General features: G+C 41.1%; 1 protein-coding gene across 1 annotated transcript; it reads right to left on the reverse strand.

Annotated features, from left to right (window-relative positions):
• Window positions 1-41,602: 41,602 nt before the first annotated feature.
• On the reverse strand, window positions 41,603-112,328 carry vstm2a (V-set and transmembrane domain containing 2A). Its single transcript, XM_034572591.1, has 5 exons — window positions 111,714-112,328; window positions 110,442-110,608; window positions 57,870-57,920; window positions 55,482-55,812; window positions 41,603-42,832 (listed from the first exon to the last, which is right to left on the reverse strand). Exons 1-5 carry the CDS (start codon window positions 111,790-111,792, stop codon window positions 42,756-42,758), a joined length of 705 nt encoding a protein of 234 aa, XP_034428482.1. The 5' UTR covers window positions 111,793-112,328; the 3' UTR covers window positions 41,603-42,755.
• Between the last annotated feature and the right edge of the window lie 31,851 nt (window positions 112,329-144,179).

Genomic DNA, 144,179 nt, shown 5'->3' on the forward strand with positions numbered 1-144,179 from the left:
TTTAGTGGTCGGCTTTGACTGCAGCAAGAGAAAGAGAACTTCACCTACTTTAATTACCTTTTGGATTTTAAAGATAATATGGTCGATGGTTGGGATCTGAGCAATTGATATTTTTTAGCCTACCGCTAAGAGTTAAATGAATAGAACCTGCTTATTGCTTTGCTCTGCTGTTATAACACATGTTATTGCACAGCCTTGATAATAAGACACCACATTTGCTGACAAAATAACTCTTATTCTCATCAGGTCACATTTGACAGGGGCATCGTCAGTGTATTATTTTGCTTGGCCTGCATCCAAATAACAGTTGTCACATCATAACATTCAGATACAAACGCAACACATATTTAATGCTGTAAGCAGCATGTGTGTAGCGCCACACTGAGCAAACTAGCAAGGCCGTAAAAAACAGGAGCAGCATGTGATCTTGCATATTCTAGTGCTCCCTTAAGTATCTTGCTTTTGCTCAGTGTTCATCAAGTTGCCCAACGAAGACTTCTTCAAAGCAGCTGACTCGCGAAAATCCTGGAAAACTGAGGGAAATTCAACATTCCACTGCCCTGTAGCGGCTGTTTAGCAAGCTGCTTCATGGAGGAGAAACCCCCTGCTGCCTGTGAATGAATCACATATGTACAACATGCGCAGCAATTCAAGTTTATCCCATAACGCCGGCTCTGGGAAAGCACTCAGCTCAGAATATACAGTTTATTTCTGCAGCCTCTTTTATATTCATATTTCTGCTCTGTTTGCTCTTTTATGTGAGTGGATTAGAAGCTTTGGTTGAAATGTTCTGCAATCAATGGGCTTTCTGTTTTCTTTACTTCAGTCAGCTATTCCTTGCGTTACCGAGGGTCTGTTTCTGTGGGTCAACAGGTGGCCATATAGAAATATACAGCACATACGGTGGAGAAACCAACTCTAATACAAATTGTTTCCGGGAAAAAAAAGGGAAATTGGGGAGAAAACATCTCGTATTGTGCCGTGCCCAGTTGTTCAGATGACAAAAAAATCCATTTATGTCCATTGGCTGCATTCCAAACTGCTCTTTTGAAGCTTTATTGTGCAGACAAATTGGTATCTCGGCACAAAACTAGACTCTAGAATGAAGCTCTTTGATTCCGGGAGCTTTATCTACGTGAAAGCATGTAGCACATGCCAGGGCTTTCTGCTGGCAAAGTGGTATTTAACTACCAAAGACCACTCCCGAGATAGAAATATTCAACAGGCCTGGTGAAATTAAAGGTGAAGCACGGGGACAATGGGACAGATAAAGGTCAGAATGGCTGGAACTATGGACGGCGGAGCAAAGTGAGAGCAATGTCACACATTTGACGATTTATTCTGTGCCTCGGAGGTCCTTGACTCAGAGTTAGAGACAAAGAACAGTCAATACAAAGAAAAGGGCATCAGGAAAAAAAGGGGGGCACCAGAAGAGAGAGGGAGAGAAAAGGACACGCTGGTTTAGATGGTTTAATTAGCAGATTGCGGGGATGCCAATGCTGGGTTTGGTTTCCAAGTCTTTTTCTCTGTGATCCCTGCGTGGTGCGAGCTGTTATATTTAAGCGTCATAGAGACTGCTCGGGATTAGGGCTACGGTGCCATTCGGGTTAATGTTAAGGGGAACATATATTGATAAGGAAACAGACTTCTGGTGGGTGTGTCAATATTGACTGCTGCAATATATCAAATGAAAGACATGTTCTATACCAATGTCAACAGTAGGAGATTTATTATTTTTTCTCAGTTTGATAGTCGTGCAGGGTGATTCAATTTAACTGTTGCTATTAAACTGAGCCTATACCTCCATCAAGGTTTCTTTATCTCTGTTTGACTGTTTGTTTTTTTCAGTAGGATTACAAAAAAGAAACGCTGAACAAAACTTTGAAGGATAGGACATGTTCCAAGAAAGAACCCATACAATGTTAGGGTCGATCCAGACAAAGGGTTGGAGTCAGTGGCCTTTAGCACTTTCCCTTAACATTGCGGGTATTTTTTCACCAATTTCCCAAGAAATAACACATGGATCTTGAGGAAAAAAATGAGTCATATTTAGAATCTGACTTGATTGAATTCAGGGAGGCTGTTGGGCCTTGGTGGAGTAATGTGTTCTACAAGTGTTACACTATTTTCTGCAGGGATGACCAAAGAACACATGTCTCTGGTCTGTGTTTGAATGCATCCATCGGGCCTGTCAGGTTCCGTAGTGTGTGTTGAATATCCCACATACATGATGCTAATCCTGTCTTGGCCACTGCAAAAACTCAGCTCTCGAAAAGGAGTAAAAAAAATGCAACAAAATTGGGAGAATATTATTTCAAATGAGCAAAATGATCTGCTGTCAAGAGCCTTTGTTGCAAAATACAGATTTCCCCTCGTTCTACGCAGGTTATGTTAATGTGAACAGCACAAAGCACTGACCGTGAAAATGTGCCTGGTAAAGTAACTTACCCTTTATTTCAGGGTTGGCTCTCTCTGCTGTGTTCACAGTAGAGTTGGCCACAGTGCCAAAGGAAGTGAAGCCTTGCGTGGAATATTCCTCGTGATGGAACATGCCCTTCAGAATATCCAACACACTGTTTAAACTCGGGCCGTCGATGCTCTGCTCATGCTTATGCTGCGAAGCATGCCGCTGCACCGCTCACATAAATGCTCTGCGGCCACTTGCTGCTGCTCGCGTAGCGTTTTCCAAAGCTCGGCTCCACACCGCAGCATACACCCGCAGGCTCCGACTCAACGTCACCTGTGAGAGAATTTATTACACTCCCCGCCGTGCTCAGCTCAGCGAGGTCAGAGAATGAACACCAAATATCAATGTTGTACATATTCAGAATTGACGTAACAATCCATGCCATAGGAGTTGGCTGACTGGACTGCAAGTTTTAGAATGAACGATAATAAGTAAAGACAAGCGAACACAAAGGGTTTAGCAGCATGTACATGTTAGTGGTTGTAGAGATGGCTTGTTGACAGCCGATTGTTTAAGACGTTTAGGAATTCCACTGCTCATGTGGAAACTATATAACACATTTTTTCCCCCATCGAATCAGATTTGATGCCAAACCTGCCATTCGGCCAACTGTTGATGTTTTGAGCCGCTGAAGTGGAAATTTGAAATTCAATTTGGTCATTTTGTTTCCAAGTGACTGGAAAGTTTTGAGGTGCTGACTCACAGTGTTGTGATAAAGCCCCTCTACAGATTCCAGCTGCATTAGTTGTGGGGTGATGTTACAAGCTCATTTCATGAGTCAGTTAGACATTCTGGAGCATTGTTGTCTCTGGTTTGTTTATGCTCGGGGCAAAGGCCCATGTGGGATTTCTAGTTATTGATCGCCACAGTGATTTATGGTTGGGGTGGACAGCCTGACTCTTCTGGTGGTTTCTTTGTACTGAGTTTCACTGCGCACATTTGCTTTTGTTTTAAGTTGTTTCATATGTATATTGTCACCACTGTTTTAGGTTAGTGAAGGCTGCAGAGCTGAAAGAACATCTTTACTCTCTCTCTCTCTCTCTCTCTCTCTCTCTCTCTCTCTCTCTCTCTCTCTCTCTCTCTCTCAAAACTGGAACACTTCGATTGACTGGAAAGACTCTAAACATAAAACAGAACAAGAGGAAAGTAACTGGGATATGACTACATGTTCACACTGCACAAAGAAAACATTGTTTTCTGACAAACAAAAAACAAAAGCAAGCTCTAACCCAGGGACTTTAGTCAGTAATTGAGATTCTTTTAAAGGGGACATAGCATGCCCATTTTACCACAAGTTGATATGGTTCCTTGGGGTCTTAATGAAATGTCTGTAACATACTTTGGTCAAAATACCACAAGGATCATATAAAACAGCACCCTTTTTACCCTGTATAAAACAGCCCTCCACAGAGTGACCTGTTTTGAGTGCCTGTTCCTTTAAATGCTAATGAGCCAGCTCCCCCCTCCCCCCTCTCCCCCCATGATTTTAAACGATATAAATTACATATTTTATATGATATAAATTATCAAATATGCATCCCATACTTTGTATTCCCCTTCTGTTGTCCTGGAGTTTTAATTTTCCCAATCACATAATTAAATTTCCCCCTCTGCCCATCCACTACAAGCACACAAGCAGATAGACAGAGAGAGAAAGAGAGGGGTGGGGGGGGGGGGCTATGAAGACCATCATTTACCCCCGAACCCCGGCATTCAACGGGTACAACAACAAGCGGAGAAAGCAGAATCGCGGGCTGACCTTATATATACAGTCTATGGGGCTGACCAGCGGAGAAATGCTCGTCCCGTGTGAACAGCCAGGCGGCTGCGCGCTTGAGAACGGCGCTGGGCTGCGCGGCGCGGTGCTTCCGCGTCCGGTGTAAACCCGGCGTAACGAGTGTGGGGGGGCGGGGGGGATGAGGTGGGGGGTGGGCCAAGGCCATGTAGGGAGACTTCCAGTGTATTGTTACGACACAGTACACAGGAAGCTCATTCGAGTCACTCAAGCATGACGTTTCTGACTTAGAGGAACCATAACAAAACGCGTGAGTGTTTTTTTTTCCAGAGTTTTTGGGTTGGTAGACAGATGCCAGATACCCACATTAACCTGTAGAAGCACTAACAAAGTGAAATTTTCATGATATGTCCCCTTTAATACAAATTTCCAAGATCAAGGATGAGTTTTAACTACTTCTGTTTCGACTTGCCAATTGTGCAAATTCACTAAAGCTGAACAAAGGAAAGTCTGCTGGAGCCAGTGAGAACTGGAACGAGAAAACACATTTCTAAATAAGTTGGCTTCAGTCTAGGTAGAAGAAAAATTAGGTTCAAATGTACACGACAAGCAGGTCTCATAAAAACGTCTACTTTTCTGAAATAAGTGTCAAAGCTGTGAAATGTCTTGAAACTAAAATATAGGTCTTAACACGTGAATTAGTTACAAATGCATCAGAAGTGGGGTGGCATGGTGGTGCAGTGGTTGGCACTGTCGTCTCACAGCACGAGGTGCTGGCTTGTAACCTGTCTGCTGGCCAGTGTGATGGAAGCTTTCTGGAAGCTGGTGAAAGGAGAACTCAGGCAGCAGCTGATGGCTTAAGCAGAAGAGTTTAATGTAGACTTGATGCATCAAGGAGACCAGAAGGTGGAACAATATACAAACGCAAACAGAGTAACAATAGCAATTGTCACCCCCAAGTCTGAAGATGTCTCCCACAGCATCCCAGTATATCTCTCTCATCCTGTGTCACCCATTACAACAGCGCATCCACGAAAGGCTAGAACTGCTGTTTCTCTCTATGTTACATGTAAGTGTTCACATCCTATTGGATAGTTACACCTAAAGCATGCATTCCTAAATAAGGTTGTGTCCTGACTACTGGTGGAATTCAGTAAAGAGTTGAAGTGTTGGTGCCCTTCTGTCTGTGGCATCTGAATTAGATCTAAAAGTCCATGAGTGTAGAAACTACAATGCACTGCTATGTGGCCCTTTATCTATAACCTGACCTTGGGTTTTACTTGGAGAGAAAGGAGAATGTGTGGAATGAGACAAGCTCTATTCTCCTTATGGTGACCAGATATAATGTGTGAGGATCGTCAACAATTCCTTCACAGCCAGGGCCTCACTGTATGAATCTTGCATGTTCTCTGTTGCATTTTAGGGTAATTGGTGACTCTAAAGTGCTCGTAGGTGTGAATGTGTATTAATTTAGTTGGTATGTGCTCACGTTTGAAATGTTTATTGCAGCAGCAGAACCTAGCTAGAGTTTGGTGTCTAGACTCCGCCTACATCTCATCCCCAGATAAGATTACATTCATATAATGAACTCTGTTAGTTTCCGACGAGGTGCATTCAGGGACCATCGGAAATGGTACCGTCCGCTAGCTCAGCCACTTCTGTTGGACTTTTAAGCTTAAAACGCTTTACCTCGTTTCTATTCGAATATGAATGTCGGGGCTTCTGGACACTTGGATGACACCACACGAGCTGTATGGAGACATGGTGTGTTTTTTTCTGTTGTATTATTACATCTGAAGATAGGTCAATTCACCCACCCCCCCATCGGCATTAGGGTGAGTAGATAATGAGTGAATTTTCTTTCTCTGTGAACTATTCCTTTAAATAGAGATCCTAAGATCCCTAAAAAGAGTGTCAGAGGCCCATGTCTTTCAGGTTCAGAGCTACTTTCTCATTCTTCATTTTACACAAACCCACAATCTAATTGGTTTCCAAAGGAGAAAAAAAACTACACAAATATGAGCAAATGAAAAGGAAGCAATTCAATTCTTTCCTCTGTTGTGCAGCATCGTGTATATAGTAAAACACAGGGTATTAAAAGTGTCTGCGATAAAGGGTGACATTCTGTCAGGAGGCTTAAATATCAGGAGTTGACTTTGGAGATTATCTGACAGAGCCATTTGCATACAGACACTTCTGACGGAATCGATGAAGCACAGCGCTCTCACTCTCTGCCTCGCTCTACCAAATGTTGCTGAAATTTTCATGAAGGAGGAGACGCTCGTCTTCCACATGAGAGGGAAGCGCCACTTGCCGCAGAGTGATACCACGTATGTGCAATGATTGCAGGCGCTGCTTCGACATCAGTAGAGGTTGCATGATCAAACCAGCTCACCACTCTGACTGCTGTCGATCTTTAATGAATAAAACAGTATGCAGGCATTTCCTAATTAATGTAACATCCTTTTTTTGGGGGGGGATCAAACTTTGATCATTTAGTTTTCCTGATTTCAAACTGCTAATGGGATTCAGGCAGCTGTTCTTGGAAGTTTTTAAAGCACTGCTGATCAGAGATGCGTACCCTCAGAAAGAAGGTTATTATTTTCTGTGTTATAAAACAATTTCTTAATATATTATATATATATATATATACTGTATCTGTATACAGATGTCAGTTCTTCCCCATTTATCATTGAGAGTTTTCTTTTCCATTTCAATACATTTCTGCAACTATATTAATATGCCAATTAAAACTAATTCAAAGCTGGTGACAAAGTACTTCAGGATATTGAAAGGTTTTTATGTGTGTAACATGTTTATTCTGCACCACTAACAGACCAGAAAGAAATTTGCTCTGCTGTATCAGGAATAATTACTTTTATATAATTATCTCTCCTATAGATATGAAATATTGTATATAGGCCATTGTTGTACATAAAGCAGAGAGAAACAATTAGGGATGTGTCAGTCATGCATTGATACTTTCAAATGTCATCTGTGACTCAATATTACATTACATTTATCACGCTGTAAGCAATAAAGGAAGAATTAGGAGATTTAGATCAATACTTCTATCTTCCTTTCAAGAATTATTTTTACTTTTAATAATACAGTTGAATTTGAGACTTTTCATAGAAGCACAGGGTGGAGAATCTGGTTCAGCCGTTGAACGTGTTGTGATTCAATTATTTACGGGTGGATGTGTGAAATGGTTTGGAAGGATTTTTGAACCAGTAGAAGATAAAAACTGGAAAGCACATTAACATACGGATGTATATTTATAAGCCTGTACTCCTTTTAACATCTGCTGAAAAGATAGCACCTTGTCATAATTTCTCCGAGATAACTTTAACATTACAGAAACCCTACAGTAAAATTCACTTTCAGTTCAATGAACTCTCTCAAAGGGACTTGCAGGAGACACATGCAGAAAGTAATTGAAATTGAAGGGTTAGGGTGTGGTAACACTGTGGTCCCACTCATATAGGATACTACACGTTTTCAGACATGGCCTCCGGAGGATGTCCGGAACATTGAGTTTGCCTTTCACATATGAACAACACAGTGGGACATTCTGCGCTAAAAGGCGTTTTTGAATGGTGCATCATGCAGATACATTGCGTTGCAGGTATCACGTGTTTTTGTTTACGACACATCAATACCGTCGTCGGCCCTAATCATTAAAAACAGTCTTAACATCTTCAATGGTGTCTTTTATGTGTGTGGCACGTTTGTTTTTTGGTCTTTCATTTTTGCATCTGTCGCTTGTTAGAAACATCATCAAAACAATCCTCCAGAATTCCTGTGGCCCCTTTACTCGTGGGCTGGCTAGAGAGTCCAGAGGCTTCCAGTCGGACATTTGCCTTCACGCATACAGCCCCTCCTGAGAATGTCCAGAGGATCACCGGAGTTCAGTGCATGTCTAAGAGCAGCTATACAGTTCGATCATGTCTGTCCGTTAGACCCTCCCTCTCTGGTAAAGGCCCAGGTCTTTTAAACTACTCTGGCTTTGTCCTCTTCAATCGAGATTTTATTTCTTTGACTTGAAAAAGATCATCCCCAGAGCCACAGTCAATATTATCCACTTTGTTTTTCAACTGGCTCAATGTTATTCCTTATGGCAAGTAAACTGAGAGAGATTCAAACATTTCATTACTGTTTCAAGTTTGCGTGCACGTCATGTATCCGCTATGTGCATTGTTGCTCTTTCATTTTAATCTAAATGGGCCTGGACGTCACCCTGCATTTGAAAAAGCTAATGGAAGTTACTGTGTAGACTTGAATAGATTGCACTCTGTTTCAAACAAACACCAGCACACATAAAGGTCACTTCATCTCCTCATACATAATTTTCTCACCACATAACATTGCATAACTTGCATGTTTTCATTTAAATTACACTGTAGACATGCCTGTGGTGTTTACGTTTTTTTCATATTAATGTTAACCTATTGATCTCAGAAGAGGGACTGATAATAAACACTGATACTTTGACCCCTGTAATACTTTATATATAAAACCATTTTCATATATAAGCTCTCAGAATGTAAATATCAGACTGATTATGTGTCAGTTGTGTCCAGTTTGTGCTCTCATAGTTCTTTTCATCTTCTGTTTTACCTCACCGTGTTTTATGTCTGCCTGTTAATTACTTAAAACGGATTAATTTCAGAATCAGAATTCTTTTTATTGCCAAGTATATTTACACATACAGGAAATTGCCTTGGTGTGGTTGGTGCATTTGGACATAAAAACAACAATCGGACATAAAACAACAATATATACAGAAAGAACAATAAGTTATGGAATAAGTTATTTGTTTATTGTTTTACGCTTATTCTTTTTTTTTTATTCTCATGAGACAGTACCCTGGTCATAATTAAAACTAAGTTCTTAAGATTTGTGCCTGGGTAAATAATAATAGAACAAATAAACTTGTAAATCAAATTGTTTGATCAACACTTTCGATCATTACTTTGTATCTTATTTCGTTTTTTTCAGAAGCAGTATGGACTTTATGTACTAATTAGTTAGTTGTACCTTTTCAGTATGGATACTGTTGTTTTGCCTTTTTATAAAGTGTTTGGACATTTATTTTTCTACCATCTCACATTAAGGATTCCTGATATGCACATTACACCCTCTGTGATCTGTTGTGGCACTGATGCAACACTACTAGGATGTAAGTCCCCATGTTTTTCCCAATGACATTTCTTATTTAAATTTTGTAACAGCTTACATGTAGGAATCATGCTATTCTATATCCTGTCTCAGCTCTCTCTCTCTCTCTCTCTAGTAAGGGGAAAGTAAAATAACAGGGTTAAAGGAATTCAGGACCCAAATGCAAACACACAACTAAGGCAGGTTGGTGAAGCTAAAAGTATTTTGATATAAATAAAAAGGCGTACAGATGCTATGGCTGTCAGGAAGGCAAAATAATGGAGAAAATATATACAAAAAAATACAAATTCTACATACTCTGTTAAACACAAAGGGCCAGTGGACAGGGAGGTGAAGAAAAGAGCCAGGGATATCTGGGGAATGGCCTTCGAGCCAGGTGGGGGCTGAGGCGTAGGGGTGATAGCATGAAAACTGGACAAACTGGTGTGGGTGAAAGCATAGATAATGACAGGACGACTGCTGAGGGCGAACAGCAGGTATTCCTCGGCCAAAGGCGGGAGCTCTGTGGAAACCCAGCAGCAGCAGCAACATTTCTCTTCAGACAGAGCAGGCAGGTGACTGCAGATGTGGATCCACCCTGGAGGCTGAGCAGCGACAGTTGACTGGGCATATGGAGCAAATGTTGGACAGACCAACAGCATGAGATCAGGAGCAGGTGTTGGTTGGACACAGGAATAAATGTGACAGCTGGAGCCCCTGATGCTGGAGCAGACAGGATGGTGACAAAGGAACAGTAGGCCTGTCGGGGGGTTGGCCTAACAAGGGTCCAGCTCTGAATCTGGCTCGACATGGACTGTAGTGCTGGGTAGCAGTGACTCTGGATTACTGCACAGCAGACTCTGATGGAAGGGTAGCCAATAGCTGCTTAATTAGGAATTCAAAGTAGGACACTAGAATACAAGAAAATAGAAGATGAGCTCAGCAGCTACATAGTTTTAGCTTTGGTTTTATTAACGTTGGGGTTCATTTTAAATTTAGCTAGCTATGCTACCACTATGACTGCTGGATTGGCAGTGTCAGTAAATGATGAGGTGCATCACTTTCCTCTCGAGAAATTCTTAAATACAACATTTGAATGCCAATGGTACCCAAATAGTTTGAAGCATGTCAACCTTTAACTACAAAGCATTGATGGAAAGGAGAAGCAATGTGAAAACTACCATATGGTAACCTAAAAACTTCATAGCTTTTTTTTTTCCCTCTTACTGCAATTATGTAGCAGTGTCAGAATCAGCAGTGCCCCAGATATAAATGACTGTATGATGTATCACTGTTTCAGGAGAGTAACTCAGCATCTCGGAGGAAAGTAGGGTTTTTGATACGAATACTTTCATTTACAAATTACAGATGTGTCACATGTATACAAGGTACAAATCAGTTATCACAACTCACCAGCTGAAGGCGATATTTGTTCTGTGTGAATAAAGCCCATTTAAAACCACTATCTCTCCTGAAAAGCACCACACAGGCGTATCTGTAACATGTGCAGCAGTCCTTATGACAAAATTTGGCTTTTTGGAATACTGAGGCCTGATTCTCTTGTTGGAGATTGTCGGGACTTCACAGCTTATCCCGGCAACAAAAAAAAAAGAAGTCTTATCGTTTCAGTAAGATTCCAGTTCATGAAAGGCAAAACCTCGCTGCTGGATGTGCTTGGCTTTCATCAAGCTGACTCCTATTTGCTCGGGTTTATTTGCCAGCAGATATTCGCAATGTGACTGAAATACACTTTACATCCGTAATGACAAGCCGACCAAATCCTGCAACGGAGGGACATTCAGCAGCCCTTTGTAGATGCTGCGCAGACTGCAAAGTTGCACATTAGTCATAGTGGGAAAACACTGAGCCCCACTTTAGTATAAACTGAAAACAAACACCACGCTGTCAATGCTTACAGAAGGCACCAGGTACTTGGAGACGTGCTTTCCTCAGATGGCTGACCCATCAAGGTTTGAGTTGATCTTTTTTTATTCCCTTCTTTTGTTAAGTATTCACAACAAGAGGGTTCGTGGTTTGTCTTGCGTCGCAGAGATGACACCCAAATTGTAACTAATGCCCCTAAGCTCACTGCGGTATAAACTCATTCTGCCTGGCGAGCCGTACAAAATCAATGTCGGCACAATCAGGAAACCATGACAAAGCGGCACTGTGCAGTGTTCCGGAGCACGTTTAACTCGTACATGTAAATGACAGATATACCATCCAGTGTGAGTCACTCAGGCCCAACATCACGATAAGCCAATCAATTTAATTATCCACACAATATCAGTGAACATTCTGTATGCTTTGAAAAGGGACGCGGTTGCGTTGAAGATGTTTTGGGGGTTCCGTCCCCACCCCCAGTTATACAAACTAAAAGAACGAATGATAGAGGCAATCATTCAATCATGAATTTGGGTAGGGATGAGGGGAACAATGGGATGAAGGGATGTGGATAGTAAGGATGGTGGGGGTTGGGAAAGAGAATGACAGGATGTGGGTAGTGATGAGGGAAGGGGGTAAGAGAAGATGAATCGATGAGGGAAGAGAGGATGAAGGGATGTGGGGAGTGATGAGGGAAGGGGGGAAGAGAAGATGAATGATGAGGGAAGAGAGGATGAAGGGATGTGGGTAGGGATGAGGAAAGGTGGGAAACAAGGATAAAATAATGTGGGTAGGGATAAGGGAAGAGGACGAAGGGATTTGGGTAGGGATGATGGAAGGAGGTAAAAGAGGATGAAGGGTTATGGGTACGGATGAGGAAAGGAGGGCAACAAGGATGAAGGGATGTGGGTAGTGATTAGGGAAAAGGGGATGAGGGGAAGCGGGAAGGTTAAGGTAGGGATAAGGGAAGTGGATGAAAGGATGTGGGTAGTTAGGGGGGAAAGAATAAAGAGAAAATGAAGGGATGTTAGGAGAGAGGGTGAATGGATGTGTGTAGGGTTAAGGAAAGAGGTAGAAGGGAGGTATAGGAAGAGGATGAAGGGATGTGGGTAGTGATTAGAAAAGGAGGGAAAAGAGGATGAAGAAATGTGGGTAGAGATGAGGGGAGGAGGGAAAAGAGGATGAAGAGATGTGGGTAGTGATTAGAAAAGGAGGGAAAAGAGGATGAAGAGATGTGGGTAGTGATTAGAAAAGGAGGGAAAAGAGGATGAAGAAATGTGGGTAGAGATGAGGGGAGGAGGGAAAAGAGGATGAAGAGATGGGGGAGAGAGAATAAAATGATGGTGGGTATAGGGATGAGGTAAGGAAGATGAAGGGATGTAGGAAGATATTAGGGAGAAGATGAAGGGATGTAAGTAGGGATGAGGGAATAAGTGAAGAGAGGATGAAGGAATATGGGTAGAGATGAGGGAAGGGGGGGGGAGTAGAGGATGAAGAGATGGGGAAGAGCGAATGAAAATATTTGGGTATAGGAGGGTGAAGGGATGTGCAGAGGGAGGGATGAGGTAGAAAGAGGAATGAAAGGAGAGAAAGGGTGTGAGACAAACCGTGATTGGTCGAACCAACACTACTGCAGCTTCATGTGCATGGCCATAGCAAAGCAAGCCTATGTCTTTGTGAAAATCTAACATTCCAAAAAGCCACAAAGCCAAATAACCGTTTTATACAGGTTAGTGGACGTTTATCCCCATTCCCTGTATTTGTGTTTTTTGATTTAGTTTCCGGTCCGTCCTCTTTTACTCACACTGTACTTACCAGCTGTAGTATGCAGCCCTGGTCCTTTCTTCCAGTCTTTGCCAGATTGTTCAGTCACTCAGTGTGGAAATTCTTCAGCCATCACTGCCAGTGTTGCTAAACGTCTTGATGTTTTGCCTGCCGTCTTATCTGTTGTTGTAATTCAGTTTTCTCTGTTCTCCAGGTTAATATACCTGCTCCACCACGTCCAGCTCCAATCTTGACAGACATTCTGATCAGAAAGCCAGCCCTACTTCTACCCGTCTCACTTTCCTCCCACGGATTCCCTGTTGGAACTCTGGAAACGTGTTTAGCTGCAAGAACCCAGGACGTGTCTATGCAGTCGAGATCGGATCCACAGCAAGACCAGTGTGAACATTCAGTTTCCGATTGTTACAATAACATAATACAACATTTAAAGTGAAAACGACTTTTGTTGCTGATACACACCCTTATTAAGGCTGTCTTTTACTTAGAAACAAGGCTGTAATTAATATTATTCATAGATGGATTATATATAAAAGAATACTGGCAATGATTTTGCCAGTATTCCTGAAACTATTAAAAGGTATCGCCTGCATGCCGGCTCACCTGGTGGTGTGTGCTCCGAGCACATGGAGGCTGGTGCTGCTCCTGCAGCGGTGCACTTCACTGTGTCTCACCCACACTCTCACCCCATTTCACGCTTGAACTGGCCTGTCAATATGCGAAATGCCCCAAAAAATAGATTCAGCTGAAGAGAAAATTTGGAATACTCCTGGTTTTCTAAGTTGTATCACAAACAGCACTTCCAAACAGTATTGCATATGCTGCATTAATATCCGCTGACACTTTTCACATTAATCAAGTAAGTTATCCTGTGTGCTCTACGTCGATCATAAGGAAAATCAATAGTTATGGTTTTGGTTGATTACTCTGTCCCATATTATGGTTTGTATCATTTTTACTATACTAAAGTCTCCATATTCTGTCCCACAGTTAGTCCTAAACCAAGCTGTTAGAAACACTAACACAAAAAATCCCTGCAACAGGAGGATGAATCATTTCCTGCAATCTTTGTGCTCTGTGTCTTCAGACAGGGCAGTAATGGTATGTATTATCACCAGAGCCCCAGATACGACTGTATGATGTATCCAGGTTTGATACCCGGTCCCTGGTGGATAGATCATGCTCCAACATAGATAGACATCAACAGTAATAAGTGAACACCGTGTGTCGTTCGCCTTTCCTTCAACAGCTGGCTTCACGAGTAATAACTTGTACCCACAATGTCTGGTCCACAGAGAAATAACAGTTCTCCAGAACTCACACAAGAACCCATTCCAGGGTTTCAACAGAAACAAAGCTCATTCACTTTCGAATGGTGTGACATCATTTGTTGGCAAACGGCATTGTGGTTCCTTTGCAGTTCAGAAATGGTCAACTAATAACAGGGCATGAAATGGATGACCGGAACACTACTGGTGTACTGTGATCGTCCCAAAACGATCATCTTACCCCCACTGTGCGGACAGTTAGATATGATTTAGTCGCCCCTGTCCACTTTCACTCTGTTTTGGTCTCCAACAAGTCCTGAGGGAAATATCTGCTTCTTTAGCTGCTAAATGCTCCACTATGAAGTCCAGCTGCTAAGTTTTGTCTGCCCACTTTTCGGTGCTGAGCAGGTAGTTAACAGTTGATTGATCAGAGCTTTCGCACTGAAAAACATCTGTCTGCTGCTGCTGGAGAGAGACCTGAGCATAATAGTGATATTTTTTAATTGTATAAACAAAAAAAACAACACAAAACAGAGTTGATCCTCATAATCTGCAGGTTCATCACCAGGCCTGACACCTTTTATAGAGGGTGGATTTATCTATTCTATAAATGTCACATTTATTATTTTTCACAACAACCAGTCTGACAGAGCTGAAATATGAAGGTTACACAAGTGTCCCTGGTCCCCCCCCCCCCCCCTCTCTTTTCTCCTCACATTGAGTCTGGTTAGAGGTTTTTTCCAGTTAATGACTGAGTTTTTTCTCTCCACAGTTCCTACAGTGTTGCTTATTATGGGAACTGTCTGGACCTTACTGTGTTAAGTGCTTTGTGATGTTGTATGTTATGATAAAGATAAAACATTGATGACGTGCAGGATTGAAAATTCCCATTGCATTAAATGGGACCAGTATTAAAGTATTAATGAATTATAATTCTACTATAAATGTATAATATAAATACCCTTCCAAACATTAGATTTTTTTGAAGCTTCTATAGCTTAAAATATGGCATCTCATCAATTATCCCCCTGTATATCTCATTTGTTTCATGCATTTCTCATATGTTATAAAATGCCACCTATAAGGGAGAAAACTATAAAGCACAAAATTACATTACATTTTTGCTGTGTTCATCAGATCCCATTGTGCGCATGTACGTGCGAGTGCTCATGCAAATCCACACGCGCGCCCACACGGGCACGCACCATAAACAGTGTCTCTAGGCTCTCGAGGTGTTAAGAGAATATCAGAGCATCGGAACAGCGCGCTCTGCCTCTCCTCTTTCTGATCTTCTCTTCAGACCCCCTCGTCTCTTGATGGTTCACACGTTCTCTCATGCCTGTCTGATCTCCTCGTGACCTTTTTCAAAGTTATACATACAAAATGAGAATATTTCCCTCCAGGAATGTACCATTGGAGGGCGGCCCCATAACTCAGAGGACACTTACCAGCGTCGCCAGGATTTTCAAAATGCCCATTGAGACACACTGGGCATGATTTCTTTCGTCTTTTTTTTTTTTTTCCCCATCGCAATTCTTCTGCCTCAGTGTTTTTTTCATAGTCATTCCACACTTCAGCTCTCACTCTACATCTAATATTGGGCCAAGATTTCAATTTGTTGTGTGACCTTTTCTCGGCTACATTCTTTGGCGGAGTGCAAATAGCATTGTGCTCCCAGGGCTTTAATTCAGGGCGCCGAGCTTCTCCGAAGGAAAAGTCCATCTCGATTCTTCAAACTAATACATCCCATCAATAGTGTCATATTTTTGATCTCTTGGAAATACAGCTATTATTTGCACTCACCTTTACCACATTGGGTTCTTGTTTGTTATAACGCGTCCCTGCCACTGCCTCACTCAGACCTGTAATAGCATTCTGACTGTTTTACATGACCAATGGCATTTTCATTGTGCAAATGCGACGCGGATCATAAATAAGCTTGTTAATTTTTGCCCTGCTGTTTGTGATGACAAATCACCCGCTGTGTAAACATTGTCAACAGATGGCAAAATTACTCAGGCGAGGGTGTGCCTGATACTTCTGGGAGGTGTAATGGCGGGGCTGTGTCTGGCAATGGGATGCTAAGTGATGCAGGGCTCCATTCTTCTTAGCTCAGTCCTGGCAAACAGCTTCATACATCATATTGACGCTTGTCCTCAGACAGATGTGTGCAGGGGAAAGGACGGAACACATGCTACTATTACCTCAGACGGATCTCGCCAAAACAAAGCGCCCTATAGATATTCCACAGTCCCTGAGCTTGACAGGCCTTGGCAATAACTTGTCGCACTATGCGGAGTGTGTTTGTGTGTGTGTGTGTGTTAATGTGAGTCAGGCGCTGTGTATATGCTTCCTCTCTTTTACCTTATGTGCCCGGATGTATCAAAGTCTTTTATTTCCTGTGAATAACTTTTCATGAAGTCATCATTTGCAATCATTCACTTTTGTCATGAACCGACAGACACAATTTTTAACAGCGTCATGAATGTTTGCAACAATTTAGTTTTCTCCCCCCCCACACTCAGCCACCCCTTTCTTCTGCTTCCTGTTTGAAAGGGGAATTGCTCGATGGCCAGACTTTGTGAATATGGGTTTCAACATGACCTGCCTCATCGTATCTGCTGAGATGCAATTACACAGCATTTTGCTCTCGCTGATTCCTCACCTTGTTTGCCTGCCAGCTCAACTGCCATGTTGTGGTAGTTGGAGCTGGGAGGTGAGAGGGGGCAGACTGGGGTGGATCTGAGTCTCACTTACAGAATGAAAGGGGATGAACACAATTGTGTCCTCAAAAGCTGCGTGATGACGAAAGGCAGAGGTCCTCGCGTCCTGATGTTCATATGAACTAGACAACAACTCCCCCGTGAATCCAGCTCGGGTAATTAATTAATCTGTAATGTAGATTTTAAAGTCAGCAATTTTTGCAAAAATATCCTTATATTAGCCTTAGCCACTCAACATATTTCAAGCCAACTCTGGGCAACTCTGCATGCCAGCATTTTATAATTAATTTTAAATATGTTTAAAGCCCAGTAAACATTCCGACTTGGTTAATTGGAACTGATTGGAACGGCAACTCATCCGACCATGAGTTTAATAAAAATAAAAAAAATGCGTTAAACATATCTTCATAAAATGTTAGTATTGAAACAAAGGAAAATGACGGCTTATTTAATTTTGTTCTTTACAATCTGTAATTAAAGTACATGCTTTAGGTAACTAAAAGTGAGAAAGTTATAACTTTAAAAGTGTCACGTTTAGACACTCACGGCAGTTTAGGGAAACATCATTGACTTTATATCGAAGATACTGATTTAAAAGCCATGTTTACTTTACGAAATTTAACTGCCTCTTCACAAACCTCGTCCATGTCTCTGTTGCCCAACGGTACCTAAGCAAATGTGGGACTCAATTTCCAAAGCCTCGTCTGTGGTGTTTGAGTCCTGGTTTTATTTAGTGTTGTTCTTCTATGGGTCTATTTAACTCTCTGTCATGTGATTGTATGCTTTAGTATGTGCCATTCATGTTTCCAGAACAGACAGAACAAATTAGTACTAGACAGCCGTGCTGGCCAGGAGACAGGACGCCTCACAGCAACAGGGATATTAGCCGAGCCAAGATCCCAGCTCCTTCCTTTTGCATGTTAAATCTGAAGGAAACTCAATTGCCCCCAAATGAGTAAATTAGAGGCCTAATTAACATAAGCTGTTTTCAGACATGACCTCCGGGTAAAATCCAGAGAATCGGCGACAGAGTTTACCCAGAGTTCACCTTTTCCTCACATGCACAACACAGCGGGAGGTTCTCTGCACAGACGTGTTCCCAACAGCATGAAATCCCCCGTGTTATTCATGTGAGAGGTGGAGCAGGTAGAGACAGGAAGCAAACTCTGCTGCGTGGATCACGTGGTCATGTTTACAGCACCCTGACGGCGTCGTCAGCCCTTATCACCACAAACCCTCTTGACATCTTCATCTGGGTCTTCTACGTGTCTGTTGCCGCTTCCTCACCGGGAAATACTTGTTTTCTTTTATTCTTGCGTCTGACGTGTGTTGGAAGCATCATCAACCCCCCCCTCCATCTCCTCTCCATGTTTTTTTATTGGTACTATCATCAGGGTACATTAGATTTCAAAATTCTACATATTGTAGCTAAAATTGGCTGAAAAACACATTGTTATGAATTAGATACATTCTCACAGTGTGGTAGAAGGGTTGGGGTTCCATGGATAAGGGCTTGCTCACCACATACAGTACAGTAGCACCTCCTTAAATGCACTGTAAGTGTAAAATGAATTCAGACTGACGATCGCTGTCCAAAGCTTTATGTGCACATGTTTAAACCTGCAGGCGGTTTCGCTGCCTCTCCAGTTTCTACCCACATAATCCCTCCAGGTAATGAAGGCTCCTGAAGTCTGAAGCAGAAAACTTTCTTGCTTCTTAAGATCAAACAGCTGATATGCAGCGGACCAGATAAAGTTGGTTTCAGTGCACCTGCACGTGATTCTTGAGTCTCAGCATAAATGCTAAGCAAAGCTTTGATTTGAAACAAAGTGAAGGCGGGAGGTGGAGCTCTGACACACACAACCAGTGACTGAGTATTATATTAACATACTATGCTAATCCTTTCAGCAACGCAGCTGGAGTCCAACTTGTAAAGGGGAATACAGCTCAGCTCTCAGGTTCAGGTTATTTTGAGACATAAGAGATCTCATTTTCAAAGGAAGTATAAAATGAGAGGGAAAAGGTCGGGTCCTGAATAGAAGGATAATTAGGTATTCTCTGCAACACTAATTATCCCCGTTGTTTTTGACAGCAGTAGAAATGAGGGCTTGTCTGTGCTTTGCTTCCACCCAGTCGCAGATGTGTATCTCCTCTCATCTCATTCATGAGAACGTTTGATTTTTCGGGGCTTTTCACCGAGGAGCCGTGCCACGTTTCATTATTCCATCATTCTGTGGGAAGTGGTAAACAGCACTGCCTGAATGATTACCAAATAGTGGATGAGTAGAGGAGCGGCGGCGTGCTCTCAGTCACCTGTGCATAGCATCAGATTAGGATTTGTACGCTCAGAAGGAAAAACAGCTAAAAACTCAATGTGCAAATGAAACTCATACATTGAGGAGATCAGTGACAATCACAAGTTTTCCCTGTGATTCAGCTCATTTGTCTCTCTGCCTCGTCGTCGCAGGTAATGACAAAAGGTCGACATGAAGGATGTTTTTAATGGAAAGCAATTTCCAAAGCAACTCTCCGGGGGAACTTCAGAATTCTAGTCTGAGCCTGCCAGAGTCGCCTATCAAATCTGTGAGGGTAATTGTAAATTGAAGCCATCAGTTGAGTGTCTGGCAGTCCCAGTGTAAATATGTAGCAGTAAATATGGGTTGTGTTGACTGATGGACTGGATTATTTGCTGAGGAAAACTGTTAGACAACAAGGGAAAATAGAAAACCATGCACAGCATGCAGTAAGAGGTGGCAGGAGAAGGCAAGTGAAAGCATTGGAAATATTTATTTATTTATTTATATATAAATGCATCTTAATTTACAGCTGATTCTTCATCCAACTGAAGATGATCTATTTTAACTACAGCCACTTAAATCATTGTATCGCACATGTTACCAAGGAATTCACCGCTCAAACATCCATGGTGTAAGTTGGAAAAAGCATGTGAAGCCTGACAGTATAAATGACGGTGCTAAAAGTCACTTGGAGTCAGGGGTTAATAAAGCTAGGGTCTAAATTTAGTTCAATTCAATCGTATATATGTATAGCACCAAATCATAACATATATTAATTCAAGGCACTTTACATAGTGAGGTCAAGACCTTTAAAGTAAAAAACCCTCATTAACAAGAAGAAACCTGTAGGATTGGAAGGAGATGGGGAAGAGAGGAGAGGTGGGTGGAGAAGAGGTGGGAGAAGAGAGAGAGTGTATACTGTATACATGTATCAAAAGTCGATGCAGGCCAGAAGTATTTGGTTGCAAGTTGCAAGTTACAAGCTATTAAAATAAAGTGCACGTGGAACATTTGCTTGAAACCAACAAGTCCTTGAATTTTCCTCTGAACATGTGAAAGAGAATGTTTGAAGAATGCCAGGAAAAGACTGCGAGTGGCCTTCAAGCTGCAATGGTGAACATAAACTTGTTTCAAAAATGCCTGTTTGTTTTTAAATAATACATAAATGATCAAGATAAGCTGGTCAATTATCTTCACGCCTCTTTATTTTAGTCAAATAACCTTTTGATCGGGCTGTGTGTGTGTGTGTGTGTGTGTGTGTGTGTGTGTGTGTGTGTGTGTGCGTGTGTGTGCGTGTGTGCGAGTTCAGACATGGTGGGCTGGCAGGAGATTTTCATGTTGATTCTCTACAAGCCTCACTCCATCTGAACCGGTGAACAAACGCAATGATTGCAAATGAACAGCAAAGTGCTTCAGCAGCTTTTAGCCAACACTGGCTTTTTCTGCCCAGAGGATATGTTGAGGTTTTTTTTGCTGTTTGAATGCCTATTACATACTTAAAGTTAAAATGAAAAAAAAAAACCCTAGAAACAATCCACCGAGGCTCGGTGGACTCTGAGTGCTTTCCTCCTTTCTATTTCATAACCGGAGCAGAGTACAGGACACTTCCCCAGTGGCGTAGCTGCCACCGTCCCCCGGGAGCATTGCGCATATGGATGGAGGCCTTACCGAGGCTTTCTAATGGGGTCCTGAGTTTGTTCATGACCCGTTTTCTTTATTTCCCGCAGAGACCACAGCCTTCTTCTTTTATGTAACTAAATCAAGAGAAGATGAGTCAGCTGAACTGAGCCACGGACATACGCCCCAAAAAATGTTCAGCATAAAATGCAGCAGTTCTTATTTTGCCATTGGAAATCAGCACAAAACCCTTTCTGTCGGCTCACCACAGGAAGTGTGCTGAACGTGTACCACATTTTGCTCGTCGTTGCAAAGCGTCCCTGAAGTCACCGCTTTAGGCGTGTGGGGAAAGTGACACCGGCTTGTTTGCAGCGCTCCCCGTCACAGATTAAGAATGTAGGGCAGACTGAATAAGAGGTGCATGTGGAAGAGAAAATAGCATGTTGTCTCACACTGCCGTTGTCAACACATCTTTATTGCGAGGATTACATTCTGTTTCTATGTGCGGGGGGGAGGGTGGGGGGGTGATCCGTTGATTGTGCATGTCAGAGTGGGCGATGGGAGTCGGAGGAGTTTGTTTAGAAGACATATCATGGGCTCATTTCACCCCGGCCCTCGTATCTAAGTATCTGGAAGTGGCAGGAGCTGAGATGAGGGTGGAGAGAAACAAATGCACTCACCAAAGTGTGTTTTGGAAATAATTACCCCACCAGAAGGCTTCTGTGACTTTAGGAAGTACTTTTTTCTCAGCACAAAAAAAAGAACATGTGGCTTCAAACTGTGCACTGCTTTTTCATCCTATTTAACGCCTTCATACTGGAGACCACCGGGTGCGCAGGAAACTCATTTTATTTTCAAGTGCCACTGAAAGTTGTGTCTAATAAAATCGTTTTTAGTTTGAAGAATTAAACATAACTCAATTTTTAGCTTATTAATTCTTCCTTGTTTTAACTGATATTAAAATGTTTCAATTAAAGTTTTAACTCATTTCTAATTAGTGCTTGTTTAGATTTTTGCACTCACAAGGTCAGAATTGTTCTAATTAAAAAGAGTACATTCAAATTGGTATATCATAATAAGAAGAATTATTATTATTATTATTATTATTACTATTTATTATATTATTACAGACAGATCACACACACATCACAAACATCATAGATGCCGGAGTGTACCACAAACTGCCCCTCATAGAAAACAAGAACTGCCCTATAGATGTGTGTATGAATGTGTGTGTGAATGAGTAAACGACAAAAACAACTGTACTGTAAAGCACTGTGAGTGGTCATCAAGACTAAAGTGCTATATAAATACAGCACAGACACTATTTACTATCACAGTGTTGCAGCAATGAAACAGTACTGGGAAGTGTAAGTACTAAAAGTAACTGCATTAATCCAACACATCAGAAAGTAGCTTGAATACGGGAGAAATACAAAGTGTGTAGGGGCACTGATGATAACACAAACGTAAACTAGCCTTCACATCCCGGGATTACGATCTAAACAACACAATGGAACAACATGTAAACGTGTAAGGGATCGACAACGCCAACAGTTAAAAGCCTGTTTTCATTCTCAGCTCATCGTATAATGTCTCATATCCACGTAAATTGAACATACAGTGTGACGTTTACCAGTCAGACAGGCACAGACACTGCCAATGAAGTGTTGCCATGGGAAACTCCCACCTCGAATCTTATACTGTTTCATTAAATATATCAAAAAGCTGTTTAATTGTGTTTCAAATATGGAAAATGAACAGGTCATGAAATAATATCAGGGTTCATTAAAGACTGTCACCGATGTCAGAGCTTTCTGACAGAGCTTTGGAGGAGATAGTTGCAGTTATTGATCGGTGTTTACAGCAGCTACAGTAGCACTGACTGTGCCTCACACCTCAGCAGCAGGGTTGACAGTAACTAGCAGCGCACCGTGGAGAGTCCCAACGACAGCCTGCTCTCTGGTGTCGAGATCCTTTCGCCCCTAACGTCACTTATACACCCGTGGATTTAAGCAGTGAACTGGACAGCCAGTCCGGTCCCTGTGTGCTGGTCACTAACTGGCAGAATTTATTGGCTTGCAACATGAAACAAACACTGAAAGAGAAAATGTTTTACAGGAAAAGAAAATACAGAGTAAATATTTTGATATTGTTTGTTTTTTTTGCACATACGTTCGTCAAACCAAAATTTACAATTAACGCAGAAACACTGGACATGCATTTTCCATCACTCTGGGTGTCTGAATCAATTCAATTACTGCTGATACACAGAATGCTCCACTCCCTTGAATTGTATTCCAAGTCTCCGACTGTATTTTTCCTTGTTTGCTCCAATATCTTGCAGCGCTGCGGCTGCCAGAAAGCTTCTCTCACCTGGGCAATCTGAGCAAGTCTGACTGGCCCCCGCTTGAAACAAAGCCCAGATCAGGAATTATTCATCTCCCAGCCCCCCCCCCCCGCTCCCTCAGACCACCGCCGTGTGCTCTCCCACTGCTGCTCTTGCTGACGGGCCCATCGCCGGTGGGACTGGAGGGGGTCGCCTTTTCAACTCATATGTCCAGACTGACCTGAATAAATAGCGCCGGTGATTGGGGTGATAACAGCTCTAACCATGGCGGTGACATTTCTACCAGATTCTGTATCCACAGAAATGACATTTCCACTGGTAGTGATGATGTTTCCACACACTGCAGTGCTGTGTTTACCCACAGACGACGTTTCAGACCCCAGGACTGACCCCCAGCGAGAGCATTTCTACACACATTTCCATGGTAGCGTTCCTGTGTTTGGACAGTGGCAGCCTCGAGTTTCCATTCATTTAATGTGATAGCAGCTCCGTTAATTAGGACAGACTGCCCTCTGAACCTGGGCTCGTCTTTCCTCCTTTATCTTTAATTTCATAACATGTAATGTTCTGTTCCACTAATTTCTTCGGAAGATGTGTGTGCAAAAAATATTAGTCAGGGACTGGAATCTGCTCCTGTCTTCTGCCTGGAGCTGTCTCTTCATGTGGCATATGTTTTATTTATTCAGTTGTTTTTTAGGAATTCAAAAACAGTCCACATTTTATATCGTCGTTCTTTTCAAATTTAAAAAGAGCAAAATCCTGCACTTGTACCTCGTATCAGACTCACTGTGGGTCTTTTCAGGTGGTTATATAACAATTGAATTGTGTTTATCACCACAGCATTCTGTTGCCATCATCATCATCATCCACTATAATGAGAATAAGGTCAAATGCTGTTGGCTTCTGTCTTTTCAGCCTTTCTCGGGAAATATGCTTTTTGTTGCATGTTGTTTTTTTCCCTCTGCTGAATGTCAGCTTCTCTAACATTAACAATTTGTCCCTTAGATACTCAAAGATAGTACAGAAGGTTAAATACACACAATAACTATAAGACATACAACTTGTATTGATACTCAAGTAGTCATATAGACTCTGCCTCATCGTACATGCATGATTGCACGTCTTCCACATAGCACATTAAGCCTGTGATGTGCTTTTTACCACAACATGTGTATCGACATGTGCAGCTGGGATGTGAGCGGCGTTGTTCACACTTGACTGTGTTTTCTGTACCTGGAGAATTACACACACACTTTGTGGTGTAATAGAAACATTTGTACAAGCTGAGTGCGTCTCTCAGGGAGTGCGATCCCTTCCTAACTCTGTAATTTCAAACACTGCTCCGTCTTGACAAGGCTTTTCTTTCCTCTGTTGCTGTTTGATTTGAAGGTCCTATTTTCTTTTACGTTGTTCTCTACTGTAAAAATCAAAAATTCTGCCGAGCCAATGATTTTAATGCTGTTCATCAGATTTACAGTATTTTTCCCTGAGCTCTGTTTAAACTTGGTTTTACCCGAGAAGCTGAGTCACACCAGTTAGCAGTCGAGCAAATGGGTCCGCAGGAACTGGAAGGTGTTTGTTTCCTTTTCACCGCCATTGGTGTTTGTTTCAGGTTGCTAGTTAATGGACTGTAAAGTTCGAGAGGAAAGTGAATGAGAGATAGGAATAATGAAGTTGAAATGACCCTTTTGTTGACTGAATCTTCCCGGTAGCTGAGGCTAATGGCACATGAGCAGTGTTTAAGCTCTGCACAGTATCTGACGTACTTGCCGGGCTTGTGTTTTCAACAAGTCGTCCAGTCTGAATGACCACAACCTTTATGTCTGTCGCTCCGATCCGCTGTCTCCTCTGATAGGACCCATAGGAGCACCGCATGAGACAGCGTCCCCGCGGCGTCAGATGTCCCAGACCTTCACATCTTCACACAAACTGGCAGCAGCATACTAGACCTTTGTTGTCATGGTCCCAATAATAAATGCACAGCTAAGCTTATGTAACGATTGCAGCTCATTCAGTGTTGGGCACAATAGGAACTTAGCAGAAGATTGTGCTTTTGTTAAGACGAGTGCATTCTTAAGGTTAGAGGACCTTCGTTGTTATGGTTGCAATAATAATAAAAACAATGCTGTTATTGTTGTGGAAAAGAGAGAAGAAAAAAACGCAGAGGAATATTGTTGTTGTTTGGGAAATAGCCGTCCTCTTTTTGCTCTTGTCATATTTGCTATCAACACTTGTGGTCCTTTAGAAATAAAATATAATTGTAACAAGCTCCTTGCAATAACAGCCTGTGGGCTGAACCTGATCTCTGTAAACAGATTCTGTATGTGAATATGCTCAATTTGTAGGCGAGGGACAGGAATGGATGAAGGCTTCGACCAAACCCGTTTGAGCAGCGTTTGTTTGTTGGCAGGCAAAATGCATCAGTTAACCGCTTTTTAAATGATTTGCATTCATATGCAGATCTCAGCTGCTTTCAGAGATGTGTGAGTGCAAATGTCCAGAGAGTGAGAGCGTCCGGAGTTTCATGGAGCTCGTGTGTGAATGCAGCGGACGTGAATCCGCAACATTCGCAGGGAGTGAGTGGGGGGGTGACGCTTCTAACCTGCAACAGATAGAAGACACTGACGAAGATGTCAAGACAGTTTGTGGTGATAGGAGCAGTCGCCGGTGTTGATGTGCTGAAACAAAAATATGTGATCTCCGCAGCAGAATGAAAACGATGCATGCCTGCCTCAGTCGGCTGCACCAGCCCCCACCTGGACGCTCTGGAGGATTTGTTGCTGTTATGAACATGTCTGAGTGGAGATCCTCCCGTTGTGCTGTGGAGAGGAAAACTCTGGAGAAAGTCTGGACCCAAATCTCTTTCAGGAGATCCTCCGCAGATCATGTCTGAAAACAGCTGAAATGTCATCTGGACCTTAAACACCTTCAAACAGTATAGTTGTTTTGTGTGGGGAAACGTTTGACTCGTGAGATAAAAGAAACAAGTCAGACTGTAAACAGTGTACAGTGAATGTGAGACAGAGGTTTGGCCCAGACATCCAAACCAGAAGTCCCAGAGGCTAACAAACGATAGCCGGTTGGCTTCAAGCTTCAAACCTAACCAAATGTGATTGTGTTTATTTTCTTAAGCAAACATTACACCACCAGCAAAAGTTGGACTGTTTCAGGAGATGCCCCTATAGGTCGAATCAGAGGGTCGGGACAAACAACCTCTATGGTTGTTCAGTACAAATTAACTCCTAGTGGGAAAAAAGCAATATGTGGAATCAAATTGAAAAGTATTGAATGTGATTGGCCCATAATATTCCCAATCAAAATGAAAGAGCTGAACAAATGAAGTGATTGTAGTCTTCTGTATTCTGCAAATTTATTGAGCATGTTTCATTTTCCCTAACTGAGCTGAGAAAACCATCAAAAACCCATTTCATTAAGGCGGAATAACGTTAATTGTGTTTATGGGTGAACCGTGCGGCGGCAGGATTCAAGGATGAAGCAGCAGTGAATCTTACATATGCTCCATGATGCATTGCTTCAGTACAGCTCTGCTGTTAACATTAAGCTTAGTCGTGTCATCACAATCCTTCAGCTGCAACATATTTGTCAAGACTGTTTTTCCCCTGAGGACAGAAATAACAGTCATGACTTCCATGGAGTCTTTTCTGAGCCCTGTCACTCTCCTGGCCTGCTGTCAAATTAAATCAATCTGCATGTCACACTGTTACACAGCATGCTCTTCGATGTACATATTCTACATGACAGCACTCATGTTGTTCATGAGTTTGCAGTACTGGACTAAAATACACTTTTTCAATCATGTAAATCCAGATTATGGCTAAACCCAGAACTGCTCTATCTACTCAGAATGCAGTATTTCAATTTAAAGCAGTAACACACCAGGGGATTTAATCCACGCAAGTCTGTTCATTCTTCGGGAGGATGACTTTTTCACAGGTAGCACGTCGAAGGGCAAGAGTAGAGAGGCTAACAACGAATGTAATGAGTCTGTCCCAGACATGGCTCTGAGGTTGGCCTCGAGTTAACAATATTTTGTGTTAATTAAAATGTTAATTAGACTGTCCCTGTAGCCAGACCCAGAGTTGCAGTGCTCTTTTCTTTCAGGCCTCTCCATCTAACCTCCCTTGGACACGGGAAATGTCATGAAACAGCAGGGAAGAAGCTTTGAAGTCATCTCATATATGTGAATAGAGACGCAGCAGTTAAACAGACACACGGAAGAGTGTAGACCAACTCTAATGAATGCTTTACATAGGGAAATCATTTCATGGACTTTATTGGAATGTTCACCATGAATTAAATGTGAGGTTGGGCAAATTCTAATTTCATGGAAAGAACCATGTTGTAAATCACCCACAATCTACGTGATCATTTTTCTATTTCATTGTGAAACTCCTCCACAGTATGTGGACTACAGCTTGCACGTCAACACCTCTGGCTTGTAAGTCACATTTTTTTACACTCAATTTACAAACAAAGATTGTACATTTGCAATTTTGCAAACAATAGTCAGGGTCATTGCAAGAAATATAGCTTCACCCATAGCCCAGGGAAATATTTGGGTGAAGGTCAGGGTGCACAAAGTATAGAGCTGCAGCAGCACACGCTCAGTTTAACATTTATCAACCCATTGTAAACTTCCCCGAACCCGAAAAAACTTTACGTACTTCCTGAACTTCAAGAAAATAAATCATTTTGACTGAAAATAGCCAAAATCATGCTGAGGTCCCACCAACAGATATTTCAGGGAAAGTCAATCAAATGTTAGCAGTGGACATTTTGCAGGGATGTTTAATATTAATGTTTTGTTGATAGGTAGATAGATATGGATACAGATATAACTGGCACCCAATTCAATTATCTGATCATAATTGATGGATAGATTGATAATAGTTGTAATTTATGAAGGCTAAAATTACATTTTAATCCTAGCTTGTAATTTCATTACAAATAAATTGGATTCAATCTGAAATATGTATCTGTGGATCCACATATCCAGAGAGTAATGTAATGGACTGCATTTATATCATCTTCACAGCCACACTACAGGTCATATTTACCCATTCACACACACACACACACACACACACACACACCGATGGAACATCAGGGGTAATTTGGGGTTCAGTCTCCTGCCCCAGGATACTTCCACATGTGGAGCTGGGGATTGAACCATCGAACTTCCAATTAGTGGGTGACCTGCTCTACCTCCTGTGCCACAGGCGCCACAAGTAGGAAAAAAGACTGTAGGTTAAGACTCACACTGTGAACTGTATTTCAATTTTTTGCGAAAGAAAACAAAAATTCTGAAATTCAATATCATCCCATTTACAGGTGGTACTGACAAGACTTTCTAAGGAAAAACACAGAACACACTGCAATTGTAAAAGTTGTCTGTCTTGCAGCGTAATTGTTTAAGTTAATAAAGTTCCGCCTTTATTAAAGGCAGCAGAACCAGCATGAGGTGTCTGGGGTGGATGGCGGTCTCAGACGACAATTAATTAAGTCTATATCCAGGTTAATTAGGTTTTGGCGACAAATGCAATTTGGTAAAAGTGGGCATTTTGCATTCGGTGTCACAATTGGAACCTTTGGTCATTTAAGGTCCTGGTCATATTGCCTTGAGTTATGGGTTAAATCACAAAGTGTTAAATGACAGGTCGAAAAACAAAAGCAATGCTAAGTCATGATTAATTAGATCTACTTGCTTCTTTAATTCTTATATTTTCCTGCTACCTGTAGACTTTGCTTCATGCTCAGTCTGATGATGCATTAAGGCTCATATTGTCAACAAGCTCTAAATAATGCATTTTAAAGTAGCTTTTTACAGCTGAGAACTGAACGGGCACTGATATAAAAGCACTATTTAAAACAGCCTGTTTAACTGTGGCTCATCCTGGAGACTGCGAGTGGATGTAAAATCTAAAAACAAATTAACAGATATTTGACGCTGCAATTACCCTTAATTGTGTTCCTGTGGTATCAACCTTCTGTTTTGCTCTAATTTCCAACCTGCCTCATGTATCTGGCAATATCAACGCAGTCAATCATAGTTAAACACACACCGGCTCGCACTCGCACAGACAGAAATACAACACACTCATCCATTTATTGGATTATTTACAGCTGCCACAGATGAAGTCATGCAGTGTTTTGAAACTGGACTCAAACTTGGCGTTATCTGTGGGAAGTGTCGGGCTAAATGGCTTCAAGATGCACGCCACAGCCGGGAGAGGAAGGACAGAAACATATTACAGCGCTATTCAGCCGGGGCTATTCAGCCTGTCCTCCATCCCGCAGCATGACATCCATTACAATACTAGTCAATGAGAATCACCGAACGGCAATGAAAGGTTCTCTCAATGTCAGCTCTCCTATCTGCGAAATGAAGTCAATGATTAAAAGGAATAAAGACGGGGAGCAAAAGGCAATACCCGTGGTGACAGACAGGCAGCCAGAAAGTAAGAGGGACTTCTTCGAGAAGCCATTTGCGGCGCGGCCACAGAATGACGGCCTCAATTATATCGTAACGGCCTGTGTGTGCAGAGGCAGCTGAGCAAAGCAGGAGAAAAATGAACCCTGCTCACTCTCTTCTAATTAACTATTACAAACAAATTAGAAGATCTGGAGGAGCTCTCTACTTAAGGCTTCTATTAAAGCAGATTCTCATCTGCGTTCACATTACGATGGTGACACAGTCCTCGTGTCCACTTGATCGAGTCCTCTTTTTCCACAGAGGCATCACCGGAATACCCAAACATGCTGATGTGTATTCTAACAAATAATAATTACTTTAATTTGCTTCAAATTAAATGTAATTTATTTATTGAGGCAAAATCGTTTTTAAGTATTTTGAATGGTTTATGCCTCTGCGTAGGATCACTGCCATGCAAAAGACATACGATGAGGGTTTCTATTGCACTGTGTGTGTGTGTGTGTGTGTGTGTGTTTGTGTGTGTGTGTGTGTGTTTGTGTACGTGTACTTTAGACAATGGCAACTCAAACTAAGCAGATCATGTTTGACTTGGAGCTAAAAAAATGTTGAATACCATCTTTACTAATAACTGCGGCACAGAAAAGAGAATGGATTTGGGAGGAGATGATGTGGTTGGTCACTGAACTGACCGGAGAGCAAAGGGTCCATTTTTTGCAAACCCACAACTGCCCACACCAGCAAAGCTCCGTGCCGGACTCATTGCCCACAATTATCTCCAAGCCCCTGGACCTGTTAACATATGTCCTGCAACCCAACCCATCACCCGTGATTAAATACACATGCTTTATATGCAGCCACTTGCATCGAATGAGTTACACCCTCCTGTTCCTCCTGTTTTTTGTGGTTTACTTGTGTTTTGGGAAAAGCATCTGCTCCTGCAGTTGTGGATGTAGCTTGTGGCTATCAAAAGTTAATACTGTGGCACTTTTTACAAGCAGCAAAGCTATTTGAGAACATATTCTCCACTGGCTATTTTTGGCTTGGTAGTGTCTGTCTTAGGCTTTGACGATAAAACTAATCGACTGACTGTGATTCCGATTTAGATGTTAAAAATACTAGACAATCATTTTTTATTTCTGATTTATCCAGACACAAAACATACTTCAGAAATGTACATAAATGTGTTGTTTAAGGTCACTTAATGACTGGTCAAACTTTAGCTTGAAAGGTAACGTTCAGTTTTAGATGTTTGTGCCAGTGAACTTACCCAATTCCCATTTAACATTCCATGTTCATCGAAAAAGAGACTGAAGAAGCTCAGGGCAGCTCTCATATAGATAAAGTCCAGATCGGACTAATTATTGTTTACAAAAAACATACCTCAATGAGCAAATACTTCGTTGACAGGTTGGGAAAAAGAAAAACTCCCTTTTAACACGAAGACCTCGTGCAGAACCAGATGATTCACTCGTTGACTCACGATGAGAGGAGAGACTTACACCTTAGGAAAAAAAAAAACAAGGTCCTTATGTGTGAATCAACTTTGGGTACGGTTTCAGATGACGTTGGATGATCTGACAATCACAAAGTACACTGTGGCCTTTAGGTATCATCATCAATGCAAACAGCCATCGATGAGCAGAGCCGGCAGGAGACTGGAGTCAAAAGATAGAGCTCTGTGCACCAGCTACTGGTGATCATCCACCTCATCTTGCTTTGATAAAATGAATCTGGCATCCTTGAATTTGAATACACCATTGACATCATTAGCCTTATTATCAGTGTTTCAAGGTTTTTTCATTGTGCAAAAGAAAGCATAACTAAGTACGGAACAGGTTCCACATCTGCCAATATTTGAGGAGAAAACTAAATACTTTTGTTTGTGTTTATGAATGCCCGTGTTGCTCATTATATAAGAGAATAATGTGGCCACTGGCCCCATGTAATTAGAGTTTAAGAACTAAAAACTACTTGTGTATTTTCACTGTTGGGAAATACTTAACCTGTTCTCTTAAAAACACTTAATAGGGCATTCTTTAATTTGAATACACCATTGACATCATTAGACTTATCAACTCCTTTCAAGGTAATTTCATACTGCCAAAGAAAGGATTACTAAGTGTGGAGCATCTGTCAGATTCAGAACTCTAATTAACTGTATTCAATATATGAGGAAGATGAGAGGGAAATACACATTTTCTTTAAAATACATTTAATTAAATTCTTTTGGGAGAACCATTTATTTTATTTATGATTTTCCATGTTGCCCTAATTTATTAGATAATAATCTGGCCAGTGGTCACACGTTATTTGAGTTTGAGAACTATTTACGTATTTTCACTGATGGGAAATAGCTAACTCGTTCCCTTTCTGTTTTCTTCTCTAGGCTCTTTCACTCATATCTTTAAACCACTTTCTTCAGACTATTCTCACCTTTCATTACCATGAGCGAAGTACAACTGTCCATACTAAGTGTGGCTGACACAGACAGACGAGGTCAAAACATGTGCGGGTCATTTTGCCAAATTGAGGAAATTGTACAAAAAACACTAGTTTCAATGGAAAGTAACTGAAGCCTGCTGCAAATGTCGCTCAGTGTAGCAAGGAAACATGATTATCTAATTAACATAATCATGCATTGTATTGGCATGCATACAGTATTTTAATACAGTCAAACAGCCACGACAACTCTTCTCATTTACATGTCATTGCAGTGCTGTTGTCAGGCAACAAAACAAGTATGAAACAGTGACTGAAGCGCAGCCCATTTAGGCCACATGTTAACCAGCAGTCGCTGCGTGACACTTCCCACTCGTGTTGCAGCGAATCTGGGCACAGCTTCGACTTTGCTTTGGGTAAATAAGAGCATCCTAAGGGGGATTTTCTTTTATTGAACACTTCCACCCTGTCATTGGAAATCTGTTGATTGGATCCTGCAGCGGATCTGACACATCAGGCTGCATTGAAACTGCAGCACAACAACACTGTAGCTCACACCACCAGTTCACAAACATCAGCACCAGCCCAGATGTAATCATTCCAACCGTTTTGTTTTCTTCTTCCTCTAATTAAAATTATTGGATCTGTGCTAAATGCAGGTGCGAACTAAGGAACCATAAATCCCCTTTTCTACACTTTTCCAATGACGTCAAAGCTTCATTCACAGTCTTGTCTCTTTTCCTTTTAAAAGTGCACCGTGGCTCACAGTCAGTCAGGTGCAGGAGGAGAATCTGATGAATTCATTTCTGCCCTGGGCTGGGCTTTTGAGTTTAATTTTATTTTGGGCAATTTTTGTTTCAACTGTTTATCATAATACAATCTCACCTGTATAATAAACTAATTAGCCTGCGGACAATATTTAGAGCTTCTATTTGTTATCTGTGCTCATGGCTCAGTCCTGTCTGGTCTTTTGTAAGGAAATCATTCATGCTGATGTTGCTGTCAATATTATGCTCTCCTATAGCTCATTAAAAAATACGTATTTAGACTTATATTTCTATACGAGCAACAATCTTTTGTTACTTGATTATAATAATTATTATTATTATCTTAGCCTGCAGCAATAAGCTGCAGCGACACAGTCAATAACAATTGAATGTGCTTGAATTGGATGCACTCTATGTTGATGAATGTCTCCTCTATAGAAAATGGGCTGAATTGTGGTTTTATCGATATTAAAATGTTCTGAAACACACACACTGTTCAGAGAATGAATAATAAGACAGTTGCAGTAAGCTACTTTAGGCCCCCTTGGCAGGTAATCCAGCTGTGCACCCATTGTCAGCAAGGGACACACACACACACACACACACACACACACACACACACACACACATATATATTACATTACATAACATTAAATATAATTTAGATGATGCTTTTATCCAAAGCAACTTACAATAAGTGCATTCAACCATAAGGGTACAAACCCAGAACAGCAAGGATCATGCAAGTGCATTAGCATATTACACATTTCCAAGTCGTGTGTGGACATCCACTGAGAGATGTCAGTCAGACAAGCAGAGATTTGTGCTGCTACCTGTGTTTGAGGTAGTTGGTTTTACCTGAGTTGGTGTAAAGGAAAAAAAAAAAAGGAGGGGACCCAGGACGGTACCTTGAGGGACCCCAGTAGTGAGTGGACAAGGTTCAGACACATATACTCTCCAAGTTACCCGGTAGGTACGGTCTTTAAGGTAGGATGAGAGCAGGTAGAGTGCAGAGACCGAGACACCCAGACCCTGAAGGGAGGAAATAATGATCTGGTGGTTCAACGTGTCAAACGCAGCAGAAAGGTCCAGAAGAATGAGGACAGAGGAGAGAGAGGCGGCTCTAGCAGTGTGAAGTTGCTCAATGATAGCAAGGAGGGTAGTCTCAGTTAAGTGGCCTTCCCTGAAACAAGACTGGTGAGGATCAAGAATATATATATATCAGACCCTAATACTCCTCTATCTATCTATCTATCTATCTATCTATCTATCTATTTTTCATTCTATCGTCTTATATATAGTTAGAACTATAGTTAGAAAATTAATTTGATCAATTCTCTATTCCAGATAATATTCCAGAATTGCAGATAACAGCCGTGTTTTTTTTCCTCCCAAAATGACATGAGTATGCCTTTAATTGAGAAATATCTGGTGAACATTTGTCACATTGAATATATGCCATTGAAAGTTGCAGGCGTGTCAGTGTAATGGGTGATTTGGGGTCACTACAGGCAACCACACAGTGCAAAGGTAAGGAACCCGTCTCATGCTTTCACATTCATGTCATTGGTTTGTTTTCTGTATCTGGAATGCACCACAACAACCTTGAATTGATCTGACAGGAGGGTGCCACTCTCATATCCTCCTGTGGCTGGAGTTTGCTTCCTTCACTCAGGCCCCTGTGGCAACACGAGGACATGTAGGGGAAAGCAGGATTTAGCTCGAAGGGTCTTCCATATTGTGTGGCACTTTGATTTGCATGCTGCATAAAAAGATGCAATAATGTTCTGTCCAGGCCGACGTACACACACACACACACACACACACACACACACACACACACACATACACACACACACACACACACACACATTACATGCCTCTCCCTGGTTATATAGTTTAATGAGGCAGGCTTCACATTCTGTCAACACACATTCAACACTCAATACTCTTGGGCTTTCTTTTTTAATCAACACACCCACTCACTTATAGCAGTGCACCACATTCCCCTAACTGCCTTCTTACTGCCTCATCCGTCTCTCCTGTTGGGTTAAACTCACAGCTTTTATTCACACACTTTGAGGAGACATGGCCGCTGTCCTCGCATTCGTCATAAACACCCATCCTAATCTCGCCACAATATATCCTTGGCCGATAAGCCAATTTGATTTTCTTGCAAATGCTTCTGGGGTTCGTAAAACCCCAAAGTATTGAGGCATGCTTAGCATTGATGGGTCCACACAAACCCATTCCCATTCCTTTGGGCATTTTGTGGGACAAAACAATCAAGCAGGGTGAGAAAGTCACACGGTACATTACAGTGACAGATTCCTGAAAGCTCAATAAAGACCCCTACATCAATGCCAGTTTCAATTGATTACTTTTAATGACTGCAAATAAATAATGCAGGACCATTCATGGACACACTCTATTTCTCTCTCTGATACACACACACACACACACACAAACACACACACCCTCACTGGAAAGCAACAGAAACTTTAGTAAAGTTTAATGCCCTTCAATTCCTTTGCCTTTGTAAAAAACGTCTTTGAGCAGAATTACTTGTTAGCACTTTGCCAACGATCAGATACCAATAGCACCAATGAGATGATGTCAGAGGACCCTTCATCCTCTTAAGTCAGGGGTACCCGTCAGCATTTGTGAAAGCATGTGGAAGATTTGTGCTCACCTCTGGGTTTTATCCAAATTATTCCAAACGGTACATCTGTTTTAGCCTTGGCTGAGGGCAGGACATCTATTATGTTTAACCAACTTGTTTGGATGAAATTGGGTTTGTTCTTAGTCCTATATCTTAATGTGGAAAAATGGCACATAAACACAATCACGCCAGGTGGCTGACCCCATTTATCTGAAGCGCACTTGGCCAAGAGCAATTTATCTCATTTTATTTATAACAGTCATTTCAATATGTTCCCCTGACCAGCGCTAAGAACATTCTCGAAAAAATATAAGTCAAAAATTGTGGCTGAATATTTTCTGAAGTGAACACAGCGCACTTGTATTAGTTGATTGGCACCAGGTACTCATTATTCATTCATCAGCTGCTGGCTTCCAGCTGCGTAGCACAGTAGGTGTACTGCATGGTCTGGTATACCATGACACAATATGCTGCTGATGCTGCAGCTTCTTCCAACTCCCCAGAATCCTCCATATGTGCTAAACCTTTGGTGTTTTTTTCGCGTTTGTCATTTTGCTCCGATTCCGTGAGAGACAAATTAACGGAACCATTTTTTTTTCCTGAGAATTTGTCATAAATGTTAGTTAGCTAGTCACAGATATTTATGCTCCCCCAGGAGATGAACTTTAACTGATTTGTGAAAAATGACAGCTTCATTAGTTTGCTCAGATTTTTACAACAACAACGTGTGACAAGGACTTTTTGTGACCATGTGAATAATGACTGCTGCCTAGCACAGGGGGAGGCAGGAGCAGGGTGACATTGTTGTACTACCATAAAACCTTGTAGGAAGGAGATTCACATGACCGCACTGACCAAGCAGGCGCCTGATTTCCTTGGGGCCTTTAATGCCAGGTTAAATGTTTGTTAATTGGTTGGTCGTAATTTGGCCAATATTGGTAAAAGAAATGACACGATAATGGTTTAAAGATTGGTGCTGCTGCACTACCTGATCTTTAAAAAGGGCTGTGTCAAAATCTACTTGAAGATCTTCGTTATTCCTGTTGACGCTGTTAACATCAAACATCATTATCTATACTGCTTATCTGCTTACCCCCAGCTGACAGTGGGCAAAAAGCAGGTTACACCCTGGAAAGGTCGCCAGCATAACACGGGGCCGACGTACAGAGACAAACAACCCTTTAAAACTCACATTCACTCCAATTCACCTAATCCCAGTATGCATGTCTTGACTGTGGGAGGAAGCCAGAGTACCCAGGGATACAAGGAGGACAGATCCCATGGGGATTTCAACCAGAAATCATCTTGGTGTGAGGTGACACAAGCGCACCACCGGGCCATGTTTTTTACGATATTACCATCCAGCAATAAGGTCATGCAGCACACCACCTAAGGACATTATCTATGGGGGAGCTGCTCTCTGCTCATGGCACTGACAAGCAATGAATATATATATATATTTAAACAGCTGATTGTGATGGTATTTGCTGTTCACAATATAAAGGAAATATGAAGAACTTTACATGGAAAGCAACCTGAACAAGCTTGTCAGTAAGTACAAAAAGCCATCCGTGGGGCTTTGGACATTTAGGTAGATCAATTTGATGCTTTCTTGCAGAGTCGCGCAGGGAGGTAACAGCAGGTCTTGTTTCCTTGATTTTTTCTGGCCCAGATACTTCCAGTCAAATCCACTTCTCTAACCTTTGGGCCACTGAATTCCCGCAGTGCCGTTATGGTTAGATCTTTCCCCATTTTGTCTGATACACAATGTCATCCTTGCGGCGCCAGGAAGCAGTTGAGGGTACAAACACGTAGAGGGTACAAACACATTGCCGTGCACATGCAGTGTTACCAGTGGGGCGCTTTGCATTAAGGCTGGAACCACAGCGGCTCTCTTGCTCAGCATGGATCCTGTCGCTACAATGTATGTATGTATATTTCATGAGCATGTGAAAAAATCCAAACCTCGCTTAGCTAGCTGTGTTTTGTGTTTTTTGTTTTATAACTAGGTGGAAGCACACACTAGGACGAACGGATCTTGAGATTCATCAATCTGAGATTCCACAACAACGTGTTTGAATATGCAAAAGGTTTGTGGTCACACGATAATATCCACATCCCCTATTTTTCTGTGCAGCAGAAGGATCCGTGCCCTGATTAGAGTGCCAGAGGCAGGCTGGTAGTTGGCACTGTCTTCACCTCCACATAAATAACTGTCACTGCTTGCTGAATTAACAAACACGGACCGAGGGTTAATTTTGTATTGTTGCTCGTCTATCTTCTCTGCCTTCGCTCTCTCTTTTTTGCGACTGTGCCTGCTTTGCATCCTGAATTCACTGATTAAGTAAACCTGATTAGTTGAGCTGCCGCTGCCAAATTCACTCCTCGGCTCCAAAGAGGATCTTTTCTTCCCCTCCCCTCTCTCCCTCTCTCTCTCTCTCTCTCTCTCTCTCTCCTCATTTTCCATTCCTCTATCTTGCCTTTCAAACAGATGAATGGATGATGAGATTTGACAGGCCCATTTTTACCCACAGAGAGGTAGTTTCCTGTTTCCGAGGTCTACGCTGATGGAGGCTGACTGCCGAGACCAAGAGATCTGCAGGAAGACCAATTTGCGGTATCACCTGCAAACTGCTGCTCTTTTTCGCCTCAACTTACACATCACGAGAACCATTTGTGAGGGGACTGGGTTTCATTTTGTTCGGGAAACTATCAAAGTCTAAAGTACAGTGTGGTTATTTGGTCCTGGGTACCCTCAGTGCCCCTTTTTCCATGTTGATCTGTGGATTAAAACCACCACGTTTGCAGTCTTTATATTGATGAATGCACAATTCTGTGTCGTGCCAAGCTATTTCAAATCATATGCAGACATTTGTGCATTTAATGATATGAAATTGTAATGTAATCTCCACAGACATTCATGCTTTGTATCGCACATTGATCAACTGTAAAATATTTCATTATGATGACATTTTAAGTTACTTGAATTATGTTATGCATTAAAGTCTATGGGGGCCCACTCAGTATTATTGCATAAATACCACGGCAACTGTGCACACTACAAATATGATACTGGTAAACAGTGTGTATCGCATACTGATTAACTGTATGTAATGGCGTTATGATGACATTTACAGTTATGAAATATCTAATGCATTCAAATCTGTCAAGGCCCATTCAGCCTCATGGCATTTATAATATAGCTGAGCATACAATACAACCAACAACTAACTTTTGAAATGCAGAGTCATTATGCCAACCTGTACGGATTGAATTGTATAAGCATTATGTATTAAAAGCTATTGCCGACGTGTTTTAAAGCTCTCATAGGGAGCCGTCAGATGTCAATACACAAGGTTCAGGGTCTTTCCTGTCGTGCTCAGCTTCTGACGTGCCTGGACTTTGTGTGCTCGGCAGTGTAGGCTGCTCGAGTCCGTGGAGCGTGGGGACGTCCGTGGAGACTTTGTGTTCACTTCTGTGGGCCTTCGCGACCTTTTGCGCTGGTGCTCCGTGGAGGTCGGTGGCCTGGGTCCAGAAAGAAGGGGGTGTCCCTTTTTTTCCCTGAGCAGTTTTTCTTCTCTTTTCTTTTCTTTTTTTATTGTGTCTGTTTGTGTGTGTGTTTGTATAATTTGTTTATATTGATGTCTTTTTGGGGATTTTTTTATTTTATTTGATCAGATAAATTAAGTTTGGTTAGGTCCAGGAAATGCTTTTTCGCGTTTAATCTTACTGTAATTTCCTCTGGGTGGTTTGGTGTAAATGAAGGGCCGGCTGATTTGAATTGTGATTGGCAGAACTATCAAATAGAAAAGTGATTAAGCTCACACAAAAGTAACTTTCCTCCGAGTTGGAAACTGCGCTGGTATTTGGCACCGTCAGCACTCTCCCTAGTTCACACGCTCACGGAGCTCAGTATGTTATCGACCAAACAGATGGAACCCTTTAATTGTTTGAATTTCATCTGTGAAAATGATTTATTTAAATATTATTCTGATATTGTCATTATAATACAAACTGTTGCAATGTTCCAGTACAGAAGCCTCACACAATACCAAAGAAGAAAAAGAATTATAATTCATCAGGATTTTTCGACAGCTCAACGAACAGACAGGACCGCATTGAAATGAAACACATTAGAAGAAACAAATACATCTAGAGTGGATGAGGAGCGCGGCATATAAAACAGAACAGAAAATGGTTGTGTGATGTTTCTGAAATAACATCCCTGGATGAAGGAGCTGCTGCTTTTGCCATCGTCGTGAACTGTTCTCCTCTTTGGTAACAGAGGCATCGTTGCCCGTAAGCACCTCCGCCTCCATCGATACCCAAACTTCTCCTTTTTTTGAACAAAGCATCATTTAGCTTCTCTCTGATCACAATATCAAATCAATCGTCACTCCAGTATTTCACTCATTGTTATTCAATATGTTGCAGAGACTCACAGAGAAGGAGTCCTCTAGATTAGGATGAAAGCTTTATAAAGGAGATGTTTCTAATATATATAGATATATTTTTTTTTTTTCTCAAATACATTTTACCCAAGTTCATTTTGAAGAGATGAAGACCCACTTTGGACTTGTTAACACTTCAATATGAGTACATGACACCATTGTTACGAGTACAGAACATCACTGGCCTCTGCCTTTTTAAATTGACTTCTTTAAAAAAAAACAAAAAAAGAATCTTAACATGCTGATTAATTCATTTACAAGTTGTACAGATCTGTTACTTTTTACATGAGGGCTGGACAAAGTCAACATGTCCACTCAAACTGTGCACATTCTCTCCAAAGTGCTCAGGCACATTTCCAATAGACTCGACATCCAAATCCCGTCCCAGTACCTCAAAATAAGCTCTACCTTTTTTTACTTTTTTTTTTTTTCTTTTTATCCCTGCAAACTTGAACATTCTGAATCATATTACACAACATGTCTCATTTCAAAATGTAGCAATCTATTTCCAGTCACAGCAGAGTGGCATATATATGAAAGTGATGCAAGATTAACTGTCCAAATAAACCCTGAAGCTATTTGGAGCTCGGGGGGGGATTAGACAGGGTTGCCCGCTATTGCTCACACATCTTGTACCGAGGCTGAAGGCTGCTGATCAGGAGACGTCTGTGGTCTGATCCCAAAGCATGACACGCTCCGTCAGCCTCTGAACTCCCGACGCTGAATCAACAAGTTTCCCACCACAGTTCTTTGGGAATTACAGTACAACTATACATTTTTGCTTTGTCTGCAAAGCGGAATAAAAGCACAAAGTGAGGTGAGCATTTTGCTTTCTGAGAGCACACAGCACAGTAATTATTGGCAATTACACCTGTATGTTATGTATGAATGTTAGATTATACCATACAACACATGAGGAACTAGATAATCATGCTTCATGTTTGAACACCTTAACGTCAGGTGGAGGTTCCGGGCATCAACTGAGCAAAAAAAAAAGAAAAAAAGTGTGTGCTTAGTGGACAACATCGACCAAAATAAAATATTGATCTCATTGCGGGGCAACTGCTGCACCGGCAGCTTACACTCATGGTGGATAACATTCACTTACAGCATGATTCTGGAGACATAAATCAACTACTCTATTATTTATAAACATTTCAGTTTGAATCGGAACGTCTGCATTTCTAAAGGATGGTGTACAATTTCCTTTTTCAGCTCAAAAGTTAACAACAAAAAGAGGTTCGATCCTGGATGTGACACTGTGCCATGGCGATGATCTGAATATAGGACCTGTTGCACTGTGAAACCAAACAACACATCTGCCTGTGTTTGAGTCAGATTGTCAAAGCGTTTTGCTTATAAATGCTCTGAGTGGATAAAAATCTCAATCATATATCATCTGGAAAATAAAAGGTGAAAAATATATTGTTGTGAGATCTAAGAAGAAACGAAATCATCAAACTAACTTATTTCTCCCAAACACGGGTCCGTTGTGTGTTGCACTGCATCTCATGTCAACATCCAGCCACTAGCAACATCTGCCTGCAAATGTGAGAATGTGTGTGTTTGTGTGCCGGCGAAATCGTCACGGAAACTAGCTACTACTTATGATCAGAAGTGGGTTAATAGGCATCCACCCTCTGTCATAATGAGACATAACAGGGTTGTGCACAGCAACCGCAAAGCATGCCTTTTAGAAATGGTGCGGGTCAATTAAAATTAATCATCCAATGGTCACATATCAGGATTTTAAACGACTCGTAAATTGGTGACATCCTTTTTATTCCTACTGAGGATGCAATACAAATTTAAATGACAAGGGACAATTTTTTTTATTCACATCAAAGGTAGCACATTAAAAAATGAAAATGAATTCTAAATACTTTAGCGCTTGACTCCAAGTGTCGTTCTAATAACATACGCTCTTCCCTCTTAAGCCTTCTGACCAAAACGCATGCACTTCTGTCACTAACAAGATGTGAAACTATGCACATTAGATCGTCTGGATGGACACAGCTGAAAAAAAACCCGAAACAGATATAGGAATTTAACCTCTTTGAACCTGATGGTTGATGCTAACAGTCTGAATTAACATGTATTTGACGATATTTTAGTTTCTTTGAAAGGGCCAGAGTGGCTTTTCACAACGAAGTTCCATGGCCTCTCCTGTGAGTGTCAGCTACGTATACAAGCACATACAGTTAATTCTAGGGGTTTCAACTAAAACAGATATATATATATCCGGAATCATATATATTACACAGATATATATTCTCCTTTTTTCTTGTTCACTTTTGAGCAATGAACACACGAGCTGGAACGTTGAAACCATAACAGAGTCATTCTTCCATTGAGAGCTATCCAGTATGATACAGAGTCCGTTTTTCACACCAGAGCGCTGCACCTCAGGTGGTGTCGGGTCGACGTCTGTACAAAAAGGGTAATCCAACTGGCTTAAAGGTGACTGGTGTTTACACTGGCTAATAACAATGTGCTGGGTGCAAGAGCAGTGGTGGCTGGGAAATGAGGATTCGACTGTGCTGGCCGCATGGTGGGGGGGGGGGGAGGGAAAGTAAAACAGGCAATTTTTCTCGTTCACTTTGGGAGCAAACAGAGAGAGAGAGACAGAGAGAGAGAGAGAGAGAGAGAGAAAGAGAGAGAGAGAGAGATCTGGGAGCAAATCATGTCAGTTCTTCAAATTATAACAAGGCACCCCTCACCGCACCGCACGCCAGGAGGAGGACAGTCAGTCCACAGCTGGATAATATTCTTGTACCTGCACAGAGAAGGAGCAGGGGATTAAAAACACACAATGAATATTACATGACATGCAAACATGCTTGTTAAGGGGGTCGAGGACGGAAATATGATAATGTACAACAGCAAAAAACAAGAAATCAGTCGATCGTATTGCTCCTACTACAGTGTTATATTGCAGATCTACAGCACATACACCTGAATATTAATAGTTTATTGTTTATAGAAAGAATAGTTACATGTCAGCCGTAAAAAAACGAAGAAATCTTCATTTTCCCAGCTCTTTATCAGTTGTTAATAACCTTGAGATGCTAATGGAAGTGGCCTCAGAGGTCAAATCTGCTTTTTTACTAGACAGACCCATTCTAATTCATACTATCTATTTACTGTCCCATTTTTATTCTCCTCTTAGCTTCGCAAATGATCACTACAAAAAATAATTCTTTCAGCAGGTACATTTGTGTGAGGCATAATTGTGACCAGATTATGTTTTTTATTAACAAATGGATTGAATATGTTCTTAATTTATACATTTGGCGAGTCACAGCCATGAAGGCAAAATGCAAATGATTATAAATGACATTAATTAATAGCTCTAGGCATCTTGCCTCCTTGAAATATAAATATATATTATATATATAGTAAATATATTTGGTAGGGAATGCTACATGTTGTTAATTTATACAATGAGCATTTCACTAATATTTTAATAGTAAAATGTTCATTTACAACAAATATGTTTTGTTTGCAATAGTTTTAGGTTTATTCATAATTATAATGATAATATAATTAACTTTTTAAATGTAATATATGATTACAAAATAAGATGCACAGAATCATCCATTTTATCTGACATGTCTTTCAGCCTCTTCTGCATGTCACATGTTACGGCATATGGCTTCATAAGCTGTAGCCCATAATGCTGCAGTGCACCTATACAAGCTGTCAGCTCTGCTTGGCTGTAAAACAATGTTTAAAAACAAGGATTAAAAAACCATCAGACATCTGGATTTAGTTTTTTCATCATATTGCTTTAAAGGCTTTTCCAAACTTTGGGAAACCACAGAACAGTTCATATTTACATCGATCTATGTGACTGAAATGGTGGACATCTACTTTTTTGCTTAATTTTGTCCCAAAACAAGAAAACTGGACTTTCTGTTTTGTAACAAAAGCAGTGTGCGCATGTGCAAATATTGAATCTCAACGCAATGGCGGTCGTGCCTTCATTTACATATTTGAGCTTTGCATCACACGAGGCAGCTCACTGTAATTGCAGAGCTGGAATTACCCCCCCCCCCCCCCTCAATGTTAACAGCCTTTGAACTGGTATGGAGAGGATTTATACGGGCAGCTACCTCCGACTTGGCCCTGACAAAGTGCTATCGTCACTGCAGGCTGCTCCGACTGTTTACTGAGCATCCGACACGCCTAACAACTGCAAACTAGTACACAGCCTCCTGAGCCTATACCTGCATCTCAGGGACAGTGAACCTGAAATGATGAGAGCAAAGCAACAAATGACAACTGTGCAATCCTATGTAGGAGAGTTGCAATCCGCTCAGAAACTGCTTTGATAAGGGGGGGAAAGGGTCTGAGAGTGACAGAGTGAAAGAAGGCGGAAGTGAGAAACAAGAGAAGTTGTAAACCTGTGAAAACACGGCAGTACTTGGGTAATAGAAAGTGAAATATTCACTAAATCATATTGACATTTACTAGATCCCTGTGCCAAACCAGGAGATGGTTCTAGGACAGAAATCATCCAGGGGAACACTTTGTTCCTCGCGGCCCAGCTCTGGATTGTCTGCGCTGGGGGGGGATATGGGGGTATAGGAAGGAATTGTAAAAAGGAGAGAAAGATGGGGAGACAGTGAGGGCTCTGACCCTTTATTCCATCCCCACCACATCTCATTTAGCTTGAGGTGATCTACAGAACAGGAGGGCCACAGAGGAGCCGCCATCACTCTGGGCCCAAACATCCTTCACATAGAGAATCATTAATCAGCCTCCAGCAAAAAGTCAGAGCCAAGCAGATGTGGAGACCGAACATCAGAGTGTTAACAGTAAACATCCAGTAATATCAAGCTATTTTTCAATTATCTACTCAGTAGTGGTAAAACCAAAGTCAAAGATGTATCATAGCATTTTTAAAATGCAAAACTTCTTAATTATGTCGGGGATGGAGGATGTGTCTCTTTCTTGGATACAGAAACAAAACACCAGGCTGGTTTCCCTGCCCCCCAGGAAAGACCCTGAGCTGTTGCCAAGCAATCTCATACCATTTGGAACACCCTGTTCCATTTTGTCATGAAGTCCCATAGTGCATCTCAATGCAGAAAGGTTGCAATGCATAACCACCATCTGTGTTCCGTTTTCAGGAAATCATGTTGATTGTCAATTTTTTTACAGTCTAAATTGTTTCTACTTTCTATTTTCGAAATTTGGACCATTATTCCCATCGCACTCATCCCTGTTGTTTGGGCATCTGTCCACAGCATCTCCACTGGGTTAAGTGTCTGTCAACCAAGCCCCATATCAGGACGCTCTTCTCCACTGTACCCCCCCTCGGGACAATGCTCTACAACCACTGGAGGGACTAGCAATGAAGTCGCAAGTCAAATTTTCTGATGGTCCAATACTTTGGTTTATGACTAAAATTAGCAAATAGTATCATGCTAAAGCACTAAAGTAAGATTGTGTCGAACAGTGTATCTGTCGACAGTCAGCATGCTAGCATTGTCCTTTTAAGCTTAAACCTCAAAGCAAATTAGTAGCATGGCTACAGACTCATTTTAGCCTAAAGTCAACTTGTTTATATTTCGGCTAAATATAAAAGAAATGCCTGCTGGTTTGGCTATAGCCATAGGTCACCTACTTTCACCTAACATCTGTAGCCAATTTAGTAAATCAAGCGACTGAGGTTGAAAAAGCATCAAAACAAATACATATATGGTTTGGTTAGATCACATTATCCTTTAATGTCAAAATGTGTGTTTTTACTAACCCACCATGTAAAACCAGTTGATGAAGTAGTACTGGTGTAATTATTACAGTGTAGTTCTACCACCTACCAGCGCTGGCTCAGTTAAACTGTGTACTCCTGAGCCATACAGAGTACGTGAGCTTAAATAGGGAAATTCCATCAGCGGTGCATCAACAGCACTGTCCTTACCAGTTATGGTCACAGTCACAGTGGTGGAAATGGTACATGAATTATTAATGTTCAAAAATAATGATAGTATACGTAGAACACCACAAATCAGTGCATGCTTGTCAAGGTTTGGTTACCACCATTTGTTATGCACATTATGTGAGCGCTGACTGCACTTCAGCTGTGTTAATTCACTTAATGCATGGATCAGTGCCTTAGTAGATTGCATGAGGGAAGCTTTCTCATGAACTGGAAGCAACAATCTTCCACCAAACTGCACTGCTTCAGAATCATCAAATACTATGTTTGCTAAACTGCAGTAAATGTTTTCTTTGAGTTGTTAAATGCAAAAAAAATTTACATTTTATTCCAACGAGTTATAGCATTCATGCTCATCTATTGAGGTAGCTCAGGGGCACAGTGTGTTCAGGTTGACTGCTAACACACACTGTTAGCCATAGGGTGAAATCCCACAGCTTGCATGTTCACTGTAAAACATTACCATACCTGCACAGATGGGCTGGTAGAATGGCTCATGTTAAATTGATGCTAGCACATTCAGTATTCCCACTTGTAATGTGCTGTAAGATTGCTTTGTTTCAAAGGCAACTGTAGTGGCTTCATGTGTTAACGCTTTAAAAAATAATTCGTTATTATAAATTATGTACTGTTATATTGTCGGCAAATCTCATGAAAAGATCCAAACCCCTGAATCTACCCAATTAACAAATACTGTCTATATGGATCCAAAGTATGATATAGATTAATCCTCTCTGTTGTCCAAACTCTATTAAATACACACACACTGAGACACACTGTCATACTGTTTGACGTGTTCCTTCAATATCTATAGCACATATTCACTTTGTAGTTTATAGTCCAAGTATTCACCACATAACCAAATGTGGATTAATCTACCACTGTAAACAGTCCCCAACAAATGCGCTGTGTTATCCTGTTTGGTAAATGATCATTTATTACTCATCATAATTACTTAACTTACAACCCTTTTGTAAGAAGATACTGTATATATTTGGGACATATTTACTTTGAAAAGATTTATGTCTTCAATGAGAAACAATGGGCGTAAAGCTGTGTGCCAGGCAGGGAAAAGTCCTGAAATTATCATCATCTGTACTTTGCATACTGACATTATCTAAACTTGATTTGAATTTAAACTTATTTGTATGACTAATTCTATTTTATACCAAACTATTTCAGTCGTACTGATGAAAGCCAGCACACATACAGTATGTTTGTAATGGAACAAATGGGGACTGCTAAAAGACACTTAAGGTGTTCCCTGACATACACTAACGTCTGAGTAATATCCTTAAATTATGCTGAGGGGCTGTATGGGAGAACGAAAATGTTTCGAGTCAGTTGCTGTGAACCTTCTCCAGAGTTTCTCCTGCCGGCTCCCTCGTAAAAACTCAGGATATTGTCCGGATGAGCCAATGTGAGAATACAGCAGGAGATAATCTGGAGGATTCGCTGTGAGCGAGTGGGTGTGTTGACGACGTCTCTGACATGCGGCAGACGCCAAACTGAAAAAAAAAGAACACAAAATAATCAGGATGAAAAAGAGGAGCCAAGCATGCAGGAGACAGTGAAGCAGATGAAGATGTCAGATTGACATGACACAAACATGCGATCTCCACACTGTAATATATTTATTTCCTTCCTCCCGATGCTGGGCCACCCCTCGGCTGAATCCTGCAGAGATTTTCCTGTAGTTTTGAACATGTCTGACTATTAAATCTCCTGCTGCTTTCATCGTATGTGAAAGGCAAATTGTGCGGATAATTTCGGGGGCTTCATGTCTGAAAACAGCTTTAGAGAGGCAGGCAGGAGAACCAGCTCGACCTACACCTGGTCCGACAACAGCAAAGCTAATAGTGTAGTTTGTATTATGGAATTGTAAATAAACATTTCCTGAAACCGTTTTAAATTGACATGACCAGGAGGGAACTTAAAAAAAGAAGAAATTTGTCAGTAATCTTTAGTGTCAGCTCTGACATCTTCGAGATGCTCTCTGAATCAAGCCCATATATGGCTACACATCCTCTGGATTTAGAGCAAAACACATGTACGGAACAGGAGTTTTTATGTATTTATTCATAGATTATATATTTGCTGTTGTGTTTTTATTGTTTTATATGGTATCTGCAAAGCATTTTTTCAGCTTGATGTGAGAAAACATGAACAGTAATAGAAAGTGCATGTAGATACAATTGTATCAGGTAAAGAATAATGAAAAAAAGATATGTGGGCTCACAGTCCAGGGAAAAATCCTCTTCAGCCTTAACACCTTAGCTTTAACCATGATCAATTCATACCTAATCCTAACCTCGACCGAAACACAACTCATATCCAACCCTTAACCTCAACCAGGACCTCAGGAATAATGTTTTGCCTCATTAGGCCTTGGCTTTGAGGTCTCCTGGTCCTGACAAGGTCCAGTAGTAGTAATAAACCTACTTCAGTCATCTCAAGAACATATGAATATCAAAGGACTAATATTTCAGCAGGATGTGAACTCATCCACGTGTTTAACTTCAGTATGGGTGACTACAGGCAGGTGCTGCTTATTCAGATAGAAAGACACATGTTCAATTGTCAAATCTTCAACTATCAACTTTTTTCAGTCGGCCTTTAAGTACTGAATGCTTTAGAGTCCTCATTTCTGATCTGCAGCTACATTATAAACCTCTCAGATCTGGGACAGGTCTTTTTCCCTGTCCCCAGAGTGAACATTAAACATGGAGAAGCAGCATTCAGGTTTTATGCTCCACATGTCTTAACAAACTCCCAGGAAAGTGGAAGTCTGCTCCTACTCTCAGCACTCTGAGAGCAGGGCTTAAGCATTTTTCAGTTGGGGCGGTGCCTTTTATTCCATCAAATCGAAAAGACCATTTCTTCATATCTTCTTCAGCTGTGATGTCATTTTTTCCTGACTTATGTACCTTCTTCTATGTTATCTTAACAATAACTGACTAGTTCCTGTTGGATTTGTATTCAATGACATCACCATGTCACCAGAAATAATTTATAATTCTGCTACAGCAGTTATTTGCTCTCCTTGCATTGCCAGTACACTGTAATACAGCATGAATCTATAATACTAATATAACATATATAAGACCTTTGCACCAGGTTCTACCCATTAGCATGCGTCGGGTGTGTGAATGTTTCAATTTGTTCCATCCCTGAAACAGACATCCCATAAGCCAGCCACAAACAGGTGGAAAGCAATTTTTTTGTGGGTGCGCTGTTTTTCCCTTGAAAAATAACCTGTGCCGATAGTAAAGGTAAATGTACCCTCTGTGCTCCCATGCTATTTTTAGACAACAAAGGGGGGAACAATTGTGACTATTTGTTGTACGCTGCCATGCATTTTAATCGCTGAGCAAAGAGAAAAATAAAGTCGAGAAATTCAGCTGAATTCTAAAAAAAACGACCCTTTATGTGGGCAGTGATTGGAGTATTTCACATATCCTAGTGAGTTGGAATGAAGCTCAATTCCTGCAAGACTGTTCAGCTGCAGAGGTGGACCATGAAGGGGAAGTGAAAGCTTGGTGAAAAAGGTTTTCCTTGCAAATTTGAATTGAAGACGTATTATATGATGTCTCAGGACTTTGAACTGTGCACGACGCCACTTTTTTCCCCGTCTGTTTGCCTTCTGTCCACCCAGGCCACAGTGAGACCTCTTCAGGCTTTCTTGCTACACGCAGGGATAGAATGGACCCACACAAAATACTCTTCATTTTGTCCTACTTAACCTTACACAACGCTCTGCAATTTGCCAAAATGTTTTTGGCTCGGTGAAATGGTGATGTGAAATATCGATTCCAGGCCAGCGAGGCAGTCGGGTTCAGTGAGGCAAGGATGTGAATCACCACAGCACCTCCACAGGGAGCTCCAACTGGCTTAGTGCCAGTTCCATCTATTCCTGCTGATCCCTGGCCGGCTGACTGGCGAGCTGACTGTCTCTTTGACTCGCTTCCTCACTTGCCTGGTGGCTCTGCTATAAAACTCGCGGTCTGATTCGCTTGTTGACTGATATCCTACACTCTCGGTCGGACTGTCTGCCTGCATGAGCCGTGACTGGAATTTTGTTGCTGACTGGCTGGTTAAATATAAAAATGGGTGTCATTACCTTGCAGCTTGACTGTTCGGCTGTGGGTCAGGCGAAATGTGATCACACAGTTTGGTGTTTAAACTCCAAAATTACCACCCACCTCATTTGAAAGGATCACACAAGCAGTTTTGTGTGACATTACTGCACTTTACAACACTTTCCGAAGCACATAGCCATAACTGATATGAGGAACATGCAGCTGATTAGGGCTTAAAGTCATTGTGTGCTATAATATTACTTCTCGTTCAATCATTTTTCAATTTCGGTTTTCTTTCCTCAAACAAAAAGCCAGTTTTTACCTTTCAATAAATTGACTAGGTAATTGAACCTCACTAAAAAAAATTTTTTTATTTCAGATGAAAATATTGTAGTCTGCTTCTCAGTCCACCATTGTTGCTTGATAGCTTTACATACTAGTAGATTGACAAATAAAGATTTTTTTGTATTCAAATTAAAAGCTTATACATGGAGATGGTTTATATAGCTTATATTAAACTACAACTAAACTGACAGTAAATGCAAGTAGAGGTGAAAAAATGTGGGTGTTTTTGATAATATCCCCACCCGAATGAACAAAATGCTAACTATACATTATTTCCTAAAAAGAAATACATATATTCAATAAAATACACAGTCAGGATTGCTAAAACAACATTCAATATACAGCAACAATATAAAAAGTCTAACCTATGCAAGTACAAATGTATTGAATGCAATAATCTAGTAACATTAAAAGTTAGGTTTGTTTATGAATAAAAACTACAATTATTTTTTAACACACACCTCTTTACCAAACATAAAGCTAGCTTGCTGCTAACTCCACCATTCATAAACTGGAGTAGTCCTAACAACGTGTAACATTTGTTTCAGACTACATAATATTTGTGGGTGGACATATTATTATTAATCAGATGAGGCCCATGAATAGATCCCTGAGGAACCCCACATACTATTAAAATATGTCTGCTTCACCTAATATTGAAACAAGAACATAATGGAAAGATTTTTTTTGTGAACAATTATACAACCCAGTTTTATGTGTCAGTTGGATGTCTTTATTTATCATGTAATGATTATTAGATTATTAGATGTGCTACTATTGGCAGGTCGGTTATTAGTAATGTGGATTACTTGTGCACAAATTGTTCACTGTTCCAGAGTACTTTCACATGGAGTCATGTAGCCAAATCCTTCATGAGACTTAAGTGTTGCTCAGAACTGGACATTTTCCCGACTGTGCACTTAGGTGTTGGGCAGATTTGCATGCATTCACATTTGTTTGAATAAGGAGGGAACATGGACTCATCCACATGCAACTGAAGTGACACACAGACATTGCGTGCAACTGCTCGAGTGACGTGAATGCAACCATGAACAACAGTCCTGCTGTTCCCAACCACCTAGTGGAGTGATGACTCACTGGTGTTCTCTCCTTAGACATACACGGTCGAGGCAGTTTAAAAAAATATGGTGGTTCTTAAAAAAAACAAGGTCACTAATTTTTTTTGGTTTGGATGAATGCTTATGCAATCAAGCTGAGTTCATATTTGTTTTTTTCTTTCATGCGGGAACCAGGCTGGCCTCAGGAGTAGGAGGACAAGTCTGGCTTAGGGGACATTTTTCTTTCCTCTTCTTTCTCGTTCAGCTCCGGTCACCTCTGAGCTTTGAGAAAACAACACTGCCAGGAACGATGGAGGCTGAGCTGTGATCTAACAACAGCTGACACACTGGTGGGGAGTAGCTGTGAACAACCACTATGCCTCTGTCGCTGATGCTGATGCTGATGCTGCTGCGGCGGCGGCGGCTGCTGCTTCGGGTGCAGCCACTCCGCCAGCCGCAGCCACGTTCCCCCCCCCCCCCCCCCATCCGGAAAGTGCCTCATAGTTTACAGATGCAGCAATGCGGAAAGGGAAAATATCTGCACTCTCCCAGGTTTAATTTCATCTCATTCCATTTACCTATTGTTGCTCATCTGCCTCCAACCTGAGCACAGGAGTAATAGAACTCTGTCGCCCTCAGCTCAACACCTCTCTGCTGCTCATAGAAGGTGGCTAAGGCTGTCTGAGCAGCTACCGAGAGGCATTTATCAGTGTCAGACACACCGCACACAGGACTCACTGCAACACAGTTGTCAGCATAATTTGGCTGGCTCATAATCTCCGACTCTGCAGCCCCGGGGATTATTCAACTTTTTACCTCTATTCAGTGGCAAGTAATATCTTTCTGTGTTTCGCTTCAGGGTGCAGGGGGCTATCTGAGCCCAGAGCAGGCTCTGACTTTGTGTTTGAACTGTCTGGCCAGAGAGGAAATGACTGGAATTCATAGATGAGAAGGGGCAGTACAATTATAACGTAGTTTGATATGAGAATTTAATATATTGCCAAGAGTTAATGGTTAGCAAATTTACACTGAAACACCTGAGGGTAATCCGTGCGCTGCCAAACAGGGACTGATAATGTATAACTGCTGATGTTTAACTGGACTAATTTCCTCATCAACTATGCTGAGGTCCACAAAATAAGAGGAGAATCTATATATAAATGCAGTCTGTAACATGTTCTCCCAGCCATCAATTTGACTTTCTTCGTAAGGGAGCCTACATTTATAAATGTGTTTGTTTGTTTGACAAAGCTTTTAGTTCAGTTGCTTAGGTCAGTCTAAAAATACTTTTTGCTTAGGGCAAGTTCTTTTTTTAATTTTGTATTAATTGTGGTTTAAGGCTCGTCAGAAAGCAATATGGCACTGATGTTTTATTAACAATCACATTTTCTGACAACCCTTCTCTTGTGGTGGTGCAATAATGACTGCCCTTGCCATGTAATGTCCCAGGAGATGCCTTTGCGATCATACTTTCAAATCCCAGGATTATTTTGACATGTGGTTATTATCATAGTTGTCTTAGCATCATAAAACCCTATTGGGGGGTAATGTTTAGACTCTGACATTGGACACTACGTTATTAAATCATGATCGCAAATATTTGCCAAACCGGAGACGAGTACATTTTGATCCATCAATTAACTTGACTACAGTGTGGTGGATCAGAAAATGCACATACTCAATATGGGTTGTCCATATGTCTCTCATATCAGATTAAAAATAATGTTTATTGTCTTATCATTAAATGAGAATTTTGTAGTAATGGCCTAAAATCAAAATAGAGTTTTAGTAGTAAATATATATATGAGAGTCATTTAACAGCAGGAGGAAAAACAATTCTCTCCGGTTAAAATGGCAGCCTATTGTCAGGGTTAAGTGTGTAGTTAGAAGTGTGGTTTGTTATCTCAATAACCACATTTAATTAAAGGTCAATGTGACGACTCTGCTGTTCTTCTGTTTAATACTTAATGCACAATTTTTTTCGTCTAATGAAGTGTCTGAATAAAACATTTCTTAATTTATCATAATTTGCACTGAGGTGACAGCATGTACACATATACTCAGAGGGTTGGTATTCATTTATAATTGGGACTGAAGTTTGAATATTATATATCGCACATTCGATCATTGATTAAAAAAAGATTACAGTGAGCAGCTAATCCACTGATCCGGATTTTGTTCACACGTGTTGAAGAGAATTACTTCGAACTCTTCTAACCTCAAAATCCATGAAATGGTTCAAATATCTTCCACAAGCTGTTAGCACATGCACATTTCCCGTTTTTTCACATAGGCAGAGCATGTTTGCACTCACTGAGACAACTCAGTTGGCATGAGCCCGCACACGTCTTTGAAATTATTCCCCGTGCTTCATGAAGGACAAAGGTAACATTAATATTCTCTGCAATCGGCTGAATGCAATTACAGACCTGATCTTAGAAAGGACTGACAGTTAAAGATGTGCTGGGGCTTCAATGATACAGATACACTGCAGTGAATCTCATGAATTAAATTTGTTCGAGTCCAATAGAAATAATAATAATAACTTTTAGCCAGTATGTGTGAAGCAATTTCTGTGATTATAGCATCTTTCAAATTCTTTTTTTCTCCCTTCTGTGGAACAATGGTGCACCCCCTGTGTGTTTTAGAGTTAGCAGATGAGGCCTGCCTGCCTGAGGATGTCAGCAGCCACTCGTGGGACATGGACATTTCTGAAATAAGCCTGGGAGCCTGACCATGCAGTGCTTTAAACATTAACAGTAAAGTAGTCAAATTGATTTAGAGAGTCCCAGGCTAGATTCTCATCGTCTTAGTGGAGGGGCTTGAAGCAACACTTTGGGAATGCTGGAGGCAGGAGCTTGACTCTCTGATCCCAGAATAAAGATTCCAGTCCGGCAAGATGAAATAAAATCAAAGACTTCTTCAGTATCTGTGGTGGCAGTAAAAAAATGACTCTGTTGAATGGCTCTTAATGGTCTTTATATTTACCACGGATGTATCTGTGAGACTGTGTGTGCAGGTCTGCTGCTTTCCATAATAGCTGTCACATATAGCCAGACCACGTGGTAAAATTCCCTTTACATCATCTCTCACATTATATTCAAATTAAACCCTTAACTAAAGACCCCTTATACTTCTCCTGTCTTGCTTTGAAATATAAATTGCATGCAGCCAGTGGACTGTCAAAAAATCCATGAAGTTTTTGCTTGTGTGTCTGTCATTTGGCGTGTGAGGCATGCATGTTCTGGCCAATCACAACCCAGAGGACTCAAGATTCAACTTTGACATTGTCTGTCATGGTGTTTTAAATTTGCAATCACTCAACTGACATCCTACAGTGACCTGAGAAACTGAAATGTACACCACCACCTTAAAGCCACAGTCTTGGCAGGAGGACCTTAGAGTGGCAGAATGTCAATAGTCCGACTTTGCCAAAAAGCAGATATTAAACAGAGATGTATTCCCGCTACTTGGCTCAAGTTGTGAAGTAAACTTAAGCTACACTTTTCCTCTCAGCAAGGCAGGGGGTTGATCAATACCAAAGGCTCATTCATTACTCGGTCAGCTCCTTTGCATTGTGGCTTTCGAATCACATTAAAATGCTTTAACTCCTTTTCTGCACAACACGCGATCTGTCTAAGTAGTTCTGTGAGAACAGAGACTCTCCTCAGAGTCTCTCTTTAGCTGTCCAGCAGCACCAGATACCGAGGATGGCCTCCTCTTCACCCGGGATCGATCGCAAAAAAAACGTGTAGATAATTCAGAGCGATGCAGGTGCATTGATCTCAATCAGTTTGCCTTGAAACATGGTGAACTTTTTCTGGATCTCAACCAAACAACTAGTTTTGTTGAGTACTTGGCAAGTACCTCACAAATGTGTCCCAAGAAGTCAGGAGGGATTGGGACCGGACTATATGCTGGAAATACAATATCTGGCTCCATGGGGGTTTATGCTCTAAGGTGCCCTCATTATATAACCCTCCCCTGGGGCCTTACCTGAGCCGGGGTTGTGTTGAGCTGTGTTGGAGGATGTGTGAGAGGTGGAGGTGGAGGACACCCTCTGGTCTGAGCTCATGCTGTCCTGCGGTGAGCTGGACTTTCTTGGCTTCTTGTCCGTCAGGTGCAGTGGCGAGCTCTTCTTGGGAGGTGTCAGTGGTCGCCGTGGTCTGGCCGTGGCGTTGACCTTCAGCCAGGCTTGGACCTTGTACTCCACAATCTCCCCGTAGTTAGCCCGCGTCACCCGGCACTCGTACAGCCCTTCGTCACTCTTGCTCACTCTGGACATCTGCAGCTTGTGGGAGATGTCGTTGCCCTGGACCTTCACTGTCTGTTAGAGTAATTACAAGAGACCACAGTGTCATAACATTGAACAGCACGATATAACTCCAGAAGGTTCCATGACAAATCATACTTCTTTATTCTACAAAATTCCCTGGGATTCTCATCCTGTCACATTTGGATACTTACACATTTAAAAAGCAGAGTGGATTTGTGTATTGTAACCTAGACAGATATGGTAATGACTATCAGGGGTGAAAAATATATTTCCAGAGCAAGGTTTCTTGGCTCGAGGCAGAAGGTTCTCATCTGTCTGCAGTTATCATCTGCAGCTTCCCCCCCTCCATCCTGAGGGGCACGAGGGCTCCGAACTAACCTTTCTACACTGGTGGCATTGGAGCCAAAATCTTTCACTTACTGGCCTTCAGCATTAAATCAAGAGGTGTCCCGGGGATACAAAGTGAAAATCCATCGGAGTGCATTATTGCGAATTCTACAAAACATCATTATTCTGTAAAAAAAAAAAAGAAGTCAATCGAGAAAAGTGTCTGATCCAGATAGTTGCAGGACTGTCTTCTTGGGATCACTTTTGGCAGAGTCAAACGAAAGCACTTGAGAAACCGAATGTACATGATTGTTTCATCAATATAATGACAAAATTGAAATACTGTCTGCAATAGAATAATAGAAGCAGAATTTCAAAGTGTAGCTACCTTGGTGCAAGTAGAGCATCAGTGACAAACTTCTATTGGCTCACGATAAAGAAGATCATATCACCCAGGGTTAACATGTGTGCATTCTATTTATGTATTGCTAGTGCACATTTCAAAATAAAACAAAACCAGAGACCTGATAACCTGCAAGTAACATGCATTTATAACATTTGACATTGAAACTTAATATTATGATGATTTTAAAGGGACCTGTGGTTTCATCTAACTCAGGTCATATTTTTTATAGTTATATCCATTATTCTATTAAGTTATTATGATGTTGTAATCATGTTTACTCAATTTTAATTGCTGAGATATGAGAAAATTATCTCTGCAAAAATATGCATCTAAAATTAGACATGATGTCAAACTGGTCACTTGATGTATGTGTATGTATCTGTATGTAAACTCCAGTGAGGTCATCCCAAAAAAGACTGTGTAGTTTGATGGGCGGTAAAGATGAAAGCGCCTCCGTGCGCAGCTTTGCATTTAAAGTGGCAGGGGAAAAAAAGGGGGCGAACCAGTTTCCCGGCCATGAATGCAGGACGAGAACCACTGTGACAGTAATAATACACTGCCACTGATTTCAATGATTAGCTCCTTTCTACCGCTGAAGGTGTGTTATTAGGGGAAATCAGTTGCTGTTGTGTTTGCATGGAATGAGGCGACTGCCAACTTAGGTCCCGGCAACACGTGTTTGAGAGGCACTGGGCAGCGACCGTATGGGCTCGAATTAGGGTGGAAAAGGTTTTGAGCTCGTAACATGACATTCACAGTAAATCTGTATGAGAGAAAATGTTGTAAATGTTAAATGTATGTCAATGTTAAAAAAACTAAAAAAGGTTAAACGTAGATGTGATTGGACAATGACTATGGCATCATTGTCTTCATTTCTGCCACTGGTCCTGAAAGGCTCTTTTATGACCCAGTTGGGTTTGTCTACATTCACAGCACATAAATCATTTTCCCCTTATTTTCTACAGAATCATCAAACATGATTGCAGCTAGCACCAGGACAATCTGCTCCACCTTTCAAGACCTTCCATGGAGATGAAAGTGACGGAGCTGTCTCTTCTTCTGACTGGATTCCGCTTCGTGATTGGACTGTCGGCGTCCAATCAGATTCAAGTGTTTAATGCACATTGTTCTGCTTTTCATATGTACACAGATGTCCACAAAACCACTTTGGCAGTGTCTTTGTGTAACCCCCCACAGATATCAGTGATATAATGTGATCATGTTACACATACAGATTTATTTAATAGCTTTACCTTTTTGGCTTAGGGGACATTTTGCAATCTTTGAAATTATTTGTGAACATCCTTTCTCTCACAATCACTTTGACCCTATGTTGAGCCCAGAACAGGATTACACGACGCTTTCCTCTACTTACACTTATTTTTGTCCCCTCATCATCAGGATCAGGTTCTGGTATCATCTCCATCTGGAACACAGAAACAGAACACAGGAGAAAGAGAGCATTAGCGGAGTGATATTATCCTGCCGAGTGCAGCGGCTCTCACACAGACACTCCGAGGACACAATCAAGGACGTATTTCGTGCAGGTTTCGGTGACGAAATCCCTAAAACCAACTACGAGATTACTATGACCACATTGAGAAAAGGCATCATCAATCCAACGGGGGGTTATAAATCTTTCATTCGCACACCGGCACGTAGTTCACAGGCTGAGTGACTGCATCGCCGCTGCTCTGCCTTTAAAAAATAAATGCACAAAGATGTCCCTCCTGCTGGACTTTCTGATTTATTTTTAGATTCTTTAAGTGGTTCTGTGGAGAAATTAAACAAGGCCTCCGAACGCCACCGCAAATTTCGGAGGAAACAACAGCTTCAAACCAGCGTGATGTGTGACAAACTAAGAGCTTCCTGAGAGAAATTATGCCTCAAAACTTCCATCAGTTGCCGCAGTAAAAGTAATATTACTCATAAAAACTTATGACGAATAATAAAATGTCAGAACACCGGGAATAGCTTTTCAGTGAAGAAAAAAAAAATCCAAAAAGGCAGAGAATACCATCCCTCCTGGGCCCACCAAATGCCCCTTTTTGAGCCCTAGTGGTGTAATTCTAGCACGGTGGCAAGCACTAAGCCTACAGCCTACATTATGGACCGAGCATTGATTTTAGAGGCTATAATTTATTTATCCCACATCGGATGCCAAATGGATGTGTGCCCGGGAAAAAAAAGTCTGCTGACTACAAAGCTGAAGAAGAGCAAGAGTGGGGCTGCAGAAAAAGGCTTGAGAGAGGGAGGAGGAGGAGGAGGAGGCGGAGGAGGAGGAGGTTTCTCCAGAGGACATGGACGGCTCCACAGCTGAGACAAAAAAAAAAAGGAAGGGCAGGAGAGGAATAAGATGGCTACTTATGAGCATTTGCTGGGGAGAGCATTATTTCAAGCACTGTAATTACCTCGGAGGAACCGAGCACTTTTCTCTGGAGGATTTTTCGGCAGACAGGTGATTAATGAGCAGAATTAGGAGCCGTAACTTTCCCTGCCTGCATGTATGCATGACTCCCACATCTCGACTCCACAGATCGACCTGGCATTCTCTATTGTATCAAAGAGACGTCCTTAACGGCGAGGCAGGATGAATTGTCGTCAGGCTGTTTCAAGCCGTCCATTTCAGCCTTGCCTCCTATGAACCTCTCAGCGTGGCCTGGGTGTGCAGTCTGCGTGCAGCGTGTCACCTGAGGGGAAACACGGGCTCTTCTGCTCATGCATGTGGTGGCTGTGGCACTTCGCTCGCACTGAACATTAACAGCCTCTTGCACATTTCATCATGGGAAATCGCACGGGACTATTAAAATGGCTTTTCATCACGGCGAGACTGTTTTCTATTACCAACCTGCTCCCAGCACATAATTAATAGTGCATTTTTCAATACAAGTCGAATGGTTGTAATTTCTCTCATTGTTTGAATTTCTTCACTGATTACTCTAAATGCAGTGGCTCCTTTGATTAGGTAATAAAAGTAGGTAGCTTTGCTAGCCAATCACGCTGGAATTTGGTACAATACAACAAGCAGGTCAGTTAAAGTGGAATAAGACTGTATTTATACATACAAGTCTGTGTAAACATCATAGTCAGTTAAAACAGGTGTGCAATGCCTTCTGTGTCTCTACTTCAGAGTGTGACTCAGAACATGTTTCTGTCTGAACCCAATCTGAGTCAACCAACTACCGTTATGTATGGTGTAAAAAAACGAAGTATCCAACATGACCTGAGCTTCGTGAGGTTTAAGAAAATACTGCAACATGCATGGTGTTATTAAGGTTGTCTTGGCTTGTGCTTGGAGAGTACGTAAATGGCAGCAAGGGTATACCTCATATCATGAAGTATGCAATGTCCAATGTGTAGGATTTAAAAAATATATATATATATTGCCATATCTGTGTTTCATTAGTGTATCATCAAGCTTAAAATGTGCCCTTTACAGCTAGCTGCATAGGGACCAGTATCCGCCCTATTGGATTGCCATGTTTCTCCAATAGCCAAGAACAGACCAACCAAACACTGGCTCTACAGTGGCCCCCCCCCCCCCCTGGAAGGGAAGAGTAATGAGCGGGGGTATTCAGTTGGTTGCCATCCGCAACTTCAACCCCAAGATGCAATTAAATCCCTCAACGCAAACTTTTAAGATGAAATAAAAGGTACTAAAACACAGTGCAATAGGAACTACAGAAAAATACTTGAATATCCATTGTTAAAGAATTTATTCCACTCGGCATTTGATCAACCAGAGCAGAATCAAGGCCTCTTCCACGGTGTCCATGGTTACATTATAAATATGAATTACTGAAAACACGTTTTATGCTAAGGATGAATACCATACTCCAAACACATTAGCTGCTATTTCAACAACTCCTGGGTTCTTCATGACATTCATTTACAGCACTTTTGCTCACATTTAGCATTTGAAATTCTCTCCTCATAGCACTTATCCTTCTTTAGGTCATTGAATGTAAACAGTGCGCAAGTAGGTTTTAAAAATTAAATGCAAAACTCCATGAAACTCACCCTCTGATGTTGTAAACACTATGTTCCTACAGTCCATTAGCTCCACCGCCACCGCTCTGGGCGCAGACACACTATTTAGTAAGTGCCTGAAAGCCCAGGGTCTGCTATGGTGTAAAATTAAACACACCACTCCAGAAAACACCAACAATGGATTTCAAGTTTCGTCAACAAAACAATCTCTGTATGAATCTAGCCACCGTATATCAATTTGCAATGAGCTGTGATATTCTAATAATGTATGGGTAGGAATGGGTAGAGAGACATGTACCTTTGATACAAGTAGCTTCAGTCTCGTAAGAGTTGCTCCTTTTGTTTCTAAGAATCTATTTAAATTGTACATTTCTCAGTATTTAGTGAATCATTTTTTTGATGTCTAATTTGCACGAATGTTGACTGAAAGTACCATTTTGCTTTAGGGGAGAGACGAACTGAGACACCCCAGATTAAATGTGGCTCCAGACTGATTACTAAGTCAATTTAGAGACCTATTCAAGGGAGTCGTACTCTGTTGGCTGATAGGAGCTATTGACGTCCATGTAGCTGAATATGATGCTTTAAATGGATTTCAGCTGAATTTACCCGTTAAGCTCTGTTACCTTTTTTTTTTGGTTTGTTTGTTTGTTTTGTTTGAATTTGTCTTACATGTGCAATGTGGGTTACACCGAATAAATCAAATTGTTTTAGTCTTTGTAAATGTCTCTTGAGTCTGCCTCCTAACACACAACCTTACCTTAAAAGAAAAACAACGATGTATCATTTTTTGGTTTTCATGGCAGCATCTCCCCTCTGAGGTCAGAGGACTGCACCTGCCTTGTCCACACACTGAGAATAAACCCACGCCTGGGCTCACCTCTATCTGCGGAACGTTTTACAATATTTTATTCTAACACACTCATTGGATTCATGGGCACTAAAACAAAAAAATAAGCTGGTATTTTACGAGTGTGAACCCATTAGTCACCCAGCACTGTACAAGAGCAATTAACATAATAGTGACATAATGGCTGTCCAATATCAATTAGGAATCCAGACGTTTATCATCTGATGTAAAAGGCATTAATCTGCTACAGAGAGGTTGCTTTGTGTCTTCTAAATAAGAATGGATCAAAAATGGGAGCGTGCTAAACCTTTTATAGAGCATAATCACTCCAGTTGCATTTAACAGTTTCAACTCTTCAGCGACTTTTTCTTATCTAAATGTGCGCCTGACAAATGTTTCTTCAAGCAAGTAAGGAGCCCGTGACAGCAGTGTGAGTTTCAATGACACCGTAGGACCTATGCCTCCATTATTTTCCCATTTATAACCCATTTCTATTAGATGAGTGGTTTCAGAGCCAAAGCCGCGGCCGCACGAAGGTATCTCAATTTCAATCGCCTGACGCTTTATTCCAAATCCCGTCCGCCATGACACGCTGCCATTCCTCATGCAGATCTCAAACTGACGTCTCGTAAAATGGGCTCCAACAATTATTTATGCGTCAAAAAAAGAAAGTTTCAAAGATTTGCTGTAACTATGGAGAAGCGTTTACTGGCATGACCAAGGAAAACACATTAAAATGAGACAATGTTTATCATAAATTTGTCCTGAAGTCACTGGATTTCACAAACGCAAACACAAAGAGGACGATAAACTGTGGACATGGACTTCATATGACATTTTAAACTCTGTAATCTCAAGCTGTATAGATGGAGGAGATTATTCTGTGCTCACTGCAGTGGGAAGCTTATCGTCAGCCAGTTTGCATTACATGATGACAGCTGAGTAGTGGTATTAAAGTACACTTTAAAAAAACCTCTAGATTATCCCATTCATATGAAATAAAATGATGGTATTTATGACAAATGCCTGTGGGACGCTATTTGATTTATTATATTAAATATATATTTTTGTTTTTGTAGGAAGGATGATGCAGATTTAAACATTTCAAATAACTTCAGAAATGTAATTTGCTGGTTATCAGTGGCGTTTATAAATATATATATATGTATATATCCCGTTGTGGACATTGGATTTTAATAAGAGTTTGGCAGTGTTTCATCCCACTGAGAAAAAAGGTCCAGTAAGGAAACACGGCTCACACCCAGACGTTTCATTTGATGTTTGACTGACTGTCATTAAGCTGATTAGTTCCAAGTGAAGGCGACTGGGGCCGACCTAAGATTATGCAGTGTTTGTCTTTTACTTTTGAAATATCATGCATACATTATAGGGTTTTATGTATTGATGCTGTCTTCTATATGTTAAATAAATGTGTTAGCTACATGTAATGTAATTCAACCTCCCTTAACAACTTATCATTGTATTTACCCAACTTGTTATGAAATACAACCATTCAAGTTTCTAAGATTATAAAATGGCACAGATTCATCACATCCTCTGCATTTGTTATGGAGGTTTGGATGTTTTTGCAGATTTTGTTTCTTTGTTGAACAATTTAAGTCCCTTTGACACGTGGTTCATGAAAAACAGGGGTTTCATCATAAGAGCACTTTACCATTGACAATCGTCAAAAACATCTTGCTGGCTGTTTCCTATTTCTTTAAGATGAAAAGGGTCTCCCTGTGAGTCCATTTTTCAATTTCCACAGAGGCCTTCATGGAGAAGACAGTGGAAATGAAAGATAGTTTTGCACAACAGCGATATCATCACTGCAGATTAATCTAGCATACAACTCGGCTTTCAAAACACTCCACACAAAGAGTGCTAAAACCCTAAATAAATTATCTGTTGCATCTGTCGTCCTTTGAAAAAAATAAAATCCTCCATCTCTTGCACCCTTTTCCTTGGGGCAACAACTGCTGCCGTCGTCTTGCACGGTGCAATTATACCAGATATAACATTACTCCTCAGCAATGTCATGAATTTTGCATCGATAGATCTAAATAGATCACGTGCGAACGCTGCCCCTCTGATGATCAGTGAACACAGAATCATAAGACACACTCCGTAGCTGTGCATTTCAATGATGCTCACCATGACGACTTGTCATTCAGTTTCTGTAGTATTGAAAACGTCACCCTACCACACGAGGGTGTGACCATAACAAACGTCTCAAACAGCATGAGGCTGTTTTTTTCAGTATACTCTTTTTCTTGATTTCCATACACAGTGAAAAAGTCTTTTTTTGTTGAAGATCAATCAGAGGAATTTCCTATCTAGCTCCAGAGACTCCTGGATACGTGTACCTATATCAGCACATATGGTATTACTGTTCCCAGTTTTTGTGCTAAGCTATGCTAACCAGCTGCCTGCCATAGCCTTTTTCATTTAATTTGTAGTAATGAGAGTTGAGAGTACTCTGGCTTTCTCCTCGAAACATGGGCAGGAAAGGAAATCGAGGCTTATGGCACATTGTTTGAAGTGTAATTATGAGTTGGCGAGTAGGATTAAATGAATTTAAATAAATCAAACCGATTAAATCTTCCACTTGGTCAAGTGAACTTGACATATTCACTTGACACTTGACTTGGGACATATCAACCACTTTTTGGGGAATTCACTCCAAATGACAGGTACATCAACATAAAACGTAAGAATTACCAGCAATGTAATAGATTTTGCTTATTTTAGAGAAGTTGTGTGCACTACACTTTAACCTGGTTTTACGTTATAATGAACTGTTATAAATGTATAGGCTAACAAAACAAAGGTACAGACATTTCCTATTTAGAAATGTATCTTCAAACTAAAAGCACAATATTCATTTTGTTGCTGAACTGCTTCATATCGAGCTAAATTACACAGTTTTTATTTTGAAAAGTTGTGAAGTTGGATCTGAACATTGAGTTGATTTCCTTAACAGACCTCTGAAACAGCGGACATGCAATGCATGAAAGAAATAACAGCAATTCAGTAAAACATTCAAACTCATATACAAGCCACACATGCAGACACTAATAAAGTACATTCCATTTAATTTCCTGACAAACGTAGACAATGAAATCTTCACTGTAGATAAACCAGGTAGGATGAACACAGTTTCTTCACTCTGCACCATAGACTGGTTATAAAAAGCTCTGCAGCCAAACAATAAACAGGACGATCTGTCTGAGGAGGACTCAAAGAATGATGACAAGGAATAATTCTGAAGTATCTCTGGAGCGTTAACACAGGACAAGCAAACAGCCTGTTCCAAAATAGGCAAGTCTTAAACGGCACTGCACTCGTGTCACGTAATGTGAGAACATTTCAACTGCAGCACTGATGGGGACTGATAACAGAAAATGTCTTAAAGTTCTAACAGACCACGTCTTTGTGTCGGCCTCTCATAATCAAAGAGCAAGGCTTTCTTTGTAGAGTGGCCATTTCCACTTATGCTCAATAATGATTTTTAAAAAAAAGAGAATTCCAGCATGGAAGAGGCTAAGATAACCGTTTCTCCGCCCTCAGCAGCGGGAAATAAACCAGCATCCGGTGCAGCAATATGATAACATGTTCTCCATAAGACAAATGACCCGCAAGTGAATGTTCCCACTCGGCAGCTAATTTCATGCCTGTACAGCCACTTTTACTGACACAAATGAGTTCATGGCCTTTCTCTGAGGGAGGCTGATGAGGAATGAAGGACATCATGAGCCCGAAGTCAAGGTAGATGAGGTAACCTCCGAGGCATCAAAGCACAAATTGATGATGTTTAACAATGTAAGATTATCTGTGGGGGATTCTTTTTCTCGCTTCAACTGAAATAATTACATCTGCTAGGACAATGAGAACGATTTCTTTGATTTGAGCAATATCATAGAAAGACAGCTGCCATAAATGAGGAGAAACAGTAATACTTTCTCTCTCAGGGTTGTCTGACAGAGGAGGAGCAGGCTGAGTATTAAAACATTAAACAAGTATTGACATGGATTCTTACATCATCTTTAAAAATATACCAGTTCAAACTTGAAAAAAGGAGAAACATCATCATCTTAAAAGAGACTGCTTGACTGCCTCGCTGTCGGAAAGCAGAACTGATCAACAGTGGAAAAAGCAATCCCAATAGACGCTGGCCTAGATGAATTTAAACTCACCCAGTGAAAATCAATGCAAACAATTATTATTTATATTACTATATTTTGTATTTCTTTTGGGCAAAAGCAGCTGCCCACTGAAGCTTATGATCATCGGCCAAATAGGCAAATATTGTCTTATTTAAAGGAAATGTTCATTAGTGTAAAACCCAATAAATACATTTTACATATAAATAGTGACAAATGCTCATAAATACTATTATTAAGGAGGAGCAGCAATGGTAAATGTGGGTTGGGAATTGTTACTTATACAAGCATTATATTATGCTTTATTATATAATATTATATTACATTATATACAATCCTCGAACAGTTGCCCTGGGTTTAATGTAAATTTCCCTGGGTTTAATGTACTTCTGCTGCTAGAGACGGCCCCATCAGGAGTTAAACATGACAAGATGTCTCAGTTAAATGGTCGAGGAACCACTTAAGACCGACTGGAATCCCATCCAGTCGTCTCTTTCTGTTGCCTGTATGTAATGAGTAGGATGGAGTGTTGTTAAGTCGTATTGAAGAACATCTAACTGGACCGAAGTGAGATTTCCAGGAACGTTTACATGCTGTGTAATGTGCTGCAGCTGAGCAGCTAATGGGCTTTCTAGCCTGCAGACTGACGTTGGCTCGGCACTTGTCCCCGCTGATTGTTTGTTCGGTCATTCATTCAAAAAGACAAGGTGCAGGACAAAATGTGTGTCCCTGTCTGCGAGTTAGCAGCAAAGCTAACGTGGCTGCTGTCTGGCTCAGTGTGGCTGTCGGCTCTGCCTTTGATTCAAGGCTGACGTTACAGCTTTGTTCTAGACAAGACTGGGCTGGTGACGTTTCTTACACGAGGCCGACGCAAAAATGAAAAAAACAAACATCGGAAAACAAAAACCTCCGGATGAAAATGCAGAGCTATACAAGTACAACACATAGAAGAAGATGTCAAGACAGTTTGTGGAGATATGGGTCGATGTCCGTATTATATAAACAAATGGACGTGTTCACACCGGCTGTGGTTGCGCAGTTGCACACCGCGATGAAAGATAATCTTCTCTGTCTCTTCTGCTGTGAGCCACTGAGAAAGAAGTGAGACCTCAAATCTCTAGAAGAGCAGTGCGGCTTCTGTGGCTGAACCGCAGCCGGTGTGGCAGCTCTAATCTGTTAACAGGGGCGGGGAAATAAATAGCAAGTCATTCCGCAGTTGTTCCGCGGTGCAACCGCAGCCAGTGTGGCCCGGGCGTAACACGTTATTTCCTGCTTCAACCTGCTGCACCATCCCTCACCTCCGTGTTAGTTGCTGTCCTGAACGGGTCGAAGTGGAGAATTTCCCGCTGCGTTGTTGATGTTTGAAAGGAAAACTCTGGCACTGTTCTGCCATTGAGAACCTGAACCTCTCTTACACTCTGTACATTTTTGGGAAATATTCCACATAAAATCCTATAAACTATACATATCGTGGAATCCTGCCCAAGCACCAATGTCACAAGTTTGTTTACTTAGTTTAATGTAAAATACATATGAAGAAAGCTCCAGAGGGAAAGCAATATAAGAGGAACCACTGCATGTGTACAAATTGACAGTGTATTGATACGCAATGACAAGTCTCCAGCTATGATTGATGCGTTTGGTGTTTGGAGCCATCAAAGATCCATTACAGGACGGACAACTTAATCATATCCGATATTGAGTTGTGAATGCTGTGTGTATTTTGAATCCCATCTCTCCTCCCAGCTGTGGCTCCTCTGTGGCAGAGCAGTCCCCCCCCCCTTCAGAACAAAGTGAGGTCGTAGTGGGTGTAAAGTTAGTGTACATAAAGCACAAAGTGCTTCGTAATTACAATGCTCACTGACTCCTGCTAGAAGATGTTTGGGGTCTAAGCTTGGTTGTTAACCCTAATTACATTCCACAGCTGACAGGGGTCCCATTCACATGCAAACACTAATCCCCTTCACAGCCCATTGGTTTATGACAAGAGCTATGTTAATTGCATGTAAAGCCTGCAATTGTGCGTGTAGAAAACATGAAAGTACTTGAATTGTGTACAATTACTCCATTACTTTATCCAGTGAAGGGGAAATGATCCTTTGACAAGCCAATGTTACAGCAATTAAAGACCCAAGGGGAGCTCTGATTGAAATATGAGTCGGTCTCAATGTAAGGCTGGAGGAAGGAGGTATAAGATGATTCCATGGGCGAACTCCGAAAAGTACCAAAAGATGAGGGCACATTAGTCCCAGTGCAACGTTCGTGTCAAAAATGAAAGGTATTCTATTTTTTCACACAATCTGTTTTCAGAACTAACCATGCAGACATTCGCAGACATTCTCAGACTTGCTTTGTGTCGGAGCATCAAAACACTGCAGTGACGGCGTCAACGAATAACAATTAGTCCCGAGAGCTGTTGGAGCGGTTTTAGCTCTTCCATAACCTGTTCACCAAAATTGCCGCATTAATTTATCAGAGTGTGAGTTTATAACACGTCATTAAATGAAAAAAGAGTCTTAAAAACATTAAATACAGAAGTGTTAGAAAGATCCAAGTTTCCAATTGATATTTAATAAAGTGATGAACTTTGGAAAGATTATTATTATTTCTTTCGATTAAATTGTAATTATTTCAGAAAAACAGTAAATGTAAAACAGTAAAATGTGCACAATATGGCATTCTTTAATTGTAATCTTTAAAATAACAAGATTACTTAATAACAACAATACTTGCTATCAGAAAGAAATGTGTGTAGCCTTAAACTTCACACTTTTTTTCTTGAAAACAAGGTTAAGAAACTTGACATTTATGAGAAAACTCACAATAACACAATATAATTTTTCTCACTATAGGAACACTTGAGCCTTTGTTACTGCAATTAATTTATGAATGAACTATTTAGGCCACATTTATATAAAAAAAGGTTGTCCTGTGTGGAAGAACAAAATTCCCTTTACAGTAAATGCAGGAAATTTGCACCATTTGTGGTCAGGTACATTGCGACATCTGGTTCCATTTGTTTTCCTCTCTTTTACCTCCCCACATGAACTGTTTCAATTTGCTATCAAGTGTAAAATCAGAAGGGTACTTGATGAGCGCATACCTCCGCCAAGACTGACTGTCCACTTTATCGCCAGATACCATATTGGTATCAGATACATACTGTATATCATGTACACTGCAATGTTCTGCAAAATGCTCATGTTAAAAGGAGGCAAAATATCCCTTCTCTGATTTAGCCTAAAGGAATATTTGTTACCGAACAGTATCTGAATATAGATCACCCCTCGTTAAAATATACTCTTTGATTCACAAAATCCAAATGATCTAGATACACACCAAATGTCCCCTGTAAATTAAGATTAGCATTCCTCAAATGTTTTCATAAAGATCTCTGCATTATTTCTTGAGAATTTCACATAAATTGGTAAACGGCAATGTGAAAGAATTTGAAAGATGATTCCTGGGGCCTGAACTCCCTGATCCGGTTCCCCACCAAAATTAAACTCCCTGACGCACCACATCCTTCCACCAATTTTCGTGGAAATCTGTTGTGGTGTTGTTTGCGTAATCTTGCTTAAAAACAAACATGTAAACCAAAAAAAGTACAGGGGTGAAAACATAACCTCCTGGGCCGAGGTAATAAAAGCAAACATAAGTAATGCATAAATAATACAATAATGAAGCCCATATTAGTTGGCGGTCATAAATGTGTCATGAAGAGAGAAATAATAAATCAGACAGGAGTGCAAAACGACACTCGCACAGTAAATCCTCCAAACTGAATGACCACATCCTGTTTGTCATTGCCTCCATAAATGATACATAAGATACATATGTTGCCGAATGTGAGGTCCATACCAGCAGCATGACATCATCCAAAATGATGACAGCAGTGGGCACATTCTCAGCTGTAGTGGGGCGGCTGTGGCTCAGGGGTTAGAGCGGTCATCCTCCTACCGGCAGGTCGGTAGTTCGATCCCAGTCTTCCCCATTCTGAATGCCGAAGTGTCCCTGGGCAAGATACTGAACCCCAAATTGCCCCTTCTCATAGAGACAAGTGCTGCACATAGAGTGTGTGTGTGAATGGGTGAATGTAAAACTGTACTAAAAAGCGATTTCAGTGGTCACCAAGACTCGATAAAGCGCAAAATAAATACAGACCATTCAAGTCAAACCCAAAGATCAAGACTGTCAGTAATGAAACTGGCTAACTTGTGTAGTTAGATGTAAAAGAGTCCTCAGACGGTCCCAGCACATCATTTGTTCCGGCCTCGCCTGATACCGCAAGTCTTCAGTGTCATAGGGATCTGAGGCAGGGTCTGGTTCAGGTGATCATTCCACTCTTCACACTCAGTGGGGCATGTTCCCCATCTAAATTAAAAGGTAAAGCTATGTTAAGCAAATAAAGTACTGAACCCTGGACGAGATTATGTGATCAACTATTTTCTCCTAAACGTTCACCCAGAGCCTAATGTCCACTGTAATCAGGCCATTCAAGGTCATCTAACTGCAGTAGCCTATGTCACTACGTCAAAATAGAGATTCTTGTATCATGACCCTGAAGCCCAAGCCTTGATTTCTTCCCCACTGACATAATAGTAACAGTTGGATGATTTATAACCGTGCTTATAACTGTCTCCTGCAAGTTACATAAGTGACAACCATTTGAGTACAAGGCCCACCCATCAATATATTCCTGGATATACTGGTGCAGTAAACACATCTTGAGCACCGACTCTGTCAGAAATGCAACAAAAGAGCAGCTGGATATGTATCTGTTTCCCAGCGCAGCCAAAGAAAACGTGTGCCGACTGCTAACGGGTGACTGTTTGCAAATTTCAGTGACTATCATTCATCAGCTGTCAAGGCATTTCACTTCAGGCAAAAAAACGTCAATCTGCTCATAGTGCGAGAGAAAAAAAAACTCGGAGGATCAACAAAGCCGGTTGACTTCATTCAATTTCACGGCAATCAATGCGATTGCTGTTGAGATATTTCAGTTTGGATCAAAGTGGGGACTGACTGATTGACATTATCAGCCCTAGGCTAATATGACTAAACATTTGGAAGTTTGTAACATTAATGTTTGGATAATTTGAGGCACTGAAACTTTGTCGAGGTTGGGAGAGATTATTTTCAATGTCAAATGAAATTAACACCGACTGTCCTGGGAAACAATAAGTCTTCCACATCTGAAGCAAGCGGTTTGTTGACTTATGTACCTGCTTATCCTTAAGTATTAGAAATGAAGATGTAATACTGTTGTTGTCTTATGAGAATAGAGGCATTTTCTTTTCATTAGTTCACTAGTAACAGCAAAAAACTGAAAAATATTGAATTTAACTTTACATAACGGGTCCCGGCTAAACTAGGGAATTCAAGTGCTCTTTCTTAACCCTGAATTAAAATCACATCTTCATATTAAACATCTTCAGGTTCTTCTAAATGTCAACAATTGTAGGTTGGCACTAATCGCCGAAGTTCAACCAATAACTCCAAGTTTGGAAACACACAGTACATGCCCATGAAAGAGCGTGATGAACAAGCATGGAAATTAATCTGCACCTTTGACGAGTCCTAATTGATTTGGCAGTTTAATTTTTGTCCGGGCTGGATAATCCAATTCCAGGGAGACAAAAAAGGTGAAATGGCATGGCTGGAGATGAGGGGACCGAGGCAAAGGCAGCCTCAGAAGAATACTGAATGAAACGAGAGGCGCTGAGTGAAATGTCAATTCAAGTTGACGGCTAGCAGGATGAGGAAGTACCGGCTGCCCGCGACGCGAATGCCTAATGAGAGCCGAGAGGTGACATTTGAGTATGCCTGGTTGTGACATCTTTTTAGTCGAGTTTTTTAAGCTCAACTAGGCTACGCTGTACGCTGGCAGCTCCAGCTGACGACTGAAAAAACCTGAACGGAAACCACTCAAAGATGACATCAGCCGCTTTTCTGTCCAACATTACCCGGACTGTGCATCACTCACCGCACTTTAGGAGACACCATTAGAGACGTTTAGATTTTTCTCTCTCTGTGGACGGGGCTTTTCCATCAGTGACAACACAGAGAATAGAATCTAATTTGGACAAAAGGCAGAAACTGCAGCCGCTCAATTAATGGAAGGGCCTTTTCTTTCCCAATCCCTTTGTGATACAGGCAGGTCACACTTACATCAGCGTTTAGCCCATTACAGCTTAAAGTTAAGCCTTTTAACTTCCAAATGAAGTGCGCTCTTTCTTTGGCAAATACATCCTTTTTCTCTAGATACATTAAAATATGTCAGGAAGTGTGGTGGCACAAAAAGACAAACGAGCTCACGCAATATTCTTGATCTACTTACTGATGATCTTAGCACAATATGGTCCAAACGTATTGAGGTATGCAGGATAGATCCCCAATGAGTTTAAAAAGTAACAAACAAAATAGATTTCAAGCATACCCCACAAGAGTTTGGGGGAACAAGAGTGTACGTTTAAAGCACTACACATGCTTACAGTAGTGATGAGAGCCTGATAAAAAAAATTGCCACAGGGGGAGTGCAATAATGGGAGCATCACATGAAAAAGGTCTTTGAAATAACTAGATCACAATTACAAATGCAGCAACACAAGCGAGTTGAATCCAGTTGAATGACAATTAGTATATTTTGTCAGCAGAGAGGAAGCATAGACGAAGTTTGGCAGCCACAGAATATCGAATATGGAACATAATATATATATATTTTTTAAAGCCACATGAAAAGCATTTTCCATGGATGAAGGCATGCTAGGTTTGAAATGGCTATCAAGAGGTCGAGAGCACTAATTTCACTAAAAGGATACTTGAAGATGGACAGTGGTGGGAAATAGATGAATCCCTTCAAAACATTGTACCCGAGTTCATGGAAAGGAGCACATGACCTTGCTGAAGAACTGCAATCATGGGCAATTATCCTTTCACGTGTGTGACTTCAGTTTACACAGGTTTCTGTTAAGAAAAAAAAAAGCCTGAGAAGCCTTCACCTCACACTGTCTCAAACAACTGAACAAATGTGGTTCTGGATGTGCCTGTTTGTCGTCGTGTAGCCAGAAGAATGAGCACAACTGCCTCTGATAGTGCCCCTGTGTTTTACCCATCCATTCATTATCGTCACCGCTTGTCCTTTAAGGGTTGCGGGGGGCACTGGAGCCAACCCGGGACAGGGCGCCATACAGCGACAAACAAGCATTGACACTTTATATTCGAGCAAAAACAGGGATATACCATTTTGCTATCATTAGCCAAAAATATGATGTTAAAAAAAGATTATGACTGCAGTTACATTCAATTAACCAGACAGGTTGTTAGCACAGCTCTGCCTCAGATTGAGACTACATGCAATTCAGTTGAAATTCGAAACATTTGTGTCTCTTTAACTTTAGCGAGCAGCTGGGTACTGTCGCATTAGCACAATCCCTGATATATACGCTGGGGAAAAGAGAGGATGAATTCCTGTAGTATTTTTATCAGAGGATTTGTGTCTCCAAGCCTTTCACCACTTCACTATCATGGCGTATCCCCTTACATCATAACTTCAGCCGCAAGATGCATTTCCCAGCCCTAAAAGTGCTAAGCATTTAACTATTGATCACTTTAAACTGCTCTGCACTGCACACAGCTCGCTCATGTTTACCAACCAGACTGATGAGTGCTGCTTCATAGCAAAAGAATGCCAAGGGGAAACAGGGGAGGCAGAGCATCTATCATTTCCCACAAAAATTGAAAAATATCTGCCTCTGAGGTAGGATCATACGTGGATTCTTTTTTTTTCTTTTTTCTGTTCTGCTCATGAATTGTGTTCTGTCAATACTTCCTGTTCTCTGAGGAGGCTTCCTGGCAGTTGTTATTACCAAAACGTGAGTTTGTATGGACAAAGCCAGGCCTCGTGCTTTACGGTTTCCCATTTCTTACATGTGGAGTGGCACACATCACTGATGGGGCATTGAGTATTTACAGGATCTGTGTTTAGGCTGCTTCTCAGGCATCAGGGCATCTTTAGCTATGCTCATCTTTATTTCTTTTGCAGCGGATCCACATCAAGTAACAGAGCATGGATGGTTTATCCACTGAAATATGCACGGTACTTGAATCCAATTTAGTATAATTCCTCAATAGATCACTGTCCTCCTGGAGAAAATGGGTTTATTTAATTCTCAGACAGTTGGATGGCAACCAGAGGGTTTTTTTTCCAGGTTTTTAATCTTCTAGAGGTTTTCAAAAGTCCACTCGACCCTGAACCTGAGTGTGTCCTGGGGTCTCTTTTTCGTTCAGGTGGATTTTATGTTCCACGGGTCCTTTTTCAAATTTGGTCTAAAACTTTTTACCCAATTTCCAAGTCTTTGAAGACAAATACTTCGGCTCTCAGGGGTTTCAAAGGCCCAATATTCAATGTGTTGAATTGCCTGATACATATTCCTCAATAGATTACTGTTTAATCAAATGACATAAAACAGGAGGTCTATATAGGATCTAACGTCTTGGAGCCCTGAGTTAATTAGGTTTTATAGCTTTTATACATATCTTTCCATCCATGCTTCGTCTTATGTTTCAGCACCCTATTCATTATGCAGCATGATTTAAAGTGGCTTTGACTCAATGGCGCTGATGTCTATGTTCCTTTCCTTGAAACTGATTTTTTTATTGTTCCTAACTCCATTCCCAGTCAGCTTATTTAGCTCAAATTGTGGAACCTTGAGAGATTTTTTTGTGCATATACTCAATCAAAATTGGTGATATTATTTAAGTTACCGTTTTGAGCTTCTACCAATCTACAATGTACACATTTCAATTGTAGCATTTCCAGTTAAGAATTTATGATGGAAACCAGCTAGTTTTGTGTTGGACCAATTAATGAACTGGGCAGCTGTAAATCTTGGATCTCCTGAACCGTCAACAACCAAGTACGTGTTGGGGATGTTAATTAAAACATTGATTCAGCCACTGCATGGCATATTTCTGGATCCAAATGTATTCAGACTAAGAATATTTTCCAAATTGAATATCTGATGCAAAGACAGCCCAGTGAGTAATGAACCAATCACGCGTGGAAATGGTTTATGTGTGAATGACAAAGACAACTGTCAATCATTCCGTGTTTGACAGCCTATCGAAGGCAATTTCAAGAAGTTCTTTCCGCAGCATCACTGCACTACACAGAGAAGCAACATGGCTGTGCTTTTTCAGACTAGTAATGGATGATATGGTAAGTAGTATCCAATATTTTATGGTGTAAATCAGCAGCAAAACTCCCCATTTCACAGCAAGACAATGTTACTACTGGCAAGCCTAGGTTACTGTTAGTTACTGTTACTACTATTACTTACTATTAGCAGATACAAACATATACTTCAATTATATTAGATTCAACTTTATAGTCATTGCACATAGTACAAGTACATCAAATGCAGATTAACATCTAACCAGAAAGTACAAATAGAAATTGAAGGTGCTGGTGGGGTAATATTTACAGGTGAAAGTATATGTCCTATATTGTATATAAACATGAAAAAACAAACTGATATTAAAAAGCAGCAGAGTCACTATTTGCAGATATGGCATATATTAGTATATAGAGGTAAGAAGAGTATTATATATGAGCTAGTAAAGATAAATTGTTTTGTTAGATTGATAAATAACAGATAACATGTAGTGGATAAGGGAAAATCAGGTGGAGGGGCAATGAATAAATAGCATGTTCAAAACAGGTGGGGGGGGGGCATGAGACCTGAGGTAAGCATTGAGGTGTGACATAATAAATATGTTCGGGATTAGGATTAATTAAGGAGTTTACTTGTTTTGTGTAATTATAAAAGGCACCACATGAACAGTGATGCATTTGCTTACCGTTGTAAAAGAGGTGCACGGTATACTGTTCCAAAGGCAAAGTGTGGATTTGGATGTGACCCTAATGTGTTGTGGTAAGAGACACAATATGAACTGTTACATAAAAAAAATGATACACAGAATCACACCAAGATGAAAAAACTAAAACGAGTGATGAGCAATCTATTCTTAAAATTACAAAATGCTCCATGGTGTAGCGATGCTTTATGTCTTGAAATACAGAGGATATCAGACCCTTGCATGATCGGGCTTGGAATTCTCTTGGTTCTTGCTATGGCGGTTGTGGTTCTTATAAGTTTTGACATTTAGCTCTGACATAACCTCCTGTCAGGACCATCAGCCACCAACTGAGTTTTGATCAGTCAATCAGAAGATGTGAAGAGACAGAGAGCAGAAGGCCCTGTCTCTCAGATTTGTGTTTCCTGGGCAAACATAGCGAATTGTAAAAAATAAAAAAATAAAAACTTCAGTGTGCTGTATGTCTGTGACGACGGGGTGGGGGATTAGGAATACAACTTCAGTTTATGGGGGAGCCCAGCACATTTAAAGGACGGAGAACTTTACCATTGTTGTGATCTAATTCTGTTCGTTTGAAATTCGATGACATCTGTATCATCAGTCACTTTGGGGGCTTGTGGCCATTAAGGCGTTTTGTCACATCCATGTTGAATAATTGCCGTGCAATAGTTATTAGTTATGCAGAGTATAATAACATGTAATATATTATCTTATTTGAGGGAAATTAATTGGCACATCGGTCAAATGTTTTCACATTGGGACGCTATGTTCAATCACGGGTTTAATTATGATTCAAAATGGGGCAAATTGTATCACAAGATTTAGGCGTCATATTAACGTCTCAACGAGGTTTGAGTTATGGGGAAAGAGATGTTGTGTCTGAGGTGTAGGAAAACAGTGCTGCTTGTATCGGACGCACTGGGAAGAAATAATAAGACCGGAGGTGCTTGAAATCAGTGTTATTTAACAATTGCTTTGGGGGCTTTGGAGTCGAACCTTTTCACTTTTTTTCTCCTGTGAGCCACAGCCAGGGAAGGTGTGCGTGCTGCATTATTGAGAGGCTGTGCTCCAGCAGTGCTTTGATTCCATAAGCAATAGGCCTCTTTAAGCAGATAAAAAAGTTTGCAACAGAGAGACAGAGAGGGAGAGAGAGAGAGCGAGTGTGTGTCTCCTCTGAATACTTTGCCATGAATCCATATCAGCTTTGAAGTTCAGATGCCTGACTTCAGAAGGTAATAAAATAATTATCACAAAATTTCCCAAAGTTAAAAGGGAGAAGTGGAGGCAAGGAAGGGGAGAAATTGCACTTAGATGTCACATTCCTTTAAAGAGACGGTAAAAAAGCTAAAACGGGGCTTGATTTCTCATGCAAGAATCAGCTCCCTGGAAAAAGTACAGCAGTCTCGTATTCCATCATTAAAACATTATTTGTAAAAACTGTTTCAAACATCAGAGCATGCACTCGTATGTTGCTGCTATGAAAGCTTTCAGTCGGGCCCAATCTGCATTAATATCTGTGGCTAGTGATCCAATCACAAGTTGACAGCTCTAAGTTCAGGTGTGTCCGAGACGCACGGACGACACGTTTGAGATCCGTTCTCTTGGACCACATTCGGAGGTCAGATTCCCGTTTTTTCCAACTGGTCCGAATCGTGTGCTTAAAGGCAAAACACACACAAAACAACCCAGAAAGTGTAAATAAAGCCCAATTTCTACCTGGATAGGGTGGATCATGGAGCCTTGTCAGGTTCGGTTTATGCTGGTGTTGATCTGCAACTAAGTCGTCCTCTACATCTGCACAGCTACCACTTTTCTGCAAAGCGTCACGTACTTTGATGTTCTGTACTGAGTCAGTTTTTTTCACTCTAACTCGACACTGCTCAACATTTCGCTGGAATCCACTCCGTTTTCTCGCTAATTATTTTTGAATTCCTCTGTGTTCTTGTGCACCTTCTCTAGTAATTGTGATTATTTCTCTTCAGCCAAAATATCCATGAGTCATCTCACTTTGTCCTGAGTCCACGTTTGTCCCCTGCCAGTTGACGTTTTTGGTCGCAAAACGGTGTGGTCACTCACCAGTCAAAAAACTTTTTTAAACCAATGAAATGAGAGATATACTGGTACAGTTCCTGTCATTGGTTCAAAGGGTGTTGACCCCAGCAATGAGCCGCTCCAGAGTTCACTTGACATCAGTCGGACACCATCTCTTCGAGGCGGACTGGAGTGTGGTTGTTTGGTCCGCACCAGAGTTCGAATCCAGTGTTCACACCCTCAAAATGAACCACACCAAAGGCGTTAACACTCCAGGGTTCGATTCACCGGACTAAACTAGTCTGGTTAAAATTTCCCTGAGACGCATGTGACCACATTCGTTCATCAGTGTGAATGCACGTGTCCAGGACCACATATGAAGGACCATTGAAATATATGTGGCCACGAGCTGCACACAGCACTTTGATCTGCTCAGCCGCTCCCGGTTACTCCGTCTCTCTGTTGACACACTCAACAACATTGCCACATTGACAACGGACACGTCTGTAAACACAGACTGGCCACAGACAACATGATTTGGTCCCCGCGAGCAGAAATGACGTACGTGTCTATTTGCATATAGAGCGGGGAAGTTAGATCCAATCACAAGTGGACACTTGAGACACACGTGGAGACGCATTCAATCAGGTGTGAAGTGACGCACTTGGAGCCGTCCTTTTGTGATCCAATCAGCCCCAGACGCATGTTAATGCCAGGTAGGCACTGAGGCATGTGGCGGGGCCTCGCTTCAGCCGCACTGTCACAGACCCACAAATCCTGCACGTCATCCTAACAGATCGCCATTTTATCCGTAAAGTTTAATCGCGTGTCGCTCGTGGATAACGGATAGTGTTTCAATCTGAGAAGCAACCTCGGACAACTTCTTCAACTCGGCAGGCATTAGTGTCTTGATCAATTTTATGAGGTAAACAATCGCAGCAGCCAGCGGAGACGTCAGAGGTGTGCGTGTGTGTGTGTGTGTCTGTGTGTGTGTATGTGTGTGTGTGTGGGGGGGGGGGGGGGGGGGGGGGCAGATGGCAGGACATAAATTGTGGGAAATTTTTTTTACTTTACTGCAGATGTTTGCAATCATGACAGAGAATGTTTGAATTTAATGATGTGATGTTGAGAGTATTGATTAATTCTAGTGTTGCACCGGGGAAGTCATGGTGGGTTTCTTTGAATTTTAAAGAAATTAATTTTCATAAGACGGCGTCACCGGTGAATCGGCTCGCCTGTAGAGAAACACACCTCAACAACTAGTGATGAGTCTGCCGGGGAAGCTGTTGTGATATTTTTATGGTTCCCAGAGGATACGTCCAAATGACTGTAGTGATTCCCTTGACCTGTTTTGTGGCACAGCGATTAGGGGGGAAGATAGTCCTCTTGACAGCACTTTGGTCTTTGACATGGTGGCTCCAAAGTCAGTGGATGTTCATGGCCCCCAAGTGATCAGTCTTACTTTTTCAATTAAATGCTAAACGCAGACACTCCCATGAGCCTCTAGGATCGTGAGAGGCAGACAAGAGCCGCCAGCAACTTTGAGTTCATATGTAACAACAGGGCCCAAAGCAGTGAGTTTGTTGGCGTCTGCAAAACACATTTAGGACAGTTTTATGACATTAAATGTTTGTATATATATATATATATATATATATTATATATTATATTTTTTTGTGTATTTTCTGTGCAGTCGATCTGATGCTAACATTTAGAATGTGTTGTAAGGTAGAACATGTGTTTTGTCAGTTGTAGTGTAAAATGTGCTTACAGGCCATTTAAATTAAACAATCTAATGTTGTGCTGCATGACGTCATTGTAAAGCTTTCTCTCAGCACCCTCAGCCCATGGGAATAAATCATTGCAATAAATTTTTCTTGACCTCATGAAATTTACTATCTTCCTGGTGTGTGTTGGTTTTGTTTTGTCTGTTATTTTGGCCTTTGCCCACCCTGAAAGCTCTGCAGAAACACCTTTTTAAATAAACACAAACGTTGTTAAAATTCAGAAACCTGTCTGGAAAAACATCCTGTTAGTTATTTGTTTTTATCCCATGTGACCTTCCCTTTTCTTTTTTGAAAAAGCGAAATAACCAAAGGAGAACAAACAGCAACCAAAGTGATTTGACAAATGTGTTATACGAATTGAATTTTCCTTTTTGTTAAAGACGATAAAAGCGGTGCTGAACTGCAGTGTGGTCTTTGTTGCTGTTGTTCTGCTTCCCGTCGTCCTTGGAACCGGCGCAGCGATGTTGTCAGCAGCCATCAGATGCTCTGCCCTTATCTCAACAAAACTGAACCTTAATCTCCCAACTGCCCCTCAACAGGAAACTGTCTTATTCACTTCAACCGAATAAAAACCTTCGCTGCAGCTTTGTATCGCCCAGCTCGTCTCTCTTGTTTAGGTCAGTAAATGTTCTTGTAACATTTGTAGTTAGATTTTCTTTTTATTATTTCTGAATGAACTTTGAATGTGATGCTGTGCAGTGCGCCCTTCTTGCTACGTCACAGACTGTCTTCCTTAGAAACGTCTATTTCTGAGTCTGAAAGTCGTAGACACAAATAGAACTCATCAATTTTAACGTCTTTGGTCATTTGATGAAATAAACTGAAAATAGCGTGTTTGATGGAGCCTGATGGTGACGAAGCGATGAGATGCCTGCGTTGTGCTGGGATACGAAGATGGACATCATTGAACACAACGTTCCTGTTTATATTAACCATTTTATTGGACTATTGAAGCACATACACACATGATCATGCACTTGATGACAAGCTCTCCGGTGGTATTTGAAGGCAGCGTCGGTTTGTCGCTGATGTGTTGGACAAATGTAGAAATTGTAGATATTTTGTAAAAGCTATTAGATAAATCTGATACTCATGTGAAGGGTTTTTTGCGCTCATGTGGTTCTTATGCTTTTCTCTTATTTGTAGTTTTAATTAAACATGACTTTAGGTGCAGTTATTAAGTGGGTTCAATTTGATTTTTATCAGGCTGTATTTATCAATGCACTTCATACTGTGTTGTGGAACAACAATTTGACCTGTAATTCCTTTATTAGAATTAATTAATAACATTTAAAAGAAAATTGCAGTGACTACAAAGTGTCTTTTGTCAGCACTGAGAAACAGATCTACTATGCACATTAACCCTTTAGCCTTTATGACCATAACATTTTATTTGAATAGCAGCTGGAGACCCCGCTCCATCATTATATACAGAGTAACACAGACTGACAGCATCACATAATTTACTTTAACTGTAATGGAAACAAGGACAGAAGTGATGAATGCATTACCGGGGTTCTGCATCACAATGTAGTCAAGTAGCCCCATATTATAAAGAATGTTAAGATAAAATTAAATCATATGCATGGATTAAGCAAAAGCAGTTGATCAGATTTCACTTCAAAAAAGTGTAGCCTGAAAAACTCTGGTATCCAGGCTGCAGCCAATCGGAGTCACTGACTGCGTGCATGGACAGAGCGAGGGAGTGAGAGAGATCTCCAGGAACCAGTCCTCAGTTTGGGGCTCATGTCATTGCATTCCCAGTTTAAACCCCGGTGCACTCTGGGTGATTGATACCTCCATCTTCAAGCAGATGTCAGCGATTCCCTTTGATTGACAGTTTGAAATGACTTTCTTTACTCACGCAGAGTGCTTTCTCTGTCTGCTTCCACCTGAGGATATTGAATCCCTCCCTCCCTCCCTCCCTCCACACACACACACACACACACACACACACACACACACACACACACGTAATGTAAATACTTTTATTTTTTCTGTCCTTAGAATTGTGCTGGTCTTCACCCTGCCACTGGCCTGATAGAGCCCTGTCAATAGAATGCTGCAGTTTAAGTGTATTTAATTATTATTCACCAGCCGCAATTCATTCAACAGCAACAATTGTTTTGCATAAACAAGGTCTAGTGAACATTAGGGTTTTATCTCATTTGACTGAGTTGAATTGTTCCCTCCAATTTTCTCTTCAAAGACACAAAGAGCGATGTCATTGGGTTTTGTGTAATTTACAGTCACATTCCCCACCGCCGTGGCACCACGGCAGCAAACATGTCAGGGCTGCGGCATCTCATCTGGGCTTATGTAAGTGGAGACCACAGATAATACTTAAATAAAGCATCACTGGGAGTGTAATTTCAGGCCCTGAATGCAAAAGTGGCGCCGCTTCATCAACTCGAGCACGCTGTGGAAAATTGCCTTAATGTTAATCCAACTGTTGTAGAAGCTTGTGACAACTGCTCTACCCCTCCACACCAACAGCAATCCAGCTCCGTCTTGTTCCCTCCCTCTGTTTTCTGCCCCCGTCTGAAAGTAATTCAAATCGAAAACCCCCAGGAAGAGTCGAGATTTAAGTGGCCATTTAAAATTAGGTGCGAGGAGTTGGAGTGGAATGAATGCCGAGTCTCCGGTGATGAGGCAGTGTCACAGGACGAGGGGCGTTCTCGATGAGCCCATCCACCCGAAATAGACAAACAGCACATAACTGGAAAACCGAGGTCTATGCCAGGCTGTGACCTTGAGCCGCTGAGTCAATGGTCAATCACTTTAAATTAAATGTATTAAAGAGCATCTCGATATTAACATTCAATTAAATGACTGTGTTAGGTTAAAGCACTGCTAGTACATCTACCCCACTGGGAAATAATAGCCAACCCTGCAGCTTTATGCAACTTGTAGCCAATTTAAGCTCTCTCTGTTTGGGGTCTCTGGGCCGCACAGACTCATTTCGCAAATACAGCCTCCATCAGAAACAGAGGGAGGTAGATCCACTCTCCACAGTCTCATCAGCCTCAAGCATTGGTTAGATGTTTCAGCAACACTGATAAATCGGCCGTACGCTCCCTACACAACACCAAAACCGTTTACAGACACTAAGGCACGCAGCTGGAGACTCACTAGTCAGTATAGTCAATCACTTAGCTCCTAAAAAGCCAAGTATTGCCCTCAGATCAGACCAAAACAGAGCAAAAAAATGATTACACCAACTTGATATCATGTTGTGTTCTCGACATGATTGCTAATATTGTGTTTACCATCTGAGGCGTTGTTGAATCCAATGTTATTGAATCATTGAATGCATAGTTTTTAATCAAATTAAAAACTGGTCATTTTAAATACACAAAGAGAATTTCAATAAATAAAACAAATACTACATGGACATGCCTTTTATGGGTCTATTGATGTAATTTCCAGAGCTCTTAGTTCTGCCAAGAAAACAGTAGAGTCATTCATGCTGCCACAAGAACCAGAACCCTCATCTGAGCACCCAAGCTGAATGCGCCCCAGCAATTGACCTCATTTCCATTTTTGTCATGTGGTCAGAAACTTCCCCCCTGCTCCACCCATGTGTGACTTTCAAAAGATTCATGCAATTTATTTCCCCCATTTTCTGAGATATTTCTGAAACCCCTCTGATCAGTGAAGATACACATATTTGTATCTGTGGGTCTACGTGGAGTGAATACTCGTGCGAACCTAACATATTCAGTCAATCTAAAATCGGATGATCCAGCCGTAATCAAGTGAGTGTGATTTCCTACAGCTGTCTCTTCAATGGCAGCTGTGCTTTGCTTTGTGGGACAACAGCTTCCGTCAACACCAAAATCACCTGCTCCGTCCTCAACACTCCAAATCTGGTTAGCACCGATTTGTGTTGCAAATTTGGGACAAAGATCCATTTTGCGGCAATCTCTTCCTAAGTGCAACACTTAGCTCTTTGTCTTCCCAGCGTTCCCACTCTAACGGGCACTGTCACTGTAAACAATGAGCAGCACCCAATACGAGGCTTCATTTAGAAAGCTACATTAACCTTAGTTAAGTACAGTCAACAATTAGCCTCTAACAGTGCAAAGCGATTGTGAGCACCAGAATATTCACTGCGGCGTGTTGACAACAGTGCTATACTGTTTAGAAATCAATTACACAGTAGCACATCTTTAAATATTAAATACGTGATATATTCTGTATATACTAAAATATTATGTAGTTGCTTGTCCATCTTTTGGGATGTTATTTTCTTTTTTTTAGTACCTTATCCTGCTCCAAACTATATGGTGGCCTGTCTGACCTGCATCATAATACACATTATTGGGGTTCATGAATAAGAGTAATACACCTGCAACCACAAGAGCTAACTTAAATTTAGCCACTCTACTCTAATTAACTGATCAACAAGAGCCACTTAGGAACAAGTCGGTCATGCGGCCTAACGTTGGCCTCAGGCAAACAACCGTAATAGCTGATTAAATCAACATTATTATGCTTACATAATTTCCCTTCAAAGAAAGAAAGGAAATGAAAAAAGGTATTGTGAGAAAAAAACAAACAAGTCAGTGAAACAAAGGAATAGACAAATTGAAATTGCTCATTGCTTGTTTGCAAGAACAGAACGGTAAAGAATATAATTAAAATTTCAATTTATTGTCAACGCACAGAATACAAGGAAATGAGTGGTACTTCAAACAAATAATAATAGAACAATGAGATAGCGTGTTGTTTTGAAAGATAGCTCATTTGGTTTAACTATAAAAGCAGTCAGATTACCTATTTGTTCTATCAGTGGATTGCTATAAAAAACAGAATAGTTGATACTGGGATCCTAGAACTTGCACATTTACAGACCATTACATAAACTGAATTATTAGTTGTGGATTTTAAATACGTGTGTGAGGTGCATTTGGATATAACCTGAAGATTCAACATATCAGGCGCAGTTGGATGAAGACACTATGAAGACAGACGACATTAATATTAATCTAGAACAACTGTCATCTATATTTTTAGCCCTGAAAGGCAACACAACTGAGGAGAGCAAGAGGGCCAAGTGGATTCAGAACATCAGGCACCTCTTTGCACCAGAACAAGCTGCAAGCTGCCACGCCAGCATCCCATTTCAAAGAGTCAAAGTAGAGAAGAAAACTAACTATCAATCAAGCTAAAGAGCCTTTTTTCAGGGGTTTATGGAGACCAAACTATGTTCAAGTAAATTGAATATTGGACTTCAATTCATCAGATCGACAGAAAGACACCATTGGGATGTCGATGTGAGTCTGGGTCTGTTGGATATGTGAGGGGGTTATTGCTCTGTGAGCTTTAAGCTGTCTATAACAGGACTGTTTCTGTTTTTGAGCTTTCCATAATAAAAAAAAAACAGTGTTCATTACAAAATGGTACTACAGTAGAGAACAGACTCCTGACCCACTAGTACACTCCTGAACGTGAAATTAACTCTGGTGCTGAGTACTGGCATTGGGAAAGAAAATGCTAGAAGGGGAGGGAGAAATAACCTCACGCGAGATCTGCGTCATGAAATCCATCAAAAGGTTTGAATCAACAGCTGCTTTCTGCGCTGTCACATGGAGCTGCCGAAGTGAGACATGGCCGTAGTGCAGCATCAGAATAAACAGTCTGACATTTTGGAAAATACACACATTGATTACCAGCTTACCCAGAGTCAGATGAGTAGATCGATATCGTTTTCATCTCCACCACTACACTGATGTAAGCCTTGGAACAGGGGGAAACACTTAGCATGGCTGCACCACAAGGGTAAAGAAAATGCCTTCATAGGACTCCAGAGTTGTCCTTTTACACCTTGTATTTTATCGACATGGAGAAATGTAATGGATGTAAAATCGATACAGTTGTAATTTAGAGTGCTGTTGGACACTCGAGCTATCGGCAGCATTTCTGTCATATTTTGCAGACCTCTAAATGTATTTTGAGTTTCCCCGAATTGGATGTTGTGCACCTTTCAGGCTGCAGGATGGCAAAACACAATAATATGTGGATATCCAATGGAAATTATGCTTCATCATCCTCCCAAAATATAATGAAAGAAGGCCATTTCCATTTTTACTTCCTTCAAGTCAGACTAAATTATTATATACATTTTTCAGACTAACCTCTTTATTGCTGGAACGGCTCCTGTTTGGCAAATGTGTCTGACGTCAGATGGTAGTGATGTTGATACTACTCACAGCTGGCTTGGGTTAGTTGATCTTGAACGGAGCACAAGTCTTTGCAAGTTTTCAACCGCTCACAGCAGCAGGTTGTCCCCAATCAGAGGGTTACTAAGAGTGTCTCCTCAGGACTGACAGATCCTGAGGACTTTCTTGCAAGGTTTGTCAATTTTTTTTTGTTTCTAATTTAATGAATCCCCTCTATGATGGTACCTTCACACAAACTGACCCTTTGGAACAATTTCACTTTATCCAGTGTCAGCAGCACCACAGCAGAAAAGTTCCTCTACAAAGTCTCCTTCTAAATAAGGTTTCAGCCTCTTAATCATTAGCTCCCTCAAAAAAGAAACGTCACCTGAATAACATTGTGTCTGCCAGAACATGGTCTTGTGGAAGCTGCTTGTGGGGTGTAAAACTAAACCAGTTGAGCTGCATGTCAAGACTAACCCGTTTTCATCACTCAGAGTGTATCTGCACAAACTAGGCAAACTGACTTATCTTTAAAAAAAATATATATATATTGTTTTTTCCATTTCTCTTGAAAAGTGTGAAATTCTGCATCTTTACTTTCCTTTTCCCCACATAAGACATTAGACATGTCAAAGATGATGTGTAACAAGTGAGTGCATGTGGCATTCACCCTGATGGTAACCCCCGATTGGGCCAGAATTTAAGACGACGTTTGCTGCTGTTTGTATGAAACAATTTCCCAGTGGCGATTCCAGAGACTTGAGATCTTACAGAAACTGTCACATGTGACTCAAATGTAAACAAGGAGGATGGATGTCGTCAGCTTGCTGCACTTGCAGTTTAGAAAAAGAAAAAAAAAGTCAAGAATATAATTAAAGTCATGGCTGAGAAGGTGGAATAGGCTTTTGCAGCACAAGCTGAGGGTGAGTTGGAAATATATTTTAGTTTTTTGTCGGCGCTATACAAGTGTACGCAACATCTGGTTGGTGACACTTCCAAGTCAGCTCGCTCTCATTGGCAATTGTCAGAGCCGATTCTAAACATGTTTAATGTTTACGATTCAAGATCGGGGAGGCTCCGACACAATCAGTAGCATTAAGATGTAAAATTGTAAACACGCTCAAACTGGCCTCTAATCGGAAACGCCCCTGCGATAGTCGGAAGGCAAAATCATGCACCAGTCCTTAGTGTTTGAATAACCTCACAATACCTGTTTCCACTCTACTACAGAGCTTAACTTTCAGGTGTATAATTTATAAGGGGAAAAAAATCAGTTAATGAGCCAGCAGCTTTGTCAACTTCACAACTCTATTTTGCTTTATCAATTATTTCACGGTCTGTGAGATTGTCTGGCAGCGGCTGAAACCTCCCTCCCTCACACCTGTCTTTCTTTGGAACATGGGGGGGGCTGCATACGACCATGTTTGTAACATGCATGCCCAGTTTACACTGTTTGGCAAACCATGAGGGTTTGACGAAGCAGGAGAACCACCGCTGCTCTTTTAAAGTTGTTGTTTGTCGTTTTTCACTCTTCGCTCAACTGCTTCCTCCACTTTCCACGTGCGCTGCCAAGTCAGACACGATGAATACCTCAGAAGTGTGCATGTTATTTCTGCTTCTCACCCCCTGGCTTCTGAAGTGGCCATTTGGAACAGCTATAACAAGTATAACTTTTAGACTGCTTTTTTTTTTAAATGGACCCATGGATCCTTGGCAAACAGGGTCATTGTGGAGCTGACTGAGAAAAGAAAGTTGAAATGAAAAGGGAATGGAAAAAAGTCTCCCGGTCAAATAAGAAGGCCCCTGAGTTCATGCACCAGCGGCATTTGATCCCCGACATATGACTGAAGATAAATTTTAATCCCACTCCTTTCAAATTGCTGCAGAATAAGAAGCGGGTTGAAAAGAGAGGGGAGTGCTAGGATGCAGGAAATCATTAGTTTGGCTCAATAGAATATCCATGCTGCATGGAAACGCCGCGCTTCTCTTCTGAGTTATGCCCCTAATCAATCGGCGTAATTGTTTGGAGGCGGCCCCAATCGATGAAAGGATTATTGGCACTGACAACACATGAGTACATATCAGTGTGTGATCAGTGTCATAACTGTTCTACTGCAACAATACATAACATTTAATATCCTCGGACTGCAATCCAGCCGGCGGAGGCCTAAAGCAATTAAAGGCAGAATCAATGCCCTGAGTCAAAACACTGTGACAGCTCTATTATCCCTGGATATAGGATGCCTGGTGGAGTCCCATTTCTCTGCCTCTCTCTCTCTTCCTGTCTGATGCACACACACACACACACACACACACACACGCGCGCGCATCCTCCCTCATCTGTCTTTAACTATCTGCAGTGGAGTAGATACTGCGCAGCGCCGTACTATCGCACACATAATGCGCCAACCTTTCACGTTTTCAGCCATTTTCCTTCTACTTCCACCCCCCCCCTCCCCTCCCAAGAACATTCTTACCGTCTTTCAACCTGAAATGATCCATTTTCAGTCTATTTTTCTTACTTTTCTTCCCTTCTTTACCTGCCTGCTCTGTCTCCCTGTCTGTCAGCATCAGTCTTTTGCCGTCAAATCCCACCACGTCAGTGTCAGCCGCACATCATCACTGACAGTGCTTTTATCTGATCCTATTCTTTAATGTGCTCGGGCTCAGTTCTCAAGGTAACCTCGGTGAAAATGACTTTTGCTTACATTTTGCTCATTTTGACACATAATACTCTGCTTCATTGACCACTGCAGCCGCTGTGAGCTTACAATGATCTCAAATAAATCGTTCCAAATTACGTTCTCACATATTCTTTTCAAGGCTAACACTTTGGGAGCCTGACACATGGAGCCAACCAACCAGATAAGTAGCAACAATTAGGAACATTGAGGTCATTGTCCTTGGTTAAATTCTCTGGGAATTTGTGGGGGTTACGCCACCTAAAAGGAGGTGATGTTGAACAATTAAAATCTTTTACATTTTTAAGTTTAATTCCAGACCCAGACCTACTTTTAGACCCAATTTTCTTCCACCAAGATTTTATACTTGGCCCTATGGAGAGAGCTCCCACTTGAGAAACACTGTTGAAAACGTGTTTCTAAAATCCTGGTTAGTAAAAAAACAACTTAACGATTTTTAAAAGTTCTTTAAAATCCAACACGGGGTTGACCACCAGATTACTACATTCCCTCATTTGTGTTTTTTTTTTTATGGTGGTAGTCGAAAGCACTATCTAACATAATCTATAACAGACTCTGTCATGGGTGATCAGTTGTGAGAGCTGGTATTTCTTATATTTCTTCTTTTTTCCAACAGGGGATTTATAGCTCAGCGGTAGAGCACATGGTTTGCCCTTTCCTGAGTTAAATCCCCGGCATCTCCCGGAAACATAAAGGCTCACTGGTCATACAAATGTATCATCTGAACAAATCTACTCTGATGATCTGTTGAACATATCAACAGTCAGTCTCTCACAGGCTACCTCTGCTAATTCAAAATAATGGCTTGTCTAAAAGACCACTGGAAAGGACAGACTGTGGTGAGCAATGTGTCTGATGCAAGTCTTGAAGTGTTTGCTTTAGTTATGGGAAATTTCTCATGATTGCAAATCCTTCCAAATCCCTCTGTAAATTAGCCACTATTTATTCATCAGAATGAAAAGAAAATCCACTAACTTCACCCCCCCGAGAAAAAGATATACATAAATTTACGTTTCTCCATGAAAGACTGGCGCTTGCAAACATGCACGTCAGTCCAAATGAACAGCTGTATTTGCCGCAGAATTTCAGTCGAACAGAATAACAGATGCACTCGTCCCGTTTACCTGCGCTGCTTGGTCCCAACAGTCCATCAGCGTCATGGTTGTTAGTGAGCTTAACGCCAGCAGACAGACACGGCTGACTGATGAGGAAGCTGCCGGAGGAAGTCACACTGCATGCAGGGCCCCGACATGTTTTTTGTCACTTCACTGTCAGTAGGGTTGCTTTGATGTAGTGGTGCGGGTCCTGCAGGCCGCCAGCTTCATCACACATGAGCATTATTACAACACAAGCATCTGTGATGAACATGATGCTTTATTTATCCCCAGAATCAAAAATGAAGTCAGTGAGATCCGTAACATCCCATACATAGGATTGGCCAGGATGTTAAACATCACAATGAGTTGAAATGACTGTAGAGCCTTAGTGTTTTTTTTAATTCCTTTGTTCAAACCAGCTTTTATTCAAATTATTATTATTGAAAAATCTTCACGCAGCAAGTCTGAAAACTGTGCTGCTCCTATTTGAAATAATTATAATAATAATAATAATACAATATTGATCTGTTGTTGTTTTCTGGTCGTTGCACTGGCTGAGCAAACAAGGCCAGCGGGCTTCAAGGGGCCTGAAGGCTCCACGTGCACTGTTTGGCAATTACATATTTTGTCATGTCTTTTTTGATTCAAATTAGTTTGAGGGGCGTCATGGCAACCCCTGCATTGCATTCTGAGGCCCATTGTGTAAGGGCTTGCATTCATACATATAAAGTATAGATTATGCCTACATGATGCATCTCATTAATAAATCTGTGCCATTTCGAGTTGACACAAACAAATGACTACTAACGAACCATATATCACAGCGAACTTAGCTGCTATCTGTGTTTGTATGCGAGTAGAAATTAAAAATGGAAATACAATGGAAGCTTTCATCAGTGATGAATGATAGTTTGAAACAGTCTTTTGGCCCGTTTTCTTTATAACTAGACATTGTGATGAACAGAGACAATTAAAGTGTCTGTTTGTTGTGAGAAATTGAATTATTCCATCAAAGTATGAGACCTTTTTAAATGATTTACAGACAAATTGTTCTTGCAAAAGAAGGATGTTTTCACAAATATATTAGATACAAAATGATGTGCCCATCAGAAAGGCTTTGTTCCATTCTTTCTTTTAGCACACTATATATGTTTCCGAAAATCTGCCCCATCAGCCACTTGGTTCAGTGATGACACAATATTTCGTCTTTATGGACACGTGTCCCCGATTCATTCTGAAATAGAAAAGAGTGAGTTCAGCTGATTGCAGAAATTGTCCCTGTCCGTTTAGCTTAGGAGATTTGGATGCTGTTCATATCTGTTCTGACCAGATTTTCCCTTCACATCAGAGAAATGTATTTGTCTTCTGTTACGTCCCACAGCGAACACACACTGTGGAAGGAACTGGACGCCCAATGGAGGCTGACAGCTCATTTTTCTGATCTGACTCCCCCAGTGGTTTAATCCAGCGCTGTTGCTGTTAATGATTGGCAATGACTTCAATTTGTTCTTCATTCTTTCAAAACACATCTCGAAAAGGTTCCATTGATTTGACAGATTCGTAGTAAGAGCAGCACATGATTCTCTCACTCTCTGCTTCTTCCCACAAAATTGACTCAGCTAGTTTTGAGCATTGTGGCTCCACCGTGTCTCTTACTTTTCCAGTCAAAGCCTGAGATAATTCTGCGGAGTCAGTTCCTGCCAAGTCTCTGTCTATACCTCCATTCACTGTGGTCCAGCAGGCAGCGCCATTTTATTTTAGGTGCTTAGTATCTTTGTAGGCCTTTGCTCAAAAATAGGAATGGAGTTATAAATGGTTTCGGTGATTCCCTCTGCTAAATAGAGGAAATATAGTATATATTTCAAATCTGACAGTTGGCATGTAATTATCTATATCTCAGTGAAGAAAGGGTTTGGGGACCTCCAGCCATTAGAGACATTATTCATAATAGCAGATACAAGTCCACTACATTAGATTTGAGCTCCTCGGGGGAAACCAATATGCAGCACGAGTCCTACGCTGAAACAACTCATCCCCAGCTCTTCCTCTGGTAATAACCTGCTGCCATTAAACAAAAACAATACTTTCCTCCCCGCGTACTGTTTAGCAAAGACGTCCTCCCCTCCCATTTCCATAACCTCAAGAAAAATAACAATCTTTGTTGTTTTGTGCATAAGACGTTCATCAAGTTCCTTCTTTAATTAGCCCCTAACTCTCAAATCATTCTAACTGTGAGATTTGCACTGAAAGTTGATGTATTATTCATCAAAGAGATCCCGCAGGATCATGTGCATGAGGATGTAGTGTAGAACATAAAGGACTAGAGTTTGTTGTTTTAGTTGTTGTTTCTGTTCCTGTGGTGTTGATTATATTCACAGTAACATGACATATTAAATATGAGAATAGAAGGTATAAAGTATGGACACGGTTTCATAGATGAAGGTCAATACAATGAAGATAAAGGTAAATGAATGAAGGTAAATACTCAACTGTGTACTCTATACTCTACCACTCAATACTAAGAGATGCAGTATGATCATATGATGTCTTGCAGGGCCAATGCTAAAAGCAGAACTGTATCCAATAGGCTGAATTATTATCGCTTACTAATTGCATGGCGAGAAACTATAGGGCCGCACTACACTGATTAATGAAACGCAGCTACTACCTAAAATGAGGTCGCGTTGTGTTAGTTGTGTTATCTGAGAGTCATTAATCCCAAACAGTACGAGGGCGCATTGTGTGAAGAAAACATATAAATGATGTGTTTTGATGACCAGGAGCCAAACAAAGCATGTTTCTGAATGCACATACAGAAAATATCAATAAAACATGAAGGTTTTACCCAGTCTCAGCTTTTCTTTCATTATCCCAGTTCAAAACATACATGTATCGAGCTGCTTTTAAAGGTTGACTCTGATGCTTTCATCTTTGTCTATCTGCTCTATGGGTGAGGGCTTGTTTTTCCCTATTTGCCATTTTTCCCTATTTGCCCCTTTTTTCTACGTATTAAATTGTTTTGTTCTGTTTTCATGCACGTGAGCATTTGGAATTTTAATTTTTGTTTACATATAAATCCAGTTCCATTGTTTTAAAAATGTTTTGCATAGTAGATCTTTGATTGATCAGCTGTCTCCCTCTTCCCTGCCTGTCCCCGGCACGTCGCTTTGTTTCTTGATGTGATAACACCACCAACTGCTGATCAGCGGAGAAGTGTGAGGCTGTCAGAGGGAATGTGTGTGTGTCGCATGCTCATGAGTACGCATGCACCTCCTCTCCTACGTGCATGAGATACAAACAATTAGGGCGTCCAGTCATTAACACTCTACTCCACAGCACCACTTGTGGTCAAACCAACCTCCCATCCTGATGAATGAAATAGGCAGTGTAGTTTCAATGTATTATTCCAACACATGACAGCCACTGATTTCCATCCATTTATATGTTAAATTAAATAATCATTCAACGTGCTTTTGGAACTTATTTGAGCTGTGAAATTTATCACACGAACATCAAGTATGCATATTTTGTTCAGTGTTTCATTTTTATAGTATAAGCACACATTCATTAAAAAAAAAGCCTTCATTGCATTACCATAAACTGTTAATAACTGATTTAATGATCACTCTGTTAGATTACATAACTCACATAGTGTCAACTAATTGATCTTCACACTGCTAATTTACTTCAATAACTATTTTAACCAGAAAGCCACTGAGAAACAAAAGCCTCCTTTTTACGAGCTTGCTGAGATCATATCATAAAAATAGGGCCCAATAAAAATAGGAACAGATAGCCGCAGATAATTATCATCGCAAGAATAAATAAATCAACTGAGCATGTATTAAAAACATCAATGTATTAATTAAGATAATCACGGCTAAGATAAATCGTGCTCGTAATGGGTTCTTTGAAATTACTTGGGGACCCCAGCCTATCGAGCTTCGCGATCTATTGGAAGAGATTCCATGAAAGTGCAGCGTGAGCAGACTTTACCGGCTCACTGTGACGGGAATGGAAACTACTGGATCCTCGGGAAGGAAAGACAAAATACCCTCAGGTGTCTCAAGGCCCCTCTGCACTGTGGTGTTCATCCTGAGATGGAGGCTATCACAGGGATATAATTTACCATCCACAGTCTGCTTCAAAGTTGATATCCTATACATTTAGACCGTATTATATCCATCTCACTATTTGCACATCAAAACACAGCAGCGCAGGCTACGATAATAATATGGCCAGAAGTGCACATTACAGTGCTGCAGTATTTCCCATATTTCACACATAAGTGTATGTGATTCTATTTTTATCCGAGACAAAGGAGAAGAGTCGGTCCTGTGTTTTATCTTTGACACAAGATGAAACCCACAAAAAATGTACTTTCCCTATTTAACCATCTGAATCAGTTTTTGAAGCTGCACCTCTGTCTCTGAATTTTAAAATAATCTAGATAAGAAGCAATCACCAACACATCTAAAGAAGGACTGATCTTATCAGAGCTGTAAATGTTTTCTATTATTCAATCGCTACATTTTACAAACAGTGCTGGTTTGCTATCTTTTAAAAAAATCGGGTGGTTACATCTGTGGCCTGAATGAACCACATGCTATAGATCCACTGCAGGCTCGTCTGGAACTCGTTCTTTGTCGGAGTCTTTCAACTGAGTCTATACACTGTTTTATTTATTGAGTGCCATATTCCATATAGTATCGTTTTCAAAATTCAGATAAAACCAAAACAATGGAGAAACAATTTCAAGTTGGCAGGATTTCAGTAATTTTAGAAATGTATTCACCTTGGGTTAAAGAAGTTGCCCGGGAAATAACTACCCAAAGTTAAAATCAGAGGGAGAAATAGAAATAAAATGAAAACTTATATGGAAAAAATGGCTACATTTTCAAATGAAACTGGCTTTGACTTACAGTGTCATATTGTTAAAGCTCTATCTCAACTGTTTAACTTTCTTATCGTGGATCATGTATCGCTATGGCTGCTTTCAGACGTGCACTGAACTCTCGGAGATTCATTGCAGGATTCACCGTGAAAGACAGGGGGGGGTTGATGACGTTTCTAACACGTGACATACGCAACAATGAAAAAAAAAAAGAAAAAGAAAACTAACACTTCCGGATAGCGCCACAAACATAGAAGACACCCACGAAGATGTCAAGAGAGTTTGAGAGACACCGGTGTCGATGTGCTGAAAACAAAAACCTGTGATCTCCCCAGCTGAATTAGTACGTTACGTCCTGCCTCTGCCTGCTGCTCCACCTCTCGCCTGAACCCTGCGGAGGATTTGTTGCTGCTGTGAACGTGTCTGAGCCGAAAACCTCCCGCTGTGTTTTGCATGTGTGATAGGCAAACTGCAGAGAACGTCCAGACCCTGTTCTCCGGATTTCCTCTGCAGATCATGTCTAACAAACAGCTTAAGAGAGAGATACTTACCCCTACATGCTGCCAATCAGACTCTGTTATCCTCCAGACTCTATGGACACTGTGTACGATCAACAAGACTTGAAAGTAAACAAAACTACATCATCAGATAGCACGGCGCAGAGTGACAGAGCAAAAGGAAGGGGGTGACGTTTTCCAACAGTGGAACCATATTCCGACATTGAAAGGCATCATCTGTAGGCATTTGGAGAAGCCTTTGTTCCATTTGAATAGTACTTCTCCGAGTCTGACAGCTGCCGTTGTGACACTGAATGGATTCGGTTTCCTCTTGGTGACAGTGCAACAGAGGGGTCAGGAAGAACAGTGACAGCAAAGGGTTTCGCTGATTGAATTATCTGCAGCTGTTGTTCGGAGAAAAGACTGATGTGAGGTCGACGGCCCGTCGTGTGTCTGGACGCGGACCGGCTGTGAGGCGAGTCTGTCATCAAAGGCAATGAAGAGACTTTTTTTTCTGTTTGTGACTACACTCTAGGCTCTGTACCGGAAGGAATAAATATAATCCCACGCTTCATGTGTCCACGGAAGAAGAAGAAGCAGTCACCGGCACAGTAGTTTGGGGCCGAGCGAAGAAGAAGAAGAAGACGACGCGGGAGATGGCGGTAATGCAGCTTGATGTTGGTTGCCAGGCGCAAAATAAACCGCACAAAGAAGAAGATGTGGGCCCAATCAAGTAGACTAGATTGAGGAGGCTGACAAGACCAGTGATAAACCCTCGTAAAAATGACGCATTGATGGTTTGAATAAATACATGCATCACACCAGGCGGGCAGCAGCAGCAGGTCCCGTTTTTTTCCGACGTGATCCTCGCCGCCATATCAGCAATAAAAGATATAACATAAAGCTTGTGCAGACACATCTCCGTGGAGAAAATAGGCGGCGTATGTAAGCTGATTTCCATGGTGTTAAAGCCACAGCAGACCTTAACACCTCCATCATTACGAATGTATTATAATCTGCCTTTACTATCAAACAGCAAAGATAAACCATCTCCCTAATCCATGTTTAATTTCCGGTCCCACCGTGAGGTATATAAGCCCTTTTTCTGCCATCACTGGTCATTATCTGCTGCTGATTAAAGCACCAAAAGGAATATTGTGGAGTATGAGGAGGCCGCTGGTAAATACGTTTGCTGCAGTGAATAGAGTCATGTGTGTGGTTAATGCACATTCCACCTTTTCTTTTTCCTCTTCCTTTTCCTATTCTGCACCCGTGGCTTCAGAGTGGAGCTGGGAACAGGTTCTCGGCATTTCAGGTTCAATAAAGATATTTCTTTTTAAAGTCCACAGTTGGTTGATTTTGGCAGTCATTGATTCATTTCCAGATGTACTCATGAAAGCATTTAACGTTCTACACTTATGTGTGGTGGATTACTTCCAGGAGAATAAAAAAAAGTGGGGATGGATTCACACTCATTCAGTGTCTGGTAAGTTACAGTTTATACTTTGTCAGTTTTTCTCTTTCCTTTAGTTTTTAGGGGGATTTGTGTTTGTAAAATGTCTGATTAAAGTTAAAAAGTTAAAACTCTGCAGTAAAGGGAGCTCATCGCCTCGCCAGGAGTCCGTGTGACATCAGGATGGCATCGTCCGCATACTGCACCTCTATGGCCGCATAATGCACATCTAGTGTCTAGTCTGGCACAACTCATAACAAAGCATCGAGCAAGATCAGAGGCTGACATATCCCACATGTGCTGCCAGCGTTTGACCAGTTATAACAGTAGAAGAGGGGGCCAGCGGGAGGAGGAGGGTCTTGAAGAGACAGAAGCTGAAACCAAGCATTTCAGACAGAGGCTGAATAGAGGAGCTGCAGCGACAGACAGCACGAGGGAAAGTGATGTGTTTCCTGAACATTAGAGCATGTAAACCTTTTCAGCAAATGAAACTAATCAGAATAACATAGCTAAATATGAGCATAATATGTCTCTGCAAAACTATTCTTTGCATTTGAACTCTGGATCAAATGACCATGAGTTACAGTAAAGGTGTCTGTCATAGCATCTGACTCTAAAACTGCTCAAAGCTCTCCAGGATATTTAAGCATCTTTGAGCTCATTGTTTTGAGTCACAGCTTTACTATTTCAGTTGAAGGCTTTAATAACTTACTGTTCACTACCCTAAAATATAGAGGACTCAAAAGGCAAGTGATTTTTTTTCTTTCGTTGGTTCTTCTTTTTCAGATTTTTTACATTTGGTTGTTTGTTACACACATTTTTCAGATGATTTTTAATTCACGTACTCCAAACACCAAGTACATAAAGGCCTATGGTATGTTGGCAAGTTATGTAACATTGCAGTCGTATCTTCTTTTTGCTCGGAAATGCATTTTAATTGTCGAAGGCTTTCTGCCAGGGAGGCTTTAGGGAGCCAGATGAGATGATATGAAGAGCGACCAAGTCTGCATACAAAGCAGTTTGTGGTGGACGAACAGGTCAAGCTCGGGAAAGGACTGGAATTTAAACCCTGTTTTATTCATGGCTTAGTTAACTTACCAGATTTTGACTTCATTTTTATTTTAAAATCTTTCAGCCAGAAAGCCTTGAAGACAAACTTCTTTTGGACAGTCCACCACCCTACCAGGATTTGTCAGGGTACGCCTGATGGCCGGTCAACAGGCAATTCGGCTCCTCTGCTCTTTTATAATCACACTTAGAGCTGATCCGCGTAATGACCTCATGAATTTATAACACTGAGCTTTTTATGTGTTCCTGGATAAGCTGGCGTCGCTTCTATGCTACAATGAAGTTAAAAGGACCATCGCCTTGAGTGATGATCTGCAGGGAGGGGCTTATCTCTTGCCTGTGTGTGTGTGTGTGTGTGTGTGTGTGTGTGTGTGTGTGTGTGTGTGTGTGTGTGTGTCCTCCTCTCACTGTTTAGAAAGTCTGATTTATTTACTTATTAATCAAAGCTCCATGATGGTTCCGGCTCAGTTTAACCCTCGGTTGCAATCCACACACAGAAGGGCAACGATGCGATGAAGGGAGAAAGACAGAGAGATAGAGGGAGGGCTACCTGCTTATTTTCATTTAAAAAAAAAGAAGAACTTAAATATAAAAGGTAACTAAGTCAGTAAGTAAAATGGGATTTGAAAACATTTGTGCTTGATCCATTTATCCACCACAGCTTGCTTTGGATATAGACCATGCTACCCAGCGTTGCCAGATGGGAAATGTTGAAGCATCGTACCAGAAGCTTAAAATTATAATATTTTCAGGAAAATGATTGTACGTGACCAGAGTAGGGACGGGACACTCAATACCGACGTTTCAAAGCTGTTTTGAGATTCCGAAGTGATTTAGTGTACAGAAACAATCCTTTACAAGGCACAAGGCTCTTATTTTGAAACATGAGGCCAGAATAATAATATTGGATCACCCTTGTTAACTGGAAGAAACCTCTAGCAAACCTCTAACCAGTGTTGGCGGCCATCTGCCTCGACCGGTCGGGGTGAGCAGGGAAAATGGGAAAGAGAGGAGAGGTGGGGGGCAAAGAGGGGAGAGAACATTCATCATCACAAGCACGATTGGCTAAAAAAGACGTCACGTGAGAAGAGATGCGTAAACACAGACGTAATCCTTATTTTACTGTCCAGATTACAACTGATAATACTAAGTGTCACAAAATGATCAAATCATCCCGGATCGTGCATTATTGATTGAACAGAGAGCTAAATTATCGAACAGATAATAATCGTACATTTGGCAACACTGATGCCATCATTTATACTCAATAATCTGACTTTCAATAGCTTATCAGGCAGAAAGCCTTTGCCAATTGAAATACATGTCTGGGCAATAGACAGACATGACAGTGGTGTTCAATAATTTGCAGAAACACAATGTATGTTCCTTGAGTTTAGAGTTCATTGAAAATCAAGAATCCCAGAGAAGAAAACATGAACGCTTTAGTCCCAACTAAACTGGGATGAATTTGTGAATGACACGTAAAACAAACAGAAATATTAAGATTTATGCAAATCCAAGCCTACATTTGTATATGTACGCAGCTATATTATATACAGTCGTAACTAGCCACTAATGGGAAAGAAGCACGGACAGCTTGTTTCAGTTAAACCTCAAATCCCTGCTTTGTGACTCGACTGTGTTCAGGTGATACAGTCTGGCCAACATACAGAGCTGCAGATACACAGGGGACAGTAAATGAGGATTTGCTTTGCATTCACGTATGAATCTCTTCTCAGATATTTCCCCCGAGGTGTCCTGTGTCCTTATTGCATCATGCCTCCCATATGTTTTTTCCATCTGCCCATCCCTTCATCCCTGCCTCCATCATCTCATTCTGTCCCGCAGCAGACGAATGGACCCGACACAGTTGAAGCTGCCCTGGATCCAACAATAGAGCGATTTAAAGTTCCACATCATCGTTTTGCTGGCACTTTAGAAATGAGAATGCAGAGGAGGAAAGTGATATGGCATTCAGAAATAGAATAATAAAGCAGCATTATCAGCAGCGAGAGCACGGCTGGTATTGTTTTCATTTTGTGTGTGTGTGTGTGTGTGTGTGTGTGTGTGTGTGTGTGTGTGTGTGTGTGTGTGTGTGCAGTTTTTGGCAGGAGTTTATATTTCTGTCTGTCTGTGTAGATTTGGTCAACACATCAGCGTCACAACTACAATATACACAGAAGTTACACAATGTAGGTGTGTAGTTTAGATTAAAATTAAGTTTTAAAAATGATCGCAATCCCATCCAGGACTACTGAATAGTCATGTGATACTGCAATAATGACAACTGAGTAGTCATGTAATAATGTTGCAATGCAGTAATGTGATATTGACTACCGGGTACTCATGTAATGTATAAATGTCTACGTTGTAATAATGTAATAGTAGTAATACAGAATGAGTACTCATGTAATAATGTTGCAGTCTATTGAGTACTCATGTAATAATGCAGTAATAACTACTGAGTACTCGTATAAAAATGCAGTAATAACTACTGCGTGCTCGTGGGTCACCTGTTGACCAGCATTGCAGCTCATTCCATCACAAGATGGTCTCCTGTTAACCGTACTTCAGATGCAAATGCGTGCACATGCTTTTCTAAATGAATTTTATTCATGTAACCTTTATAAAATACTAAGAGCCACATGTAAACCAAAATGCAGAAATTGCAGGGGAAAACCATAACAGAGGCCAAGTCCAGTAAAACTCTTCTTCTTGACCTTCAAATTTCACAACGCATTATTTTTGTATTGCATGACAGCCCACTGAGCCATTTCAGCTCTTTTTTTCACAGAAAGAAGAAAAAACAGACACACAATCAGATTTATCAATATGGAGAGACATATAGCTTTTCTCTTGAGGGGGGGGTGTCATGTTTTCTGACACCAGCACAGTCAATCACCTTTTGTAACTCTCTGCTGCCATCATGAGCGAATAAATGCCCTCTAACTGAAAAACCCTCAGCATGACACTGTTGGCTTGGCCTAATAGTCACCATTCACCAAAAAAACCTGACCCTAGCTGTTTTAGTAATTGCAATTTTACAGCATCAGCCCAATAATAGCCTTTTATATACTGTATATTTCCAGCACCAGATTTATCTTACTATCCAGCACTGCATGTATTCAAACCCCCATTTATTCAGTATCGTATTCCCTCCACTAAGGATGTTGTATTTTTTACCCCTGTCCATTTGTGTGTTGGTTTGTTTGTTTGTAAGCAAGATAATGCAAAAAAACTAGGCACGAAACTTGGTGGAAGGATGCAGTATGGGTCAGGAGTTGTTTTTTTTTCTTCAGCACTGTGAGATAGGGCATTTAAAAAAAAAATGTTCATGGGTCCAAACTAAAAAATCCAGATCTAGTGAATATTACTGTGCTTTCATAAGGCGACCGTTGCCATTCAAATCCCTCTGTGCAACAGAGCTCCACTAGTGTCCCCAAACTGCTCAAAACACATCAATGAGCCACAACGTTACTGCGCACATTATTGCACACACACACTGTCATGACTGAATCCCAGATACACTGTCCTGATTCCAGAAATAACTCACCACATCACAAATGTGCATTAACCCACTACTTAAAATAGTCCCCCACGAAAAACTGTTGTTCCTTCCCATTTGACAAGCACTGACTTAAATCCATAGTGACTAGCTACTTTGAAATGATATATTTATATTTACAGTAGGTTTTATAGGTCCAGTACAATACCTTTTGCATGCTTATTTTTCCTTTTTGAAATTTTGATCCACACCCACAAATAGGTAGAACAGTTATTGAGAAAATGACAGGGCCGATGGAAAGACAGACGGACATAAACTCTCAATAAAATACAGAAAGACAGACTTTACGAGCACATGAGTTATTGAGATGTAAATCAGCAGCACCCCCACTCACTGGCTGAAGGACAGATATAAGCCATTGGGCTACTGGGCTACTCCATGTTCTTCTTATTTAACGTACAAACATGGAGGAAAGCGTTCAGGAGCACATTCACCAAAGTGTTCACATCAGTTTACAGACAAGAGAGAGGTGATTAGCCACCTGGTTGTCGACGTTAAACAACTCTTTACCTCCGTCGAATGTCAGTAGCCGTGGGCCAGTTTGATCCAGTTTTTGCCCGAACGTCATCACCCTTTTTCGTTAGTGCCGCTGATAATAGAGAATAATAATAAAAACACTTTGCCCTTGGTTTGTTTACGTTGTGATGGCATGCCCTTGTCAGCTGTCAATCAAGCAGGCACACCGGTGTGCCCACTCAGAGGCTCAGAGGCTACAGGAGCATTTCTGCTTAATCTCCCATCTCAGATCTTTCATTCTTTCCTTTAGACAGACAGATAAAAACATCACAAGGCCAAATAACACTAGAACATTTTGAAAATAAAATTGATATAGAGTGAAAGGGGGATGTGGTTTTCAGTTTGAAACGATGGGCGCTTGACGCTGAAAGACCTAACTTTCTGGTTTTTACCTTTTCATGCAATGTTTGCTATAATTTTACATCATCAAACTGTTTATATATCATAAATTTAGCTTTCTGATGTTGTGCGAGAATTGCTGCAGAATGACTGGCTGGTCTGGAGGTTGAACCTGTATTGGGAGCCATCACAAAGATAAGGCTGGAGGGAACAAAGGCCATTCTATAATGTATTCAATTGCTTTTTCATTTAGTTGTTTTAAAAAAGTGACACTGAGGCAGATAAACAGGAGGCCGTTGCACCAGGAGCACGGCGCGGTAATGCAGCAGCTCTGCGGTTTCAAAGGAAGCCTCCTTTCCATGGCTGATGACTGCAGTGGAGGCTGACTGAGCGGGCCCACAGTCCGCTAGCTGAAAATAAAAGCGGCGCGCCCTCACCAACTCACACGCGCGCACAACAAACAGCAGCTTCCTGCGGAGAATGCGTGTTTGGCGCCGAACCATTTGGAGGCCATTACAATCATCGCGGACGTGTGTGTGCATAGCAGGGAGCGACGGAGCTGATGAGAGCAGTTCCCGGTAGCGCGCCCGGTGCATCATATCAACTCCCGGTGCATTTATGAGAGTGAGAGTGTTGGCGGAGGCTGCCCAAGCTGCAGTCAGGCAATGATGGAAGGGCGGGGAGGCAGACAGTAAGGTCAGTCGGGGAGCACGGCAGCCAATGGATTTTATGCTTCCATGCTGTTACACGCACTGGATTTATAAACTCACTTGTTAAGAGAGGTAAAGCTCGCTGTGGCTTGAGTACATTTTGGTCAAAGTGCAGTGGTGGATGTTTTATGTAATGGTCGTTTGTATTCTGACCACCGGCCGCAGATGATCTCTGTTTTTCGCTCGCGGGCTCGGCCGAGGGGAAACTTGCATCATGTCTGCTTAGCTTTTCTTTTTTTCTTTTTTTTTTTTATAGAAAAAACATGTCTGACTTCTACAGACACATCCCACTAGCTTTTAACATATCCCGGGTCAGGTAAGTCCACGTTTGAAACCAGCAGCAAGCCTCGCCACTCACACACTCCAGGCGGTGTTTGAGGAATGAAATGCAGTATGAATTTTTAAACAGCACACATCTGCTTCGAGTCTACAGCTTCCTCTCTGATTTTTGTGTGCCTTTGCTTGATACAGCTTTTCGAAATTCACACTGTCAAGGTGTAGCCCTCTCTAATATTCCACATATGCAAAGATTGTATTTTCTGCTCTTACATCAAGCATTAAATTGATCATAAACAGTTTTTTGTGTGTATTTGTTCTGTTCTTAAGCAGGAATATAGAGACAATATATACAACTGATCAGAACTGTTTCCCTGACACACACAACTCAGCTTTTCTTCACCCCCTTTATATCCAGACATAATCCCACACCCAATATAATTACCACCGGACAGGGATGTAAAGATTTGCTCAATAAATTGATCTTATGGCAAACCACGGTGGCAGGATTAGCCGGATGGGAAACAGAGATCCATCCCAGGGAAATATTGAATCCACCTCTTCAGAATAAGAGGGATTTAGTGTGTTAAACCAAAAGGGGAATTCTCTAATGTGTTTTTAAATTGAAATTCATGGGAATGAGGCTCGTTGTCCACCAAGTGTGACATGCCTCTTGGTTATCGCCATTACCCAGGAGGCTGCTGGGTAATTCCGGCTTGGCTTTCTGGATCTATGATGGGAGGTCACAGCAGAAATTCACAGCCTCAGGATATATACTTATGTACTGTTGGTGTATGTATTACCTGCACTAGAGAAATAGCACATTATGCTTTCACCCCTGACTTGTACGTGTGAGGTTACAATATAAACTACACATGGGATTGATATGTGATGTTAGATCAGACAGATGCTGTTGATGTGGATCTATAGTGCCATGTCCAGTATTAGGTGATTTAAGGTTTTTGGTCATAAATACATGAGCATTACCATTGGAATGTCATTTAATAGATAATGATGATAAAGGGATACATGAGAACCAATAAGATGGATAGATCTGTGCATTCTAGCCAGTTATAGATTCAAACTGATATTGATTTTGCATCTCAGAAAGAACCGTTTCTTATTGCAATAAATAAAATATATATATGAAACTAAGCACTTAATCTACTTAAGACTTCAGTGTGCTGCTACGCTCACCGTCGTTATTGAAGCGGTGCATTTAACTGTTGTTGCAGACTTTGAATTACTTGTTATTTTGGATCCTGCATTTTTGTTTTCTTCCAATGTTATGATAGAAAACTAATGATGCACGATTGGTAACAATATCTAGAATTTACCATAAAGCATTAGTACATCAACCAAGGTGATTTCTGATGTTTTACATGAACACATTTCTGAACTCTGTGTTTTGGGCTCGTAAGGACTGAAGAGATCAGAGCCTGGAGACGGACATTGGTTACAGTTGGGGCTATCAATAAGTAGTGTTAGGATTCATTGGAAATGAGGTTGCAAAAATGCATAATTTACTGCTGTGAGATTCAACCTTTTCATCCCTTGATGAGAGTATTGAATATTAAAAGGTTGGTTTTTTTCAGTTTTTACAGCCATTTATATTTTTGTTTTAGGCTCTGTATCTTATATGTAGGTGAGAACAAATATATATTATTTTGCAAAGATGATGTCATGTTGCCTTGCATAGTTAGTTTCTATGATGAGCCCCTTCAATTGGTCCAAATATCTGCATTTTCCCATGTTGTTGTTACAGGATAAGATAAAGGATATATAAACACACATCTTCACTGACACTATTCTCTGACATTTCACAGACATTCTGTCTGCTCTTTATTTTCTCACTCATACTAGATGTTTGCCTTTTGAGTTTACTAAAATAATTAAATTAAAACAATTTGAGCTGTTTTGAAGAGGGGAGAAATCAATCCTATTTGATTCACTTCACCCAATGCTGGGCCTGGAGAGAAACCATTAAATAGAGTGTGGGTGAAAACACAAAACATATAAAAGTCGAATTAAAATTGCAACACAGGACATATTTATTCAATGTTTGTTGAACTTTCAGGGAATATTACACAGGCCTTGATTTAAAAAATCATATTCAGTCAGCTCATATTCACAATGTGTTCAATTTGGTGTGAATTAAGCACTAAATAGTATTGTATTAATGTTCACTGTTAAGGACTATTTTAATGGCAAATACATGATTCAAGTTTCCAAAAAGGGAAGAAAAAAGTCTACCCCACTTAAATTCACGTACTGTATTGTACCTGCAATGTGGGGTCACCAGTACTGTCTCCCCTAAACTCTGTCTAAATTAAACTGCAGTAATTTGCAACAGTAAATATGTTATTTTTATCCAAATAATGATGTTGAAATATTTAGAAAATCCGCCAAACATTCCCTGGCAGTATTTAATTAGCTTTTTTCAACAATATCCGGTTATAATTCATGTTTTTATTGTTATGTATAGGCACTCAGAGCACTCGGTCAATGACAGAGACAGATTGTGCTCTTGTTTAAACATTGGAAAGTCAAGCAAGCTTTGGGGCAGCAGACAGGATGTGTTTACTTTGTCAATATTCAGCCAAAATCATGATCTCGGACCAAAGTCTGCCTGAGCGTCAGCACACACACACACACACACAGCTCCGGACACGTTTCTCCACCTCCAAACCCAACCTCCTCCCTACACACAGTTTAACCCTGCAGCACATGTCAAGCAGCAATTTACATTCCCTTCAAGTCATATGTGACTAAACAAATTAGCAGTATACCGATGTACAATGTCAACAAGATTGTCAAAACCGGTTTGTGACGCAGGAAGTGGAGAAGAGCTGTCCACTATTGTGCTGATAACTGAACTCGAAATCCCCATCTTCCAGGGAGATACCAGAAACGGATCGAAGAGATTTAAGACAAGTGGACTGTGTCGTAGTTCTGCAGAGACGTGGGCTCTGCCGGATCAGCGTGACACACTACACCTCTCACTCTAGTCCTCATGCAGCTCATTACTGTCGTCTCGGACAGTTGATTTCAAAAAATGGACCCTGCTGTTAAAAATGGTATATAATGGCTTTACTGTGACACGTCAGCCTTTTTAAAATGACAGAAGTGCTACGAGCCTTCCAACGAAGTGCTTCCCCTGCTCATAACTTTAAAAATTCTCCCTTAAATCCATGAAATAATGCTGCACAAGATAATACTGCTTCAGAACTATTCATCCAGTTTGTATTAGAATGAAGAAGAATCCAAAACCGGCCCAGGACATGCAAGCAAAATCAGACAACGGCACGAAACCATTTGCAATCATGGCCCAACGCTGGCTCAGTTTGCATCCAGAATGCCATTCAGACTGATGAGCCAGCAGCGCCGCGGCAATCTGCTCAAGTTCTGAAACGGCAAATGTTTAGCTCACACTCCTCCGCGCTGCGCATCTTTACTCTCCGACTTGAATCAACAACATCACAAGTGTAGCAAATCCCGTCAGCGACACGACACGACACCTCTTTGTCATGCAGGTGTTCGTGTTTTGTTTTTTTTTGCCGTCTGTCAGTGTTTGTGCATATTTATGAACTGGCAGCGTCTCATTCCACAATCCGAGAGGACGAATCGCTCAGCGCTTGTTGTGAAAGCCGAAGCCAGACAGCGGCTTTCTCTGGTGACACGTTCGGTTACTTTGCTTCTGCGTTTCATGAAACAGGCGCAAGCGTTCTTGCTTGAACAGTGTGGACACTATTTTCCCACAATAAAAAAAAAACATTTTGTGGACACAGCACAAATTGGACAAACTATTTTCTGACAAGAACAAACAATTAGGGACAGTCAGGACCATGGCTGTGATTTTGCACGTTTTATCCCCAAATCACATTAACTGCAGATTAAAAGACCGATACTGATATTTGTGATATTGCAAACCAATCCCATGTGTACGTATCAAGTATTATTAGAGCTTCATTGTCAAACACATCAGTGAGACACACTGTTGCACTGGCTAGTGTGTTCCTTCATCTCACACACACACACACACACACACACACGCACTCGATTCCCATCTTCATTTGAAACCGATGGGCTGAGAGCCGCAGGTGGGGGAGGAAATCAGAACGTATTGAGAGACAGGATGTGTTGGCTTTGGTCTTTTCGTGGGATTTGTCAAGAAATATGTACAAAAGACCACCCTTATCCTTTAAAATGAAGCAATGTCTGGTTCATATGTCTAGGGGTTAAGATCTCGTTCCTGTTTTATTATAATTATTTCAGTAACTCACCGGGGGAAGCGGAGATTAGAAGGCTGTCTGCAAAGTATTTATTTTTAATTTTGCTGTCTTACTCTGGCAGTACGTCTCATCCGGCTGTCGTCTTTCTATTTATCTTGATTCCCTGAGCATCTTTTCAAACGACTGCTGTCGGAAATCTGCTGGCTGACACTTGGACAGTTTTTTTTTTTAAAGATCCAACATCATTCTTGTTCATGTAGGAAATAAGTAATTATATATAAGGTGCTATGTACATTCAAGAATGGTTATGTGAACACGTGTATGGCCACATGTTGATTGTATGTATTGTATGTATGTTTGCTTTTCATGTGATGCTGTAACAACTAAAATCCCTCTTGGTTCAATAAACAGAAAGACTATAAGACTATAAGATCTCTATTAAAGGGGGGGATGTTACGTTATTATGCAAGAGATGAGGTTTCTTTAACGATCACTGATATCTGTATTAATAAATGTCTTCATTTATTGAAGTCAGACTAAATCTTTTATTAAAATAACCCCTCTACAAGAAACTAAAATCTCAGGCTGGTCACGAAATATAGCAGATAGTTATTTAAAGATCTCAGCAGTTCAGTGTGGAATGGTCAGAGCTAATTCACAAATTCAAATTTTTTTGGAATAAAGACGTAAAAGACTGTTTAAACTCTGGTTGAGTGAATTAATCAGTCTGCTGCTGCACTTGACTGGTTGCACTCTACTCTTTTATTGAGATGATAGTTGTGAAGACTTTAAAGTAGTGAAGATGTCAAAGGAATTAAATAATGTGTGAATTGTCTAATTGCTTATACAAAGACATTTTAGTACATTTGAATTGACTGTATTCATGAGAAAGATCATTGAAAGACAGAGTTGTTTGTAGGTTCTCACATGCTTTGCCAATGAGGCTGATTCTGATAGAGACCAAGGCTGTAGCCCCGACAGGAGACAATGCTTCAAATACGGAGGCTCCTGCGAAGAAGCTGCAGATTCTTACACATGGATACTTCACATACATCTTCAACCTGAAGGCAAAGAGGCTCTTATACATATAAACTCACTTTCAAGGTGGGAACCCAAGATTATTGCCAGCAGCTCAGTATCAGTGAAATATGGTCACACTCTCTCCTTCTGTTCCTAAGTTGCAGGTGGATAATAAATATCGATTTAATTATTGAATAAAAGACCAGAAAGGTTTTTATTTGCAAAACAATGTAATGTCACAGCGAAGATGACCTTTGACCTGTTGGATATAATATTTAGATATACTTCAATCCCATTAGACAATTGTGTCAAATATTTGCTAATTCATTGTGACCTTGTCCTGTGACCACAACCCTCATTTCATAACTGAGTTTAAAATGAAACCTGTTCCTGACATATCACGGGCAAAATAATGGAATGATTATTCAAACATATGAACAACCCAGGAACATAAACCTCTGGCCAAATATATCATAAAGGCATAAAAACTGATTTTAAGGAGCTGGGAAATGTTGTTTTTACAGATGCATGGAATCCATATTGTTCCAACTTAGCTAGAACTGGTACCAGTGTTTCTTGATGTTTATTAATTTGTATTGCTTTATTACAACAAAATTTACTTTATTTCAACTCTTGTGCAGGTTAATACTATATTTTTATATAATTTTTGTAATGCTGTCAAATCAGATTGTGTGTATGTCAGATTTAACCATAGGGATACTGGTGAGTTGTGAACTGTGTTTATACAGCAAGCGCTCAGAGACATTTCCCAGACATAATGGATGTGTGCAATGATATATAGGATAAAGTCAGACTTTCAATCCAATATTTTTTTCTTTATCTGTGTGATATATATTGCTATATTTCCACTTCTCTGTGTGTGTTTAACATCAGTATTAATCTTGTCTATGTGGCAATATGGATGGGAATAGATGTCACAAGTGAAGGTTTTGTTATGTTTTGACATCTACTTTAAAAACTATTCAAAAAATGTGTTTGAATAAGATGGATGCGGGCTAAAAATATTTTACAGACTCACAGTAGAATGCTTGTAAAGTTGAGAACTGATCCCGGGTCGTTGAGAGTTTAAGATGAACTAACCGCCCACCCATCTACCCCGAGTCTCACCCTCCTTCCTCGGCACTATTTCAATGTGAAACTGCAGTCTGTTTCCTCGACATTCCCCTTTTCATGTCTTCCTTTCAAGGACCCCCACAACTCTCACTTCTCACACATGCAAGCTCATATTTGCATACACGTTTGCTTTCTAAGACATCATCATCATTTCCTCTGAATTTTCAGGAGACCAGCTGGTTCCCAAGCAGCATCTCTCACACAGTCTTTACTCTGTTCCCATTCAAACTGCAGCACTGCAGGACACACACACACACACACACACACACACACACACACACACACACACAGAGACACACACACACACACACACACACAGACACACACACACACAGACACACAAACACACACTCACACACAGAGAGCAGCTTTCATTTCAAAGAGCCTTGCATGATAAGAAATGCGGGCAACAATGTGATGTCTGCATCAATAGGCCACTTCAGCCCAACATCCAAAAGTCACGTGGGATCAAACCCACATCAAAGCCTGTCCGATGCCACAGTGAGAGCTGAGCAACAATGGAACAATAATTAAAGCCACATGGATATCCAGCCACCCCTCCATCTCTCACACACACCCACACACCCACACACACACACACACACACACACACACACACATCTCTTTGTCGCAGGAGCACCATTTGATGCCTGTCACGACAACACACCAACCCTTTCAAATCTTGAAATGCAGCTACCTGCCACACAATATGTAAGCTAGTCATTTCCATTCATTTGAATGCAGTAAACACTTTCATCCACTAAGCAGCCGATCATTTGGGGGCGAGTGCTGTCATAACCAGCACTAATGCAACAGAAAAATAACAAAATACCAAAGTACTTCCAGTGCACGGTTTAATGAGGCAATGTACAAGAATATGCTTTGGCTGTATTGATTCAGCCATGTTTTATCCATTCATGAATAATCAGGCTCATTTACCTCATTTATCGTGTAATTAATATCCAGAACGAGCTAATCTTTTCTTTTTCTTTTTTCCACAGTAGTCTTTGATTAATGTACTTAGTCTTTTTTTCCCCTTCACTGCTCCTTGTTCAGTGTGTGGGGGAATTATTTTAACTGTTTGAGGGAACGAAGGGACATCCAATGTAAAAACATCAAATCTCTTATTTAAAAAGTGAGGTTGCACAAATTAAATTTGATGTTTGATAAAAAAATGTCATTCTCAACGGTAATTTCGAATTAGAAAATAAAATGTCTCCGTGGAGATTAACATGTATCTGCTTTACAATTGTTTCGAGGATGGAAAATAAGTTTAAACTGCGCATGAAGTTTCGGATCTCCTCAATGCAGCAGCTGTAGATATTTGAAGGTTACCACATGTTTGGGGTTTTTTTCTCTGCTAGAAAGTGAGTAAGCAAAAAGTTCTAGCCCGATTTCTTGACATTTTCTTCAGGGCTTCTACACGAGCAAGACGCTGGTGACATAAGGTGCTTGTGCGTAATAGCGCGGACATATGTTGGAAGCCCTTTTTTCCCTTCATGAGTGGGTGTGCTTTAAAACATGACCTGCACAGCTCCTGGTGGAGGAAGGAAAATAAGGAAAAAGGTCCCCTGTACCTCTTCAGCATCGATGACCTCCTCGCTGTCAATGGGCTCCGGCGTTTTCACGAACCACCACTGGATCTCCAAATACACGGACGCGGTTCCGCTCTGGAACGCGCACGCCATTTCTATGTTTTGTCCCTCTTTAACCGTCATGTTGGAGGGCAGATCCGTGAAGCGACCTGCAGATGAGAGAGGGGACAGAGGTGGGAGGGGGTGCATTGGGGGTTGGGGGATTATCGCTTTAATGATCGGCTTGTGGCTGCAGTCAGTCATGGCCGTAGCGGGCAACGCCGTCACAGCAGCCGTGTTATTTGAACCAAGCGCTTTGATTGAGGTGCATTCTTCTTTTAATTGAAGGAGATGACGGGGTCCCCCGGCTAGATGCCACAGATACTGACTGACGCGTCTTTATCTGGAATTTACATAACGCCGAGTCGCACCACATTTCCCTTTTCGTTTTGCATCATTCCGTGGCTGGAATCCAGCTTCATCAAAAAAGCTATACAAACTTCACTGTATGCCAGACCTGATACATTAAAGCCCCAACGTGAAAAACGCAAGAAATACCAATGGAGTTTGGTTTGAGAGAGGCTGACGGGGGAATACAGCCTAAAGGAGAGTGGAGGCGACGGTGGTACAGGGGAAGAAGAAGCGTGAGGACGTCCATGCATGCAAACTTTCACACCAACCACCGTGTACATGTTATATAGAGGATAATAAACTATAGCTGGTTTTATTTGTGATTTATAAGGGCAGCTTGAAGGAGGAAGAAGAGGAGCACACACGCAGTTTGAAAGTAACCTGCGATGAAGCACTGACCCTGGACTGTCGCTTTCAGGACCATGGACAGCCGCAGTTAGCAGCAGCAGCTGTCCGTGGTGCTGAAACCACCGCTTTCCTACAAACTCGCTGTTCTAATAAACTTCTTCCTTTTAATGGCCGCAACCTGTTTCCCAGCAATGGAACCAACAGCTGCCGGTTCTCATGCACACGAAGCCAAACCACTTGATTTCAAAGAATCACCAGTTGCATTTTCTCGTCGTCACCGTCCTCGCTTTTCATCGTGAGCTCGCTTTTCCCTCACCGCGCTTATAACAATCCATCTTACTTAAAACATTTCCCCCTCCTAGCGTTCCGCTCCTGTGCTTTTCCACAAAGGCTGCGCACTTTTAACACTTTCTCCGACCGAGCAGCTTCCGCCGTGCAGGGGCATCAACACGAACACACTGGTGTAGACTGAAGAGAAATACAATATATCTATAAACGTGTATATGCGATTCTTACCTTCGAAGGAGAATCCGAATTGCACACAAAAACCGGCCAGGAAAACAAATCCAACGGTATCATGAGAGGTCCACATCATTCCAATTTAGAGGGCAGGATTTTTTTACATCCGCCGAAGGAAGAAAAAATACGAATCTTTCCCCTGCAAAATCGGAAAATAAGCCAACACACCAGCAAAAGTCAAACAGTCGCTGAGCGGATTTGTTTAAACGGAGATTGCCGAAGGTGGAACATGCTGCAAAAGCACAGCTCGCCGTTGCTGAAGTTGTTTCTTTTTTTCTTTTATTCCCCCCTCTGCTCCTCTGTGTCTCTCTGCAGGAGAGGATGTCGACTGCTCGGCTGCACTGAGGTCTGTGGAATAGCCGGGCTGCGGTGTAGACACGTCAGTCTAGTGGATCACTGTGGAATCCGCACGCTCCGCACACCTCTGCAAATCTAGTCCTCCGCCGGCCCACCGCTGTCACCTTGACCGCTTGATTCAAAAATGCGCCGCGCGTTTCTGCGACACAGAGAGAAGAAGAAGAAGAAGGAAAAAAAAATCACAGCATCTTAATGAGGGGGTTTGGTTTGAGGTGGAGTTTGCTCTTTGTGTTTTTTATAGTTATTGCAAATTTTTTTTTGTGCGGGTCTTTTGGTTTTTAAAAGATAAGATGCTTATGAATGGTCACTTAACAGCAGATAAACAGGCAGAATAGGCCGCACCCCCAGTCGAAGCCATAAAAGTCTATCACATAAAGAAGTGTGGCGTATTCGGAGTGTTATGCAGTCAGTCCCACAGCCAGAGGCTATAAAACAATACTTTGGCATTAGGGGGGGGGGGGGAGGGGGAGGGGGGAGAGGGTAGGGGGGTGGACCAGCGACTCAGCAAGTGCAGGGCGAGCACCACACGTCCAGAGTCATTAAGATAGAAGAGACCCTGCTGGACTATTATTGGTCTCCTGGGCAGACTGGGAACACTCTGCCCTTTGTTACAATGGGCACAAATCGTGCCACTCCTAATATTTGCTCTTAATTGATTCAGAGACCAATCAGGGATCATCCTTCTGGGACTGAGCACTTTTCTCCTCCATCAACACAAGTGTGTGTGGGCAGAGGTGTTAAAGAGACTGGTCTAAAGTCAGCTGGATAATCACTGGTCCCAGCTGTCATCTGGTTCACAGCACATCCACGTCTGCTCTAGCGTGGGTTTGATGGATAAATACAATGATTTCATTGGTCTTTTGTTTAACACAGGCAGATAACTTTCCCCCCCCAACAAATTATGTTCGAGGTAATTGTAGGTGGTACGAGTACACACATTGTTTACTCAAGTAGATGTGTCATATCCAGCCCTGGTGTTCAGGTTATGCTTTTATTATTTCTATTATATAGTATTTGCCTTCCTGTTTTATTTTGTATAATTGTCTCATTTCAGATCTTCACTTCCTGCCACCCCAGTGTTTGATAACCTGCTTTGCTCATGTGTTTCAGCTGTGTCTCATTATCTGCTCAGAGTATTTAGTCTCAGTGTTTCTTCTGTCTGTTGCCCTCCCTCCTGAGAGTTGGTGTACGACCTGCTTCGCCTTGTTTTTTGATCTGTTTTTGCCTAATGTCCTGGATACCTCTGCTTGTGTGATTGACCTACCGTGTACTGAACCTTGGACTGATTAGAACTCAGGTATTTGACCTAATTTCTGCGTCACGAGTTGTGCATTTCAGTCATTTGTTTCTTGTAGGTAGATATGAAGTACACAAACTTGTTGTGTTCAAAACGACTCAAGTAAAGGTATAAGTACTCAGTCAACGTCTTTACTTTAGTCAAAGTGTAAAGGTACAGGTTCTGAAATGTACACCAAGTATAAAAGTTAAAATATTTCTTCTGGCTGTGTCTGTGAAAAGCAAACTGAGACTCATGTCACGTTAATATAATTCGATGATGATTTAACTCGAACCAATCTCACTTCAAATAAAACTAAAAACAGGAGTTAAAGCAAGAAAGGATTTGTGAGCCTGAAAAACTGTCCTGGAGCAAATACGTAAGTATTCTTGATTTTAAATGAGGCCAGGAATGGAGAATGTGTTGCTTACCTTTGCCGTATAGGTTATGAACGTTATCAGTAATGTTGGCCAATTCTTTTCCTTCTTCCATGTTTTTACTCCTTGTCACAGAGATATGTGCCTCTTCTCTGCACTTGAGATGCCCTCTGTTGTCGGTTTTGTCTTGATACGTCCTTTACACTGTCTCACGTATGCACTAATAGATACAGAACAAGGAATAGTCTTTTCTCTGTAATTGTCCATTTAGGTTGAAAGCTCTTTATTTTGAAAAGGCAGCGCTCGATCATGCAAAATCAAAAAAGACAATTCCCCTCAAAAGCACAGAAGAAAAATAGTAAGGAGCCTGTTTTGAAAATGCAAGGAGTAGAAAGTTCAGATATTTGTGTGGTAAAATGTAAGTAAAATCCCAAAAGTTGTCATCTAAACAAATACTCAAGTAAAGTACAGATACCTGAAAAATCTACTTACGTACTGTAACAAAGTATTTGTACTTCAACACAACAAATGTCCTTTGTCTTGTATTATATTTGATAATTCTTTAATTAAAATCTACAAGAAATTTCAAGCTAAAAATCTTTGACTTCGTTGTTTATCAGTAATCTTTCTTGAGTATTTCGGGGAAATTTCCTGCTTTAATTTTGACAGTATAGATCTAAGAGTGGTGACAGGAAATGAGCGTTGAATGATGAGGGAGGACATGAAAAAAAAGTTTTCCAGCTGGACTCGAACGATTTAGGACTCTTTAGTCACTGTGAACTCACTGAATCATTACAGCAGCCAGTAACCCAGTAAATGTATTACAAATGAGCATGTCACTATTATTTAAATATATACTTGAATAATGTGAGCCTATCCTTTAATTCCTAAATGAGGAGGGAGAACAAAATGACAGTTTTTAAAATGTTATCTCAGTCAGATGAAGAGAGAGAGAGATGAAGAAGTTTTCTGTAATTCCAAAACTCGTATCAATCAACGGTTGATTAGTGCAACTTGATCATATTGCACTGTGACCTCTCAGAATCTGTGAAAAGGCAAAAGCGAAAAAATAAAGAAATAGTTCATGTGAAACGAAACAGTTCTAACAGTAAGAAATTTAAGTTTGGATGTTGGACCACATTACTATCACTACAGCCTATTAACAAACAAGCATTCAGAGCAGAATCACAGTAGCTCTCGTATGAGGAGGACACTGAACAGCTGTCAATAGTTGACCTATAACGTCTATTTGTATTTTAAATGACTGTAATTTTTTTAATTAGACACATATAATCAGCCTGATGTTGACGTGCTCTGCTTTTCAGAGTAGACGCAGCGAGAGGAGAAATGTACAAAACCGCTGTCATCAAGGTCACCTTGAAAGAACACACATGTGTCTGAGAGACACTGCACTGCATGTCTCTGGATGTAGTTTGTACTTTGTACTTGTCACATGATGATATTACTTTGCGTCCCTGCACTGATTTATTTGTCCATTCTTGTTCGATTAAAGAGATGAACTCAGTGTTGGGTGATGAGCAAAAGAAGAAAAAGAATTACACCAGACTAAGCACATGATGTGGTTTGTGTTCCTGTGTCTTCTCACTGCTTCAATCCGTGTGCTCCTCCTTTTCAAACTAAAACAAGACAAACAGCTTCATCAGCATGATGCGTGGCTGGTCTGTTGTGAGCAAAGGCAGAGGTCGCCACACATTACAGTCCAGCCACCAAACCCTGGGCTGGTTGGGGGGAAAAAAAGAAGATGTGGGTTCTGACTGACCCTGTTTTCTCCTTTGGCAGAAGTCATAAGATACTCAGAGCATCTGAAATATCACAACTTAAACAAATATATATATTTGTAATAATTCTGAGTGAGTTTGTGAGTATTTCAGGCATCCATTGTGTCCCTTTTCTGTAAAGCGCAGCAGAAACCAATTTTGATGTCTGAACAGACTCTGGACATTTTATTAAGTCAAATGTATTTAGTGATGTGGGCCATATAAAAGCAATTTAAACTGAAGATAGACGCCCAAAATTAGCAACAAAAATTTGTGTTGATTTTTAAACCTCTTTGTTCTCAGTGCACAGCAAATGAGTATTTAATTAACATAGTTCAAACTAATTGCCACGGACCAAACCCTGCAAATTTGACTCCAAGGACAGTTGCCTGCAGCTGATACTGCAGCCACAAAATACTAAAGGTTTGCTATAACAATGCTATGGTTTGGTTAGGTTTAGGCACAGTGTTGTAGTTTAGGGAAATAACATAGTTTGGGTTAAAATAAGAAAAGTCAATCATCAATTCATTTTTATTTGTATTAACCATAGTCACAATTTGTCCCATAGGGCTTAACTAGTGCGACATCCTCTGTCCTTTCAGCAAGAGTGAGGAAAACTACAAAAATATCTTTCAACAGGAAAAAAAAAACAAAGAAACATGTGATAGACTCAGGATGGACAGAAGTGCATTAGGTGCTGCGTGTAACAGAGCATGTCCACAAAACAACAATATTTACAACATTCACGAGAAAAGACAGTGTCTACCATACATGGAGAAGTGAATCAAAATTTAAAGTAATCACACAAAACATGTTTAACGGGAGCAGTAATGACATTTGGTATTCATATATAAATTGGTATTGCCCATAATGGTAGTAGGCCTATATGTGATGAGGTTTATTGTATATCTAAGCAATCTAGTTCATGGATTAATCATAATCCATGATCAGCTGCCTCCATGATCCACGATCCTGGATCTACGATAAAGCACAAGGACTCCAGGGAGGAAGTGGAGTCAGTAACATGTACTGATGAGGAAAGAGAAGCTTCATGTATCATGTGTCCACCAACAATATACAGTAGGCCTATAGCAGCAGAGCTGGTCCAAGACAGACCTCAACCAGATAAATATGGGTTAGGGTTAGGAGGGGCGCTGTGTGATACTGGCTACAATAATAAACACCTGGGTAAACTGATGGAAGGGTTGTGGTTTGAAGGAACCAGTGGTGCAAGGAAACTGTGTTTTTTGTTTTTTTTCCATGTTAATATTTGATGTTTAGATGACCCTCCCTCCCACCCCGGCCTCCTCCCACCCTCCTCCTTCCACAGATTTGTCACGCTACACTAATGTCACCTGACTTCTCCCTCTGCTCCCATCATGATTCCTACAGGCACTGGAGGGCTGCGGAAACAGTGGACATTGTTGTTCCTCTCGAAAGAAGGTTTCCAAAGGTTATGTCCTGTTCTGCTTTTGAAGGGGAATGTAAATTTATTTGGGGGGTTATCTGTGGTAAAGATTTCATTCTATACAGTAAAGAAAACAAAGGATTTTATGGATATAAAACAGGATGTTTCCAGTATTTTTATTGTAAAAATCCCATGATTAACTGAGCAGTATATTTAACTATGATAATGAAAACTATTATATTTAAAAGTAGCAAAAACAGGAATAATCAGAATTCATTTTTTATTCTTTTTTAATGTTCCTGTCTGCTTACAAACGGCTTCAACTGCCCTGACCTTCATGGTGCAAACTAAAACTAAAACAACATTAACTGACCAATTATCTGAATAAATAAAGCATTTAATTTCAGCGCCTTGTGGGGGAAAGAGGTGATCCAGACAATTGACCCGAGTATCTCTCTAATCCTGGCCTCTGCCTTGTATTTTTTTTTTTTTTTCAACCTCCTAATGGGGTTTGAGAGAGAACGTTCATATCTGCAGTGTCGTGTCATTTCTGTTTCTATCTTGATGTGTTCAGCTGTTGCAGACACTGATCATTAGAGGAAGGAAAAAAAAAAAAAAAAACACCCTTCACAACGGAGCAGTGTCACCTCCTCTGCAGCAGACCTCCTTCACCAAATACCATCTGCCCTGTCAGTACAATAGCCATTAGGCAGTGAAACCACAGTTTAGCTGGTTCCCTGCCAGCATGCATTTTGTCAGCCTGAGCACACTCCACGAGCCTTGCTGAGTGCAACAGAGTGCATCAAAAAATAATTAAACACTTTTTCCAGGGTGATGATGCAAGCAGTAATTAATTGCCTTTGCATTCAGTAATGTTCATTAATGTGACTGCCACAATAATAATGCTTTCTACCAAACAGTCTCATCTCTTGCTATCTCGCTTCCCAAGGTTTCATGGCCATTATATCTGCTTGTGGAGAACAACCAGCATGTCAATAAGGCCCCGAACCCCAGAGTAACCAATGTAGCAAACACACAGCGAGCAAACTGAAGTACAGGAGGAACATTCTATATGATTAAAAACATAAAAAAAGTAGTTCCTTTAAGTTCACCTAAACTGCTTATTTTGTGCTTTGCTCCTTTAATCTTCTTTTACCCCCCCCCCAAAGGTGGATACTTCTTCAGTTCGTCTTATCATCATCAACCTCCCAGCAAAATGTCACATCCCTCCTGAAGCAGCTTGATGGCAGAATAATGCAGCTCTGGTGTTTGAGCAGTGTGAGAGGTCTGCAGGACGAGCCTGCCGTGTCGTTTTTACATTTGATGCAGAATGGCATTCATGAGAGAACCACTGGAGCTGAGCTTGTTTGTGTGAAACATGATCAACTCCACTATAACTTGAAATGGGAAAGTGTACCTAAAGGTTCTTTTGAGTGCAGGTAGAAGGTCAAGGTCGGTTACGAGGGATCTGGTTTGTGCTCATGGCTTTATAGAGTGAATTTGTTGTGTAACCATAAAGCTGACTGCCAGTAACCACCCGTCAATCAAACAAACACAGAACATTGTAAAATGTATCACATTTGTGGAACAACAATTCTTTAAATTACCACATATAAACTTGACAGTATTGTCCATAAGCACCCCTGTCCTTTGCAGATGCATGAATTTGAGTCTTGTGATTAAGTGCATTAACTGGCTGCATCACAGAGCATGGTATCATTTAAGGCACATTTAGTTGAAGTAACCAAGTACTGATTGAAAAGTGAAAATGGGTGAATACAAGCACATATTTTCCACATCACAGTGTGTTTCCAGGTGTTGGGGAACACTACTGTATAAAGCCTGTGCAGCTCCAGAGGCAGCATGTGTGATGTTGCAGCTGGGCAGCTGGGCAGGCCTCTGTGGTCTAAATCAAACCAGCGAACACCACAAAGTGAATTAAGTTTCTTCTACTGCTGAAAACTACAATAAAATAACTCAGTGACACCATTCATTCAAGGAGATCTAGCAATTATATAAACCTTTAATATTCTGTCAATGAAATGAATGTGTTTACATCACAGAGGTAAGTTAGGGCTGTCGCTGGGGTGCCAGGGGCCGACACTAAACAAAGAAGCCCTTAGAGATGGATGGCTTCATTTAAAGCTGATCCAGCTGTACGACCACATTCATCCTGTCACAATATATATTACAAATGGCGGTCCTTATTGGAGGGAGGTTGGAGTAAGATCATCTAATAATCATAGCCCGTTGTTGAATGACTTGACATTTTGACTTTGGCATAGCCTGACGATAGTAAACAGCCTGAATGTTGGATTCAGTTAGTTAAAGTCTGTACCACACTCTGCTGCCCTAGATTGGCACCTTCATATATTGTAGTAAGATAGCGAGGTACATGTAGTAGAAAACTACACCAGGCTACTGAAAAAATAATCTGATTAGATGTGGAATTATGTATATGCCCTGTACTTTACATACATCCTGTGTCTACAACATGAAAATTAATAACTTTGGGTTAGGGTTAGGTTGTTTTTCTTTTTTTTAACGGTCACATTCTGGCAGGAAAATACTCTGAAACTGCAAAATATACACTTGTACTTTATTTTTGCTCAACCAAACAACCTGCAGCCATATAATAGTGCTGCCATATTTCATTTGTGATGTCATTTTGAGCCACAGCCTCAAAGAGGAGGCGCTGTATCAAGTCAGTTTAAGCTGTCTGTCATGTTTTACCCCATTTTTATTGCATTTTAAAAACAAATCTATCAGAAACATGAACAGTTGGACATATATCAATGCGATAAGAACTATCTAAAATCACAGAAAACTATTTATCAAAAACTGTTTTCAACATTTTCCCTGACTTTTTGGTTTGGTCCATGTCCCATCTGCTAATATGGAGGAGGCAGGATTTATGACCTATACAGCAGCCAGCCACCAGGGGGAAACCCAGATGTTTTGGGGGGGCTGTCATGTCGTTCATCTTTGTATACATTCAACGGTTACAGCAAACAGTTCCACAATCACACATGCACAGAGCGGTATTAACATTCATTTGTAAGCTTCAGTCGAATACTATCCTCTTTTTGCTCTGTTTGGGTCTCCATCAACTCCGGAGGAAAAAAAAAATATTTTTGCAACACCTGCCTGATGCTGCTGCCGTAGAGAGATCGCTGAGATCGAACCACGACGGTAAAATTGTGGCCGTAAAACCCAAAAGATATTGCAGAGAAGAGTCTGAAATGATGTCTTTCTGAAGTCTGACACCCACGTTTGATTTAAATTAAATTCAAATTGCACAACCTTGTGACCATGGAACTCGTGACCTGTCATTTCATACATAAAGGAGACAGACAGTTTAACACAGACATCGTTTCTTTCAAGTGCATCCCCTTCTCAGCATCCAGCTCCCACAGCTCATATCACTTGAATAAACAGCACGGTAGCAAAGTGTGGGGACCTTGACAACAAGATGTCTTGCACGGAGGATATCAGCCGACATCTGTGGCACAGCAGTCACAGATACATGATCATGTGGGTCACCAGCATTACCGAGAGGATGTGGCCTGTGTGCCCCGTGCAATGTGTTTCACATTTCAAGACGTGTTTTGTTATCTTGAACCATCATGCCCATCACTTTGATATTGTAGGTTTTGGTAAAGGTACAGAACTGCTTAAATTACTATAAACGACTTACTCTATTTTCTGCCACAGCAACGTTTTAAAGAATTAGAAAGGAGGTTGGGAACCTGATTCCTATCAAGGGCCATTTAATTTTTTATAACATCCTTCACCGGCCATACTAAAATATTAAACACATATTACACTAACTTCTCTAATGCGATGGCTAAAACTGCCTCTCTTTTGTAATGTGATGACGAAGACGATGATGAGGATGATATTGATGCTACTGGCTGGTTTTTGGCGAAAACAACTTCCTGTAACAAATCCGTTTGGTGATGCCACGCGGGGGCTTACAAAGGCAGCACGTCACCAATGACTCTACACGCACAAATGTCTAGTTGGTTGATACACGTTCTGTCGGTACTTGCCTCAGCCACAGAGTAGCTCAAGGAAAGTGATGCAATGGGAAGGAAGAGGCAGAGAAGAACTGTTGCAGCACCAAACTTAATTATACAAGCCAGTGTGCTGAAAGAGTTCTTCTCTCTGAACCTGGATATTCTACTGCCGACCTGGGGAAGATTCAATCACACTCAATAGCGGTACTGCAGGGCTTGTTGCTGTAGTTAAGGAACACTGTTGGGCGGACATCTAACACCACTGGACCATGTTTGAAATTCATGCCACTTGTGGCAATGGTAACGGGGAAGCCGGCCCTGGAGAGAGTCTTTTAGAATACACTAGGCTCACCTTCTCCTCTCATATTAGCTTTGAGAAACCTGTGGTCGCCTCCAGCATAATGGCTCCAACACCTCTCTATATAAACAGTAAATACACATACTTAAATGTTGAAATTACTAAATATCAAGTGTTATTGGGAACAAGCTACTCAGGCTAAATAACACATGGTATTAGATACCTTCAAAATAGATCACTACATGGCCTGGACAACAGGTTACGTAAAGAGGTTGAAGAAAAGGGGTAAAACCGATCAACAAGTCTTCAACGGTTTTCATCGAGGTCATAACAAGATCTGTTTAAAAACGTCAGTGGACAAAGTTGTGAGATCCCATTCTTCTTCAGGTGTGTGCCTACCAGGGAGAGGCAGACAACAGATTGAGATGGTAGATTAAAACAGTGGCTTTACTAGGCCACAAGCAAAAGCCTGTGACACTTGAGAACACGTTGCTTGCTATCACTTACATCCAGCAAATCATGAAAAACATATTTACACTCTTCACACCTCAGATCGCTCAGAGACCCTAAAAATATTAGACCCAGGGAAACATTAGAAAAACAATTCTTTTTTAAAAAATCATTCCTGACATTTTGACACCATGTACCTTGACAGAGTGAGTTTGATTGAATGGAAGGATCTTACAGGCCTCGGTCGATAAAGACCAGAGGTGTGCATTCAAAGATACATCTTTTCATAGAAGTGCTCCAAAGTCTTTGTTTTCCTCTGTATTGTAATTTTACTGCTGCTACTTTGTACATATAACAATAACTGCATACCTGGCCCTCCTTAAGGTGGTTCTTTGTTTCCCTTTGTCTTTTGTGTCTGTTAAATGCTTTTCTACCTTGTCATATACAGTAATTTGGCAAATATAATACCAGACATTTATAAATGAAGGGTGAAAATACAGTTGTATGCACAGAGGGCTAATCTGTGACTTGTTCTTCATAATTGAAATTGACTTGCCTTGACATAAATCTCAAGCCACAATAGAACATTGTGTCGTCTGTCATAAGTCTGCACATTAATGACCCACGGGGCCTCTTGGAGTGAATGCAGGGTTGTTGGAGGGTAATTGGTCACAATTTTTGTCACACCGCTGACCTTTGACAAATGGGCATATTTGTGTGGCAGCATCAGTATATTGTGAAAAGCCCTGTCCTCAAGTCCTTGATCTTATCGACAGTGATTGAGGCAAACACTATCAGTGAGTGAGAGGGAAGCAGTAAGCCTTTCTCTGGCTATAATGCAAAGCCAGTCACACATCAACGAAAACATCTCATCAAACATTTATGCTATCAGCTCCGCAGCAAATCCATTTGAATCAGCCGAGCCCCAGGTATAATTACAACCCATGATGATGAATAATCTCTTCAGCAAAGTTACTGGGACACATTCAGGCATTCGGTTTCTTCCAGCCAATGCATGTGATGAAGTAATTAATAGCAGCATGAAAATCATGATACAAATTTTGACTTAATGCTAATTACCTGACTCACCGTGGTGGATTTCAGCGAGCTCCCTATGTTTTTGTCAATTAATGCAATAAACCCAACGTCTCAGCTCTGTGTGTGATTAATGAAATAATACAGGGGCAACATTTAGCAGGAGATGTGAGGATGTAATGAAATTTGATGTATTTCTGAGCCGACAGAAGAGATTAACTGTTAGACGGTCAGATTCCTCTGGAGAGAGGGTGGTTTAGAAATATGTGTTTGAAAGATGAAGTTAAGCAATACAAAATGGCTGTGATTATTGGTGGGATACTGATATACGTAATATTAAATCAACCTCCCGCTGTGTTGTTCGTACGTGAAAGGAAAAGTCTGCATAACGTCCGAACCCTTCTGCCAGGACATTATCCAAAGTTAATGTCTGACAACAACTTGTGTGTTGCCTGCGCCTGACAGAACTCATCAGTCCAAAACTGTTGATCACAGCTTTTAAAGATTTAGGAGCTCATAACCAGCCCATAAATGCAGCAATTAGAATAAGGCGCCTCCTCTAAAGGGTTTATATGTTGCACTAATTACTTTATTAATGATTAATAAATAATTATGACAGGTCTCTTTTTGCTGGTGATAGTCATTAACAAGGGGGTGGTAATTTCTTCTGTTCCCAATGGTAGTAAGTCATCTGTAAATGGTCTCAAATAATGAATGACTTGCTACTGCTAAAACGAATAAAGAAAACATTAGAGTGTCTGCAGCTTCAGTGGAACATGCATGTATTTGAAATGCTCATAAATTCTTCTAGAGTCAGTGATGCTAAAATGATAAAAATGATTTTTGTTAACATAAAATATAAATATGTCATTTCAGATGAATCAATATGAGTCCCAAAAGGCACTGACTGATTGTGGGCCTCATGTGGTGAAAGGCTATAATTTCTCTAACCTACAAGCACACAATAATTCATCATAATAAAAAGATATGAAATAATTGAAAGGTAAACTGTTTTTGCTATTGCACTCTATTTCCACTTGTATAAGAAGCCTCCAGAACAACTTCGGGGCTGTGGTCTTCTGAGAGGCATGCACTGCATAGCCATAAACAACAAACAATATTAACAACACTGATAAGACAAGATATAATAATAAAATATTTATGCATTAGAAAAAGGCATACAGAGATGAAATGAGCAGTAATAACAATTGTACTGATAGTGATTTAGTCAATAATGGTTGTATACAGTATGTTAGTAGATATATTGTGTATCTGAGCATTTCCTCAGTTAGTTAGTTTTTTTCTTGTAACTTGATCTGAATGCAGAAATCGTAAAATGTGCTCATGCCCCAGTAAAGACTTAACGCAGTCCTCTTATCGTAACTCAGCTCTAATGTTTGCCTCCACCCGGCCTGCAGACTATCAGGGAAGAGAACCAAATCCTTGTGACAGACAAACACGAGGCTGGACCTCTGTGAGTCCAAAAGGTGACAGGCAGTCCTCCTGCATCATTAACCCAGTTTGTTGTGAGGACCTGCTGCCATTGTGAGGTTGTGTTTTTGGCAAGCTGTGTTATCTGTGGTGATGGGAAGACTGATTGCATCTGCACAAGGGGGAGGAGATTTCCACAGCCCATCTATCTCAGCTGCAGATAAACAGATGGAGGACTGTCGGCAGTACACACCGAGCACAGTGCCTCCCCTGTTGTCCATTAAAGCCGAGCATTCACTAGCTCAGGCAAAAAGAAGCACTCCAGGAAAGATTGTTTTTAATGTATCAGAGGCCTTTATCATGTTTCACAAAGCACAGGTACCATCAGTATGTAACCAGTTGTCATGGATTCAAATTTTTCTGAAAATAAGATCCTGTTATCGTGATGGTCACAGGCAGAAACTCCTCTCCACATGACCTGGGGATTGATCATGAACCCCATCTTTATGTAGTTATCACAGGACGAGTGCCGTGCCCATTCTGAACCTGCCAGTTTGCAATGGGCTGGTTGCAGCTTTCTCTCTGAAACTGTAAAAGTGACCTATGATCTACCGGATTCTGTTTTTTTGATTGACTTAACTGGTATTATTATTTCATATGTGGCATATCGGCTATTTCAGAGGTCTGTTAACAAATCGACAGAATCTTCAGGCCCAAGTGAAAAGCTTTTCCAAATAGAAGTTTTGTTGTTCAGCTCAATATGAAGCATTGCAGCAACAAAACAAATGTTGTGCTTTTACTTTGTAGACAAATTGCTAAAGAGAAAGTGATTCTATGAATTCTGTTGACATGATGGAGATCAGCAACCCGCGACACCCATGATTGTCTGCGTCAGTCAGATATGGTCAAATAAAGGTATAAATAATGATCAAAGTCACCTGTCGGGACAGTTTGGACCTGCGGGCGACAAGTTGCCAACCACTGCTATAGGTTAACTGAGGATTGACAAGAAGCCCTGGTCCCAGTGACTGCAAGGCAAAGTTTGCCTGTTTATTAAAATTGTATTTATATTCAATCATACATAGCACGTGTCCAAATCACACCAAATTTGACACTACACTTAACAATACTAATGCAGACACATGGACAGATATTTGTGGAATTAGTATGTAGATGACATCCCTATTTGCCCCATTATACCTAACACATAGGGTTAATTCTAAGCCCCACTCAGAAACACTCTTGATTTAGCATCAAGTGGGGGTGTGAATGTGGTGTTGTATAACTATGAATAAGTCACCTACAGGCAACTTTTCTCTAACAAGAGCATGTGACAGTCCAGCTCAGTATGCCAAAGAATTATATGTCCATAATAGACAATTTCCCAGCACATTATATATGTGTCCCACAACAATGAGCAGTGCCAATGTAGGACAAAGTGTGTCCTCTATGTAGAGAGGTGGAAAGTAAGGGTCAGAGTGGTGGATGTGTACGTAGCACATGAGACTTTAACACAGTTTGTGTCCTGATACATGTCTGCACTTAAAGGAAATACAGGAAATTAACCTCGCTCAGAGGAAGAATTTCTACAAAGCCTGTTTGAAAGGAAGCGTTCCAAATAAAAAAATTTAAAACATAACCACAATCATTTCCTTTATTTCCTTGGGTTTGAGACACTAAAATAGAACATTAACAGAACGCCTGTGATTCAAACTGGAGGAGTGAGATTTGAAAGAAGTGAGGAGTTAGGAGGCCAAATGAACAATGCTTTTCGGTTTCGTGGAGGGAATGTAGGAGCCATTGTTGGTGGAGCTTAGAACATACTAGGATCTTAAAGTCCATAGTTAATATGATACAATCCAGCATTAAAGGCAGGATTGGTGAGTTGTTTCTGAAACACTCATCATATTTGCGGAAATTCTCTTCACGTCCTGAAAAAAAGAGAAGAAAAAAAAAACAGTGTCCGTGGCCCACGCAGGACTAAAGGAACCTGATTGGTCGGTTTACCTGTCTCTTACTAAACCACCTTCCTGCCTGCACACACTACACCTGTGGTCTCACTGCACACGAGCAGAGTCTTCAGCTGGAGAGACATACACCGCTGAAGCAGAGACGTCAGCCATAGGTTAGCGAACAAGTCAAGGAAAAGTCGGCTTCAAGCTGTCGTCAGTTAGGGCACGTTCATGTGTTCCGGGGGCAAAGCTTTGATGAAAGAGCCCGCTCTTGCTAGCCTTTCCAGGATTACCAACCCTAGCTTTAATATCAACCTTCTGTTTTTGTAATTTGTTAACCTTTTGGAAGAACTCTTGGGTAGCATGACCAGTCTGAGCTGGGAAAATAAGCATAATTTCCGGGGTTATTCATATTTTAAGAATATTGAAGTACAGGTCACTCTATTACAATATTAGACAAGGCAACAGATGCTGCAGTACTGCTGTGACCTTGTTGATTGTTTGTTTAATTGTGCGATTATGCAAAACGTTCTGAGCCACATTGCAGCAAACTTGGTGGAGGGGTGTGGCACGTGGGCCAGAGAACAGGCCATTAAACTTAAGATTTGGTCGATACAGAATTCTCCGGAGATAATATATGAACCAGACATATTTATGGCCTGTACAGTTTGGTGCACATTATCAGAGCACTTTCTTTTTTTTCCCTTTTGTTTTGTGTTTTATTGTTTGGCCTTGGCGGAGCTATATGGCTCTTCTGAGTGCCATCCACTTTAGTGCTTGCTTCCAATTCACCAGAACAAATAGGAGCAGAAACACAGGCTGCTTATTTATGAAGTGCAACTGCTTTGCTTAACCTCTTTATCCTCACACACTGTTCAATGAAACTTTAAGCCACTGTTGTTTAAAGATCGAACACGACCACACGGTGTCTGATTCTGTTGATTTCATCAAATTGATGGTTCTGATCTGATCGCAAAATCAGACTTTTATCTTTTTTTGAAAACTTCAGAAAAGCCTGCATTGTCACAAAATGTATTTGGAGCAGTCTGAGCATCCACTGACATTCTTTTTAATTTTAAGCTCATTAAATCAATAATATGCAGGATAATTTCAAAGCAAATGCAGTCCAGCTGTCATCATGTGGAGTAAAGAGCACATAATCATTTAATCACTCACTGGAACATTTACAATTTAAACTGCAATTACCACCTCACAGTTGTATGTCGCCAAATTGCATTAACTATGGTTACAATCTCCCTTTCTGTGCCTGAGTTCTAGTGTTTTTGATGATGTCACAGTGTAGGGCTGTCACGATTTAGACAGACAGACAGATAGATGGATGGATGGATGGATGGATGGATAGATAGATAGATGGATGTACTTTATTGATCCTAATTTGGGAAGTTATTGTATCACAGCAGCATGTCAAGGGCATTTCACAGAGAGCAAAGATTTACACAGTATTGCCATATACAAAACATTGACACAGTATAGCTAATTTATTTATTTTAATATTACAATTATCACCAATATTTTGAACAGCTTTTTTACAGTGAAGTTGACCTTTCGCCTCTTTTATGAAATGTCATCAATTCATCATTTTATCGAATCGGATATTTGACTTGAAGGAAAATGAATGAAAAAAAACAAACAAAAACAACAATGTCCTGGATCAAGAAAACAGATGTTTTCACTTGGAAAATCTTATTTAATTACTATGCATTTGTGGCATGTAAAGTGAATGCTTTGCAGTGAATACACGCACAACAGTGGTACAGCGATATGGTCCTCAATATATTGATATACTGTTATGTTATAATGTTTTTAAAAAATCCACTATTTTCTTTTCAAGAATGAAAGTGTAAAACATACACATATTGACACACCCCATCCCGGTATCTGGCTCGGCCATGCTGAGTCTGCCCTGCAAGACTGGGGCCTTGCTATCTGATTGGATGCTGGCAAAACAAGAAGTACGACACGCTGGCAAGATGTCAGGATAATAAGCACACAGCGCTGTATTACAAACTACTGGCCCTGGATGTTCAACATCCAAGGCTGGTGGTTGCACATGTACTGTATGTGTGTGCTCTGTGTGGGCATGCTGAGATGATTCATCACACCAGCCAGTGACTCACCTTAAAACAGCACAGGACATGACTGAACATAGCAATTACAGGATATATTCCAATCTGGCATGTGCAAGTTTCTTCATGATGCAGCTACCATCAAGACAAACGTTTTATCCCAGTTCAGGGTTTTGTACATAAGAAAAAAGGAAAAAAAACAACAATTGTCAAATTCAGCAACGCAATTGCTAACTAAAGCTAAACCACTTAGTATTTTGGAAGGATCCAGCTTCAACCAGTAAGTCAATCTGCCACCAAATCACCAGCTATTTAAAATGTGAGGACATCAATAAGCCATCTCCAGCAGCATCGAGTTAGGCAGCTGAATTGATCATTGTTATCCTGGCGACCATGTGCCACTGGCCCTCAAAGGCTGATCTATGGAACAAGTCATTTTCAGGTAAGACAGGCCTGAGGTGTCAATTCCTCACACTGCGACAGAAGGACACGGCACTAAGTGCTTATGTTTATGGTGGATGGATGATCCCAGGTCCGACCTTCCATGTGCGACAGAAATGACCCAAAGCATTGAACGTGTCTCCTAGAGCAACAAACACATACTTTACTAATTATAATGGCCATCTGAATCCCCTCATGAAGGATGAAAGGTGTTTTATTCCAGGGGGGGGTCTCCTCACATTAATCAGCATAGACAGTTTGGATGATTACCTGAATAATAACAATCTCCTAAAAAACCCAGTAGAAATTAGATCTGAACAGCATGGTGACACCGTGGAGTGCACCCTTAAAATGAAATAAAAGATAAATAGCACCAAAGGCTTTGTGATCAACGCTAAGCAAGGTAGAACTGTTTTTTTAGAACTCTCACTGATTGATATGAACTCTAATCCATTTAGTTTCAGAGAAACACACGCAGCGGCATAGCATTTGTGTCTACTCAGCCTTCTGGGGAGGGTTTACAAGTCCAACAGCAGTTAGACCTTATATTGGTCCCATTGCTGAGGCCAGCAGACACAATCAGACAAGATTCTTTGGACTAAAAACATCTAGAGCAACTTTTGTGTCCAAATATCCAGGAGAAATTTCATGACAATCAGACCAGTAGTTGTCGACATATGAAATCACACATGATTGAAAGAAGATGTTCTTTAAAGGGGACATAGCATGCAAATTCCACTTTGTTAGTGCTTCTACAGGTTAATGTGGGTATCTGGCATGTCTACCAACCCAAAAACTCTGGGGAAAAAACACTCGCGCGTTTTGTTATAGTTCCTCTAAGTCAGAAACGTCATGCTTGAGCAACTCGATTGAGCTTCCTGGGTTTTGTGTCGTAACAAGGCACTGGAAGTCTCCCTACATCGTCTTGGCCCCCCGTCCCCCCGTCCCCCCACACTCGTTACGCCGGGTTTACATCGGAGGCAGCGAGGCTGCGAGGCAGTGCAGCGCCGTTCCCAAGCGCGCAGCCGCCTGGCTGTTCACACGGGACGAGCATTTCTCCGCTGGTCAGCCCGCGATTCACTCACATGTGGCATTTGTCTGGATCGTTGGGACCGGGAGGCTGCAGCAGCTGCTCGGGCGCGACCGCTCGCTCTCCCGTGCGTGAGCTGGAATTTGTGTCAGCGCCACACAGCCAGCAGTGTGGAAGACTTCCGCAGTGTTCAGCGCTACTGTAACCCCCGAACCCCGACATTCAACGGGTACAACAACAAGCGGAGAAAGCAGAATCGCGGGCTGACCTTATATATACAGTCTATGGGGCTGACCAGCGGAGAAATGCACGTCCCGTGTGAACAGCCAGGCGGCTGCGCGCTTGAGAACGGTGCTGCGCAGCCTCGCAGCGGTCTTCCACACTGCCAGCTGTGTGGAAGACTTCCGCAGTGTTCAGCACTACTGTACGCCAGGTTACAGTAGTTACGCCGGGTTTACACCGGACGCGGAAGCGCCGCTGCGAGGCAGCGCAGCGCCGTTCTCCAGCACGCAGCCGCCTGGCTGTTCACACGGGACAAGCATTTCTCCGCTGGTCAGCCCCATAGACTGTATATATAAGGTCAGCCCGCGATTCTGCTTTCTCCGCTTGTTGTTGTACCCATTGAATGTCGGGGTTCGGGGGTAAATGATGGTCTTCATAGCCCCCCCCCACCTCTCTTTCTCTTTCTCTCTCTGTCTGTCTGCTTGTGTGCTTGTAGTGGATGGGCAGAGGGGGACATTTAATTATGTGATTGGGAAAATTAAAACTCCAGGACAACAGAAGGGGAATACAAAGTATGGGATGCATATTTGATAATTTATATCATATAAAATATGTAATTTATATCGTTTAAAATCATGGGGGGAGAGGGGGGAGCTGGCTCATTAGCATTTAAAGGAACAGGCACTCAAAACAGGTCACTCTGTGGAGGGCTGTTTTATACAGGGTAAAAAGGGTGCTGTTTTAAATGATCCTTGTGGTATTTTGACCAAAGTATGTTACAGACATTTCATTAAGACCCCAAGGAACCATATCAACTTGTGGTAAAATGGGCATGCTATGTCCCCTTTAACATACCTTTTTTTTCAAAGAGAAAGTTTCTATAAATGTCTTTTTTTAGAGAAAGGGTTAGTAACCCTGGAAACGCTACACTTAGAAATTATGCAACCGATACATCCCGCACCCTCCCATCGGCTACGCCCCCAAAACACATGCACACACACTGACTGACAACTAACTCTGCTAACTGCTAACTCCCTAACTTCTGTCTGTCGTCTCTTCTTCGGTGGTGTATGCTTTTCCAGCAAACATGGGCAGGGTAAGCGCAGGCAGGCAGGTCGGTTAGTGACAGACAGGTACGACAGCCAATCGTTTCCTTCGGTCCTATTTATTAATGGCTATCGAGACATGAAGAGTGTGGGATAATTTTTGACCATCCTCACACATTACAACTATTCACCATTAGTAGAATAGAGCCGGTCTCGTTCCACACATACTCCCTTCTCTCTCCAAACAATAGGTAGTGTCTACGTTGAGGGACGTTCTTACCCAGACAGAGAGGCACCGACGCCAACTCTTTTCTAAATGACATCAGTAGTAAAGACACAACCTGATTTAGGAATGCATACTTTAGGCTTAACTGTCCAATAGGATGCGAACACCTACATGTAACATACAGAGTGACAGAAAATCTAGCCTTTTGTGGCTGTGCTGCTGGAATGGGTGATGTAAAGTGAGGTAGATAGGAGATAAATTGGGATGCTGTGGAAGACATCTTTAGACTTCGGGGGGGGGGGGGGGGGGGGTTGACAATTGCTCATGTTATTCTATTAACGTTGCTATTGTTTCATCCCGTGTCTCTGATGTACATCAAGCTTGCAATAAACCCTTCTGCGTAAGACATCAGCTGCTGCCTGAGTTCTCCTTTCAGCAGCTTCCAGAAAACTTCCATCGCAAAGAGGATAAAAAAGCGTTTCAGGAATAAATGATCAACCCCACCTTTAAGAGTGTCAATGTTGAAGTGCCGATTGTGATATTAACTCCAGTATGGTGTTGCTAATTATATCTATGAAACGTTGCCAGGTTTGTGTGTTCGCTTCATGAAAAGTGAGCTATCATGATAAAGACACCTGACCTGATGATCTGGAAGCTGTACTTCATATTGTGGTATTATGATGGCTGCTTTAAATGTCATAGAATAAACACCGTCTCTTCGCTGCGTCAAACTTGCACCAGTCAACTGAACTTATATTTCCGTTTTAGTGTTGGCCCGTTGGTTGCTCAAACATGTGTTTCTATGTACTTTTTATCCATATGGAGGGATCAATTTAAAGTCTACAACATTTATTGAGGTTAACAACAGATCGGTTCCATGGGGGATACGAGGTGGGTAAAGTGTGAACAACGGTGGTGAAGCACAGGCAGCAGATGGAAGATAGAACCTTTCAGTCGATACACCTGGTTCATCCTGAGGGACGAGGTGGGGATGAGTAGGCGGCGTGTTGTGTTTCCCAGGTCTGGAAGACAGTGATATTTAAATAACAGCTTGTGTGGAACCTCACGCCAGATTGGACACAGCCTGGAGGCCTGTCTTGAGGTGTGGTCCCAACCTTCACCTGATTGGAGCGGCAACCTGTCCAGCTCTCCAATCAGGATCGTCAATCAAGACTGCACTGCTTCCAGAGCGGATAAGGGCATCACTCTGGGTGGCTGATCTTTGCAGGTCTCCAGCAAGTTTTGTCAGAGAACCGTTAATTATGTTGTGCTAATTTTGTTGATTTGAACTTCTAGATTGTAAAAACCTCTGAGAAACAACCTGGGGATGGGGACAGGTTCAGTTTTAGCTATACTGATGCATCACTTACACAGTGTAGACAAAGGTTGTGTCCAAAAGCACTCACTAGTCACTACAAAGTCAACTCTATTGTGAGTTTGAACTTTTTAGTGCTGTCCAAATGTTTAGTGAGATTTTCAAACCCTATAAAGTGCACTCATTGTTTCCCACAATGCATTGTGACAAGTACTGTACAACCGATGGTAACTGAGAACTGTATAACATCATGCATTGTGCCAGCAGCGGAGAAACGAGAGGAGAGAGGGCAGCAGGAACAGCCCGGCCATTTGTACAAATGTAAATACGAGCGGAGCAGATCATCACAGCACAAATTGCAGCAAACAAGTTTATTTCTACATTTAAAGATGATCATTCAAAGTGTTTCTTTCCTAAAACACATTCAGTGTGTGTAAAATAAACAGTTAAAATGTATTGTGGAACAACATCGTTCTATGTCATAATCCTGCGACAATGATGTGATAACTCTCGCAGAGAAAATGACCCAAGTAGTGTCTGAAAGTTTTGGGGGTTTTTTTGTCGATGAGCTCACGTGTTCTACATAGAAGTCACTATGTAGTGAAGTAGGGGTTAGTGAATGATGAATGATTTTGGACACAGACAAATATTTGGATAGTTACTCTGGGAATAGGGGGGCTGTTTGCCTGTGTTTCCGTTCAAGTAGAGTAGTTAGTTGGGTTTTGGTTTCACTCGGTTCTTGTTTCTTGGAAGTTAGGTACATCTTACTTTTACTTTACTTAAATTTGACCTCTTTAGTTCTATTTATTTCTTGGTTTTATGGTCTGTATGTTGGTCTGTAATTATATAGTGCTTCTCTAGTCACTCAAAGCGCTTTACAGTCCAGTTTTTTGCCATTCACACATGTATTCATGCAGTGCATGTATGGGCAACACTTTTTCTACGAGCACAGCCGTCAGTTTAATTTTAGCAGTTTGAGGCTCAGTATTTTGACCCCTAAGACCCTTCGAATTGGTAAGACTGGGATCGAAGAGCCTCTCTACTCCCAGAGCCACAGCCGCTGTTTGAAACAGCATCCATCGACCCTTTACCCCTTCTTTAGTTTCACTCATTTGCACTTAACTATTTCGAGTCCTTTTGATAAATATCTTTATTTTAACCATCAACATCTGGTTTTAAGTTGCTTCCATCTCATGAGCTGGGCAGGAAAGGTCTTTGACGTGGAAAGGGGGAAGTGATAGATTAGATTAAGGAAAATAGTAGGGATTCCGAAGACAGAAATGAAAAACTGTGAGAGAACCAAAGTGCACAAAAATTACTGTGCATATCGGATGTCCAGAAAAGTTAAAAGGTACCGTTTTTCGCATCAATTGTGCTATTTCCTCAAGTTAACTTGCAACCTGCTTTGTGATATATTACTTTTTTCTCTTTTCTCCCAGTGCAAGGTTCCCAAACACAAAGCAGCAAACTGAGACATCCTCTCAAACTGCTGCTGGGGAACGTTATGGGAGTTCAGAGTACTTCACATTGTCGTCCCTGTTTGTCCTTGATCAGTTTGTAGGAGAGCCTCTGAATACACATGCTGTCACGTTAAGATCAACACCCGCCCAACCCTCAGCATACACATTGCTTTATCCAGGTACAAGGTTTAAACTGAGAACTGGCTTTAATTTAATTAACTGGCATATTTAAAATTAGCTTTCTAGTTTAATTCATCATACATGGTTTCATGGTTTGACAAAGACAAGTTACAGATTTTAATACTGTTGCTAAGCTTTGTATCTCTAGTCTTACCCTAACCTTTAACCCTAACCCTTATCCTTGTATCTTTTCAAATTAAGCATCTAATCTGTCTATCTCCCTTTAATTCAGAGCACAATGAGAACATTGAACTGGATTTTATCTACGAAAGGTGCAGTGCAAGTACATTTTACCCTTGACAAATGAATTTGAATGATGTAATTTTGCTTTGTATGAAAACTAGTATGTTAGTTTGAGAAAAAGAACTTAAATCCCAAAAGAAAAAGGATCATGTTAAGTTGACATTTCATTAAATGGGTAGGGGCGGATGAATGGAGACTAAAGCCTTGGCTTGAGCCGCCTGTCTAACTGCATACCTTGGTTTGAGTTCAGTCTGTCTTTGTCATAATCCTCAGCCCTGAATTAACCAGAGCTGAATAGAGCTGTACACTTCTCGAGGCTCGCAAATATCACCACCTAATTCCAACAGAATAATTCTGTCGTGTTTTAATTGGGCCAAAATAATTACGTTCCAGTTTAATGCTGCTGTAACATTTGCAGATCCAGGCCCATTAAACCCTGCACTACTTCATTACTGCAAGGTGAAACCTTGAACAATTAATGGCTTTAGCCTGTGCTGCGGTGCAACTATAAAGCATTTTTTTCCCCCACTTAATGTAATCATAAAATGTGTCAAAAATAGTTTTGTGCTTTATTAGCCTGTGAAGAGGGATTTCTGAGTACATCCAATTAAGCTGGGACGCACCAGCAAATGTCATTGAGCACTTCGCAAGACCACAGCTTCATAGAAATGCTTCAATGAGTCTTTGCCACCATTCATGACAATGCACTGATGGATGGCACGAGTTGTGAGCAATGAGGCCGTTGGAGTAGCAGGTGTGTGTGTGTGTTTGTTTGTGTGTGTGTGTGTTTGTTTCACTGTGACGATCCCTAATGAGAAGTAAATGAAGCACTCGTAATTTCACATGAAAGGTGTCGCACGATTTCAACGTGCACACAAAACTTTATTACATGAGGTATGCTCACGAGGAAGAGGTTTACTTTCCCATTTTTTATCTTTCAAAAAATGATGTCCTTTTACTTTAAACTAGATTATATAATTTCTGTTTTTCATGTTATAACTGTGAGGGTGAACAGTGGCTGTAATGGGTTTTCATTTCGGACCTCTCACCAATAAATCATAAAATCCGAAGTCCTGTGTGATGTGTTTTGATATCCACAGTAACCTGTGTGTTAAGGGAAACTCTACTTCTGCATAAGAGGTACATGCCAATACAAAATGAAAACTCAATATTTGTTTACATTTGCAGCACATTATCACTTTAAATTTGGTCTTATTCAGTCAGTCAAATAAAAAATAAAAAAACTTTTCATGAACATTTTGTGTTCATTCACTTGAGGTTGTGCAGAAAAACAATAGGAATATTTATGTTCCAGAATGTTCCCATGTCCTTTTGTCCTGCTTGGGCACGTTTGTCTACTAAATCTGGTCAATGGGGCCACTTGCCATTTTCCGTGCTCTCTTGAACTCTTTCCTCAAGGATGCACATCAGGTGTTAGTGATGGTCTATTATCTAAGTCTAATGTGTTGCTCACTATAATATGTATTGTGAAGGCCAAAGGGGTAATACATAAACATTTTTTCCTTCCTGTTTCCAGGTGTCTGACTTAATTTAGCCCTTTTAGATGCATTATTTTTTACATTGGTACTGGACATTTTAAAAGCCTTACAGCACTCATGTTGACTGGAGGAATATGTTTCCTACCTTCCAGTTCTTTTTTTTTGGATATGTTTCAGTACACCTTGTTTCAGCTTTCCTTTCACATCATAGCAACGGTGAACTCGTTCAAAATAATCAGCCAGTGACCTGTGATCCTTTCAGTTTCGATAGATACACAATAAGCAAACATACAATGTCTAAATGCCTCTTAGATCTTTAATGATTGCAGTTTATCTTTCTAAAGATGTGAAATTGTTCAGAAGGGTCGTCGCCTGTAGCTGTGGGTCAACCACTCTGGCTGTTGTATGTCTTCAGATCGATTGTGTGTATGTTTTCCATCGCACTCGCTTTTTTGCTCTTTAAGATAAGATAATAGTCTGACCATGGGGAAATTTGCTTTGATTCAGCTGCAAGGGGATACTGAAATGAATAAAAATGTATTATGAGTTACTTTTTCAGTAAAAAGGTAACTCATAAGTAAGCATGCAATTGAAACAAGGAAATACAAAAATCTGCATATATATATATATATGTATGTACACAATCTAAACATGACCACACATAGAAAACATTGACATTACACAAATAGTTAAATAAAATGAGACCTGAGTAAATTTGTAGTACAGTCCAGTGTCTGAGTCAAGACTGTAACAAAAACCACCAATCATTTCATTCGGACCAAATGAAAGACTGGAGGAGATTGGGGTGGAGGTGGATCATGCACGTCACTGAATGACGGCTGGCTGCGTAAAGAGAGGAGAAGGGATTTAAAGTTTGACAGCAGCCGCATGATTGGCTGGAAGAGACTGTTGCAGAATCTGATTGGCCATTTAGAAACGCCCACGATCAGCTGATTGTTACGCATAGAGAGAGTGAGAGAATTGAGATTGATTGAATGGGGACTCAGATTGAATCGACACTGAGCTTCATTTGTCACACAGTGTGTGTTCATGATGAGAGCGCTGATTGGAGAGGGTTGGGTGCATCAGTTACAAGTGTAGCCTGCACTCAGCTTCTCTAGGATTACCAACCCCAGCTTTATCCCTAATATTCTGTAATGGGTTTTTGAGAAAAGGCCCTCTCTGTAACTGCTTAAAACACATACTTAAACACAGGCATGTTCCAGTCAGGTTTTCTGGCTCATTGAATCATTTACCTTAAATGTTACGATTGGATAGCAAGAGAACAGAGAGCCAAGGTAATGGATTAATCATTGTCAGACTCAACCCTGATGTCTGAGCTCACACCGTTACACCAATGTGGCCAATTATTTTTAACATTCACACTAATTTCCATCGCACATGCAGCTCAATTGTGCCATAAAAGTAGGACAATGCTGAGACAGGCTGAGGTGGACAAAACACATTTGAGAGGAAGATCAAAATTAGTTAGGGTCCAAAGACCATGACTATACAACATGACTACACAATGGGTTTCCATATGTTCTTAAACCTCATAAATTTGATACCACAAAGGTGTTAGCAAACAGATGTGTATTTACACATCCAGCTAACATGGGGCAACATTATCAAATGTTTGCTGTTATAGCCCTGGATCTGAAAATAGGGTTAGAGAGGGAGGCGAGTGAAGTTGTTGGAGGGAAAGCAGAAACTATGAGCTAAAAGAAATGCTGTGAGAAAGGCCCTCAGACAGTGCATACCGCCGCCAAGGCCCAACAGTCCTCTTATGAAACTAATTTAATTTCTCTTGATCCAAATTTTGATCTGTATATGCACCAAATTGCACACTCTCGCAAAAATCTGTCCACTAAACATGCCTGATTTTTTTTTTTTCATCAAGATCCATGGATTATTCTCTGAGAAATCAACTCAAATGTTGAAAATCTCTAAAGAAAGTGACACAAGATTCCTGGTTCAGATCTGCATCAATAGTGGGATAGGTCAAATTGGTCAATCCCTCATTCCTCCACAGAATTGCATGTAAATTGGTTGTGTAGGCTACTCAACAGTTTACTAGTCACTAACTAATACTAATACTGCTAACTGATATAGAAAAGCAGACATAAACATAACCTTCTTGGCCAAGTCAGTGATAATTTCATATCAGTCAAAAGGTTGAAAGTTCACTTCATTCAGACAGTGAGTATGAAGCTTCTCATTCACTGTGCGTTGAGTCAGCAAAGACTGAGCCAATAATCTTATCATGTAGACTTTCAACTTTTTCAGCGAGGAGTGGGAGAGATCTTGTATTAAAAAGATAAAAACTGTCACAACTTGTAGAACCAATGCTGTGTTGCAACGTTCTGCATCACCGCTGTTCGTCGTGGCCTGATTGGCCCCCAGCCGACCACCCCTGCCCACGTTCTCTCCCACTCTCCCAGATCGCTCCCATCTCTCCCACTGCTGGACACTTTATAGTGAGCCATAAACAATAAGCAGAGAGCCTGTCATTGTGCCCACCAATGCAGCAGCCGCCATCTCCGGGGGTCATCTAATTAATGCAGGGGATTATTGCTGGGTCCCTGGGCCGAGGCTGGGCCCCGCTGTCTCTGAATAGGGTCATTATGGGAGGTAATGAACAGGGTGAGCAATGAGTTTTGGGCTGACTTGGCAAGGGGCTACGTAAATGTCAAAGCCACAATGTAATCATCTCTTTGTCTGAAGCACCGGGGATGCACTTTATTTGTTTGTGTGTAGCTAGCAGTGTGGAAACTGGACTGATGGGTCATGAATGGTTTCATCTGCAGAGGTGAGGCAGGATAGGTTGCAGGTAAAATTCCCCCTCTTTGACGATGCTAAAGAGCCACTGTCGCCACTGCGACTGCTGTGGGTCAGAGAGTCTGTCTTGGTATTTCTCATAATATCTTCAACACATGTTTAAAACATTTTATTTATATCAAAACCACCCATGTGTAGCAGTATAGAGCTATATAAGATGCCTGTTCACTGTCAAATGTATTTTCAATGTTGCTTTCCACCTATACAAAAATCATAAAAATAATATTGAATAAAGGTAATAACTACTCCAAATTTCTTTACAAGTTCCAGGGCTCTTGTTCTACTGGAGTCCATCATCTATCAAAGCAACAGGGTCTTCAAATGTTGGTCGTCTGTCTGTGTTAAAAATGATATATACAATATTTGGGAGTCACACCACCACACAGACACTAGGCTCAGGCCTGGTCGGTTTGCCTCCATCAAGCAAAACTGGGATATTTGCTAGTGGGAAGCAAGTGAAGGATCATGTTCTTGTCATGGCGCTGGTGACTCCTGCTGGTTGGTCAGGGACCTTTGCACATGTATTTTGCCCTACTTGATACTCCGTGCGGGTAGGTGAAATGAAGCAGATGGTGACTCATTGCGTATTGAAGGCAGCACATGTCTGTCTCTAAAAGGGGAGAGAGAGAAAGCAGTAAAGATCTAAGAGCAGGGAAATGGAGAATAATGGAAAAATGCTATAATGAAAGCATTAAAAAAAAAGGAAAAAGACATATTTTGCAGTGCTTCTTAACTATAGCTGCTTTCAGATTTGCACTGAACTGAACTGTGTGTCAGTTGCTGTGGATATTCTCTGGAGTTTCTCATGCCAGCCCCCTAGCAAAAACCGGGGATAGTGTCAGAATTAGCACATGTAACAATACAGCAGGAGATCATCCAAATAATAATAATAATAATAATGGCTTTCATTTATATAACATTAAATCATTTATAGGACGCTTAACATATGTCTGTGAATACAAAACAGAAGAGAAAAGAAAAAGGTAATAGAACAAAACAAGATAGAAATAAACAGCAGGGTGGAGCATTAACTGAGGCCAAAGGCCTGAGTGAGGAGGGGGTGCTTGAGGATTTTTTTGAAGATGTCGAGGGATTCAGTGTGTGTGCGTATTTCGGCCGGGAGAGAGTTCCAGATTCACAACTACCGAGTGGGAGCATTGATCTTGTTCCTTAAATTGTATGAGCAAAAAACTGCAAAGTACAAAAAGAACACAAATATTTCAAGATGAAAAACGTATCATACTCGTAGAAACAGAAGAAAATGTACCTTAGGACAACGAGATTCGAGAGTTTTCGTTGGTACTGGCCATTGTCGGTTTCCATGTGCAGGAAACAAAAACACGATCTCCACAGTGGACTTCATACATCATGTCCTGCCTGCATGCTACGCCCCCCCCCCCCCCCCCCCCCCCAATGCTCTGGAGATTTTTCTGTTGCTGTTGAACACGTCTGCTGTGTTCTTCATATGTGACAAACAAACCCCAGGCACCGCTGTGTGGACATTCTCCAGAGTTTGTGTCTGGAAGTGGCTTCAGAGTGTTTGAACCCCCTATCACACCACACCTCCTCTATGTCGTGCCCGGCCAGGTGTGAGGATGTGTGCACATCCAAATAGCAGCACATTTGCATCTGCATCACATTAATCCCCTGACTGTCTGAAAGTTTGCAACCAAATCCTCATTTGTAAGATTCATTGCCTCAGGAATACGAGACACTTGATTCTTGGAGGGAGTTCAGGGAGGCAGTGTTGTGTGTCCAGAAGGATGATGGCAGTATTTCCCCTCCATCTTTTGGTTGGTTGCCAGTGTTCAAATTATTAACACTTGTGCACTGGGTTGAGCAACGTGCTGTGTGAGCTTATAATATTCAGGCACTCAAACTCAAATGCACCTTTAGCAGTGTGTTGGAGTCTGCTCCTTTTTAACTGTAAATTTTCATCCGAAAACAATTCACACACACACACACACACATCTCCCTGACCACACATGACCCATATTATTGTACATTAGAGCTGGGAGCATCGTCAGAATAATTATTTGTAATGAATCATTTCCGGCAAGACGCAACTGTGCAACCAGATGTGAGGTTTATACAAGAACAAGTGCAGTGAATCTGAGCTCTGCATGCTGTGTTATTAACACATGGTAGGTCACCATATGTGCGTTGTAAAAAAATGTCTAATTATGTGACAACTGCATTGAGAAATGTCATGAAACAGTGGATAGCATGACGCTATGAATCAGCTGTTAATCACATGGTTTAGAGGCCACATGGCTGCGGTGGCGTGAGATATGTTGTTGAACTCCGTTATTGTGAGTGTGTGCTTGGCAGCAGCCATGTGACTCCTCGGAGCCATATGACTGGTGTTTTGGGGCGCTGCCCAAGGCGCTCCGGGTTCTCTGCTAAAAACCGCAGTGCACGAAATCAGCGTCAGACAGAGAAAAACCCAGCAGCGCCAGGATAGATGTATACGTTTCCTGCTCGGTGCAGTTAAGCTTAACTAAAGCACACCCCCATAAAGAATCATCCATTTTTAACTCCCGTTGTCATTCTTCAGTAAGAAAACGCAGTGCATTAGCCTCCCTTTGAGTGCCCCAATCAACACGTGCGACTCAAAGTGAGTGAATCCATTCATTGTGATCAGAGTTGTGCTTTTTTTCCCTCTCCTTCTCCATACTTTCAACAACCCTGCAATGTTTCTGGACAAGCTAGGAGATGTAATGCATCCAGCACGTCCTGCTTGGGCCCTGAGGTCAGCGGATCATGGATGGAACATATTTTTTCCCTTGTGACCTGTACAACTCACAGAATCCTCTCTCTGTTACAAATGATGCTAAAAGATATATATGATCAGCTTTTATTGACACAGACTTTTTAGAAGTACATCATATTTGATTTACTCTTTACACGCAGTCTCATTGACATTTTTATCTTTTTTTAAACTGAGACCTGAAGGACAGGAGACAATCAGCACATAGATACAACACAACGAGGAGTTAATAATTCAAAGCATTTCAACACAGACTTAATTCGATTATTATAGTGGCTGCTTTGAGAAATTACTGAAACTTCTCTGGATCCTGTGAATTTGAGCTGAGGAGTCTTTAGCCTGGAGTCATTAATTGCTTCCTCCATTAAAAAACACACTCAATACTCAGCACTATAAAGAGAATAGCCATTTGCTGTCTTGACATTGTGATGTCACTGACAGGAGGAATGTTCCCGGCTTTGCTTTTCAAATTTGTCAAGACCTACAGATGTCCTTTATTGTACTGATTGAGATTTATTTCTGTATTTGCTTCTGTATGTTGTCTAATGATGGAAAGAGGACAGAGGACCTTTCCACTGCACACCTTTCACAAGTAAGTAATGAATGACAGTGTATTCCCCAATTCCCGACTCCGAAAATTCACATGAATAGAACACCTCAACAGAACAACAACTCTGAAAGCCCTCTGAAATGTTATCAGTTGCTGACATCATAATTCATGAACATATTTAGGATTAACGTGGATACATTTTATTTTATAAGTATTTCCATGCCTGTCACACCTGATCCTTTTCCTTTGCTCTGCACATTTTGTAAATAGCGTCCATGTTTTTTTTCAGCATTCCGACTTCAAAGCCCATGCCCACAACGAAGATGGAACAAGGACTTCAAAATGGGACCTTCCATGGAACACATCACCGCACAGTGATTTCCTCTATCTTCTATTACTTGCTCTAAAAAATCCATTCCGTTTTTGTCCATATCTCGAACTGTATTTCCATTCATCGCTGAAGATTGTGTCCTACGTGGAAGAAAATGTGAGAGCAACTTGACCCTGCTCTTACGGCAATTTAATTTTGCCTACTTGTATTTTAATACTTTAGGAAATGAAAGCCATTGTGTTGATGCAGTGTTGGTCGCTCAGCTCCCTATTTGGGAATGCACAGTAAAAGTGCAGCTGATGCTCACTGCTGTTGATGGGGAGCTGTTGTACTGTACAGTGGTGTGTGTGTGTGTGCTCCATTGTGTCAGAAACCCCCCCCCTCTCCCAGCCTGCTGGGACGGAGTGGATCTCATAAAAAGCAGATTGCCAGATTGGCGATGACTGTCTTACTGGTGAGATGAGATGGCACATTATGTAAATGCGCTCCCCTATTTCATTCGCTGGTGTGTCACACAGGACAGACGTGAGTAATGTTAACAACATCTGCAGATTCCAGACACTGGACAGCTGACAAGACGGAGTGACACATTCAAGATTTCATATTTACCAGAAAGGAATGAGTTTCCTTCTCCTGCATCACTGGACGTTGATGGTATTGTGTGTGTGCGATCTCGGCATTACTCGTGTTGTGGGGACCTAAAATCTGTTCACACACGCTTGTCTACCTTATGGGGACAAAAAGCAAGGGGCTGAAATGAAAAGAATGAAATTGTAAGGTGAAGACATGTTTTAAGATTAGTTTAAGGTGAGTGGAAGGATTAGGTAAGCTTTCTGATTAGAGTAAGACTGACGAATGTAAGTGAATTGATCCGTCTCAGATGGGTTAGTTCACTCATTCCACTCACAAATAGAATATTGGCTGCACAGTATAATCAGTGGCGTAGTGCATGGATTTTGACAGGTACTGTTGTCCCAGATGAAATATGGAAAAGACAGGTACAACATTCAATATCTGCCAGCGGCTTTGCTCACTTGATCTTAAAAACGTTTTACATTTTCACTACATTCACTTTCTCGTGTGTTCTTACTGTTTCATGTGACGTGGAAATTATGCCAACCCTGTGTGTTTGGAGTCCAAGTGTGGCGAATCATAAAACAGTGAAATATTCACAGTGGGCCGAGCCGGTTGTTGATCCAGTAATGGGGTCGGTAAAAAAACAATAACTTTATAAACTGATGATTACGCAACAGATTTTAGCAGTACGCTGCAGGAGGCTAATTAAACCACGAGTACCTCCGCTTGGATGTATGCACCATGGGACCCTTGAACTCAGAAATGTGATGATGTTGGGCGTCACACATATTTTAGGATTTCACAACAGATGTGATGCGAGGAGAAAAATATTGAAAGAGAGAAAGAGAAAGACAGGCAGTGTAGCGGTGTGTGTGTGTATGTGTGTGTTAGCTCAAAGTTTTAATATATCTGTTTGGAGTTTAATGCTAGTAAAACCAGTGTATCTTCCAACTGCTCTTGTGTTTTGCTCAGATTTCATCCTAAGGCTTGAACCATTTGCTAATGTAATTTTTCTAAAAGAGAGAAGAAGAAGAATATCATAAAGTATATAATATTTCAAACGATACATTCTGCAATGTACCTCGGAAGTGACTCAGTGATAAAATGTTCCCCCTAAAATGATATATATATGTATATATACATATATATATGTATATAAATCAGAATCAGGTTTTATTGCTGAGCAGGTTTACACAGACAAGGTACCAAATTTTAATTGTTTTTTACACTTTCCCTTTTTGTTTTTCTAACATACAAACAGCATAAAA

This window comes from Hippoglossus hippoglossus, chromosome 20, assembly GCF_009819705.1.
Source record: "Hippoglossus hippoglossus isolate fHipHip1 chromosome 20, fHipHip1.pri, whole genome shotgun sequence".
In the NCBI taxonomy this organism is placed as follows: domain Eukaryota; kingdom Metazoa; phylum Chordata; class Actinopteri; order Pleuronectiformes; family Pleuronectidae; genus Hippoglossus; species Hippoglossus hippoglossus.

Bases quoted from the DNA above. Each gene is read 5' to 3' on its own strand.
- vstm2a (XM_034572591.1), bottom strand. From the start codon at position 111,792: ATGATGTGGACCTCTCATGATACCGTTGGATTTGTTTTCCTGGCCGGT. The intron at 57,921-110,441 runs GTACAGGGGACC...TCTGTGTTCCAG, and splicing joins AGGTCATCGATGCTGAAGAG to ATGGAGATGATACCAGAACC. The intron at 55,813-57,869 runs GTAAGTAGAGGA...TTACTCTAACAG, and splicing joins ATGAGGGGACAAAAATAAGT to ACAGTGAAGGTCCAGGGCAA.